At 38.4% G+C, this 144,179-nt stretch overlaps 1 protein-coding gene across 1 annotated transcript; it reads left to right on the top strand.

Annotated features, from left to right (window-relative positions):
* Positions 1-14,546: 14,546 nt before the first annotated feature.
* ccdc22 (coiled-coil domain containing 22) lies at positions 14,547-117,344 on the top strand. The gene is made up of 16 exons (XM_028813264.2): positions 14,547-14,858; positions 41,468-41,645; positions 53,826-53,958; positions 54,947-55,053; positions 60,075-60,159; positions 63,642-63,811; positions 64,451-64,663; positions 69,945-70,136; positions 74,332-74,451; positions 77,931-78,047; positions 80,144-80,245; positions 85,203-85,310; positions 94,544-94,639; positions 98,511-98,570; positions 108,364-108,438; positions 115,156-117,344. The coding sequence occupies exons 1-16, from the start codon at positions 14,809-14,811 to the stop codon at positions 115,267-115,269; spliced, it is 1,920 nt and encodes a 639-aa protein (XP_028669097.2). The 5' UTR covers positions 14,547-14,808; the 3' UTR covers positions 115,270-117,344.
* Positions 117,345-144,179: the final 26,835 nt, after the last annotated feature.

Below are 144,179 nucleotides of genomic sequence, written 5' to 3' on the forward strand. Positions count from 1 at the left end.
TTTGTCTAAAGTCACTTAATGCTTTGGGTTGTGTGGTTTCTGCCAATGGACTAACGGTTTCCTGTTTCTTTAGGCTGGGCACTTGCTGTATATGGCTGTGGACTTCAAACCCTGAGGTCGTGGGTTCAAATCCCGCTACGTGCTTTAACTGATGCGGACATGCTCGCACACCCGCTGTCCGATGCTCCACTCGCTGTTATAACTCATGCTTCAGACCATGCAGTGGGGACGGTGTTTGAACAGTGGACTGATGGTGCATGAAAGCCATTACCTTTTTTCAGCAAACATTTGCAGTATTCAGCAAGTATAGCACTTTTGACCGGGAACTACTGAGTTTGTACCTGGCCATTCGGCATTTCTGCTTTTTGCCTGAAGGCCAACTACTCACTGCATTTGTCGACCACAAACCACTTGTCTTCGCAATGTCCAAAATCATTGAGCCATGGTCTGCCTGGCAGGAACAGCACCTGGTATACATATCAGAGTTCACAACAGACGTCCAGCATGTTGATGGAAAGAACAATGTGGTGGCTAATTGTCTCTTTCGGTCTGCACTAGCAACCATACACATTGGAACTGACTATGCTCAGCTAGTGGCTGACCAAGCTAAGAACCCAGAGGTCCAGGATCTGCACTCGGCAGAAACTGGCCTACAGTTGTCAGAAGTGCAGTTGGACAGCAGTACTGTTAAGCTCTGGTGTGACACCAGCACAGGTTACCCATGCCCAATTGTCCCCAGCAACTGGAGATGGCACATTTTTGACAACATACACAGCCTCTTACATCCAGAGTGGAGGGCATCCCAACGTTTGATGGTCGGGGCCTCAAAAAAAATGTTCAGACCTGGGCAGCAACTTGTGTTGCATGCCAGAATGCCAAAATATATTGCCATATTAAAGCCCCACTGACAGCTTTCCCGGTGCCTGTTTGCCATTTCAACCATGTTCATGTGGACCTGGTAGACCCTCTTCCTCCATCTCATGGTTTTATACACCTGCTCACTGTTGTTGATAGGACTACCAGGTGGCCCGAAGCTATTCCTCTGATGTCCATGAATACAGCAGAAGTAGCGAGGGCTTTTATCAGCACTTGGGTTGCACGGTTTGGCACACCTTCCCACATCACTTCTGACCAAGGCACACAGTTCACATTACAGCTCTGGGCTTCAATGGCACAGGACCTTGGAACGACACTGCACCATACCACTGCCTACCACTTCCAAGCTAACGGCCTTTGTGAGCGATTTCACCAGTTGCTAAAGTCAGTCCTCAAGGCCTCTCTTACCAACAACAGTTGGGTCGACCTCCTGCCGTGGGTGCTGTTGGGGCTGCATACCACTCCGAAAGAGGATCTGCAGGTCTCATCCACTGAACAGGTGTTTGGTCAGCCTCTCCATATGCCCAGGGATTTTATCCCTTACAGTTCTGTCTGCTGGACTGCATCCTGATACTAATCTCTGCTCCCGGACACAGCAGTCAACTTCCAGCCAGTACCTCCTGCTCAGCATGGCTCACCTCACTTCTGGTTCTGGCCACCCACAATCAGCAAAATTTGTGTTTGTGTGGTACGAGGCACACCATGGCCCACTGAAACCACTTTAGGATGGCCCTTTCAGAGTTCTGTAACGTGGAGACAAAGCATTCATGCTTGACATCTGTGGCAAACAGCGGATGGTCTCGGTGGATCGCCTCAAGCATTCGCATACAGATTCCTCTCAGGCTTTTGACTCTTTTCCAGCCCCTATTGGTGATCTGGCCCCTGCTTCCCCTAACACACCTGTACCTACTGGGCATGGAGATGTTAGTTCTCTGGGTCCGGTAACAACCCTGGCTACTCGCACTCGGACTAGGCGCATAGTGCATGTGAATTCTGATAGGGGCTGTGTAGTGGCTGGAGGCTCTGCACCTCTGTAAGGACACAATTCATACGCACGCAGTGTGGCAGGAGGCAGGGTGATGAGTGGAGAGGCAACATTTATGTATACAGTTTAAGCACGTTCAATAATAAAGTTTTTACCTGCATTGAGAAAACATTGTCTGGTATGTTTTCTTCCCTTGAAAGATGCTACATTTGCTTTCTAGAAGGGTGTTATTTACCTTATTATAACCTTGGAAAAATCAAGCTGGTGGTTTCTCTAAGATAAGGCAGACCTCACATGCTTAAGCTTTAAGCTACATTTAGTTAAACCTTGAGTTACCTTCAGTCTTTTTCCTTATGTTTAATAATTCATTGTGTTATAGCTTCATATATATCTATATACTTGTAATAAATTGTAAAAGATTATATACTAACTAAAAATTCCATAACAGAAAAGGCACACTGGCCTGAACATAAACTCCTCTCCCAAGTAGTGTGATTCCATGATACTGCTTCTTCATGCTAGCCATGCCATGTTGGATTGTGTGATGGATTCCCTACTTGGCATTGAGCTGACAGAGAAGAAAGGGTGCCATAGGATGTGGACAGGGTTAAGAAAGGCCCTTAGGTATGAAAGAAATCCCACACAGGTAGTTGGAAGGCAAATCAACATACTAATACAGAAGAAAGACAGCATCCCAAAAAGGGAAGTCATGGTTTGAAATACAAAGGAACTGGAAATGGATCAGCTCTCCTAAAACAGATGCCCTAAAAGAGTCAATTGTGAAAATTTGAGTCTCTATTATAATTTAAATCGCCAGTTTCTAATATTTTACTATTTTACACACTCAAACTTAAAAGTATAAAATATGTGTTATAGGCAACATTTCCTCCTAAGTTACAGTATGTTAAAGATACCTTGGTTATCAAACTGATGAGGCAATAGTACTATTATAAACTGCAATGCGCTATTTTTAGATTTTCAGATGAAAGCCCACAAACTTTCAAGTTAATTTTAGGTGTTTTGGTCCACAAAAAAGAACAAAGTCACTTATAACATTAACTCTTTTGATTGTGTCTTTCAGCAACAATGTCTAAAACAAAACACAGATCCTAACTTTCTAATTCTCAAAACAATCTAAAATGAGTAACCTGCCCTGCTCTTTTTGCATTACACAACCAAATTCTGCTAGCAGTAGCTCTTCCGGCCATGTTTTTGGAATTGATGACAGGTCTGCTGAGCCTGCCAAAGGAAATATGCCTACTGACCATGTTAGGTCTGCAGAAGAAAAGGCTAAAGCTACAGTGACTACAATCTGTGTTGAAATGCCTGACCATGCTGGCAGCCAGTACTGGAAAAATGAGTATAAAAAGCATTCTGCTCTCTGAAAAGAATGTGCATTTAACTGGCAGTGTGGTGTAGTGGTTAGGTTAGGCTAGGTAGACTTTATTATCCCATAGGGAAATTTGTTTGCAGCAGAAAAGTACAAAACCTGAAGACATTGTTACAGAGATCCAATAGATAAAGACGCAACATTTGACAACCAATGTTATTGGATACACACACAAACTCAAGATTAGTAAAAAAAAAAAAAAGAATAAATACTTTCAACAGTACACAAAACAATAATACAGGATTTAACATTTTGCAGCATCCCTACAAGTAACAGAATATAAAATGCACATAGCTCTAGGAATAAAAGATTTTTAAACCTTTTACTCTTTACCTTTAGAAACCTAAGTCTGCAGTCTGATGGCAACAGCTGGAATTTAGAGAAAAGGGGATGGCTACTGTCTGACAGAACTCAGTTGGCTTTCTTTCTAACTTGTTTGCAATCCATTTCAGTGGTAGAGGTCTGCTATGAACCAATAATTTTACTGCTAATATTTACAGTGTTGTTAAGATGGTTTCTATTCTTATTGCCGAGATTGCCAAACCAACGGATAAAAGCAAATGTAACAATGGATTCAATAAAGAACTTATAAAAAAGTGTCATTATTGTTTTGTCCACTTTAAAACAGTTGAGTTTCCTAAAAAAGAAAAGTTGTGACTGCCCCTTTTTGCAGATTTGCTCTGTGTTAAGATCAAAGTTTAGTTTGTTATCATTGATTATTCCCAGATATTTGTATTGCTTTACCATCTCCACTGTCTCTCCTTTAATTATAGGTGAGACAGGAGATGGTGGGGAGCACCTGAAATCTACAACCATATCTTCTGTCTTTGAAATATTTAGTCATAAATTGGAGTGATCATGCCATTGTACAAACACATTGACAAACAGGACCATGGCTGCCTTCCTTGTCATGTAAAAAGACTTCATAATAACAAAGTCATCTGCAGATTTCAGGGTATAGACATACTTGTCCTTGTGTAAACTCCTGCAGTCATTTGTATGTAAGATACAAAAAGAGGAGATAGGCAGCAACCTTGCGGAGTACCAACAGATGTACTTAGGCTATTAGAGAAACAGCCATTAACACTCACCTTTTGTGCTTGGTTTTTTGATCCTTCTAAGTGCTCATACAGTAAATTCAGAAGTGCTGCTGTGTAATCCTCCAGACCCTCTTTGCTCTGTATGCAGATTGGTAAGGGTCCAGATTGGCATGGGCTTTGTTAAACAGTTGTCTCTTAATTAACTTCTCAAAGGATTTGTCTAAAGTTACTTAATTCTTTGGGTTGTGTGGTTTCTGCCAATGGACTAACAGTTTCCTGTTTCTTTAGGCTGGGCACTTGCTGTATATGGCTGTGGACTTCAAACCCTGAGGTTGTGGGTTCAAATCCCGCTACTGACTTAGTGTGACCATGAGCAAGTCACTTGACATGCCTCTGCTCCAATCAGAAAAAACAAATAATTGCATCACAAATGTCACCTTAGATAAAGGCGTCAGCCAAATAAGTAAATGTAACTGGAACTGATGAACGCAGAAGTAAATAGCACAGAAGATACTGCAGAAAAAAAATCCTGTAAGGAATATCCATCCATCCATTTTCCAACCCGCTGAATCCGAACACAGGGTCACGGGGGTCTGCTGGAGCCAATCCCAGCCAACACAGGGCACAAGGCAGGAACCAATCCCGGGCAGGGTGCCAACCCACGGCAGGACACACACAAACACACCCACTAGGGACAATTTTAGAATCGCCAATCCACCTAACCTGCATGTCTTTGGACTGTGGGAGGAAACCGGAGTGCACCCACGCAGACACGGGGAGAACATGCAAACTCCACGCAGGGAGGACCCGGGAAGCAAACCCGGGTCTCCTAACTGCGAGGCAGCAGTGCTACCACTGAGCCACCGTGCCGCCCCGTAAGGAATATAATCATTATTAAAAGGCAACTGGGATCACAGAGATGAAGGAGAAAGAATTTCTCTAAACAAACTTGAAATTAACACAAACATCTTTTATATGTGCTCTATGCTTATCATTTTTATTTTTTGTAACCCCAGCCCCACACCCTTGGCCTATACCCAACTGCCTTAGCTTCAGAATGATGGGGGTTAAGGGCAGTAATTCCCAGTACATGTACTGGTTGTACTAAAAGGGTAGCAGGCAGTAGCACCAGTGAGGGAGAGTTATAGTTACATGTGTGCTTATACCAGATTGAAATTTAGTGCCATACCTTTGATGTTTAACAAAAAAGGGTATCAAAATGGAATGGACACAGAATCCCTTGCACTAGTACCTTCTGTGAGGCATTTTCAAGATTTTCCTTGTTTGTAAACAAGGGATAAGTAAAAGGCATCACTTATTTGGTAATTACTATCTCCAGACAAATAGCTATAAAATACTTTGCAAATAGATCAGGATAGTTTTGAAGTTCAAACAGAAAGTTGAATTCATGGCACATCTCATAAGTAATTAGTCTCAAAGAATGTAGAAGCAAATACTTACATTATCAAGAAATATCAGCCATGAAAGTTAAATTACAATTCAGCAGCAAACATCAAATCAAATTCATAACATCCCAGGACCCAAGTGATCAAGAAAGATGCCAACCCTGGCCAGATTAAGACAAAACATAATATGTATTGAAGCTGGTGGCCAGTTAGTCTTCTCCGGGTATTTATGCAAGATTTCCTGTCTTTCTTCTTTCAAGTATGTAAGATTCATTTAATTATACAAAATTAATGCACAATAAGAGATTAGTGTTGCTGCTTCACAGCACTAGAATCCAGAATTTGAATCCCAGCACACTGCCTGCCTATGTGGAGTTTCTGTATTTTCTCCAAGTCTGTTTAGTTTTTTAAGAGAATACTAGTTTTTTCCCTCTTAACATCATAAAAACATATGTTAGGCCAACTGGACAATGCACATGTATAGGCAGGTGCTTAAAAGTACCAGGGATGGGCTGGCACTTGACCAGGCTTGTTTTATGTCTTGCTACTAATTTTACAACCTTGATCTCGATAAGCAGTTAAGAAAATGATTGAAAAGTTTTTTAATATTTAAATATTACTTCATTACTGACAAATGAATAGAACTTAGGTGTGACAATCTAAACAAAACACTTTTACTAAAGTAAAAACAAATGCAGGTGTGAGAATTTTTACTGTTAAAGGATTAACGTCACTCGTATTATTCCTGAAGAATTAAAAAAGATCACCTATATGGAATCACAAAAAGACAGCACAGCAAATATTTTCAGTTTAAACGAAGTCATGTTATTATTTAGGAAGTTGCGTACATTAAAAAGAGCTAATGTACAGTACATCTTTCATTTGGACTACACAACACTTGTAATCATCACAATACAAACACAATACTTTTAAATCATCACATATCCATCTCATCAATAAAACTCAGCTCTGCTATTGTCTACCTCCTAATTCAATTGAACTCCTCATATTTTGTTCCTTTATGTTAAATTACTGCAACACTCTGTTTGCTAGTCTGTCAGATTAAACTAAGCGTCGGTTTTAGCATGTTCATGGTACCTCTCCCAAACCTCTACACATATCAGACCACAAGACCTTATGCCCATCATTTTAATTAACTTTAAATAATTTAAAATCAGCTTTGAATTAATTTTAAATAATTTCAAATCAGCCTTAAGACTGAATTTGAACTATGACCCTTACCTTATTAATGCATTTTCAAAATTCTACTGATTTTCTTATTTTGTGTCCCTCTTACACCTCAATCATCAACCAAGTGCTTTAATAATTTTACAGATACTTCTCAAAACAACCTAATTTAGCCTCTAACATGTGAAAGTCTTTTTGCCTTTAAATTAAGATTGCTGGTTTTCTAACTGCTTTCTGGGTCTCACTGTAAACATGTGTTTTTTTTTTTTTCAAAAATTGGTTTCAAACTTTACAATCTGGTGTGGGTAACCCACATGAGGAGTACCACAATTTTTAAAGATGACCATCTCAACCACTCTGTTATGAAGAGTTATTAATATTGCTTATTCTTTTTTCAGTCAGTCTGTAGGGACAAATGGATCTTTATTACAGAATACATTAAGACTTTTAGTACAAAGCAATGCATTCTCTCCCTAATGTATCTTACCTGCTATAACGTTTGTAAATAGCTCTGATGGAAATATGTAGCATCAGGCAGAGGTGTTTGTTAGCATGAACAAGCTTCTTCTCTTCTTGACATTATGTCTGCTTTTCACAGTTCTTCAGCTTCTATCCAGCAACTAAACCAATGAGAATGCTCAGCAAGCAGGTCAAGGAAATGTAACTTACTTTTGTGAGTTGAAATTTACTTCCATGTTTTTATTTTTGAAAGTAAACATATTGCAAGGAACCAGAGCATAATCCAAGGTTTGAGGTTGCTTTATTTAGTCATGTTTACAGAAGAAAACATGAAATTTGCCTCCTCAGTTGCATCTAATAACAAGACAGAAAGAAATGAAACAAAACAAATAGAGTGTGAAGGAAACCATGGCATCAATGGCCCAAACCCCCAACACGACCACACCAAGAGTCCCAAGTGCAAATAAAGGATTGTTTATGTAACCCAATTCCTTCCACAGTACCACAAAGTAGCACAAAAGCACAGGTTTCTCTGTCCAATACACAAAATTCTCTCTCCTTCCAATTCTTACCACCGCACTGCCCTCCTCCATTTGAGCGTTGCCTTTCTTCCTCCCAGCTCCAACTCACCTGGGTAAGGGAGTGCGGTCACTTTTATTAAGGACCGGGAGTACTTCCGGTGCCAGGGCCACTGGCCGATGGAAGCACTTCCGGGTCATATGAAAGTCCATTAAAGCAGGGAGCTTGTCTTCCTGCAGCGCCCTCTTGCAGTTATCAGTGACCCCAGCAGGGCTGCTTTGCCAGACTACATTTCCCGGCATGCCCTGTAAGCTTCCCACTGGGCACCGATATCCAGGGCCGCTGCCATCTAGCGTGCTGGGGGGATTAAAAACCCCCAGTGACATGTTCTCTTTCTGTTGGGCTGTCCATCCATCCTTTCTGGCTGTCTCTTCCAGGTCTGATCCCCTTCTCCTTCCTGGCCGGGATGCCTGTCTGCTTGCTAGGAGACTCCTGACTGGGTAAGGAACCATCCCCTCTTCTGGTCGGGATGCCCTTCCAGCCCGTGTGGCATTTACAAGAGACAAGACAGGTTAAGGTAAGGCAGTTTGATAATGCATATTTACACAAAAATTGTTACAGGATACATATTAAACCTTAATATTTTCTCCGATATTCCTTATTAGAAAGTTGTATGGCACTAGGAAGAAAGGAATTTCTGGAGCGATTTGTGTGGATTTTCAAAGTGACTATCCTTCCTGATTTACTGAAGTTAAGTTCTACATGTAATGGATGTCTGTCGTCAGTTGAGATTATTTCCAGTTTCTTTAGCATTGTCCTCTGACACACACTTGCCAGATCATCTACATCAGTCCCAATAACTTTAGCTGCATGCTTAGTAATCTGCTGGAGCATAATCCAGTAGTACATATCTATCTACCAGACACCACACATACTCATAAAGGATCAATTTACCAATTAATTTAGCATGTGTGTTGGGGGAACAGAAAACCAGAGTATCTTGAGAAATTCACTTAGGGAAACATCTGAAACAGTGTGGCACAAGCACTAACTGCTGTTCCATCCAGCTGCCTGTGATATTTGATTTTACAGTATTTTTTTTGTTTTTGGATTGGATTTTAAGATTTGTCAGAAAGCTAAAATGTACTGTACTTCCAATCTACTTAATACAGTTCAACATTGTGAGACAAGAGGAGCTTATTCCAGAAGCACTGAGTTTAAATCAGAAAGCAACCCTATACAGGACACAGTACATTGCAGGACACACACACTTTCTCTCTCTCTCTCTCTTTCAAACATATGGGGCCAATGTAAAGATTTCATTTGATCTATGCTGTGAATCTTAGGAATGTGAGAGAAAAACAAAGACCTGGAGAAAATCCAAGCAGACGAAGGGAGAACATACAACCTACATACAAAGAGTTTCCTGAGTAAGATATAAACCTTGGAAAGATCCAACAATTTAATAAAAGACAATATTTATGTCTGATTTAATAAATTGACTGTATTGAGATCATTTAATCACTAAAAGAGCAGATTTGCTTGCCTCGGAATTTTTGCAATGCTTGTTCTCTACATGAAGGCAACTTTTATTGTGCTATTTTCAGCATGAATTACACTTGAAACAGGGGACAGTATTCTCGTGAAATCCATCTACACTCTGAATATTTTGCCATGATACAACTTCTTTCAAAAATGGGGGCATTTAATTTAAATACTTAAACCACAAATGATGGAAAAAATAGGGAGAACACAAAGTGTATGTAAAAGTAATCAAAGAAACAAAATATCAGCTCTTTAGGTGTTCTTATATTGGAAGTCTATCTATAAAATGGGTTGGCTCAGCATAACACCTAATTCTTAAGTACTAGGGGGCTCCGTCCCCTGCTCGCTTCGCTCGCCAACCCCTGGTGTTGGGTAACCCGAAATACATTGATGTATGTATGAGATATATTGGAGTGTAAAGGTGTAGATGACGAACAAAGGAAGTAAAGAACCCATAGAATGGCACATTAGAAAGATATCGTGTGAGGATGCCGAACGTTTAATACGGAGAGTTTGTTTATTCTTATTACCCGGACCATGCTGTGTAGTGTGGACGTTTAGTTCAGAAGCGCGTTGTAGGCGTCTGCGCCTTTCGTACTTTCTCGCGCCTTCCGTACTATCTTTGTGGACCTTTGCGGACTCCGTAGCGTCTTCCGTTTGACTCTGGGGTGCAGTGCAGAATCCTCTTTTCTGTGTGGCGTTAGTTGAGCTCTTTCATTTTTGAGCCGTGACTCCTTCGTTAGTTGAGCTCTTTTGTTTTTGAGCCATGACTCCTTCGTTCCCGGTGGATCAGACTTCGCTTGGGGTTTATGAGACACGCGCTGTAGGCACCTGCGCACTATGTCTCCTGCGTCCATCGCCATGTACCTGGGTCCGTGCCTTCCGGTTTACCATTCTTGTTTAGTAATATGGATTACCAACCTGGCCTCTTCTTTTGGCCAACAAATCTTCACTCCTTCCAGAACTAAAGTCAGCAAGGCCTCTAGTATAAGGCAGCTTTAAACCCTAACTAATGTTATTTTCTGCCATATTGCATGGGTCAGGGTGAACCTTCTTTGTCTATAGGCGCACCAAGTTAGTGCTCTCTTTCTGTTAGTGCTCACTCTCTGTAGTAAGGGACTGTGCGTTGCCCTTTAACATTTGGGAAATTCCTAACACACATTCCCCTTAATTAGGGAATCTGGTTTAAGCTGGGAACCATCTGAAGTCACCTGTGAGACAGAGTGTCTTGTGGCTGACCTCTTCCTGTCCTGCCATGGCCTCTCTCACTTACGTTCTCTCTTCAGGTAGAGGACTGGTCTATGCAACATCTGTTGAGTTACTTTCCCTCTATTGATTCTATCTTGGCTGAATTTTTCCATCTTACACAAGTGCCATTATTATTTTAATTTCTTTGGCAAAATGTATAATATGGTCTTCAGTTCCCTGGAGGTCCCTGACTTTCCACACTGACATGCTGAATTCCTTCCCCCTGCCAATATACTGTGGCTCTTTTTGTCTCTTTATTTCAGAAGTTTTTTGTGGGACTATTTCACCTTAGGGGTGTCCCTGCTCCTGGGAAATTCTTGTGAATTCACAAAGCCTTCAGATTCTATATACTTGTCTGTGCTAGACCCTATATCTTTAGGAAAAATGAGAATGGCTTTACATTATGATTACTTTTGCCTTTTTGTAAGTAAGTTTTACTATCTTTCCTGCATTCCTGTGGTAATCCCACACATTCCTTGGAACCCAGTTTAATCCTCTGTGGTGCAGGATGTAATTTTATTGCTTGCCAATGGCAATGGTTGAGTTAGGAATAAGATGAGAAACTAAAACAACTAAAAACTTTAAAATGTTTGCTTTTTTCAGTTCCTGCATAAATCTGAATGATTGTTTTATGGATACACAACAGTCAATGAGAATGCACACAGTGAGACACACCCCATCAGGTCAGAAGCTCGGCATACAATATTCAGAAACTGCGCTTTAGCTAAAAAGAATGTCACTCACTCCAAAAGTGTCTTAAAATGCTGACTTTATACACACATCAGATTTGTTTTGTTTTCCATTGAAGTTAATAAGAAAATAAACTAGGTGCTGTCTGCTAGTATTTGTGCAAAATTTAGCATATACTCACCAGAACTCATGCATCTCAGGTCTGAGTCTTCACTCATGCACTATTATAAACGGCAAATATCCACAATAAATATCAAGGTGACATATGACTTAAAAATAAAACAACCAAAAATGGTGTGAAATTACTTTTCAGGATATTCAATCATATAACATGGTCTCTGGAAAAGACTTTCTCATATTTATGCAGCATTTCACTGGCACTTTGAAGCTTGCATTCTGATGGGAGTCCTGTAGGACATGTGGGACACTACTGGGTAATGTGTGATGCGGGATGTAGTTTTAATTCTTCAGGCAGGAGCAGGTTGGGCTGAAGTTGGCTCTGTATTTGAGGGAGCTGAAGCATAATGGAAGAATGAATCCTTTAGATTTGGGGTAGCACTGGAATTAAAAAATGCTGGACAGCCTTGTATTTGGGTTATAATCACATAAATTTCAGAATCAAAATCAGATTTATTGTCCAAGTATGCAAGCATACAAGGAATTTGGTGACTCTCCAAGTATAAGTTAGCATAATTGAAACACATGCAACTTTAAGTTATCCTATTGTAACCGTTGTTCAAGGAATGCACTGTACTGCTGTGCTCTGGCTTTGAATCTGGTCAACCTCTAAAGCTTCTGTGTGACTGTGTAACTCACAATATGCCTCTTTGTGTGAACCACCACAAAAGGTTAATGAAACCACACTGAACTCCTTTATCTGTTGATGTTTATTATTAACAGGCTGAAATGTTAAAACAGAAAACATATGAGTGCTCAAACTCTGCCGGTACAATTCCTCCTCTCACAGGTAACACAATGAACACTGGGAGAGGCTTACACTGATGACGTAACATAACACAGACAAAGAAAGGATTCGTGAAGCTGTTCAAGGTTCGGTACCCATGTGAGCAATGGTAATAACAAAACAAAATAATAAAAAAATAATTTACAAAAAAAACTGATAGAAAATCTACACATTGTGCTAAGAATGATGAAATAAAAGAATATAAAACAAACAATATGTCTTAAGGGACTTATCATACAGTACTATACATACGGTCAGGTTTGAATACCTATACCAGTCCGTCTTATGCTCAGATCAACTTACGAATGTTCCGTCTAAACCATAACATGGTCGTAAGTTGACGACTACCTGTAAACAAAAACAGACTGGATATTAGTGAGCGCTGAACCGAGGCTGCCATTACATTAAAATGATGATGATAAGTAAGATGTAGGTGACACTGCTGCTGTAAATTTCTTATAAAGCAGAATTTTATACAAGAAACTGTGCGTGCAGGGCTGCACATTTCATAATGAATATGGCTCTTGGATCTAGAGTCCTAGGTTCAAATTCTGCACTTGGCTGTCGTCTGTGTAAATATTTTTCTCATACTTATGTTGATTTTCCTCTAGGTACTTTGATTTTTCTCTTACATCTGCAAATGTGTGCTTATTAGGTTAATTGCTGATTCCAAATTGGCATCGTGTGAATTTGAGTGTGGGTGTGTGCAGTAGTGTGCCCTGTTCATAGACTCCAGATACCAACCACAACACCAGATTTGATTAAGCCGGCCTGAGAACTTATGATATCTTTTAGTCTGGTTTATATTGGTTAATAAACAGTTAATGATTAGTCATGATTTTATAACTTGGCATCACTGACATCACATTGAGCTCTTCTAAACTCAGAATTTGAGTTTACAAAGCTCTGTAATTTTCAGTGCTGAGCTGGTCAGTAGGATATCAGTTAGTCTGTTTTCACAGCTGTTATAAAAATGTACATGCTTTGAAAGCACCCTTCATTTGGCAGGGAAATCACTTAAATATAAAATGAAAGTTGCATATTTCTCAATCAATTCAATGGGTTATTTACCAAACATGTACAGTGTATACTGTTTACATACATTTGCCTATAGAACATTACAAATAACTGAAAAGATACTTGTGAGCTAAGTAGACAATTTACATAACAGATGATTGCCCACCCCAAATCCCTCCATTTTCCAATTTTGAATTTAAAAGACTAAAATAAATGAATGTGGTGCCCTATCCTAATGGCTAGGTGCAAGGATTGATAGTGATTTCAGGTGGCTGATTTACCAGACTGGAGACTGCAAATGATAAAATAGTAGGCTGTGTGCCATATAAGAGGCTTGGTCTAGCCTCCAAATAAGTACTAGAGGGCTGCCATTTGGATGTAGAGAGGCAAAGCCAGACAAAGGGGAAGCTTGAGAATGGGCTGGCACAGAGGCTCCATTTGATCTCCTTAAACTGAGTAATTCCAAAATGTGCAGGGATATCCAAAATGTTCTGTATAAAGAAAAAGAACAGTTTGGTACACACAGCATACTGTATATTCTGCATATAGCATATATTAAATTTGTACTAGGCTTAGAAAGTAATGACATATTTAAATTAAATGTAAATGTATTCATTATCAAAATGAACTGAAGGGCTGAAGCCTATCCAGGCAGAATTGGGCACTGCTGGAACCAACCCTGTTTATTCCATCAAAAGACAGTCAATTTAGAGAAGCCAGTTACCTTAATTTTACGTCATTTGGACGTGGGAGTACCAAATGAAAAACGTTAAGAAAACATTCCAGCTCCACAGATGCGGTGGTGCTGCATTACTATCCACCGTGGCTACGCTTGCAACAACAACAAAAGTTATTTTAAAATACACATTGGTGAACAATGTTAGCTATATAAATAAAATGCGACAATACCGAATGCATATGTTACCTGGAAATACTGTATCTTCAGCAGTTTTGAAAAAACAAACTATGAACTGGGTGTATAATTTTTAATTGTCAACTAAACAAGTCACTTCGAAACCTTTGGAAAAAAACAGAAAAAAAATACATTTTCCACCATCCCTTGCTTTTCACACGTTTCCTATCAGGCGCTTCTTATTTTTTTGTGCCCTCTGGGAGTTGTAGTTTATACTGCCATTTTTTTCACTTTATATACGAAGCGGCTCGTTAGAAAGCTTACTTCATATCCCAGAATTCACGACGCGGGGTATTTCGCGCATATGATTTCCGTTCCCCCCCATTGCTGGATATCAAAGTAGCTAGGTATCTCAGGGTTGGTTATATGCGGCATGTTTCTCTTTATTGTGTAATAACTTTCATTAACACAAAAGACTTGGCTGGAAAGTGGACAAGCTACGAAAGGGGTTAATTTATTCTCGGCAATAGAAGGCCACAGCAGGTCAAGCAACTTGACAGTAAATAGATGTGTGTGTTTTTTTATTGGTTCTGTTAAAACGCACACCTGAAATAAGACTCACTGTGCTATGGAAGAAGTTGATAAAATTTTGATCCATTCTTTGAGACAAACCGGAACGTAAGTACACACGTGCCATTTTTATTTCTCTTTTTAACTGTCCTGTGTGCTTTATTGTTTCTTTCAGCAGTGTTTTTATTATGTGTGTAACGGGTGCAGAACTCTCGTTTTTACTAAAACCTTAATTGAAAACAGACAGATGATGGGCGTATATGGGTAAGGGTACATGGTCTAACAACTGCACGAGTTTTGCATCAAGATTTGAGTTTCGCTTCCATCGCACAATCTGCAGAGTTTATAGAAAGTGTCTTTCTTCCTGGTCTGCTGACCTCGAACATATCCTCTGACAGTTTGTCCAGATAGGGCGGGATTAAAGAACGTGATTATGAGTAGCTGGAAATTAATAGAATAGAAAAAAATGCATTATGCACCACTGTGCCAGCATATGCATATGTATTGCTTTATCTATCAGTGTGTGGGTAGGGATGTATGTATTCGGTTTTTACATAATTTAAGACCACCAGCATTAGGACCACCATGCCAAAATCAAGAAGTGTCACAATAACTGGGATCTAATTCCATTCATTCTTAGTTACTAGATCTCATTGTATGAAAAGTGTAGGTTTTTTTTTCTACATATTATTTAATTTATATATTATTTTGTAATATTATTCTACTTCTTTTTTTCTTCATTCTTTTGCCCTAGCCCTGATAATTCCACTTTTTAAGAGTGATAAAACGTTAACGGCAATGTAATGAACCTTACAGTATTAACTAACACCAGCACACATAACAAAAATCAATCTTCATAGTTGAATAGAAAAAGGTTTTGATACTGTAAATTCTTATTACCATATTTGTTGAAACATTGCAGGCAAGCAGTGAAGAAGTGGGAAATAAATTCCCGTAAACACTACATAATAAACCACTGGAGTCTTGATGGTCATTTATAAAGGACAAAGTCACTTCCATCTTTGGCGATATTATTACTTAAAATTGTCTGGCATGTTACCAGCAAATGTTGAATCCTGAGGTTCTTGGTCACAGTTATGTTTCATTCCAAGGGCAAAGGGAGTTGGAAAAGTAGCTGTGATAGCACATACCACAGCAGGATACCAAGAAGAAAAGTGGACCAGAAAATGATCAGTAACATTTTACAATGATTGCTACCTTTTTATTCTTGAGCAAACAACTAATAAATACTAAGGCAATATGAACAACCTAATTAGCAGTTTTGGCAAGGCTATGCCAGATTAAAGTAGAAATTATTTTTCCTGAATTTAAATGCTGAGAATGATGGGACATCCGTTAACAGGCAAGATCGTGCCACAGTTTTGGGAGCCTGTAGTTAAAGTTTTGATCTCCTGTAATTTTCCTTTGAATTATTAGAAAGCAGCATCTTGTGATTATTTTACATTTTAGGACGTGTACATTAATAATTTTTCATAAATAGGATCAAAACTATTTAAAGTTTAATATGCTAGAAGTAGGATTTTAAAGGTAGCACAAAATGTAACACATACTTGCCAGTCTTGGTAGTGGTACCAATGGCAGTGTAAGCTAACAAGTTGGGATGCACCAATAATGCTTGTTGGTACTTATATTGATCCATTACCACATTTTTTGGTACTCATACTCGGTATTAACTTCAGTCTTTTGGCATTTTATGAGTACCAAACAAATATTGGACTCAATGGTCAGGTGGCAGAAAATGTAAACAGATACTGGGTGTAAAATACAGAAAGTTGTAAAACTGTAGGGAGGCTGGTAGGGCTGTGTAATGTCTAAAGAGTTTACCTTGTCACATTGTCCTTTCAAAACATTGATGATATACAACACCAAAGGTCTGGGCCGGGGTTGGGGGCAGTGGGCACCTTGGGTGGAGAGATTACCAATAATTTGCAGCTCTGCCCACCTACAGTGGAAAGCATCTGTATGGGGCAGTGGGGGTGTGGTACAAGAACATTTTAGCTTGGGACGTAGTAGTTTTGTTGTCTCACAGATTACTGTAACTCAGCACACAGTAGTGGTGTTCTTTAATGTTATTTCATTGATTCAAAAGCGATTTGTTCCAAGTTCATTTAAAATTGTTACAATTCACAATGCCCAATTGGCAAATAAAAAAATAAATGCATTTAAAGTTATGTTTGTTGCTTGGAAGTTTTTCACATAAAAAACAAAGCAAAAATGTAAATTTTATTGAAAAATTTTGTGGGCTTGTGATGATTGTATGTAGCTAGCAATGTAAATATCAGAAAACTCGTCACTTCTAGAGTAAGCCTGTTTGAATTTTTGAGTGATTACATTGTATCATCATTATTAATAAACCAGTAATGGCGCACTGCATGATAATGTGCAGTGAATACACTTGACTTGAGCATTCATAGTTTTCATAATGTGTACGTTTAGCATTCGTTTGCTCAGAGGTTGATGCACTTGCTGCTTCCTGAGTAGCTCTTCTTTTCTCCACCCTAGCGGCCCGCTTCTTCTCTTCTTTCTTCAGCATCTTTATGAGTTAAAAGTGATTAAGTCAGTGTTTGGGTTGCAAGTACTTAGTACATTTTCTTTCATTTTTCACTTAAGCTGCCATTTAAGTCTTTAATCTGCCTCAAGAATGATTTAAGATATGAAGAGGTAGGGGAAGTGATGGCGAAGGTGGTAGGGATGAGAACGCATGGCCGCCCTGCTGGCCGCTGCTGAGAGTTGATTCTACAATAAAATAAAATAAAAAGAGGAATAACCTTGGAGCTCAATCATCACCCCGAAAACGGATAGTAGATGTCACATAGTATATGTGTACCAAATTTCAGGTCAGTATGTTAAATGGTTTGCAATTTACAGGTGATTTAAAATCCTGGATAGACAAATGGACAGCCACGGTAGCGTATCTCTCTCTCTGTTATAAAAAAAAAATCCTGGGAGAGAAAGACGGGAGACGAGACGTGATCTTCATGTTAAGATCACGGAAGACACTTAAAAGACCCGCGAGACAAATTAGAATGGCCAAGGAGCGTCTCGCGGGGACCTTAAACATGAGACTTTGTGCCAAGAGATTGACCCAGGACCGTCTCGCGATGACGTAGAACATGAGATTCTTGCAAGACACGCCCTACTTACAACCAATATCAAATAAGACAATGGGCAGCAAAACATTCATTCGTCTAAAGGATTTGAGCACAAACAGATCCAGGGTCTCGGCGCATATAAAGCTTATAAGGACAATACGTTATAAATGAAACATCGACAACTAAGTGAAGAAGCAAGCAGTGCGGAGAAAAGAGACTCAAAAGCGTTGGAGAGAAAAAAATGCAAAAAAAAAAAAAAGAATAATCTAGGTGCAAATTCAGAAAATAAGGAAAGTAATTATCAGCCCGGAACAAGTGGAATTGAAAAAAAGCACGTCAATTCGGGCTCAGAATTAAAAGACAAAGAGTAAAAGACAAAGTAGAACTTAATAAAGACGTTCACAAACGTTGGTGCTATACACATGCAGAGCAGGTTAGAGATAATGAAAGCTGGAATTCAAAAGACTCAAAAAAAAAAAAAAAAAAAAAGCATAGGCGCGATACACATGCTGAGCAAGATACAGAACATGAAAGCAGAAAAAAAGTCAGTGTCAAAACAAAGACAGTAAACATCGCATTAGCGCAAACAAAGAGAAATTATTACTCGAAGAAATAACAAAAAAGCGAATAGAGGTCGAATATATGGACATAGGTGATATGTCAGAAGTATGTAAATATTGTAAGGCTTTGAAGTTTAAGTCGGAGAATTTCAAAAACGGGGTTTACCTCACATGCATTTATTGGTTACTTTGCAAAAAAAATTATTAACTGCTGATGATGTGGATCGTTTTGTCTGTGCTAAAATTCCAAACAGAGAAACCTATCCTGAATTATGGTACAATGTCATAAAACACATGTCTCACTGACCTCATTTAAAAGATTCAGCATATTGGGACTCCAAATATTGTTGTTTACAAAAGTTCAGAAATAAAAGTGAAACTAATGAAATAGCAACAATTCAAAGAAAAAAAAAATCTTAAAAGGGCTGTACAGTAATCCCTCCTCCATCGCGGGGGTTGCGTTCCAGAGCCATCCGCGAAGTAGAAACCATATGTTTATATGGTTATTTTTATATTGTCATGCTTGGGTCACAGATTTGCGCAGAAACACAGGAGGTTGTAGATAGACAGGAACGTTATTCAAACACTGCAAACAAACATTTGTCTCTTTTTCAAAAGTTTAAACTGTGCTCCATGACAAGACAGAGATGACAGTTCTGTCTCACAATTAAAAGAATGCAAACATATCTTCCTCTTCAAAGGAATGCGCGTCAGGAGCAGAGACTGTCAGAAAGAGAGAGTAGTACTAGGGTGTTGTACCGTGTTAGCCATTATGAATGTAGAGAAAAGCCAAGCAAAATGACACCTTTTATTGGCTAACTAAAAAGATTACAATATGCAAGCTTTCGAGGCAACTCAGGCCCCTTCTTCAGGCAAGAGGAAGAGAGGAAAGCAAACAAATCAATAGGGCTGTTTGGCTTTTAAGTATGCGAAGCACCACCGGACAAAGCTGTTGAAGGCGGCAGCTCACACCCCCTCCGTCAGGAGCAGACAAAGAGAGACAGAGAAAAACAAACAAGCAAAAATCAATACGGGCCCTTCGAGCTTTTAAGTATGCGAAGCACCATGCAGCATGTCGCTTCAGGAAGCAGCTGCACAGAAGGTAGCAACGTGAAGATAATCTTTCAGCATTTTTAGACGAGCGTCCGTATCGTCTAGGTGTGCGAACAGCCCCCCTGCTCAATCCCCCTACGTCAGGATCAGAGAAAGTCAGCGCAAGAGAGAGAGAGAGAAAAGTAAGTTGGGTAGCTTCTCGGCCATCTGCCAATAGCATCCCTTGTATGAAATCAACTGGGCAAACCAACTGAGGAAGCATGTACCAGAAATTAAAAGACCCATTGTCCGCAGAAATCTGCGAACCAGCAAAAAATCCGCGATATATATTTAAATATGCTTACATATAAAATCCGCGATAGAGTGAAGCCGCGAAAGGCGAAGCGCGATATAGCGAGGGATTACTGTATCTGTGAAACCAAAACACGGGGGTTGTCATGTGAAACGAGCAGGGGGCGAGGCCCTCTAGTTATATATAAAGATAAGGACAAATACTTTAACACCATCAGAGCACAGTTTTTTGTACAATCAGTTCTGTTATTTGTAAAGCACATAAAGACTTGAGGTGCCACGATTTGTATATAAGAACCTACCTAGCAACGTGATCTTAATCAGTTTATGTATGATACTACTAGTGCATGCTTCACAATGGGGAAAAAAGTATTTTGTCAGGGTAAATCTAACAGTTACTGAGAGTAGGGTGAACTGATATAGTAGGATAAAATGTTGATAATTTTCTCTTTGATTAAATCACTTTGTGCACGCAAAGATTGCAGTTTTAGTTATGTTCTCAATATGTATTCTCATCATGCAGCAGTGTGAGAGTCATGAAAACATTATGCTTTACAGATGTCCTGCACCACAAGCAGAAAAAGTGAAAATATTGATACTGTAGTACAAAAAAAAAAAACCTCATACAGTACATAAGTTCATATATATGTTTTTTGTTGGTATTGTATTGTAGTCACTAGTCTGAGGAGAAATGTAAGTAAGTATTTTCTTCTACTATGTGCACATGACAATAAACTTTTGCTTAAAGTGCAGACATACCTATCTGAACCTATTAAACACAAAATGAGACAGTGTTGAAGTGTAGTCTGGTTCACTACTTTCAGCATGGTGTACCTAGATTTTTATTGCAAACGTTATAGATAACATAAACAGGCTAACCTGTAATTATCCGAAATGTTATTTTTATTAAAAAGAACCTCCCTCCAATATTTGTGAGCTTACTAGCTCTTTGTTTTAGTTATCAAGAATTACAGTTAAGATATACATTAGCTTATCTCTCTATATATAAAAGAAAATCCTGGAATGGAAAGCAAATGCAAGGCTATGATACGTGATCCTCTTGGAAGACGATTTTAAAGACCCACGAGACCAAAGACACTTGCCACAGTGCAACACACGCCCTACTTACAAGATAAGACCACGGGCAGAAAAAAAAAATCAGTAGTGTAAAGGTAGTCACGCAGCACACACATCTCCATGGCTCTCAGTGCATATAAAGTGTATAAGGTCAATAGGGTAGAAATGAAACATCGACGACTAAATGAAGATGAAAGAAAAGCGCGGAGAAAAGAGACCCAAATGCGGTGGAGAGAAAAAAATGCTAAAAAGAAAAACAATAATCTAGGTGCAAATTTAGAAAATAAGGAAAGTGATAATCAGCTCAGAACAAGTGGAATTGAAAACAAAGCACATCCATTATGGCTCAGAATTAAAAGATTAGAACTTCATAAACGGGAGCAGCGTTATACGTCCTACAAGAAAGAGATTTAACCATGCCCGGGCCGGAAATAAAGGACAATTATTGTTTTTACAGCATCACGCGAGATAAGTCAGTGAGCCATCATTTAAAACAAGTCCACAGACCTCTAACTAAGCAGTTGTTGGATTGCTTTTGGCTGACATGCACAATGTGCTCCCGACTCTTAAAACAACGACACGCGACAAGCAGAACAGGCAGCTCGCCAGCAGGTTGAAGCCTTTTTTTGTTTTAAGTGACTGATAAGTCCGATTGAGGGGGACGGAGTACAGCACGGAAGACTGATAGCGGGGTACTGATTGATGCGGTAAGGGGAGGCAAGACCTGGGTCGGAGAGGGTGCTAGACAGTTGTGTTTGGGGTTACGAAGTCGGCGATTGTTCAAGTAAAACTTTTGTGACACTTTATTACGTCAGTCGCTACAGTATCAAAAAAAAAAAAAGAAATTAAAAATCTCATTAGCACAAACAAAAGGTGATTAATCATCAGAGCCAGATGTAATTGAAAAAATAGCAGGACAAAGCAAGGTCTTCCCACAACAGTTAAAGCAACGACAAGTTTAATTTCAAAGAATACACAATTCGGTCAGGTGTATATTTATGATGATGGAGAAGCGATGCAAATTTTAACAGGCGACAAATAAGGTGATGTATATATTCCGCGAATAACATTAGACACCAAAGGAGATCGTGATATGCCATTCATATTAAAATGTTTACAGTTTACCGTGAGAATAGATTTTGCTATGACAATTAACAAATCAAAGGGACAACCATTAGAAAACGTCGGATTATTTATTAGAGAAACAGAAACAATATTCACTCACGGGCGATTATACGTTGCGTTGTCACAATGTATTGCCAAAAACGGATTCAAAATTCAATGCGATCTTGAAGAAAAGGTAATTCCATATATTGTTTTTAATAAACCTTTAAAGTAAAATGTGCAACTAATGAAACTGAAACAATTCCAAAGAAAAAAAAGCTTTTAAAATTGTATATCCGATTAACCAAACAGCGGCACAGTGGTGCAGTGGGTAGCGCTGCTTCCTCGCAGTTAGGAGACCTGGGTTCGCGTCCCTGGTCCTCCCTGCGTGGAGTGTGCATGTTCTCCCTGTGTCTGCGTGGCTTTCCTTCGGGTGCTTCTTCCCAGAGTCCAAAAACATGCAGGTTGGGTGGATTGACGATTCTAAATTGTCCCTAGTGTGTGCTTGGTGTGTGTGTGCGAGCCCTGCGATTGGTTAGTGCCCTGCCCGGGGTTTGTTTCCTGCCTTGCGCCCTGTGTTGGCTTCAGTAGACCCCAGTGACCCTGTAGTTGGGATATAGCAGGTTGGATGATGGATGGATGGATTAACCAAACACAGGGGTTGGCGAGTGTAGCGAGCAGGGGGCAGAGCCCCCTAGTTTCTAATAAAATTCCAGTTTATTAAAAGAGTTTGTTGGCTAAATATTAAAACATTTACAAGAGTTATTATTAATTTTAATAAATCTCCTTAAAATAACGTTTATTCCATCTTAAACAAAAACTGAATGTTTTATTCTCTGTAGTTTATTAAATAGAAGTATAATTGTCCTTGTTTATTTATTGGAGAAAAAGTAGCAACATTCTTTTCTTTCTACTAGGTACTTGGGAATGGTATTGTTGTCAAAAAATGCATCCATACTAAAAATAGAATGATTTGAACTGTCCGTGAATGATGGATAACAGTACTTAATTCAGTTTGGAAGGAATGCATAAATGAGTATCTGGGATCTGCACAGTAAGGAAACCTTATTACTTAGCAAGAAAAAGAAGGTTTATGGATAGTATGGTAGGTGATTTCATTGCTACAGCAGGCAATGTTAGAAACAATGCCAACGTTTCATGATGATTTCAGCAAAAATATTGGTATTAGGTTAAAAAGTGACCCACCAAGCTACTGTCTATATTTTCTACTAATATTTGAAATTCTCTTTTTTTTTTTTTTTTGAACCACCAGGGTACTGTCTATATTTTCTACCAATATTTAAAATTCTTGCTTTTCTGTATTTAAAGGAATACTCTACCCAAAAAATATACAGTAGTTTTATATGTTACTTACCCATTATAGTTTGTTGGCTGAGAATAAATTTTAACCTGTTTTTGTGGAGAAAGGACATAACACAATTTCAAGTAGGAGGGAGTATTCCTGTAAATTAAAGTACCTACATATATTGCTTGTGCAGTGCAGTTTTTAACTGAATCAACTAATTAAAGGCATATTAGGCAAAAGGTTATTAGGTCTAAACGAAAGATACAGCTAAATGCCATCTGTACAGTCATGGCCGAAATTATCGGCACCCCTGGAATTTTCCCAGAAAATGCACCATTTCACCCAGAAAATTATTGCAATTACAAATGTTTTTGTATATACATGTTTATTTCCTTTATGTGAATTGGAACAACACAAAAAAACAGGAAAAAAAACAAATCTGACATCATGTCACACAGAACGCCTAAAATGGACTGGACAAAATTATTGGCACCCTTTCAAAATTGTGGGTAAATCATTTTATTTCAAGCATTTGAACTCACCTGTGGCAAGAAACAGGTGCTGGCAATATAGCAATCACACCTGAAGCCAGTTAAAATGGAGAAAGGTTGACTCAACCTTTCTCTTGTGTGTCTTGAGTGTGCCACACTAAGCATGGAGAACAGAAAGAAGAGCAGAGAATTGTCTGAGGACTTGAGAACAAAAATTGTGGAAAAATATCAACAATCTCAAGGCTACAAGTCCATCTCCAGAGATCTTCATGTTCCTTTGTCCACTGTGCGCAACATAATCAAGAAGTTCACAACACATGGCACTGTAGCTTATCTCCCTGGACGTGGACGGAAGAGAAAGATTAATAAAAGACTGCAAAAAAGGATAGTCCGAATGGTGGATAAACAACCCCAATCAACTTCAAAACATATTCAAGCTGTTCTGCAGACTCAGGGTGCAACAGTGTCAGCTCAAACTATCCGTCGATATCTGAACGAAATGAAACGCTATGGCAGGAGAGCCAGGAGGACCCCACTGCTGACACAGAAACATAAAAAAGCCACACTGGAGTTTGCCAAAATGTACTTGAGGAAGTCAAAATCCTTCTGGGCGAATGTCTTGTGGACAGATGAGACCAAGGTAGAGCTTTTTGGTAAAGCTCATCATTCTACTGTTTACAGAAAATGGAATGAGGCCTATGAAGAAAAGAACACAGTACCTACAGTCAAACATGGTGGAGGTTCTAAGATGTTTTGGGGATGCTTTACTGCCTCTGGCACTGGATGCCTTGACTGTGTGCAAGGCATCATGAAATCTGAAGACTACCAAAAGATATTGGGGCATAATGTAGGGCCCAGTGTCAGAAAGGTGGGTCTGCATCAGAGGTCATGGGTGTTCCAGCAGGACAATGACCCCAAACATACCTCTAAAAGCACTCAGAAATGGTTGAAGACAAAGCGCTGGAGAGTTCTGAAGTGGCCAGCAATGAGTCCGGATCTAAATCCGATTGAACACTTATGGAGAGATCTCAAAATTGCTGTTGGGAGAAGGCGCCCTTCAAATCTGAGAAACCTTAAGCAGTTTGCAAAAGAAGAGTGGTCAGAAATTCCAGTTGAGAGGTGTAACAAGCTTGTTGATGGTTATAGGAAGTGCTTGATTTCAGTTATTTTTTCCAAAGGGCGTGCAACCAAATATTAAGTAGAGAGTGCCAATAATTTTGTCCAGACCGGTTTTTGAGTTTTGTGTGAAATGATGTCAGATTTGGCTTTTTTTCTGTTTTTTTGTGTTGTTCCAATGCGCATAAAGGAAATAAATGTGTATACCAAAACATACCATACCATAATAATTATTACCATAATTGCAACAATTTTCTGTGAGAAATGGTGCATTTTCAAGGAAAATTCCAGGGGTGCCGATAATTTTGGCCATGACTGTATATAGTAAAACTGAATATATTTTATATAGCCCCTAAGTAAAGTGAAAAGAATAATGAATCTGGTAATGAGTCATAAGGAACACCATGTCTAATATCAGAACCATCATAACATTCTTGTTGATCCTGAAATCAATTGAATAGTTTTGAGCCATGCAATAACTGTGCCTGATATCTCAACAATTTCTAGCCTGTAGAATACTATAGAGTGGTCAAAATATGTAATTAACTCTAACAGCATAATAATTATGGCATTTTCTGTCTTGACAGCATATGTCAGTGATGTATCAGTCTTGTGACCTATGTGGAAGCCAAACTGATACTTTTCAGATACTGTAAGTTCAGTGATGTGAGATAAAAGTTGTCAGGCTTCTGTCTTTTCAAGTTTTTCCAAAAAGAAAATGTACATTTCAGATTGTTCAGTTATTAACACATATTTTGGCCTAGATCTCTTTTTTTACTTCATTCCATAGATTTTACAATAATATTCTCTTTTAGTACATGAGAAACTGTGCCTGTCAGTACAGATGTATTGATGATGTTAATACGTTTTGCATGTATGGTAAGTGAACTATTTGCTGACTGTACTGCTACAGGATCTGAGGACCAGAAGATTATTACCGTCTATAGAAAACATAAGTACACCCTTGGGTCTAATAATTGTTATTGCTCCCTTTGGCAGGAATGGCTTCAAACAGGTGTTTTCTATAACTATTGAGCAGTCTCTGACATTCCTCCATTCAGAATTCTTTCAGCTGTGTAATGTTTGAGAGGTGTCTTGCATGTACAGTACACCCCCAAATTTCGCGAGGGTTATGTTCCTAGAGCACCCACGAATTGTGAAAAACCATGAATTTTGGATGTGGTTAAAAAAAATGCCTATTTTTATAGTTTAAACCCTAAATTTTCCCCCCAAACACTTTAATTTAATTTCAAACTCAGCTTAGTACATTACCTAAAAAAAAAAAGAATGTAAAGGTAAACCTGTATACTGCACAGTACTGTACTGCTATGTCTCCCACAGTGCTAGAATGTAAAATACCAATTTTACTGCTATATATACTGTAATTCATGCAAGCATATTTTCATTGCCAGAAGCTTTAGAAGGTGCAGGGCGTTTCAACGGCATCTTGGGGCTTTAAGCCTTAAACTGCCACTTACTTGGGGGTTAATGCATCCCTGGACGCCAAATTCTTTTTTGCTACACTTTAAGTAAATGTCACATTTTACAAAGAAAAAGTACAATTTTAATGGAACACATTTTTTTCATGCAAAGAGCATCACAGTTACTGCAACACTGATAATTTTACACACTGCTAATGAACTGTAAAAACTATTTAAAAAAATTACTGGAACAATGTATACAAGGTGTAATTGACGCCATGGATGAAATCACCGAGCCAACTGCGCTTGAACTGGCTGCACGCAAGCACACAGAGGTAAGCGCTGATGCCGCCAGGCTATAGTGCAGCGGCTCAATCACAGGGACAGTGAGGCTGCAGGATGTCACAGTTGGGTCACAGAATCACACAAAAACACAGAAGATTGTAGAGACAGGAACTTTATTCAATCACTTCAAACAAACGTCTCTTTCAGAAGTAAAACGAGCTCAGTATGCGGTTAGTTCTCGTTTAAAAGAATAGGCAAACATCATAGGGAGCACAACCAGAGCAGGACCCGCAACAGGAGCAGAGGATGCCTGGGGGAGGAGAGAGAAACAAAGCAATCAGCCAAAAAGGACAGGTGCTGTTCAGGCTTTTAAGTAAGCGTAGCGTGAGAAGCATATCACGCGACAAAGCAGCCGCAAGTAAGCCCAGCAATTAAGGGAGCAATGTGAAGGTAGGTAGTTTATCAGCGTTTTTTAAGAGGGTTTTTTTGAGGAGTGTCGGTGTCTTCTAGGGGTGTGTTCAGCCCCCCTGCTCACAAAGGGCTGGCTGTTGTCATGAGCTGGCTGCTCAATGAATGTATGGCACTGACAGATCAGCTCCTGCTTGCTCGCAAATGGAAATATAGCTGGTTGTGGCGGTTTAAGGGTTCAGAGGAACAAAACGGAAAATACATGAACACTGAAGCTGTAGATGCATCACAGTTAATCAGCAGCAAGGAGAAATGAATAACGCTATAGTGGTCCAGTGCTGCTAAGATTCACACCGTTGAGAAGATGGTGATTTATTTTTATGGTGGAGATTCCAGAGGCGCACTCAGCCTTGGCCTGACCTGCACGCACTCACAGAGACAAAAACAAAGCAAACCGGTAATCAAACAGCAAATAAAGAATGTAATGAAAACAAATGAAAACAGCGATACCACCCCTGTTCCCCTTACAGCAATTACACATTAAATACAACAAAGCACAAAGAAAACACACACTGTAAATCATGAAAAACGTTAATGAAAACGCCAACGGATGAAATGTAATGATGAAAATAGATAGTCCAGAGATCCACACGTTGAATGGGAATGTAAAACTAGTCCTACCGCTAGTTCCTGAAATGGTGAAGACGGGTGGACGGGTTCAGGAGCGCTCCTTTCTTTGCAGGATGGCCATGAATCTACTTATAGTCCTCACGTACACAGGCAAATGGCAGACAATTCAGACGCCAATCACGAAACGATCCAGGACAAAACAAATAAGTACAGGTAAAACAACAGAAGTCAGACAGACAGGAACTTGAAACACAAATTACAAAAACTTTTTTTTTTTGCTTTTGGTCACCGGCCCCCTTTTTAAAAGCCACGCTGACATCCTTTGACTCCGCCTCCGCAGAAGACCAATCAGAGCCACTGCAGGGACTGCTGGGAGTTGCAGTTTCAAATTCTGTTGGCTACTTTCACCATCCCAAGCTGTGTTCTCCACTACAGTTGTTTCCTGTTCTCTCTACAGTACAGTATTTCCATGAAAAAAAGGCATAAAAATTGCAGTGGATATTTGCGGTTTCCGCTAACAATTATTAGATAGGTTCTAAGGAAAAATCCGCAAATGACTGAGGCCGCGAACTCTGAACCGTGACTTCTCAGGGGTCTGCTGTATAGAACCCATTTAAAATTCCCACACAGCATCTCGATCTGATTCAGATCTGGGCTTTGACTTGGACATTCCAGAACCCTCCATTTTTTTTCTTTTATAGCCATTCTTTGGTGAATTTACTAGTGTATTTTGGACCATTATCATAATGCCAGGTCCACTTTTTAAACAATTAGTTTCTGACAGTGATCTCATGTTATCCTCAGGCATCCTCTGATACAATGAAGAATTCACAGTGGGTTCTACGGTGGTGAGCTACCAAAGGTTATGTTTCAGCAAAGCAGCCCTGAACTAGTATTTTACAGTTGGGATCAGGTTCTTCTTGTTAAATGTTGTCCTTGGTTTTCACCAAACATGTCTTCTGGTACTGTGGCCAGATAACGCTATCCTTCCCTCATCTGTCCATACCACATTGTTCCAGAAGTCTGGATCTTTGCCTAGATATTTAGAGGCAATCTTTAATCAAATCATCTTTAACTTTCCTGAAGGCCTTAGATGACTCTTTTGATCTACTGTAGGTATGGTAATAGCACAAACATCATCAACAACAACATTTATTTATATAGCACATTTTCATACAAAGAATGTAGCTCAAAGTGCTTTACAAGATGTCATAGAAAAGGTTATAAGAGAAAAAAACAAGATAAGGCAATTGTATTAAAGAAAAAACCAATTAATCTAAACAATCTTAAAAATTCTTAAGATTAAGATCAAGCAGAAGCAGAACCAGTTTCCTTATATGCTCATATATATGGGTTCGGTGATAAGGTCAGGTAGCCAGGAGTACAGAGAAAAAAAAAATTCCAGTTAGGTGGGAGAAAAAAACAAAATCTGCAGGGTTTCCAAGGCCAAAAGAACATCTATCCTCCACTGGGCATTCAACCTAACATAAATGTTCTGAAGTCATTCCTCTTTGTTTCCAGGCATCATGAAATAGAAAGTTGGTCTCATAGACAGCTGGGGTGCTCTCCTGTCATCACAGGTGACTGCATGGTGCCTTGATCAGGTGGTGGTGGCGGCACAGGTCACTACCACAGAAGAACTGGAAAAGACAGCAGAGAGAAGCAGAGATTAGTAACAATTGTACAGTAGATTCCTGAAGATCATCATTCTATGCTCATATGGTCTATTAGGAATACAACTAAAATGTACGAAAAACTCATATTAAATTAATGAGTTTTTAGCAGTTTTTAAAAGTGTTCCACAATAAATACATTATTTACATGCATTGGTGAATTTCTCTTGGTAAAGTATTCCAGATTTTAGGTGCATAACAACCAAGGCTGTCTCACCACTTCTTTTAAGCTTGCCTCTTGAAATTATAAGCAGACCACCATTAGAAGATTGAAGGTTACCACTTGTAGGGCGACAAGGATTCTAAAATATAGGAACAAGCAAGATTATTTAAGGCTTTATAAGCCATTAGTATTATTTAAAGCCAATTCTGAATGATTTAAGATTCTGTCTGCTATATTCTGGACTAATTGCAAGCGATTGATGTCTTTCTTAGGTTGTCCTGTTAGGAGTGCATTAAAGTAATCTAGTCGACTAACAACAAAAGCATGAACTAATTTTTCAGTGTCTTGTAATGTTGTAAGAGGTCTGACTTTTGCTGTGTTTCTTAAGTGAAAAAATGCAGCCCTAGTAATCTGGTTAATATGCGATTTAAACTTTTGGTCAGAGTCGGTGGTTACCCCTAAATTTTTTACTTGTGCCTTGTCTTTCAAACCTAAAGGGTCCAGTTTATTTCTAATACCCTCACTATTTCCATATATGCCAGTCACTAAGACTTCTGTTTTTTCCTTAATTTAGTTTGAGAAAGTTTCTACTAATCCAGTTGGAAATACTGCTAAGACATTGGATCAGAGAGCCAAGAGTGTCAGGTTATCGGGAACTATTGATATATATAGCTGTTTTGTCAGCATAGCTGTGTTAGCTTACCTTATGCTTTGAGATAATCTGACCTAATTGAAGCATGCAGATTGAAAAAAGCAGCTGAACTGGAATAGACCTTGTGGAACACCATATAAAATATCATGGGTCTCCAAAGTACAATCACAACAACTAACAAAGAAATATCTACCTGTTAAGTAAGACTGAAACCAATTTAAGATGCTGCTGGAGAGGCCCACCCATTGTCCAAGGTGATTTATAGGAATACTGTGGTCAATGGTGTCAAATGCTACACTTGGGGTCTAAGAGAACAAAAACAAATATACGGCCTCTGTCCACATTAACCTGTAAATCATTTGCCGCTTTAACGAGTGCAGTTTCTATGATTTGTTCTAAAACCTGACTGAAATTTATCAAGAGTAGAATGTTTATTCAAGTAATCATTTAGGTGCTTAAAAACCACTTCATTGTTGAGGACCCGAGTGGCTGGACTAGGCCAAGGGGACGCCCACATAACAACTTGCAGTGCCAGATAGAGGGTCATTTCTCTGAGGGTGGGACTGGACTGCATGTCTGCTTGGGGGGTTGCCAACCAGGATCCCAAGCTATTTTGTTGTGTGATGGGTGTGGCAACTCGCTGTACCAGTGCATGTTCCCCAACCTGACCTGACCTGATTCAATGAAAATATTGCATGGTGTTTGTTATATCACGTTTATTTATAGGTACTGTTTAAATGAAGGTCAAATCTTGATATGTTCACACATGTTTAAAAGAAGAAAAAAAAACTCATTTCATGGGGTATACTTACATTTTCTCATGACTGTATATACTCACCATTTTCTTCATTCCTGTAGGTTATGAATATCTAATCATGTTATTTCCTATAATTGTTTGTTATTTACATCCTGTGTTGCATTTCCAAAAAAACTACTAATCTGTTAACTTTTTCTTTAAATAAAACATATGATATACCTGACTATTTCTGCTGCATAGTTCCAGGCATAAGGAGGGTATGAGTTCTAGCCTGATCACTATCTGTGTGAAGGATGCATTTTCTCCATGTGTCTGGATATGTTTTACCTACCAACTCTCAGTTACTGGTTATGGCTTATTCCTCACAAATTCAGTGTCCTCTGTTCAAATCCTGTGCCCAGTTGAAGACTGTGAGGAATTTGCACGTTCTATATGTGTTTATATAGGTTTTCCACAGGTTACTCCAGTTTTATTTCCCCACAGGTGCTACATATATGTATTATCTTGTCTGCCGATTCTTAATTGTGAGTGTGAATGTGGCTGTGTGTGCGTGTTTGTTAGGGTTGTTAAATTAATTAAACATTAAGTTTTGAATATTCATAATAAAAAGTGTGTAATCAAACTGACTTGTATCCGATGTCCATGTATCAGTAGTAAAGCTTATAGCTGTGACATTGTCAGCAAGGAGTTTATGCACATAATTTTCGACAATATAATGTTGCTCTGGAAGCGCATCTGGAACATAATGAATGTGTCATCAAATAATTGGTCAAATTTAGTCATCGGTCCAATGCTGAAAAGGTCATTTTAACCTGTTATTTGCTTATACAAATACTGTATTCATCTGATATTATTGTGCTTCCTTAATTAGTACTATTGTTGTGAATATTTTTACATTTTTCTTGTGGTGCATCTGTAAAGCACAAAGTGCTTATGACTCGTGCACTGTTGCTTCAAGTACACATGTGAATCCTCAAACAAATGTGACACTTGAAAATATAGCCCTTCACAAAAACAGGATTCCCTTCTCAAAGTGATGTGATGAAAGACAAAGTATAAGTGTAGCTGGCAACAGTTTACAATGCATGTATTGCACATAAGACACATGAAATGCAGGCATTAATATTTTTTCCCAGCTTTGCTTCATTTAGTTCCTGGAGGCCAGAAGATGAAACATGACTGCTCAATACACATCTCCCTTTCATGCAAACTCAAATATTTTGAATTTATCCATGTTACACAAATTGAATAACTGAATATATTAAATGTTGTATTAAAGTGATCTTTAAATATTTCCATCCATCCATTTTCCAACCCGCTGAAGCCGAACACAGGGTCACGGGGATCTGCTGGAGCCAATCCCAGCCAACACAGGGCACAAGGCAGGAAACAATCCTGGGCAGGGTGCCAACCCACCGCAGGACACACACAAACACACCAAGCACACACTAGGGCCAATTCAGAATCGCCAATCCACCTAACCTGCATGTCTTTGGAATGTGGGAGGAAACCGGAGCGCCCGGAGGAAACCCACGCAGACACGGGGAGAACATGCAAACTCCATGCAGGGAGGACCCAGGAATCGAACCCAGGTCCCCAGAACTCCCAACTGCGAGGCAGCAGCGCTACCCACTGCGCCACCGTGCCTTTAAATATTTCCTCCATGTTATAATTATTTATTTCATTTTGTTTTTCACAGCAATTTACTAAAATTCTGTAAAAACAAAAGGCAAAGCTTTTGATTTAACAGTTGATATACGTTCTGACTCTCACCTATGGATCACAGATACAAGTGTTGTAAATGCGCTTCTGGGTTCAGGCTTAGAGATAGGAAAGGAGCTAAAAGTAGAGCCCTGCCCCTCAATATTGAAAGGAGCCAGTTAAGAGTGGTTCAGGTGTCTAATTAGGTTGCCTCCTGGACTCCTCCCTGCGGAAGGTGTTTAGGGCATGTCCAACTAGGAGGAGACTTCAGGGCAGACCCAGAACATGCTGGAGAGATTATAGTTCCCAGCTAGTGCAGAAAAGCCTTGGTATCACCCCAGAGGTGTTGGAGAAGTTGGTGGGGAAAAGAGACGTCTGGGCCGTGACCCAGACCTGGAGAGATGGGTTTTTTGAGGATGGATTTTTTAAAGTCTGGTACAGTGAACCATCCATGGTCAACAGTCACTTACATTTACGGCGACCCCTAAGGGAGCAGCCCCAAGAAGAAGACATATCGTATATGAAAAATGTTAAATCAATCCGTCGTTGCTGTTCTTGCATTTCAAAGGCCCAGATTTCATTCTTGATCCATAATAGACCCTAGGCCATGAATACAGTATAATAACAGGCAGTGATGCAGCAGAAGTAGTACACATCACCAACTGATTATAGTGGCCACAGGTGGGCTCTCCAGGCTGATGTTAATGTGACTTTAAAAGAGACACTTGCAGCGTGACTAATAAATATTATACTGGAGAGAGCCTGAGTTTAAAGATGTGTCATATGAGAGAGAGAAAGTACAATAAGTGAACAGAAGCAGGGCAGGAAAGAGCAGTACTGAAGTAAAATTGTTACTGTAATACAGGATTTGTAAAGTTTGTTTCGAGAAAGCTGCAGTGGCTGCAACCCGGCTGTTTCATTTGAAACCAATAAGAGTATGCTTAACACTTTTTTTTTTTTTCTTTTTCCTGTTAATTTACTATTTTCCCCTGTGAATTTTACTCTCCTATCTCCTGCTATCCACTCTGCTTGTTGTTGTTGTCATTGTTAGATTATGGTTAAGGGAGCATATGATGTTGAAAGGCTGCAATTGCTTAATGATAATCTATACATTAGTAAAAAAAAATGAGTTAAATAACCAGGTGTGTGTTCCATAAAGCAGGATTAGTGTGAAATCTGGCCAAACTAAGTTGAGATTCATGGAAATTGTACTACTTTCATTCCAGAAAACCTGGATGTAGTCAAGCCTGTGTTTCTGAAACAGATTAAGCACTAATTACATGATCCGTGAAGTCAAAGATATAATTTGCTAATCCTGCTTTCTGGAGTGGGCTCAGGATTTGCCTGTTCTAGAAAGAAAGATTTGATGAAATCCAGCTCAGGTACTTGGGTAACCAATGCCCTGAAACTAAGATGTAAAAGAGCTAGTTTAATGTGAAGAATGAATGCTTTGCTCGCTTAATAATTAAAGAGCAGTGTGTCTAGTCATAAGATCAAAGGTCGTAAATGTCTTGTCAGAAATGCTGATCCCTAACAAAATTTTAAAATGTTGTGCCCTTTTCTGAATGAACAGTTAACACAGAAGCACAACTCCTTTGCCAGATTCTGCCAAGAAAAATGTAATCAGACACCAGTCAGATAGAAAAGGTATTGCATGAATGTAATCATCAAGTCTTTCCTTCCCTAGAAAGCAATAAGTAACCACGATCAAAGAGGAATTCCACCAAATCACAGGTAGGGCAATCAGTTAAACAACTGTGGAGGTCTTTGAGCTTCAGTATATGAAAAGAGACTTGCCAGTGGAAGAAGCATCTCATCTTCATCACTTATGTGGAGTTTCTTGCCTTTTAAAGAAACACCTATAAAAACTGGTCTTTTACTCAAATACCTATACCTGCTATGTTTATTAAAGCAGTTTCAATTTGTGTCTCTATAATGGAATAAGGCAATGACATTACTTCCGTATTCTGTTGTTGTTCATTTAGCTGATGAGCTTTACTATTGTCTATAGCATTTCTGCCTACTGGTGGCTTAGTTCCCCTTTCCTTCCTGCTTTTGCTTATTTAGGTTTCTTGTGTGTCACTTGCAACCCAACAGATGATGACTGATCTAGATTTCGTACCTTGTAAGTTGCTTTGGATAAAACTATCTGGTAAATGAATAAACATTATTGTGTTATTTTCCATTGTAATTGGTTGAGTGGATTCTTAATCAAAACACCAAGCATGAATGAAGAGAACAAGTGCATTGAAGAGAACAAATGCAGTAACAGAATCAGGATGAAATTGTCAATGTGGACTTTATTTATTATGTGTTTCTTTTATTAATAATATTACAAAAATGGAATGCAGTGCTTACTTCAGGGCATATAATATTTCAAGTAAAGCAATATCATCAGTGATACATTCTGTACAATTAAATAATTTACCATACAAAGTTTATGTGAATTTCACAGATTAATTGGTTTACACATTCATTCTTTCAATGTTATTCCTCCATACCATGTCCCTTTCCTTGGTAGCTACTGTTGCACTGCTCCTCTTGGTAGTGCATGAGCAGTTTTGCTCAACTGGAATGAAGGTTGTTGCCCTCATTTGCTCTTGTTGGTAGTGTATTGCTGTTCAGTACTTGACTCATAAGGGCTTTGTAAATAATGCCAAGTACGTGCGTTAATCGAGATGCACCTGTCTAGGATTGCTTAAGCCAATTGAAATCCAGTGTTCTAGCACTGACTAATTCATTGGTACGAAATTGTGCTCAAACAAATTAGGATTTGTTTAACTTTCAGGATTATCTGATCTCTCTTTCTGGAGCAGATGCCAGAGCACCACAAAAAACAAAATGAAAATCATGAAGATGGTGATAAAAATCTTAAAAACGAAGATAAAAAATAACTAAGTTATTCCCAGGTAACATATAAATGAATATAATATAAATGTCCACTGACAGACTGAGGAGATCGTTCCTCCCCAAACTATGTGACTCTTCAATTCCACCCGGGGGGGTGGGGTGGGGTGGTAAACGTTAACATTATACAAAGATATTGTCTGTCTGTACCTGCATTGTTCTATCTATCTATCTATCTATCTATCTATCTATCTATCTATCTATCTATCTATCTATCTATCTATCTATCTATCTATCTATCTATCTATCTATCTATCTATCTATCTATCTATCTATCTATCTATCTATCTATCTATCTATCTGCTTGCTTCATTCCAATAACGCATTTAGTACACTTAGTTTTATAATTTATGAATTGGTGCCACAGCACAGTTAATTAAGACTGAAATCAAATTAAAAACAAAACTTGGTTAGGATGAAAACCTGTAGCCACATGAGGCGCCAAGGACTGAATATGATAACCACTGAGTCGGGCAGTGAATTGCTATCTCCTTTATCTCCTTATTATTTGCGTATCATTGTTAATTGGCAGATGGTTAAGAAAACAATAAGCAGTTAAAAACAGTGAACGCAGTGCTTTAAATTTAAAGAAAGCAGTTAGGGGTTTGGGAATCTTAATAAGTGGGTTAACTAAAAGGAAACACAAAAATGATGCTTAAGCAATAATTTTTTGGGAGCAGTAAATGGCTTTGAATTAAGAAATTGGGATTGGAACAAAAACCTTCAGTCACTATGGCTTATCATTATGGTATCCTTCATGGTGATAGCTCTTGATTCATTCATTATAAAGTAAGTTAATTGTGTAGGACTGATAACAAGATACTTGTTTATAACATACTGACATATCTGAGCAATTTAAAAGTTACTTTGCTCTGATTCGATGGCCATCACCTTGTGAATTACTGGTGATCTGTGGACTACACTTTTAAGAAGTAGTGATACAAGTTTTCAACCTAGTTTGCTAATGTAAATTTACTCATCCATTAACCATCATTTACCTTATGCAGTCACGTAAAATTTAACCAGAAACCCATATATTTTATGCTTTGCACTGCCCTGGATGAAATCACCAGCTGCACTAGTGCTACTGTGAGGGAAAGCTTGTTAGGCTTGCAGTACAGTCAATATATTTTATTAGCATTCATTTCTATTTCTTATACTGTAAATGTAAGTTACATGTTACTGTTAGATTAACCCATTTAATAGTTCTGAGTATTGTAGTGTTATTGTGGGTTTGTGTTTGCTGTTGTGATGGCAACAGTAATACATGTTAAATTATTACTAATATTAGTCATGTAGTTGGAGGTCTTTTTTGACACTGCCTTTCAAGAGAAAAACAGCTCATTGTGTAGGCATTTTTAAGTTTTGTCCTGTTTAATTGTGATAGCAATGCAGGCTGGATGTGATGAGATGGCAAAAAGCACAGCAGATGGATTAGAAAAGATCTGTCCAAAAATGAGTTGTGAAGGGTCTGTTTGTAACAGAAAGTTTTTACTAATGAAGATCGGAGGTAGCCATTCAAATTGTTGAAAAGGTTGAATGTGGGAGTGTGACGATGCGGGTTTGCTGCATGCTCCCATCATCTGTCCGGGAGTCCTTCAACCCGTCATCGTCGGTAATGCTACCGATGAGCTAAGCAGTGAGGCAACAACATAGCATGGGGATGGTACAAAAGTGTCAAGTGCTTTTATTTAAAACAGAACAAAATCAAGGTGTTCAAAATAAAGTGCAGTGCTTTCAAAACGTCAATAAATAAATAATCCATAAAAAGAAAGTGACACGTGGAGGTTTAAAACAAATAGAAAAATTTTCTAAAAACAACGAGGTAAAATAGCACAGGAAGCAATCCTTTAAAAACGCTAAGCCCAGTGTCTTCCTTTACCATGGCGGCTCCCCTGCTACTCCCATCTGGGCTACTCAACAGGAGAGTCACCTACCTGCAGGAACAGCTGCCTTTCACTCTGGTCCGGTAGCCCTCCGATCCTTGGCTACGTCGGGCTCCATACCGGACCAAGACTTTGGTTATTACCCCAGTGGCCAAGGCGCTCACGCTGGAGCTAAACCAACCCAAAGCCTCCTCGACTCCGCTCCTGTCAACGGTTAGTCATCGCCTCTACTGGTCAGTCCAGCTCCTAAATCTCTCAGCTGGAGCGACCGCTTCCTTCAGCCCCACTGAGTGTCGGCCAAACACTCCCCTCGTGGGCTCACCTCCCAGCTGCCTGCTTTCTCTCATGCGAGCCTGCTTTTGCTCGCTCGAACACTCGCTCTCCATCTTCCTCACACCGGGTCTCTCCACCTGCTTCCTGTCTTCTCTCGCTACCTCCCGTTCTCTCTTTCCTTTTCTTTTTTTTTTTAGCCGACTCGCGCTTCTATATATCGAGAGGGCATAGCAGCTGTGGCAAATTAGCAGCCCCAGGGACAATCACGGATGTGGGCAGTCTCTCATCTGTGCATTTAGGTGAGAATCGCCCACACCGCAAATCGCCCTGAGAACTGCTCCAGCCACACAACCACCACGCCCCCTCGCTAAGCCGCGAGTGCGATTATTTATTTTAAACAGGCCTTTTGAATGGGAGCTGTAGACCCACAACATCACAGGGAGTGACGCACCAAAACAGATCTGTAAAATATAGCAATATTACTACTCTTCTTTTACATTCAAATTTCAGCTTTTGCTGTTGAATAAGACTCTTTAAACAATAAATTGAAAGTATATGTGAATAGTGACATTTGTGTGTGTTTTTGTGTGGGTCATGTGTCAGACTGGACTCCTGTTTATGGCTCGTTCCTTCTTTTAACCTGGTGCTTTTCAAGATGGGCTCAGCCCTAACCGCTCAACCCTGAATTGGATTAAGTAGGTTAGAGTATTTTGTGTTATGTTATCTTTTTAAAGTCTCCTGGCATCTTTGCAATTGTATAGGTTCCTGCTAAAGTTAAATTTAAAGTAGCTGTTGTATGTGAGTAAACTAAATTGTTAAGAGAGGTTAAAAAGTTCTAGTATTAACCCTGTTTGCTCACTGAAGCAGCAGATGAATTAATTAAAAATGTTCACATCAATATTGTTTTCCTCATTCCTTTGGAGATACATGGTCGTCTTTCTTTCTCCTTCATTTTTCCCGAGCTGGTGACAAGGCAGGGTTTCCTTTGTAAACCGTACACTGCTGTGGGTTCTGCATGGGTTCAAATTTCACTAATGATGTTTCTACATGCTGGGTGGTTCTGGGTGATCGCTTTGGCATCCCACATGCCTAATCAACGGTTCTTTAAATCCTCCCCAATTTGTTTTGTCCAAGTCTTTTTTGGTGCCTCTCTTTGCACCTTCCAATTATGTGGTCATTTTCGCCATAGCAATTTGTAATTGTAATTTGTATGATCTCATTTTGAAGTTGATCTTTAAGAGTGATGCCAAGGATCTGATGTAGGCAACTCATTTGGGAGACTTCAAGTTTATTCTGGTCAGACTTGAGCATAGTTTACGTTTCAGATCCATATAGAAAGATTAGCAGGATCAATGACCTGTAAAGGCAGATTTTGGTCTTGATAGAGATGTTTGTCTTTTTCCATAGGCACCACTTTAAGAAAGCAAATGCTATTGTTGCTTGGCCTATTCTACTGTGCACGTTGATTGTAGAGGTGACCTTTTTTTCTTGGACGATTGAACCCAGATACTTAAATTCCTGCACTTGTTTGATTTGGAGCCCATCCAGGTTAAGCGCCATTTGCAAGCCATCTGTAGTTAAGATTTTGTTCTTGTCTGGGTTGATCTTCAGACTGTATTGTTTAGTGACAAGAGTAATGGCATATACTGTATACCATGTCGGTGGCATCTACATCTGAATCTGCAAATATGGAGCTGTCATTGGCAAACATCAGTCTGTCAAATAGCAGTGCTCGTCATACTGGACTCCCATTTTTCCGGCAAACAATTTTCTCATAATGGCATTGATTGTCGTGTTGAATAGTACAGGAGGTATAACGTCTCCTTCTCAGACCCCAGATTGCACAAGGAATTTTTGAGATAGTTCATTCTGAATTTGTACACTGCTTGTCAGGCTGTTGTAGGAATATTTTAGGAGTCTGGTGATTTTCTCAGGTATGTGCTCAGCCTCTAAAGTTCTCCATATTACTGACTAGAGGACGCAGTTGAAAGCTAATTTGAAATCGATGATGATGACAGTTTACTTGCCACATCTGATGCTTTCTTCCATGAGTTGATGGATGGAAAATATTTGATCACAGCATTCCTGATTCGGTCTAAAGCCAGCTTGCTCCTCCCGCCAGTCTGCTCTTGATATTTTTGGATCCTGGAACATACAGTAGTAGCTGGGATTAAATTAATCCTGCTGTTTTAAAGGTTTTCATTTTATCATTTTTGCTCATCTGCCCATTATCTTGAATCTCTTCATTTTAAAGTATTATTTTATCCTACTTTTTAAAAATGAGTTATTTGAATTTGGAAAATAGGTTTACAGTCATGAAAATGCATTTAAAAAGACATTTCTATCTATTTTGTGAATGTCATAAACCTTGCATTAAGATGTGTAGCACACTAAAGTTTTTATCATTAGGGCGTGAATGTTGCTTAGTATAGACAATTCATTGAAAAATGGGCCCTGAAAAAGTATATTTTACCATGGAATTTAAAAGGCTTTCTTTAGGACTACCCATAAATTCTTAATCCTCTGCTGAGGGTTTTTTTTTTTTTGTAATTTGCAGACCTGAAGCCATTTTTGTCAATGTCTGGTCATGCCTAAACCTGTATTTGCAATCAGGCAGTGACTAATTAAAGGTCTTCAATATTATGAAGTATAAATATTGTGAAAATACACGGCATAAATGTGTATTGTTTAGTATGTTAGAAAATCTTCCAGAATATTTCTCTTAATGAATTAATATATGTAATAATGTTTTTTTATTAGATTACAGTAATCCTTCCTCCATCGCGGGGGTTGCGTTCCAGAGCCACCCGCGAAATAAGAAAATCCGCGAGTAGAAACCATATGTTTATATGGTTATTTTTATATTGTCATGCTTGGGTCACAGATTTGCGCAGAAACACAGGAGGTTGTAGAGAGACAGGAACGTTATTCAAACACTGCAAGCAAACATTTGTCTCTTTTTCAAAAGTTTAAACTGTGCTCCATGACAAGACAGAGATGACAGTTCTGTCTCACAATTAAAAGAATGCAAACATACCTTCCTTTTCAAAGGAGTGCCCATCAGGAGCACTGAATGTCAGAAAGTGAGAGAGAACCAAACAAATCAATAGGGCTGTTTGCCTTTTAAGTATGCGCCGGTACAAAGCTGTTGAAGGCGGTAGCTCACACCCCCTCCGTCAGGAGGGGAGAGAGAGAGAGAGAGAGGAAAACAAACAGTGAAAAATCAATACGTGCCCTTTGAGCTTTTAAGTATGCGAAGCACCATGCAGCATGTCGCTTCACGAAGCAGCTGCACACAGAAGGTAGCAACTCTTTCAGCATTTTTAGACGAGCGTCCGTATCGTCTAGGTGTGCGAACAGCCCCCCTGCTCACACCCCCTACGTCAGGATCAGAGAAAGTCAGCGCAAGAGACACAGAGAAAAGTAAGTTGAGTAGCTTCTCAGCCATCTGCCAATAGCGTCCCTTGTATGAAATCAACTGGGCAAACCAACTGAGGAAGCATGTACCAGAAATTAAAAGACCCATTGTCCGCAGAAATCCGCGAACCAGCAAAAAATCCGCGATATATATTTAAATACGCTTACATATAAAATCCGCGATAGAGTGAAGCCGCGAAAGGCGAAGCGCGATATAGCGAGGGATCACTGTACTAATATAGTCACCTCATAGAGAACAAATATTATACATATTGTGCTTGTTGGCATTCATAATGTAAGTGAGGCAAAGATCAGATCAAAAAAGAGACATAAGAGTTCTGCATTACTTAATTTATTAATTTTCAGTGACATAAAGTCCGTTAAAATACACTTGCATATCTACATTTAATTTAAAATGTTATATTAATTTCAGAGAAGTCGGGGAGGAAGTACAGAGCGTGAAGCAATTCTCCAGTGAACTCATTGTTGAAGCTGTGGTCCGATGTCTTCGAGTGATCGAGCCCTCCCTTGCCAATGGGCTGAGCCACATTTTACCACCTGGAATGTCAGCTCGATTTCGACTAGGAATGAGTCTTGCACAGGCCTGCCAGGTGAGACATTAATTTGGAAAAATCCATTTGAACAGGGAGTATTACTAATTTATTATGCTGATTAATATAAAGTGGACTGCGGTGGGTTGGCACCCTGCCTGGGATTGGTTCCTGCTTTGTGCCCTGTGTTGGCTGGGATTGGCTCCAGCAGACCCCCGTGACCCTGTGTTCGGATTCAGCGGGTTGGAAAATGGATGGATGGAATATAAAGTGGATCATAAAAACAGTATTCATTCTAATGCTATGATATCCCTGTTTATTAATATGTAATAGAACAATTTTAATAGTATTTAATTTTATTTTTCTGTTCATAGTTTTTATTTAAACTCTGACCACGAAGATTTACTTATATAAATTATAACGTAAGTCTGTTGATGGTAATGTATTTAACAGAAAAACCCTTTTTAAAGTTATAGCTCCAAGTCTTTTAGGTAAGCCTCTTCCTGCTTTGTGCAATGGTGCAACATGTTTCTTTTGGCCTGTTCTTGGCAAAACTGACCAAAGCTCTTTCTAGTGATTAGAGATTGTTTATGCACAACTATATTTTCTTGGATTTTGTATTGAGTAATGGAAAGTTTTTCTCCTGTGAAATGTAATATGCAGTGTATGCAATATGTATTGTATAATGTGTAACTTAAGTTTTAATACAAATTCTTCGGGTTGTACTGCGACTTTCTTTTTCATTCTAAAGGTTAGAGCACAGTCACTCCTCCAGATTTGTGAATTAGGCATTCACGATTTCAGTTTTTCTCTAGTTGGCCGTAAGCAATTAAGTGGTAGTATTTTTGGAGCTTTCTGAAAGAGTGCAGAAGCTTGCAGACTGATGCATAAGCCAAAAAAATACATAAACAATACTGAAAATAATTTGTATCACATAGGGGTGTGCAATATTGGCAAAAAATTACAGTGCATCCTGAAAATATTCACAGCGCATCACTTTTTCCACATTTTGTTATGTTACAGCCTTATTCCAAAATGGATTAAATTCATTTTTTTCCTCAGAATTCTACACACAACAAACACCCCATAATGACAACGTGAAAAACGTTTACTTGAGATTTTTGCAAATTTATTAAAAATAAAAAAATTGAGAAAGCACATGTACATAAGTTTTCACAGCCTTTGCCATGAAGCTCAAAATTGAGCTCAGGTGCATCCTGTTTCCCCTGATCATCCTTGATGTTTCTGCAGCTTAATTGGAGTCCACCTGTGTTACATTCAGTTGATTGGACATGATTTGGAAAGGCACACACCTGCCTATATAAGGTCCCACAGTTGACAGTTCATGTCAGAGCACAAACCAAGCATGAAGTCAAAGGAATTGTCTGTAGACCTCCGAGACAGGATTGTCTCGAGGCACAAATCTGGGGAAGGTTACAGAAAAATTTCTGCTGCTTTGAAGGTCCCAATGAGCACAGTGGCCTCTATCATCCGTAAGTAGAAGAAGGACTCTTCCTAGAGCTGGCCGGCCATCTAAACTGAGCGATCGGGGGAGAAGGGCCTTAGTCAGGGAGGTGACCAAGAACCCGATGGTCACTCTGTCAGAGCTTCAGAGGTCCTGTGTGGAGAGAGGAGAACCTTCCAGAAGGACAACCATCTCTGCAGCAATCCACCAATCAGGCCGGTATGGTAGAGTGGCCAGACAGCAGCCACTCCTTAGTAAAAGGCACATGGCAGCCTGCCTGGAGTTTGCCAAAAGGCACCTGAATGACTCTCAGATCATGAGAAAGAAAATTCTCTGGTCCGATAAGACACAGATTGAACTCTTTGGTGCGAATGCCAGGCGTTTGGAGGAAACCTGGCACCGCTCATCACCAGGCCAATACCATCCCTACAGTGAAGCATGGTGGTGGCAGCATCATGCTGTGGGGATGTTTTTCAGCGGCAGGGACTGGGAGACTAGTCAGGATAAAGAGAAAGATGACTGCAGCAATGTACAGAGACATCCTGGATGAAAATCTGCTCCAGAGCGTTCTTGACCTCAAACTGGGGCGACGGTTCGTCTTTCAGCAGGACAATGACCCTAAGCACACAGCCAAGATATCAAAGGAGTGGCTTCAGGACAACTCTGTGAATGTCCTTTAGTGGCCCAGCCAGAGCCCAGACTTGAATCCGATTGAACATCTCTGGAGAGATCTTAAAATGGCTGTGCACCAACGCTTTCCATCCAAGCTGATGGAGCTTGAGAGGTGCTGCAAAGAGGAATGGGTGAAACTGGCCAAGGATAGGTGTGCCAAGCTTGTGGCATCATATTCATAAAGACTTGAGGCTGTAATTGCTGCCAAAGGTGCATCGACAAAGTATTGAGCAAAGGCTGTGAATACTTATGTACATGTGATTTCTCAGTTTTTTTATTTTTAATAAATTTGCAAAAACCTCAAGTAAACTTTTTTCACGTTGCCATTATATGGGGTGTTGTATGTAGAATTCTGAGGAAAAAAATGAATTTAATCCATTTTGGAATAAGGTTGTAACATAACAAAATGTGGAAAAAGTGATGCGCTGTGAATACTTTCCGGATGCACTGTATGTCTTGATATTTTCTGGGATTTTGAAGATAACGATAATTAGACAATATCTTTTAAAACACATCTTTTAAAAATGTGTTTGTAAAAGTTGTATTGATCTAGCTTGGTCTTGTTAATAGGATATTAATTGTAGCTTACTAATGAGATTAATGGTAACAACAGATAAAGGAAAAATTGTTTTATTTACTTAAAAATGAAGCAAAATAACACAAAAACATTAGAATCACCAGAGAAAATATTACCGAGATCAAACAGTACAAGTATGAGTAAACCATTTCAAAGTGACCTACAGGATTTACACAAAAAAATACACTAAGACCAACAATGCTGTTATAATTAGAGCATTTTTTTTATTAATTTTATTGTAATCACACAACATTCCATACAAATAGATCAATTTTTACAGAAATACGATCGAAAACAAATCAGCCTCCACTCCTGAGAAATGGAGAAATGGAAAAAAGAACATGGCCAGCAGAGTAAATCTTAAAGCTAGTAAAAATAAGTAAATAGATGAATTAATAAGTGAATAAAGATAAATGGAGAAAAAAAAAATAAATGGGGAGAGAATCTGCTTCCTCAGTGCTTTAAAAGCTTATTCTAAAATGTTATTGATTAGAACCTGCCAGGTTTTGAAAAAGTTCTGCACAGATCCTCTAAGTGGATCTCTTAGAGCAGTGGTTCCCAAACTCGGTCCTGGGGACCCACTGTGGGTGCAGTTTTTTGTTCCAGCCATATTCATAATCAGTGATAATAATCGATAACAACTGATCTCATTTAATTAGCTGGTCTTTTTTACTCTTCTCTTATTCTGCATTCAGACAAACACAACATTGTTTTTTTTACATTTATAAGACATTTAGAAATATTTCTGTTTTTTTCTAAAGCTATAAATGTTTAACACTCTTTTGTTGTTTTCCTATTATTTTTCCCTTTTCCTGTGTAATTTGCTCCCTTCATTTAACCCTAATTGTGACACCAGCATAGTAGACACCCAGGATGATGAACGCTGCAACGACTTCAGTGTTAGTCCCGCTAATTAATAAATCATCAATTAAATAACCAAAACACCTGGAAAAGCAGAATGAAAATTTGGTTGAAAATACTGGTAACAACTAAAAAAAACCTACAAATTCCCCATATAACTGCTTATTACATTTTAATAAAAATCTTCCAAACTTAGTTTGTAATTTCTACATTGACTCCAAAACACAGCAACTGGGAAATAATGACTCACTTAATTAGACTAAGAGTCCAATGAAAAACGGAAGTTGTTTGGAACAAAAACCTGCAGCCACAGTGGGTCCCCTGGACCGAGTTTGGGAACCACTGTCTTAGAGGATAATTACAGCATTTTAAACAGACACTTACCCTTAATGTAGACAAGATATGAATCCAAAGGGAATAAAATACTAATCATAACTGAAGTAAATTACATAGTGGATAAACATAAACTGCTCAGCTGTAAGGTGAATTGTGCATCATAGAGCCAAGAACAGAACATATTGTACTATAGTGTAAAAATCCACAGATCTGTCAAACACTGCATGGGAAAAAACTATAGAATATGTAAACACTTTCTGTCATATACAGTACAAAGATACAAAAAAAAAACTGATACATTTTTAAACAAATTACTTCAAGATCTGTCCAGTGTTGCACAAAGATGCTTCCAGAAATATTTGTGGGAGGAATATAATAAGAAAAGAAACCTGGTTTACAAACCTTCCTGACGCACTGCATTAGATAGCAGTACTAGGGTGTACCTACCATTTCTTTGTGATTTAGTAGAAAATGCTAACAGGAATATTGAGAAATTTTATTGCACTTTCCTGCTGATCAGTTTTTTTTTTTGACTTCAGACTTGAACAAAGTAACTGATAAGCATGTTCTTAAAGCCAAAAGGGTTGAGATTGCTGTAGGTTTAGACTACTGTACTAAATGTGTGATTCATCAGTTTAGCTTTGTTTATTGGTATTAATTTACATTTGTGCTGCATAGTATTTAAATATAAACCCATGAAATTATTATGTTACTTTACATATTTTTATTTTTTATTTTGAATGATTTTGGTAAGTTGGGTAAAACATACATACTGAATTATAAAATTGTATAGCCATACATGTGTCTTAAATCGTTAAACGATTTATGTATATAAAAAAAGATATGGTGTGCACAACTCTTTTTACCAAAATGATAAATAAATGCATGTAGTGGTATGGATTGTTGTTTATTGGCTCTAATGTGTTTAGTGCAGTTAACTGTGTACATCCAGAGATATTTTTATACACCTACTCACATAACAAATGTGGAAATGCAATTGTGTAATGATTATTTACTTTCAGATTCTTTAGCAAGTACATTAATATTGATTCTTCCAATGTATTTAAATGAGATATTTGTTCTCATATTTGTACTGAAGTAATAATTGTTTAAAATGAAATGTCTACTTCAGGGGTGTCGAACTCTGGGCCTGGAGGGCCACAGTGGCTACAGGTTTTCATTCTAACCCTTTTCCTAATTAGTGACCAGTTTTCACTGCTAATTAAATCATTTGCCCTTTGTTTTAGTTGCCCTGTTTTTAAGGATTCAGTGCTCTGACTTGATTAATTTCTTCATTAAGTGACAGCCAAACAGAAAAGAGATGTGAAACGAGCCAACAGATGACAGCTAAATTGGGTCTTCAAACTCCAACCAATTTCACTCCACAACCAGTTTCTTAATGAGAAGCTGATTCTTGCTGTTAATTAAACTCGTTCTTTAATTCCATGGCTTGTTGCTGCTCTCATTCTGCCACAGCAGACATTTCCAAAATTGTTGATTTTCTGTTTTTTCCAAGAACACCTTGAAAATGTTTTGGTGATCTGAGAGATCTGTCTTACTGAGACCTTCACCTTTACTTTATTTTCAGATATTGTGGATAGCTGGTTGTGTGGGCAGCTCGTTTTGCTGCTAATTAAGGAAAAAGAAACAACAAAGGGGCTGAGTCAAGTTAATTAAAATTAAGGCAAAAGAAGTTAATTAAAAAAAAAAAAACTGGTTACTAATGAAGAAGATGGTTAGAATGAAAACCTGCAGCCACTGCGGCCCTCCAGGACCGGAGTTCGACACCTGTGGTCAAAGTTATCAATCTGATTTGAAATACCTTAATTTATTTTCTGAATTCAATTTCTTAAAGTTTATGGTTTGCCAGAGTATATCAAAGCAGAATTGTGGCTAGGGCAGGATCAGTTTATATTCTTTCACAGGACACGCTCAATCATACATCCTCAGTAATATACATATTGGACCTGGTCAGATTTTACAGTTAATCCTAATTTGTATATTTTTGTGATGTGTGTGGAACACCTACAGCAAATCTATACCAAGATGGGAAATATGTGCAGTCTTCATGCAGACTGTGCCTGTGTCATGATTTGAACCACAAAGCCACTGTGACAATCCTGATATGAATTATATTGCCTGATCAAATTTCTAGTACACTGCTTTCAACCAGCCAGATTGCTTTAAAAAAAAAAGATAACTCCCCTTTTAATATAAATGAATATTTGAGAAAAGTGTAATTTCGGTTTACACTGTTCTGCATCTCTTGCCTTGGTTTCTTATTTGGTTGCTTGTTAGTCCCTTACAAGTCATTATGCAGATCATTTGTGTGTTCTTGCATTGCTGGAGTAAGTAGGAGAACTACAGATGTTACTTTCATATTTTTATAACAAACTGAAAAACTGCTGAACATGTATTTTAGCAGAATTTTTGAATAAACATTGGTGCAGAGTAAAGCCTATGTTACATTACACAGGAAATGTCACACATAATGACTGCAATTGCTGATCTCATTGCTGGACCATATTAGATTACACAACTAGAAATCTCTGGGCATGTCAAATTAGAAAACTCCATGAAGACTTTCCAGCACAGTTTCACACTTTCAAATTATTATCTACTGTCCCCCTTTTTTATAATCAGTAATGTCCTGCAGGACAGAGCCTGTTCCCGTGCAGAGGGTTTACAAGTATGACGAGTTCAGCAGAGGTCTTTGCCCTTTTCTCCATCCTGTCCCCTTTTTTGATAGTCAGTAATGTCCTGCAGGACAGAGCCAGTCCCCGTGCAAAGGATTTACAAGTATGACGAGTTCAGCAGAGGTCTTTGCCCTTTTCTCTTTTTTCCATCCTGTTGTGTTACATACAACATGAGCCCACATATGAGCATGTCTTTTGTTTTCGAGGTCCAAAACACCTGTGTTCCTTATTCCTCATCTCTGCATTACATGCTTCCTATGCCCAGGTGAGCACTCATTGGTTGTAGGTTCTCATATATATGAACGTTTTCCTGTGAGTTAAGGCAAAATAACATTTCATTTTGTTGGGGTTGGTCACAGTATATTTAGACTGTCACTCAGATTATGGATGTCTTTGTTTTTGAGACATGTATCTCCAAAGAAGTTTGTTTTGGCGACATCTAGAGATTTGTGACTCCTTTCATCTGTACTTTAAGCAATAGAATGAAAACTGGCAAAATTAGGCTGACTTAGAGATTTGTGACTCCTTTCATCTGTACTTTAAGCAATAGAATGAAAACTGGCAAAATTAGGCTGACTTTTGTAAATATTAAAATGAAAACAACTTCAAAGCAAAATTAGTTAATGAGCAGTAAAACTTCCTATGCTGTCCTTGAGCATTAGTATATATCTTTGAAAGACTTTCATAGGGATATGTTTACACTAGATGTGATGCAAATATTAAATTATTCTATTGTTTTCAAATCTGGGATAGTGTTGAGGATATTATTTGGAGTGTTAGGGTTATGGTTGTAGCAACAGCTACAACAAAACAAACAATAATGACATGGCACTTTACATTCCTTTTAATGAAACCGCACACTAGCACAACTGAACCTTATTTTGTAGTTCCATTCATCAGGTTGGAGCCCAGATCCTGCATGATGCTGTATGCTGAGAGTGCAGTAGGATAGTGAATGCCCTCCAGATTGTTACTAGTTTGATGCATCCTTCTGAGATGAAGGTTAACTTCACTTTTAGAAAAAAGAAACAGAGATCCGCATTTAAGGGCTCGTTGCATCTGAAGGAAAGCCTGCTCTTCTGCCCAGGTTTGTAGGTGACGAGTTTATAACAGAAGAGTCAACCGTTGTTAATTTTTAAAAGGGAACCCGTTAACAACCAGTGCCGTTCACTAATAACATTTTTCTATGGGAAAGACTTAATACTGGTTAAACACCTGTATAATTTAATCTGTTATACACAGTAAATACATCACGTACAATTAGAACTTCTCACATGAAAGAATTACCATACAGGCAAATTTTTACTCACCCATCACTATGATAAGAACTATGTGCTCTCAGCTAACAGTGGTTTCATGAACTACAATATATATTTTCTTGCCGCGAATCTTTCGAAGAACTGCATTCATATGTTGTTCAAAGACACAGGACAAATGAGTTTGACAAAGACTGCTGTCATTTTCTGGCAGCGCGCCTCCTTGTTTACAATGCTAAAGGCATCTTCGTCATTTTCGGTATGTCTGACTCGCATGGCCACAAACTGGCGTCTTGCATCTGCCGATTTTGTTGTTTTCTCTGTTGTTACCTAAAGGGTAACAAGTTTTGATCTTAATTTCGTTCTTTAGATGGGTTTTTGATTTGACGTGGTCATTGCAAGTATCTTTTCATATCCAGTTTATGGTATGCTGGCAAAACTTGCAGAAAAGTTGTCCAGATTCGTAAAAGTCTCCGGGATATTGTTGTGCCCTCAATTTTGCAGTTAAGCTCGTGTTTCTTAGTTTTTTCAACGTACTTAGGGTATCTGATCCTGCTCGCTTCGACATTTCTGTCTCATGGAGCTAGCTAATTTGCGTGCCTTTAACGAGACAACATACAGGAAACATGCGCACAAACAGAGGGCACGACTGGATTTCTACGAAATATTGCCTTTGCTTCAAAATCAACAAACTAGAAAGTAGTATCTGAATGATAAAACTACAGATTATTCAATCATTTCATTTATTGGGAAGTTTTGTAACAGTCATCCCTTCAGTCTCTATATTCTGTACATTTCCGTTTTTAAATCTAACTAGGGGGCTTTGCTCGCCAACCCCCGTTTTTGGTTTTCCAGATACAGTAATCCCTCCTCCATCGCGGGGGTTGCGTTCCAGAGCCACCCGCGAAATAAGAAAATCCGCGAAGTAGAAACCATATATGTTTATATGGTTATTTTTATATTGTCATGCTTGGGTCACAGATTTGCGCAGAAACACAGGAGGTTGTAGAGAGACAGGAACGTTATTCAAACACTGCAAACAAACATTTGTCTCTTTTTCAAAAGTTTAAACTGTGCTCCATAACAAGACAGAGATGACAGTTCAGTCTCACAATTAAAAGAATGCAAACATATCTTCCTCTTCAAAGGAGCAAATAAATCAATATGGCTGTTTGGCTTGTAAGTATGCGAAGCACCGCGGCACAAAGCTGTTGAAGGCGGCAGCTCACACCCCCTCCGTCAGGAGCAGAGAGAGAGAGAGAGAGAGAGATAGAGAGAGACAGATTAAAAAATCTATACGTGCCCTTTGAGCTTTTAAGTATGCGAAGCACCGTGCAGCATACTTAAAAGCTGCACACAGAAGGTAGCAAAGTGAAGATAATCTTTCAGCATTTTTAGATGAGCGTCCGTATCGTCTAGGTGTGCAAACAGCCCCCCTGCTCACACCCCCTACGTCAGGATCACAGATAGTCAGCGCAAGAGACAGAGAAAAGTAAGTTGGGTAGCTTCTCAGCCATCTGCCAATAGCATCCCTTGTATGAAATCAACTGGGCAAACCAACTGAGGAAGCATGTACCAGAAATTAAAAGACCCATTGTCCTCAAAAACCCGCGAAGCAGCGAAAAATCCGCGATATATATTTAAATATGCTTACATATAAAATCCGCGATGGAGTGAAGCCGCGAAGGGCGAAGCGCGATATAGCGAGGGATTACTGTACACACTTTTAAGATTTTTTTTTTCTTTGAATTGTTGCTATTTCATTAGTTTCACTTTTATTTCTGAACTTCTGTTAAAACAATACAGTGGAACCTCGGTTTGCGAATAACTTGGTTTATGAGTATTTTGCAAGATGAGTTAAAATTTTTAATAAATTTTGACTTGATAAACGAGCGAGGTCTTGCAATACGAGTAGTATGTATACGCTTTGTCTGCTGAGTGTCATGTCATCACAACTGAGCTGATGGTGGTTCTCTCTCTCGCTGCGGGATTGTGGGCAATCATCTCCTATTCTCCGTTTTAGTCAGCCTGCCTCACTCATATAGTCTACATCCGTACGCGTGTATAGTGTTTACTACAGCATTGTGACTGTGTGTGTGTGTGTGCGCTGTGACATGCGAGTCCCCTTCTTGCACCCCAAAACATGAAGCTGAGTCTCAGTACTTTAGCAACACCACCTTTATTCAGCTTGAAACAGCAACAGCGCAGTTATTTATTGTAGCGGAATCTGCCACTCTCCTATACACAGACACAGCAGTCAGGCAGGGCCATAGCCAAGTAATACTGTGCCCTGCACATTTATAATGTTCTTTGTTTCACCCATCGACGGCAGGCGCTTATAGCATGTCCGCAATCTTTTCGGATTCGCTTTTATGGCGAACTGCTACACCGCTGGGAGACTGCAATTGCTTTGGGACACTCTTCCGCGTGTCGTCCCGTTGGGTGGCATCCCACAAGAGTTTAGAAACTCACTCACACCAGCCATGATTCTTTTTAAAGGTAAAAGTGCAGGTTAATTTGTTTTATGTATTTTACTTTTATTTTGTATTAATCAATTTTATATAAATAGTTTTGGGTTGTGGAATGAATCATCTGAGTTTCCATTATTTCTTATGGGGAAATTCGCTTTGATACATGAGTGCTTTGGACTGCGAGCACGTTTCCGGAACGAATTATGCTCGCAAACCGAGGATCGACTGTATTTGGAATCTTTCGAGTCCCAATGTGCTGAATCTTTTTAATGAGGTCCGTGAGATGTGTTTAATGACTTTGTACCATAATTCAGGATAGGTTTCTCTGTTTGGAATTTCAGCACAGACAAAACGATCCACATCATCAGCAGTTAATAGTTTTTTTTGCAAAGTAACCAATAAATGCATGTGAGGTAAACTCCGTTTTTGAAATTCTCTTGACTTAAACTTCAAAGCCTTACAATATTTACATACTTATTTACATATCAGCTATGTCCATACATTCGATCTCTATTCGCCTTTTCGTTATTTCTCTGAGTAATAATTTCTCTTTCTTTGCGCTAATGCGATGTTTACTTTTTGTTTTGACACTGTTGTCTTTTTCTGCTTTCATAATCTTTAACCTGCTCTGCATGTGTTTCACGCCTACGTTTTTTTTTAGGCTTTTGAATTCCAGTTTTCATTATCTCTAACTTGCTCTGCATGTGTTTGGCCCCCCTTTTTTAACCTCTTTATGACGTTTTACTTTGTTTTCTACTCTGTCTTTTATTTCTGACCTCGCTTTATCCTGCTTTTGTTTCAATGACACCTGGTCCGTGGTGATTATTTTCCCATTTTTGAGTACTAATTTCCGTTTGTTTGCGCTACTGCGATCTTTACTTTCTTTTTTTATACTTTCTAATTTTCCTACTTTCATATTCTTTAACTTTCTCCATATGTGTATCGCGCCTTTTTTTTTAGCTTTTCGAATTCCATTGCTTTAATAATCTCTAACCTGCTCTGCATGTGTATAGCGCCAACATCCGGATTGGACATGCTTTTTTTTTTTTTTTTTCATTTCCACTTGTTCTGGGCTGATAATTACTTTCCTTATTTCTGAATTTGCACCTAGATTATTCTTTCTTTTTATCTCTCCAGTGCTTTTGAGTCTCTTTTCTCTGCAATGCTTTCTTCTTCGCTTAGTCATCGACGTTTCATCTATAACGTGTTGTCCTTATACGCTTTATATGCACTCAGAGCCCTGGATCTATGTGTGCTGAAAGCCAAAACACGACTGAGAGTTTTAATGACCGTGGTCTTATTTGGTTGTAAGTAGGGCATGTCTTGCAAGAATCTCATGTTCTTCATCATTGCAAGGCGGTCCTGGGTCAATCTCTTGGCACAAAGTCTCATGTTTAAGGTCCCTGTGAGATGCTTCGTGGCCAATCTCTTTAGTCTCACGGATCTTTTAAGTGTCTTCCGTGATCTTAACGTGAAGATCACGTCTCGACGCCCTACTGTTTCTCTGCAGGATTTTTTTTTATAATAGAGAGAAATCTGTTTTTAAGCATTAATTCTGTGATTCCGTCTGTGTTATCCGCATTGTGGAAATCATAGGGCCCTAGACTTAAACTAATTTTAAGTTTATTTAAAAAATAAAAATATTTGTGCAAAAATATTTAAACTTAAAGTGCAAAGTATTGTTTCATAATATAGATAGCATTTTTGCTTAATGTTTACAATCCCTTTATAATTTTCGGAATTGGTCTTGATTATATTACTATATTTTGCTTTTTTTATTTTATTTTTTTTTAAATGCCACAGCATATGAATGGAATTTTTGTTTTAGTTAAAACCTCTGCTTGTCTACTCAGAACACAGGAACTGTCTAAGAGTTCACATACCTTATTTTGTGAGTTTTGTTTAGGATGTTGGTTACAAGGGAGAGATTGGCTACCAGACTTTCTTGTACAGCAATGAGCCAGAGATCAGAGCACTCCTTATGTTCTTGGTGGAGAAGCTTCCTCGTGAAAGCTCGGAATCCTCTGATCAGCCAGCAGGTACGTACTGTAGATACAACTAAATATATCTATATATCTACGCTGTTGTTCCTTTCTCACTTTAAGCGAAAGGCTGAAGAGAGTTCAAGTAATAAATTGAAGATAGAGAGATAGGCAGGACAGTGTGTGTTGAAGAGGTGGGGTTTTATGTGTTTGTTTTAAATAATGTAAGAAAAGAACAGTACTTTTCTAATCAAAGACCCTTAACCAAGGCTTATGAAATAAAACATGCCTGACATGTATATGTTTCTTGTATAAACAATGTGCAATAATGACAACAATGTTGAAGAAATGCTAAAGTGAAACTAAGACACTAAGCTTAAGTGGCTGCTCTGTGCCTCCCCTAAAATCCAAGCCATTCTATTAAAACTGATGTACTGTATATATCTGAACCGACTTATATATCCGTATGGATGTATTCAAACCAACATATCTCAACCAATGTAAATATATAGGAGCAGACCTATACAAAGCAACATATATACATCTCAACCAGTGTGTCTCAACCATTGTATATATCTGAATGAATGTATATTCTTAACCAATTAATATATTTTTGAACCAATGTTTTTCTTAATTTACAAATCATAATATAGTAATATATAATAGTGGATATAATTAACAACTCGAACTTTGATGACATCTGATAATTTTATGTAGTGAAATTATGAGTCAGCTGTTTGTGTTATTCTGAACCTTTACTCCATGGCTTCATAGCAAAAACATGAAGAGCAATATGTTTTTACCAGTCTGCTTTGTTTGTGTTTTTTCTGTGAAGTTCAAAAGATATTAATGGTTTAAATATGATAATGTGCTATGTAAGAAATAATGAGAAAAAATAAACCCTTGTTTAGGCTTTTACTTGTGATTGGTATGGTTCTCCATGCACCAACATTTCTTTTTTGTTCCCAAAGTATTGCATTTGTAATATGATATTTTGATTTCAAGTTTGACTAATCTAACCTTGTTTCTGTCTTTCTTTTTGTAGGTAAATCTGTATTGCTTCAGAGATCTATTGCATTTAAAATAAAATCGCAACTGGCAGTGCCTTGGATACCTCCATCCTGTCGTGTGCCTTTCCTCTGCAAGCATCAGGTAATGAATTGCTAAATCATAGCCTGTCACTTGAATAGATGTATAACAAAAAAAAAGTTTTACATTATCTACCTTTACAAGGCAGTTAAGGAGAAATTTACAATAATCGATAATTAATTTCAGCAAATATTGGTATTAAAAAGTCCCAGTCAGACAATGGTAAAAGAGAACAGTGAATAGTAATTTTGTAAGTTCTTTTATTAAACAAATGTATGTACTTTATGCCTTTAGATACTTAATTACTTGAGGCATAGCCACTGTTGTTTAAACCTTTTCATCTTTTTTTCCTTTCAAAATCATATGACATTGATATAAAGACCACTGCAATGGGGTCTTCAGTAAATAGTCAACATAAATAAGAAAATGTATGTTGTTAATATGCTGTTAATCTAATGAACTTGATTTATTTGCCAATGAAATTTAAACTTATTAGAATCATTTTAAATGATTTCATTCTTACTTTTTATTGCATCTCACTATTCTGGCACAAGGTCATTGGCACCTGAGCCTGTTCTAGGAGCATGAGGCACAAGGCAGTAAACTATGGATGGGGCTTCAGTCTATCACAATTTTCTTAGTTAAAACATTTTATCTGGTTTTGAAAACAATATAGTTTTGAGAAAGAAATATTTTACCAGCAGCAGTTTGCTGACTGGTATGTGAGAGTTACTGTTCACAATATTTTAGCGTACTTTAGTGACATGTACAGGCTCATGTCAAGTTTGCCAGTTAACACCCGGGCCTGTACATGTGCCTTCTTAAGCAGGGGGACCTTGCAGTGCTGCAAGATTTCAATCCATTATGGCATAATGTGTCACCATTGGTGTTCTTGGTGACTGTAGTCCCAACCGCCTAAAGATCATTAACAAGCTTCTCCTATGTAGTTCTGGCCTGATCCCTCACTTTTCTCACGATCATCTTCACCCCATAAGGCAAGATCTTGCATGGAGCTCCAGACTGAGGGCGATTGATTAGTCATTTTATGCTTCTTCCATTTTTGAATAATCACACCAACAGTTGTCACCCTCTCACCCAGCTTCTTGCTGATGGTCTTGTAGCCCATTCCAGCCTTGTGCAGTTTTACAGTCTTGTCCCTGACGTCCTTTGATAGCTCTTTCGTCTTGCCCATGGTGGTCGAGAGGTTGGAATGGAAGAAATTGATTCTATATATATGTATATGTATATATATGTGTATATGTATGTATATGTATGTATATGTGTATATATATATATATATGTATGTATATGTGTGTATATATAGTACTGTGCAAAAGTTTTAGGCAGGTGTGAAAAAATGTCAACAAAGAATGCTTTCAAAAATGGAAGTGTTAATCATTTATTTTCATCAATCAACAAAATTCAGTGAATGAACAAAAGAGAAATCTAAATCAAATCAATATTTGGTGTGACCATCCTTTGCCTTCAAAACAGCATCAAGTCTTCTAGGTACACTTGTACACAGTTTTTGAAGGAACTCGGCTGGTAGGTTGTTCCAAACATCTTGGAGAACTAACCATAGATCTTCTGTGGATGTAGGCTTCCTCGCATCCTTCTGTCTCTTCATGTAATCCCAGACACACTCGATGATGTTGAGATCAGGGCTCTGTGGGGGCCATACCATCACTTCCAGGACTTCTTGTTCTTCTTTACGCTGAAGATAGTTCTTAATGACTTTGGTGTCGTTGTCCTGCTGCAGAATAAATTTGGGGCCAATCATACGCCTCCCTGATGGTATTGCATGATGGATAAGTATCTGCCTGTATTTCTCAGCATTGAGAACACCATTAATTCTGACCAAATCTCCAACTCCATTTGCAGAAATGCAGCCCCAAACGTTCAAGGAACCTCCACCATGCTTCACTGTTGCCTGCAGACACTCATTATTGTACCGCTTTCCAGCCCTTCGACAAACAAACTGCCTTCTGCTACAGCCAAATATTTCAAATTTTGACTCATCAGTCCAGAGCACCTGCTGCCATTTTTCTGCACCCCAGTTCCTATGTTTTCGTGCATACTTGAGTCGCTTGGCCTTGTTTCCACGTCGGAGGTATGGCTTTTTGGCTGCAACTCTTCCATGAAGACCACTTCTGGCCAGACTTCTCCGAACAGTAGATGGGTGTACCTGGGTCCCACTGGTTTCTGCCAGTTCTGAGCTGATGGCATTGCTGGACATATTCCTATTTCGAAGGGTAATAAGCTTGATGTGTCTTTCATCTAATGCACTAAGTTTCCTTGGCCGACCACTGCTTCTACGATCCTCAACGTTGCCTGTTTCTTTGTGCTTCTTCAAAAGAGCTTGAACAGCACATCTTGAAACCCCAGTCTGCTTTGAAATCTTTGTCTGGGAGAGACCTTGCTGATGCATTATAACTACCTTGTGTCTTGTTGCTGTGCTCAATCATGCCATGACATGAAACTGTCTTCCACAACCTCACCTTGGTAGCAGAGTTTGGCTGTTCCTCACCCAGTTTTAAGCCTCCTACACAGCTGTTTCTATTTCAGTTAACGACTGTATTTCAACCTACGTGTGGCATTGATGATCATTAGCACCTGTTTAATTGGTTGATCATACACCTGACTATAATCCTACAAAATCCCTGACTTTGTGCAAGTGTACCTATGAGAATCGATGCTGGTTTGAAGGCAAAAGGTAGTAACACCAAATATTGATTTGATTTAGATTTTTCTTTTGTTCGCTCACTTTGCATTTTGTAAATTGATAACAATAAACAATCATTATTTATATTTCTGAAAGCATTCTTTGTTTACAGCATTTTTTCACACCTGCCTAAAACTTTTGCACAGTACTGTGTGTGTGTGTGTATATATATATATATATATATATATATATATATATATAATAATTTGCAGCTGGAGATCCACAAAGGGAGAAAAAAATGAATCACGTATCATAAAGTAGTTTTTATTCCTGAGCTTTCAACCCCTACCAGGGGTCTTCATCAGAGGATAATGCTTAGACTTACAAGAATCAAAGGCAATATATAGCAACACATTAAGGGGGTGGGGGAGGTGACTAAGTCAGTATGATCGGGGGGGGGGGGGTTTGTATAGTTTATTTATTATGTACATGTTCTTCTTAAGTTATCATATGCTGGATTTATGTCCGTGTCTGTTGATGGCATTTTCATTTGATAGCCAAGACTCGGCCAACTCTCTGGCACTTTTAGTACTGGCCTTAAATTTTACTTATATATATATATATATATGTATATGTATATGTATATGTATATGTATATGTATATATACAGTGGAACCTCTAGATACGAGTTTAATTCGTTCCAGCACTGAGCTTGTATAGCGAATTTCTCGTATCTAGAACAAACGTCCCCATTGAAAATAATGGAAATCCAGTTAATCCGTTCCGCATCCCAAATATATTAACATAAAAATCAATTTTCCTAACAAATAACACTGATAAATTATATATACTGTAGTCTACCTTTAATAAATAACACTGGTAAATAATATAACTGATTATTAAAAGAATCAAAACATGTGTCCAAAGTGCAGTAGAGCATTCAATAAATCTTTAAATAAATAATCCTTAAAACAGTTGTGAAGTGGAGGTTTAAAGTACACAAGAATAACAATCCTTTAACACGAGGTTAAAACGTCAACAGGAAGCAGTCTTCAAAAAACAGATGACAATCCCCGGTGCTTCTTCTCTGTTAGCGTCTCACCTGCTTCTCCCATGCGGGCTCTGCAACAGGCGAGACACTTAATGCAGCTGACCTTCTCTACACTGTCCTGCTTCAGCTGTTTGGCTCGCCTGTTCAGCTACATGCGAGCCTGCACTCGCTCGCTCTCCCGCACCGACTTCCTACTGCTGCAGATTCCTGCCTCCTCCTGCAACCTCCGTTCTCTCTCCTCTCCTCTCTTTTCTTTTACTTCTTCTCCCCCTTAACCGGCTCGCGCTTCTCTATATATGCGGGGAGGACATGGCAGCTGCAGCCCATCAGCCACAGGAACAATCATGGATGTGGGCAGTTTCCCACCTGTGCACTTAGGTGAGAAATGCAGACACCGCAGATCGCCCTGCAGCTCGCTACTGCTACCACGCCCCCTTGCTAAGCCGCGAGCTATACCCACAGCCTGGCTCGTTATGCGAGCCAATGCTCGTATTTAGATCTGAATTTTTCGCTCATACTTTCCTCGTATTTTGAATTTCTCGTATACAGAGGTGATCGTATCTCGAGGTTCCACTGTATATGTATATATATGTATATGTATATATATATTCATGGCATTCGTAGTCTGTGTCACAATCTGATTGTATGGGTGGTTACCTACCAGGTAACGCTTGTGGTTGGCCAGCAATCTGCTAACATCCGCCACGGTGCCCTCAGTTTGTGAGGAGCAGATCATAGAATGGTTGAAATAGTTTACAGTCAAATAAATGCAAATAGTACGCGACACGTGTTTCGCCCTCATTCTGGGCTCATCAGGCGTACACACTCCACTGCACTCCCTCTCGGGAATTGAACCTCGGACGTCAGCGCCAGAGGCGATGCCCCTAACGTTGCGCCATGCCGTGTGGTTCGTTTATTTGACAGCATGTAGATCGGGGTAATTACATTCACGGCATTCGTAGTCTGTGTCACAATCTGATTGTATGGGTGGTTACCTACCAGGTAACGCTTGTGGTTGGCCAGTAATCTGCTAACGTAGGTAACCACCCATGCAATCAGATTGTGACACAGACTACGAATGCCGTGAATGTAATTACCCCGATCTACATGCTGTCAAATAAACGAACCACACGCCGTGGATGTTAGCAGATTGCTGGCCAACCACAAGCGTTACCTGGTAGGTAACCACCCATACAATCAGATTGTGACACAGACTACGAATGCCGTGAATATATGTATATGTATATGTGTGTATATGTGACCCTGTCCTAGACACTATAAAAAGTATTGAAATAATATTGATTGGTACCAAAATGTATAATGCTTCTTTGAGCTGATCAGTTTTCATCAAAAAAAGTCTTATCATTACAGAACTCAGATTTGGCCCATGGTTTTCATGCTCAGCACCTCAGCATACCTCAAACCACAGTGCTCTCTGGCAAGAAAATACCCAAAGGTACGTTTGTTTTATGTTTGGTTTCAGACACTGTTTTATTTGGTTTTTTGGGATTCGTTGGGGATTTGCATTGTAGAGTATCTACAGTGTGTTGGTGAATCTAATGTTAACATCTCTGCCTCATCAAACTGTGGTGTCTGGCTCATGTGGGATGACTATGCAGCTGAATATGATGTGGCTGCAATGAGAATGAGCACTTCCAAATCACAGGTCTTGGTACTTCCCTGGAGAAAATGGTCTTGGTCTGCAACAATAACAGGGTGAACATATAGCCCAAGTCCAATAGAGTTCACCTGGAGTAGAGGCATTCACAAGACAAGATAGGTGGTGTTAAAGTGGGAGCTAGTCCTCTGACAGAGTCTTGAAGTTATATCTTTATATCTCTGTCCACACCCTAATGAGCTGTAGGTAATGAATAATGAAAAGAGGTTTCAAATACAAGTAACAGAAATTAGGTTCTGTGTTATGTTGCTAGGCTCACTCTCTATGATAGGGGGTACATTGAAGTAGAACTTCTGCTTCTCCGGATTGAGAGTCGCCTGCTGAGGTAATCTAGGAATGTAGTTAGAATGCCTTATATTTGCCTTTCAGTTGGTGTGTGCCAAACACTTACTGGAAGAAGACTTAGGCCCTCCTGGAATGTGGATGGGAACTCCTCAGAACAAGCTGGGAAAAGTTTCTGAAATATGCCAGCCTAATCTGTCAAGTTTAGTATGTTGTCATTGTGGCCCTCACAACAGAAATGTATATTGAAAGTGAAGTGAAAGTGCAGTTGCCTTTTGAAATGGTGTTAAAGCTGAGGAGTAAGGACAAATCTTCATTTCACTTCACATTCATTTTTATCCTCAATATTTGGAGAAACTGGGTATCAGATTCATAAAACTTGTGTACAGACAAAAAGGGGCTCAAAATGTGCATACTTTACTTTCCATGCAAATGTTGAAGTTTATAAAAGAAAACTTCAGTTTTTGTTTGGTGTGGGTGTACAGGCATAAAACATAACAAGTTTTTGTTGTCATAAAAAGGCTATTTTGCAGCAGTGTCTGGTTTTCCAAACTTAATCGGAGTAGTCTACTGCACTCATATTGCAATAAGTGCACCGAGCGAGAATAAAGCTGCTTTTGTTAATCATATGCAGTTACATTACATTGACACACAAGTTATTTATCATACCAAGATGAGACTGACAAACATCTTGGCATGGTGTCCTGGGTCAACCCATGATTCATTTATTTTGAGGCAAAGTAGCTTGACAGACAACTTCCTGATGGTGCTTTATGAGGTGGCTGGCTTGCTGGTAAGGTAATTAAGTGAACCCTCAGTTTTTTTATATGGACTGCACTATTCACTTAGCAGAATCATGTCATAAACTTGTTCCAGGTGGTAATGGGTATAGCTCAAACGCTGGTGGTATCAGGTTAATCTCCTTCAGACTCTGCTGCAAGTAGCTTGATTTAATGATTAATAAGGATTGATTCAATTGACTGGTTAATAAAAAAGCCTTTAACGCTGTGATCAGACCATACCAACTTTGGATTATTACCTCCATCCATCCATCCATCCATTGTCTCCCGCTTATCCGAGGTCGGGTCGTGGGGGCAGCAGCTTGAGCAGAGATGCCCAGACTTCCCTCTCCCCGGCCACTTCTTCTAGCTCTTCCAGGAGAATCCCAAGGCGTTCCCAGGCCAGTCGAGAGACATAGTCCCTCCAACGTGTCCTGGGTCTTCCCCGGGGCCTCCTCCCGGTTAGACGTGCCCGGAACACCTCACCAGTGAGGCGTCCAGGAGGCATCCTGATCAGATGCCCGAGCCACCTCATCTGACTCCTCTCGATGCAGAGGAGCAGCGGCTCTACTCTGAGCCCCTCCCGGATGACTGAGCTTCTCACCCTATCTTTAAGGGAAAGCCCAGACACCCTGCGGAGGAAACTCATTTCAGCCACTTGTATTCGCGATCTCGTTCTTTCGGTCACTACCCATAGCTCATGACCATAGGTGAGGGTAGGAACATAGATCGACTGGTAAATTGAGAGCTTCGCCTTGCGGCTCAGCTCCTTTTTCACCACGACAGACCGATGCAGCGCCCACATTACTGCGGATGCCGCACTGATCCGCCTGTCGATCTCACGCTCCATTCTTCCCTCACTCGTGAACAAGACCCCGAGATACTTGAACTCCTCCACTTGGGGCAGGATCTCGCTACCAACCCTGAGAGGGCACTCCACCCTTTTCTGGCTGAGGACCATGGTCTCGGATTTGGAGGTGCTGATTCTCATCCCAGCCGCTTCACACTCGGCTGCGAACCGATCCAGAGAGAGCTGAAGATCACGGCCTGATGAAGCAAACAGGACAACATCATCTGCAAAAAGCAGTGACCCAATCCTGAGCCCACCAAACCGGACCCCCTCAACGCCAAGCTGCGCCTAGAAATTCTGTCCATAAAAGTTATGAACAGAATCGGTGACAAAGGGCAGCCCTGGCGGAGTCCAACTCACTGGAAACGGGTTCGACTTACTGCCGGCAATGCGGACCAAGCTCTGGCACCGATCGTACAGGGACCGAACAGCCCTTATCAGGGGGGCCGGTACCCCATACTCTCGGAGTACCCCCCACAGGATTCCCTGAGGGACACGGTCGAATGCCTTTTCCAAGTCCACAAAACACATGTAGACTGGTTGGGCGAACTCCCATGCACCCTCCAGGACCCTGCTAAGGGTATAGAGCTGGTCCACTGTTCCGCGACCAGGACGAAAACCACACTGTTCCTCCTGAATCCGAGGCTCGACTATCCGACGGACCCTCCTCTCCAGGACCCCTGAATAGACTTTTCCAGGGAGGCTGAGGAGTGTGATCCCTCTGTAGTTGGAACACACCCTCCGATCCCCCTTCTTAAAGAGGGGGACTACCACTCTGGTCTGCCAATCCAGAGGCACTGTCCCTGATGTCCATGCGATGTTGCAGAGGCGTGTCAACCAAGACAGTCCTACAACATCCAGAGCCTTGAGGAACTCCGGGCGTATCTCATCCACCCCCGGGGCCCTGCCACCAAGGAGTTTTTTGACCACCTCGGTGACCTCAGTCCCAGAGATGGGGGAGCCCACCTCTGAGTTCCCAGGCTCTGCTTCCTCATTGGAAGGCATGTTAATGGGATTGAGGAGGTCTTCGAAGTACTCCCCCCACCGACCCACAACGTCCTGAGTCGAGGTCAGCAGCGCACCATCCCCACCATATACAGTGTTGACACTGCACTGCTTCCCCTTCCTGAGACGCCGGATGGTGGACCAGAATCTCCTCGAAGCCGTCCGAAAGTTGTTCTCCATGGCCTCCCCAAACTCCTCCCATGCCCGAGTTTTTGCCTCAGCAACCACCAAAGCCGCATTCCACTTGGCCTGCCGGTACCTATCAGCTGCTGGATTATTACCTGTTTAATAATATTTGAAACGTTTTTGTTAATTCTTTGTATTCTTTTTCTGTCATTTTTCAGAGGTGAAAGAATATTGTGAAAAACATCTTCTGCCTGTTACTGCCCAACCTTCGCAGCATGCCTTTCTCTGTGCCTCTCTTTTAGAGAGGAATTTAGCAGATATTAGTGCTGTGCAGGAATGGGAATCTGAATGGAATAGTCAAGGACTTGCATCCCGGCTTTCAATAGACGTACGTAAATACAGTTTTTATGAATGTTAAAAAATACAGACAAAATTTTAAGTGACAATGTCTTTAAATAGATAAATTTGCCCTACTTGGTCATCTTAATTTAGTGAGCTAGAAAACATTGGTGTTATAATCTGCTAGTCACTCATTCATAATTAAATTTTTTTTTTTTTTGTTCTGTTTTGCAAAAATTTCCAGTTGAATTGACCACGACTACAAACAAAGTGTAGAATCATCTCAGTGGTGATCAATAGAATGGGATACACCTGAGCCAAATTTCAAGTGTCATAGCAAAGGGTCTAAATACTTGTATTAATGTGATAATTACATTTTTTTATTTTAGTAAATTTTCAAGGATTGCTAAATTTGTTTTTGCTTTGTTATTCAAAGGTATCAAGTATTGAATGATGTGGGAAAAGTGCATTTATATGATTTTAGCATAAGGGTTGAAATATAGCAAAATGTGTTTTAAAAAAAAAAATGGAGGAGTTTGAATATTTTCCGAAGCACTGTATGAATAAGGATTTATACAAAACTAATTTTGAAGTAAACAAGTACAAATGTTGATGCAGCCAGTTTTTAAAAAGGATGTGACTTCAGTTTTGTATTAAATGTCTGTACATGCCTTACTCCTTCACCTAGGAGTACAAATCTCGTAAGAGACAACGTCTTCAGAAACGGCTTCATGATCAGCTTCGCCATGCTGTTCAGCAAAATCAAGAAAACCAGCACACGGCACGTTCCAGTTCTGACCTGGCTGATCTTCTGAAATCCTTTGGTGCAGGACCTTGTGGTCATGAAATATTGGTTAAGGGAACACGTTTCACTCATACAGAGAAATTCACCTTTACTCAAGTAAGAAGATGGCCACAAATACTTTGCTTTTCTTAACAGTTTGTATATATTTTTTTGCTGATGTTAATTATTATATTAGTCAACTCCAGGTTTAAGAATTGGCTCATTGTTTGCAAGGTCATTTACCCTTACAAATATTCCCCAGATGCATTGAGTGGTATGTAGACAAAGAAAACATGAGTGCTGCCAATCTTGAGAGAACTCAAATATTATCCATTGAATTAACATGAGCATGTTGATAATAGTACAATATGTTATTTAAAGTATGACAGCACAATAATGTGGTACACTACTGGTCCAAAGTTTTAGAACATTTTTTTTTTTAATTTTAATCAATTGAAATGCAATCAATTACCTTAAAATGGTGAAAAGGTAAGCAGCAAACTGCCAGAGGTTTAAAGTTTTAAAATTTAGGTTAGCAAAACTGAAAAACAAAGGAAATTTCAGAGTATTACAAATGGGCCTTCTTCAGGGAACAACTAACAGGTTACAACCTACAGATGTTCTGCAATTAAAGTAAATTAAGCCTTGCAAGTTGAAGCAAACAATTTGCACAGGTGTCCCAAATTCTTTTGGATTACTTAAAAGCCCTATGTCTGTCTTAAAGCAGAGTTGGAATAGAGTGTGTAACTACACCCTCTGAAGTACTACTTGGATAATATTCCAGTGAAAATGGCAACAAAATGGCAATTAACACATGAAATGAGACAGAGTATTATTACCTTTAGAAGTGTAGGCCTTTCATTAAGAGAAATTACACAAAAAAAATCAAAATGTCAGTGTCCTACACAATCCAAAGGCAATTGGAAAGTGGAAGAAACTTTTATAGGAAGAGATCTGGCAGACCCAATCAGAAGACAAGTTTTAGAGGATCACCAGCCTGAGTGATAGGCACCTTACAGCACAACAACTTCAAGCATAACTTAATAGTGGACAAAAAAACAAGTCTTAGTTTCTATTGTGAGGTGGAGACCTTGTGCTGCAGTTTTAACAGGGCGAGTGGCAGTAAGAAAGCCATTCCTTAAAGGACAAAATAGGGCATTGATATACCGCCTGTGGACTACTGCTTCAACTTGCAAGGCTCAATTTACTTTAATTGCTGCAGAACATCTGTAGGGTGTAACATATTAACTGGTCTGTGATGAACACTCATTTTTAATATTATATTCTAGTCCTTTTTTCAGTTTGTGCTAACCTAAACTTTAAATTTAAACCTTTGCAGTTTACTGCTTACCTTTTCAACATTTTAGGTCATTCGTTGCATTTCAATTGATTAAATTTGAAGAAAAACTAGAAAAACTAAGGTGTTCTAAAACGTTTGACCAGTGTTGTATACCACTTGTTGAAGCATCTACATGTCTAATTTTCTATCTGTTTAATACTTCTTTTATTGTCATTTCAGTCCTGGAACAAAACCATTTTTTAGCTTAGATTTGTTCTTTTGCTAATGTTAAGCCAAACTGGTTTGATCCACACTAATTGTGCCTCTGTGAGCATTACACTTTTATGTTGAAACATCAAGGAGCCTAGTTTCCATACTACTGCAAATTTTTAGTATTCTTTGATGAGGAGTAAATTAACATGTGGCACTACAGAAAATAGTTAAACATTTGTCACTATTCTGACGATATAAAGAACTCTGCATCTGCAAAACCAAGGAAACCAGTTACTGACTTTTGCCGAACCATAGACCATCTATGCCTGCTCACTAATTAGGGAGTGGAGATAACAGTGGTATATTGCTACAATTACTTTAGGGTCCACATCAGTGACATGGTGTAATAACACAGAGGAACTATTTAAGAAAGGGCAGAGCAAACTTTGTTGTTAGGCAAGATGTGTTTCTGAGTGGCCAATCCATGTTGAGCTGCTTTGTGACAAGTGGGTCTGCTGATAGGCAACATAGTGAAGTACATGTTCTCTGACAAAACTGAATAATTTATGTTGGTTTCCCTACATTAATGCTTCTTTGTGCCTGGTATATCTTGTTTTGTATTCCTCTTTTGCAGTCCCTTATACTGTTGTCATCTTCTAAACTACAGCAGTACAGATTTAAATGTTGCTTAAATTGTGAGCCTTGCAGTCGGCATTAGTTAAGAGCTGCCTTAACTAATTCAACAGCATTCAGTTTTTAATTGCATGGCTTTCAGCTACAAAAGAGCAACTGATAATAAAAGGGAATAAACCACCAAACAACACACATTTCATGATTCAAACAAAGCACTCTGAGGTAGCTTTTTCAAATTAACCATCTTTAGCCAGAAATGGCAGACCTCATGTTTCAGTGGTTGTCAAACAGCAAAAGGTGTGCTGCCTCCACAACCTGATCAGAATAAAAGCTTGTGCCAGCATTATTTCTGGTTCAGTATTTTTTTCTTTTAAAAAAAATTAAATATTGTGCCTTGAAAAATAATTTCTTGATTTCCTCTATTTTTGCTTATGCATAACACATTGTTTCTGATCTTAAATACATTTAACAACAATAATACAAAAGACATCCTGAGTAAACAGAAAACACAGTTTTTAAATGATCATTCGATTTGTTGAAAGAAAAAAGTCCACCAAGGTCCATATATCACCCATGTGAAAAAGTAATTACCTACTTAGTCACTTAGTCAACCAATGAACCAAATTTAAATAACAGGTTAAATTAGACTAGACACATCCAAGCTTGATTGCTTCCTGCCTTATTGAATCTAACCATCATTTAAATGTTCAGTGATTAGCAACAGCAAGAGCTGTTTTTTGCTGTTAACTACCAGCACTCTTAGAAGCGGGATGACCCTCATCTTGGTTACCTGTTCTTCTCCATCAAACTCCTGGTGTGATGTGGCAGGTGCCATGAAGCACTCTTGGGTGGGTGCTGGACCCACATTTGATGGTCAAGAGGCATGAAGCACCCTAATATAAATAATGATTTGGGTAGAAAGGGCATGGGTGGATACAGGACTCCCATGAAACATCAAGTTGTGCCAAGTACAAACACATAAATGACAACCTGTTGACCTTTGGAGTTTTAGGAGCCATAAGTACTGTATATTGCCAACAGGTGAAAGGCATGGGAGAGTACCACAGCTGCATGACAGATCAAAAGGGAGAATTGCTGATTACCTGTTTCAATTCAAAAGAAAACACATTTTCCTGTAGAATTGTCCTTTGCAAAGACCATCAACAAAAGCCTAGTCACCAGGAAAAAGCAGTAATTGAACTATGTCAAGAATATTTTCCTCATGGACAATTATGTATAGCTTGTTCAAGAATAAGCAGCTCCAGTGACCTAATACTTTTATTATTAATTATTCTTTGACTGATGCCTTTATCCAAGTTGAATTACAACATTAGAGATGCAATTGGTTACATTTCTTTTGTTTTACCAATTGGAGCACAACTCTGAATCATGTCAAAATGTGGTTTCTGGTCCCTGCAAATCTGACATGATTAAAAAATCAATTCCAATTTTAAAGATTTCTTTAAATTGCCTAGTTTTTAAATAAAACAAACAGGTAACTGAAAATGTGCTTCTGCTGTTGCAAAGAAGTAATCATGTATAAATGTGTTCGTAAATGAGAGTAGTGATCAGGGTGTTCCTGCTGTGACACTCCACTTCTGGCTTTCCAAATTGAAGTCTTTCAATGCTCTCAGCATACACACCAAAACCAATGGACTTATGTGAAAGTGTCTTTCTCACTCCCACCTACCCGAGGAGGCTGTAGAGCTTCTCTCTCTCTTTCACTGACGTTACTAGATTTTGAGTTCTGGAGAGCTAGTTTTTTGTACCTTCATTTTTAGAACAGTTTTAGAAATTGGCAGAATAAGGAAAAATGATAGATAATGAAGACAAATTGCTAATAATAAAATATATGAATGTTAACATTTTAGTAGCTAAACGATACTGTTTCAAAGAGTTGCCCATATTTGGAAACCTTCATTCTACCTTTAAAAATACAGGAATATGCTGATGTTAGAAGCAAAACTGTGCTGATGGTTGTCAAAACTGGAGTTGTCATTGACAGTAATGATCCTATAGAGGGGGCCTCGACTTAACATTTGGGAACCCCTGATCTAATCTATTCTATAAAAAATAGCTGAGAAATATTATGTTTATAATGCTTGCTTTGGGTTTAAAAGTTCCCCTGACAGGTCAAAGGACAAAATTGTCAATACTTGCAAAGTGAGTGCAGGCAAATTTAGATATCAAAGAGGTACAATCTCCTTGGCTTATTACTTAAGAGAAGAACATGCATGATGTTGCTGTAAAAACTTTTAAGGTTAGATAGCAAACTCTGTGGAGGACTACAATCCCTGAATGTACAACTCGAATTATATTCATGAATGAAACAAAATCTAAAGCATTAAATACCGCTGTTTATTGCAAAATGGATCACAACACACTGCAGACCTCTAAATATAGCTGAAGCCACAAGACTGCGAGCATTGTTTGGTGAGGTCTGACAATTCATACACATTACCATCACATGAAATCACGGTGTCATGTATCAAGAATTACCTGAAAGGCACAGGTCTTCTCAGTTTGAGCAGCTAAGAAGTTGTACAGATATCACATCCACAGAGGACTAATGGATATTGGTTAATCATGCAGTTAATTGAGTGACAGTTTGCAGTTTATTCACGATTAAATATTTTAATCATTTGATACTTTTTGCATACTGTTCATGAGGTCTTGCTCTCAATAAGTGACTAATTATTTGAATTTACCATCAATAATTTGTGTATGCTTTTAATAGTTTTCTTACATGTTTTGTAACACTTTGCCATACAGTCTGAAATGAGGAAGTTAAGTATCAGTTCCACTTACTCTACTTTCTAATTATAGTGATTTTGGAATTATCCAAGATGACCACTTTGTTGTTGATCTGATACTTTAGTTGTTTTTTTTTTTAAAGAAGTTATAGGGATGGTGAAATAAAATTCTCATCAAAAAATAAAGTAACACTTCTATGAGTAAGGAGAGAAAGGAAATAGTGCCGTAGGGGTACATGTAAATTGTATGCCTTATATTATTTGTTGTGATTAAAATAAAAATGTTTTTCACCTTTAACCAAAAATTCTTAAGTATACAATTGAATTATGTGATCATTATATTTTGCTTCTGTTTTGGAGATTGTGGGTTTGCTTCCCGGGTCTGTGGGTTTGCTTCCCGGGTCCTCCCTGTGTGGAGAGCGCTGTGAGTAGTGAGAAAAGCGCTATATAAATGTAAAGAATTATTAAAGAATTATTACGTATACATCACTACATTTTGATTCTGTATTTTTACCTCCAGGAGTCAGAGAAAATGGTCCAACAAATGCAAGCTGCAGCTGACTCTCTTCCAAGCTCAAAGCAATCAGAAAAAGAAGTACAGGCACGACAAGAGGAAGAAGTTACCGGATTACAGCAACAAATAGAAGATATAGCTGTAAAAATTGAAGAAGTGAGCTTGGATATAAAGAAGCTCACAGTTTCTGTTATGCAGGTACATATAGCCACTGCTTTTTTGCTTTTTGATATGCTTTGTTAATCCCTGTGGGGAAATTGTCTTTTTACATGACCTTTGGGGTTCAGAGCACAGGGTCAGCCATTGTACAGCACCTTTGTAGCAATTTTCAGGTTAAGGGCCTTGCTCAAGGGCCTAACAGAGTAAGATTCCTTCTAGCTGTAATGGGATCTGAACCAGCAAGAAGAGCATAAATGCCTTAGGGAGTAAAAGAAAAACAAAAAAAAAGTTGTGTGAGAGATAATTGCTAGTGACATATATTGTACTTTAATAAAACGGCATTATATGGTTTGCACCAGGTGGTGTTTTTATACAGGAAATATTGTGGTTGAGAAAATTTTGATATCTATTGGTACAGTAGCAATGGTTGAGGTTCTGTGAAGGAAAAGAGTAGAAAACAACAGCATTATTTGAATCTGCTTGTTTTAGAAGTGATAAATGAATAGTTATTGAAGAGAAATGTCAAAATGTCAATCTACTTGGCCACAAAACTTACATGTATTAAAACATCATTTGGTAGAAGATAATATTTGAGCCAGAGGCATGGTCAAAGTAAAAAGGCTTAAAGACTGTAAATTGGCTAAGTTCAGTCTAAGGTGCAGATTCATTTAGGCATTTTCATTAGGGCTGAGTGAGTGAGATTTCAGAACCTTCAGATGTGAACATTAACACTAGAATTACCAAAGCCTACGAAAAAACTCATAATTCCGGCCCACCTTAAATCCCTTCGTACCTCTCCGTCACCATCTTTTGTCTTGTTAATGTGTCGATAAGCACAAGCAGCCTGCTATACCATCCCCCCTACCACCGCATTTCCGAGCTTAAGCCTTGATTATCTTGGAGTGAAGTGCTGGAGTTTTAGAGGGGAAATAATAGATCGTTATTCCATTTCATGTGTGTTCCGTGTCTACAACAATCTATGTAAATACATCGTTAAAACAAACGTTTTTCATGTTTTAGTAATAAATGACAAAATGTTGACATGAACTGTATAATGTGTGAAGCCTGAAGTCAAATATCAAACAATTTCACAAAAGGTACAAGTGCAATACAACAGCTTCCGTGATGTAGTGGTAAGAACTGCTGACTTGTAATCAAAAGGCCGTGGGTTCGATCCTGGGTGCCTCGCATATTTACCGTTTTGAGTAGTGAGCTGCTCTTATTGTTAATATTATAAAATAAAAACATACATTTGATTTGCATCTGTAACAGCTGGTGTGAATTTATGGTACTTGTAAAAGTTAGCTTTTTTTTTCTTTTTCACTTTTATTCTCTCGGTCACGATCACGATACAACCTCCCCCATACAGATCTGACGTGGTTAGTTTTTATTTGAAACTGGGAATAACTATAGATGTGAGTGGTGTTTTGAGACAATAGAACTGGAAATTCTCTGATCTGGGGGGATAAAAGATGACACGTAGACTCTGGTGAATCTGCCTTCTTCGTATCTAACTATCACTTGAATTTTTTTTATTCAGTTTTATTGTGTGTTCCTGCTCACGTTGAATTAGTATACACCTTATGGACCATCATGTCCAAGCCGCACTGACAAAAACCAGAGACATAGGTATATATGATATTTGAAATAATTCATTTTATGACCTGTATAGTACATTTTGGAAAACATTGTGGCACTGATGCAACATTATTTATATTATTCATATTCATTTGCATACCTTCTTGTGCTTGTAATCAGTGACCACGTTTTGTTTTTCCCGATCTTGCCCAATCTCCACATTTTGGTGCATGTTGGTGTTTTTTTTGTACTCGGACATGCAGAGGAAAGAATAGTACAGAGAGGTCAGTTCTGCGCTATATGCAATCATTAAATTCAAATGTGAACAGTTTCCACACACACCCACGTGTTTCTGCTCGCACTGAATAAGCTTACACCTTCAGGTCCATGATGTCAACGCGGCACCGGGCAAAAAAAGAAAGAGACGAATATATGTGACATTTTGAAGAAATCATTTTATGACCTGAATAGTACCAATCAGAAAACATCATCGCACTAATGCAATATTATTTGAAAACAAACAGCATCAGATCGGGTGTACATTTATGCTGACACTGTTAGTTAGGGTCAGATCAGGAGGGGGGCACGGAGATTGTGAACGTGACTGAGAGAATAAAACTGAAAAAAAGCTAACATTTACAAGTAATATAAATTTATACCCGTGAGGTGGATGGTATACCAGGCTGCTTGTGTTGATTGACACATTTACAAGACAAAAAATGCTGATGGAGAGGTGCAAAGGGATTTAAGGTGGGCTGGATTTACGAGATTTTTTGTAGGCTTTGGGAATTCTATAGTGTTAAATTGGGTTTGGTGTGATTCAAAACCAGAGAACAATGTTTGTCATTAAACAAAAGTTATATTGGTGTAGAGGTATGCTATTCTAGAGAAGGTGAAAGGCTATAATCTGTGCAAAAACAAAGGTTGGTTGCGCCGGAGGAAATCTTAGTTCTAGAAATATTTTAACACACAAGAGGCCAAAGGCAAAAATAGGATGAAGAGTGGCAAAGAATATTCAATTTTCTTTGTTCTTGGAACAAATAGAAAAAGAAGAGATGTGGTGCACTTGAAAAGTGTGTTTGAAATTATTTTAAACATCTTGAAGAGAACTATATGATAGATAATAGTAGCAAGCACACCTGGAAAAAGGGATGTTCTTAATAAGTCACAAAACGTTTCTAAACTGTCTTAATCCTTTTAAATGTTCGAGGGGGACTGAAGCCTCTCCTAACAGTACTGGGTTCCAGCAAGGAAACATTCACGGTTTGAGCACCAGGGCTTACTCATACATTAATTCAAATATGAACCAAGTAACTTAACATGCACATCTTTCATGACGTGGAAGGAAAACCAGAATAGCCAGAGGAAACCCACACAGACTTGGGAAGAATATGCAAACTCAATGCTTAGACATGGATCTTCAGTCCAGATTGCTGCATCAGTATGCTGACATACTGCAATACTTCATCACCATACTGCCACTCAAAAAGTATTGATTTGTAAAATTGCATCAAATATCTACTTGAAAATTATATGAAAATTGTGTAAAGAGGTTGTAAAGGAGTAAGTTATAATCAGCTACATATAGATAAAATGATTAAAATAAGGATGATTAGCTGGATCTATGGAGTGTTACTGAGAGAGTAGAAAACCAGTACTTAGTTGAGAGAGATGATTGGTGTGAAGGCAGCAGGCAAATAGAGTAAAACATGGAGTGTGACAGGGTTGAAGTAGAAACATACCATGAATGAGATGGAATGAACCAGGCCAAGAGAAATAAATGAGAAGAATTTGTGGCTCTTCTAAGGATTCCCAAGAACCCATAGAAACATTTTTTTGGTGAAGAAACATTAGAGGAGAGAGGTTAGGAGCACACGCTTATACAGCGCATTGCCACACGCACCACATGACAAATTAACTCAGGATCCCCAGATTAGGACCCAAGTACAGCCATGCAATGGATGACACCTCAGCACCACACTAGTTCAGATGGAGCAGTTCAGTGTGAGGTATTTTATGGTGGCTGGAGTGCCAATTCTGCCACCAACCCTCAGGTTTTACCCTGCAGGTTGGAGGGCCTACCTGTAGGGCTAAATTAACGTTATACCCAGGAAGAAGCAATTGTAGGTTAAGGGCCTTGCTCAGGGGCCCAACGGAGTAGAGTCACTTCGGGTGTTTATGGGATTTGAACCGGCAACCTTCCGATTACCAGTGTAGATCCCTACCTCAGAGCCACCACTCCGCCCCAGAAGAAACATTAGCTGACCATAAGCTCCCATATTGACACTTAGACCTTTTTTTGCTCAGGACAGTAATTATTTTTGAATATGTCTTAAGCATTATGCTTTGATGTAATATCAGGCTATCCATTTTTATAATTCTTTTAATTAAACATAAGAGTGCTATTGAGCCAGAGGCTACCTATCATGGAACACCCACCCACAATCAGTCATACTGGACCATTGTAAACTTGATGATTAACCAGACACAAATGTCTTTGTACTGTGATAGTAACACCAGAGTAAAAATTGAGTTTACCTTAATTTTGATATGAGGATACATGTCAAAGTAAATTCATTTTCCTGGTTATTTTATATTGAAACTGACTTAAATCTAATATTGCCTGTAAATTTTTAAATTAATTATTCCATTTAAGGTATCTGATGAGATTCACCAAAAGGAACTAGAAAATGAAGAGAAAAGTGGATCAGTGCAGGTGAAGAGCAAAACAGTTGAATTGCTTCCTGATGCAGAGAACAACCTTGGCAAGCTGCAGGTAAAAGCTTAAATTTTACATGTCTTTACGGGACAGCCACTGAAGGGATCTTTTCAGATGTCATACTGTGTTAAATGGGTTCACATGTAGTAGTTTTCTCATGTTTCACTACTTTCCTGATAGGGCTTAGCTTGAGGAAAAAATTCCTGACCCTACAACTTACATATGGTATGTTTAAGTCATTTGCAAGAAAGGTGAGGATAAACCTTTATTTCTAGGTTATTAAAATTAAGTAATACTTATTTTTAACATAAAGAGTGTTCTTTCATCTTTATTTAGCTTTGTTTGGATGTATTTCTTTGTATACATAAAAATATCAGACAATAAAATTTCAGTGTAGAATGTTTTTATTCCCACTATGCATTATACAGTTTGTGTGTGTGCATATACTATATATATATATATGCACATTTATAAAATATCTAAAATTCACAATATATATCAAGCTATAACTGACAATTATCAAATTCTTGTCCAATTGCTAAAATCTGATAAATCTAACCACAGGTTACAAAACAACACAGTTTACTTGTCATTATTTGTTTAACAACAATTTGTCAACATGAAGATGGTCTGTGTAAAAGAGTATTTTTAGGTCCTATTGCAGATTAGTGTTTCAGCCTTGGTCTCTTGCCATTCTTGTTATTCTTGAAAATAAACGTTAAGTCTGGTCTCGGAGCCATCTGGAGTGAATGTATCATCCTTTCTCCCCCTTCAGCTTTCATAGTTGTTTATTTTTCACATAGCACTATTAAAGTATCTTGTAAATAAATCCTAATTGTCAGCATATCCAAAGTATGCATTGGCTATAAATCAGTGCCCACAACTGTTTAGCTGTTGGCCTCTGTCAGACCCTTCCTATCCAGTACAAGAGTCCCTGGTACTTTTCTCTACGTTTTCTGGAGCCTTCCTTTTACTTCTGTATTCTGGCTTAATGTGTCTACTTTTCTTTCTTCAGTTTTAGCCATAGACATTCATTTTTTCCCTTATATGTATATCTTCCTGGACCCTTCTTCACACTCCTGTCTCTCTCTCTTTCTTTCCCCAGCAGAAAATGTTTTATTTAAAGACTGCAGCTACCAAATTGACCCAAACTGTTTTCTGGATACAGGCTGATTCCTTATCATTGATCAGGAAATCCTTTTACAGTTATTACTAAATGAACTCTAAGCAATGTTAATCAATAAATCATCCAATATAAATATTAAGAACTAGTCCTCTGTTGTAACCCACATCCAGAACTGGATGTTATAATACTGTCGATTGGATAACAATTTTACATTAGTGAAGACTGAGATTTGGTGGGTTTGTTTTTATTTCTTGCTCCCTTTTGTTATACTCTTGTCACCTAAATAAGGCCATCATAGCTCTTGTGTGTCTTAATAGGCAAATATAAGACTTTAGTGTATGGAAGGGCATTCGGCCATGAGTACTTATGTTTCAATACCCTCAAGATTTGTTGGTGATTAGTCACCTTGAGTGAACCAAGAAAATTTATATTAAACCCTCAGAGAAGGAGAGAGTATGAAGTAATCCACAGCGCTTTTTTTTTATATATATAACTTATGTGCTTATTTGCAAACAGGTTTTCACCTACTTCTTTTCCCTTGTTTGTGCTTCAAGGGTATTAATGAAGATAGCAAATCACAGAAATCTCGTCATACAAAGTTGTGTCCAGACTATCATTTACCAATCATTCTTTGTATACTGTCTTTATATTTAATTTACAGATAGATTTTCAAAAGTTGAAGTCAATAATTTCCCAGTTGCAGTTGTATTGGTATTAGCTGGCCATGCTTACTCTCTTTCGATACTTGTGCAGTTAATACATACCACTCTCATGAATACCAGCTGCCATTGAATATACTCTGATAACTTTTTTCAATAATATTTTCCTGAGTCATTATAGGAATTAATAAGCTGTTTCCTAAGCATCTTTCCATTTTTAATTTTGTCAAACATTACACGTGTTGTTGCTCAACTCATAGTAATTGACAGTGACAGTAGAATACTAGTGCATTTAAAAACCATGAGTAGTTATACCCATTTGGATAATAATTAAGACTTGACGCAGTAGTAGCAAAAGAAGTTAAAGATTATAGGAAACGAAGGAGAACAGGATCTCTCAGTTATCATTTTAGACTTTACAAAGTAACACTCTAGTTCAATATGCGCCAAGTATGCCCTTATTCAACTAATAATTGTTCATCAATCGCACATATATTGTGCTAAATGGTTCAAAAAGTGTCCAGGGCAAATTCCAAGATGAGGGCAATATCATTAGGTGCTTGCATTGATAGTTTATATGTTTTGGTAATGTTCTGTACACAAACCATTTTGGGCATAACATTTTTTTATACATAATGAATTAAGTTGGATTAAAAATCGCACCTAATGCCTTAATGGCAGTATCTGGAGCAATGCCTGGTAGGATAACAGCATGCTGCAGAAAATCACACTACTTGCATGAGGACTTTGTTCCTCTGGAAGAATCCTAATCTAGCCCATCTAACTTGGTGGGTGAGTGATGTTCTATGTACAGTGGAACCTTGGGTCACAACCGTAATTTGTTCCAAAACTCTGGTCGCAACCCGATTTGGTCGTGACCTGAAGTAATTTCCCCCATAGGATTGTATGTAAATACAATTAATCCGTTCTGGATCGTACAAGCTGTATATAAATATATATATTTTTTTAAAGATTTTTAAGCACAAAAATAGTTAATTATACCATAGAATGCACAGTGTAATAGTAAACTAAATGTTTACTTACTTCTTCTGGTCACTCCATCTCCTTGATCGCTCAGCTGGAGCGACTGCTTCCTTCTGCCCCACCGAGTGTTGGCCAAAACACCCCTGCTTGGGCTCTCTCGCTCGCTTTCTCTCTTGCTCGCACTCTGTCTCTCGCGCGCTCGCTCGCTTGCTATACAGGGAATGCACAGGGAGAGACTGAACACGTGCGGAAATCATCGGCGCGTACGAACCAGAAGGGAAACTGGCTTGTTCGTCACCCGAGTGTGTGGTCGTGAACAGATGCAAAAGTTTGGCGAAGTTTGTCGTAACCCGATTTGTACGTGGTCTGAGGCGTTCGTGACCTGAGGTTTCACTGTATCTCAAATTGGAAAAAATAAAATCTCAGAACTTGGCAGTAACTCATTAATATAATTCTAAAGTAAACATATCACAACTATGATCAGCTTTCTTTAGTACAAAGAGGCTCTATTGTTCAGGTGGGAACTGAATGCAGTGTTTCATGGATTGTTTTTAGAGCATACTGCTGTACTTACTGATATCTTCGTTTGTTTGACTGAGTTGTATTCAGTTATAAAATTTTGTTTTCAAATATCCAAGCTAAAAAAAGAAAAATGTATATAAAGTAAAGACTGATTGAGACTGCTCCTTTACAACAATGTTTCACATGATTAATATATGCCATTATTGCTTTAACCTTGCCACTCATGTATTTTATTTGTAATGCAGGTTCTTGTTGACAATAGTGCCAAGCGTATTGTAAATCTGGCTTCACAGTGGGAGAAACATCGAGCTCCACTAATTAAGGAGCATAGACAACTAAAAGAACTTTGTGGGAACAAAGAGGTAACCTTCACTTGTTTATCTTCTGAAAGTGTTCAATATGGTACCATCCAAAATTTTCATGCTGGAAATACGTCTGCAGGCATCAACTGACAATATCAAGTGCACTAGGTGCCGGCAGATCCTTACTTGTCACCCTGTGTTTCCTTATTACGTTCTTGAGGCTTGTATGGTGCACATTCAGAGTAATCTTTGCAGGTAGTAGAGATTAGATTGTGAATTTCGTCTTTTCTACCTCATTTTAGATTTATGGTGGCCCGTCTCTTGAGAAATGCTTTCCCAGATATTTCAGCTTCAACGACTTTTATTTTGAGGTCTTTGAATCTCTTGAACAGGCCACATTTTGCTTCAATAGGTCTTAGTTATGAAGAGCAGAAAGCCCTCTGGCTCTATACATGCCCTTTCCAATTACCATTGTTTGTAGATGGTCACAAGTTTCCTATCGTTAACCATGAATATTGAAACTATGTGTTTAAAAAAAGAGATGGCAATTTTCTACTGTTTGTTCTTTCAGATGGTCTTTATTATTATGTCATTCATATATAAAATGTAGAAATTTTCACATGGTTCACAAATGTTTTGTTACAATGGTGTATTCATTGTTATGCTGTAAAGTAGAATAACTATATATATATATATATATATATATATATATATATATATATATATATATATATATAGTGACAATTTAAGGGTCCCAGTGACCCCTTGAACCCTCAGACCAGACATCAGACACCTGATAAAAGTCCAAAATGAATATTTATTATAATAATAAAGTGCACAAAGCACACTCCACTATACTCCAGTAAATCAATAATCACAAATAATCAATACAATCCTCCACTCCCAGACGCGTTGCCACCCTTCCACCCAGCTCAGCTCCCCGTCTGGGATTTCCCACAATACTTTTATAGTCCTTGACCCAGAAGTGGTTCTGTCCATCAGTATATGTGACTTTCTATCACTTCCGGGTCAGGCAAAAACTTCTCCTTTTCTTCAGCCCAGAAGTATATCATTTCTTCCGTTCCTGTGACTTGGAAATACTTCCGGGCTATACGGAAAGCATAAATGCCTGGGCCTCCCTGCAGCGACTCCTGGCGGCCCCCATGGTATCCAGCAGGGCTGTGCATGAAAACTTCAAGGTCCATGAGGCCCTGCTGGAATTCGGGGCACCTCCATGTTGCAGGGAGGGCTCCATCTGGTGACCTGGTGGTATTGGCCGGACTGTATGGCCGGGAATCCCTCACAATATATATATATATATATAATATTATATATATATATATATATATATATATATATATATATATATATATATATATATATAATATTATATATATATATATATATAATATTATATTATATATATATATATATATATATATATATATATATATATATATATATATATATATATATATATATATATAGTATATATAATTCATGGATGGCCGGGATGCCTTGGAAGGACTGGGGGAGTGAGTAAAGTATTGTGTTTGTTGGTTTGGACTGTGTTGTACTTGTGGGAACAAGGAAGGAGTTGCCTACAAGTGAAGAAACAAAATAAAAAGCTTGTGGTTTTATAAGTGTGCCTTCTGTGTCTGTCTGTGTTGGGTTGAGTGGCTGCTACGCCCTCTACACTTGTCACAATATCTATACAGTACATACACACTTTTGTATACAAAACACTTTATATACTGCAAAAATGAACCTATTATTCATTTTCTCCTATGTAAGAAGATCTTAACAAAATGTTATTTTAGTTTTAATTATGCTAATAAGTGCAGCGTGGCATATTGAGATCCTTCAGTACCTTTGAATCCTCCATATGAATATGGAGGATTCAAAGGTTTTATACTGAAGTAAGCAGTAACAAGAAAAATATGTTTGACTTGAGACACTTCTGATTGTCCCAAAGTGAAGCTGTTTCTGTAGGTCATATTACACAGATAACTAATTCAGTGATATTTTATAAGTGTTATTAACACCCCAAGAAGCCATTGTTAATGTCCTGTTGCATTTTTGCAACACCTAAACTAAAGTGTTACCCTACCCCAAAATCAGTCTTATAGAGATGGTATGTTTATTCTCCTCTTTAGTTGGAGTCCTCTCGAAAGGTCTCTGAGATCAAGGGGCTTCATGAGAAGATCCGTCAATCAGCAGATGAAGCCAAGAAAAAGGAGGAACTCTACAAACAGCTGGTAAGTACTTCAAAGTTTACATTTGTTGTCATTAAATTATTTACATAAAGTGCTACAAGGCAGTCTGACTAGAATATTTCTTATCACTCCTTGTAGTGCCCATACTCCTCTTCTGTTTTCTTGCTTACAAAAAATGTTTTTAACTAACAAAGAATGAAAGTAAATAAATAGGTCAGAATAATAGAGACTAGTGTTTAAAGCATGTAATTTGTCTGCTTCAAAGGCACTGGCATAATTCTTAAGGATGTTAATTGGCTTCCATGGCTAGGAACTGTATGAAACAACAAAGAACTGATTATGCTTAATTTTAATATTATTTTTATTTAGATATTTTGGCACAGTGGATAGCACAGATGCCTTATAGATCCTGCATTGTCATTTTAAATCCCTTGTTTGGTTGTTTTCATGGCATTGGTACACTCTCCCTATACATATGTTGGTTTTCCTTCAGATGCTCCAGATTTCCTCCTACATCCAGAACAATAAGAATTTTATATTACTGATTATTCTGTATTAACTATATGTGATGATTAGTGTGAATGTTGTGATAGTGCACTGTGCACTATCCCTATCCAGGGGTGATTCCTGCCCTACCTGTGCTATGATGGACTTTGTCCTCATGCAACACACAACTGGACTAAGTGGATTTCTGTTGCTGTTTGTATTGCTGTTTATTACTTCTTGTTATGGGAGTGCAATTTTTAAATAAAGTAGATTACAACCACATTTATATGAAAAATACCAAGGCATTCAAACATTGAGTGAGTAGATTGTTTTCTTTGCTGATTCAGTTAACCTTTTATGTTGTGCAAGGCAGCAGGGAGATAGACACTGTATACCAAATTTAACCTATACCTGTTTTACTGTGAGTGCAGCTGAGATTTGGCAAAATGGACAGAAAAGCCACTATAAGCCTTATCTGGCTTATGTAGTGAATTGGTGGTTTAAGAAAATGTATATGCAGGCTGCACTTGATGTTTTGCTTCAAGAAGTGAACCATTTTAATTAGTATAGTGATGGCAGCAAGAAAATTATATTACTATAACAAATACCCCAAACAGTGCTCTTCCTACCCTTGCCACCCATGTCCCAAGTCTTATACCATATTTAGTGGAGCAGTGTTAATGTCATCAAACTATACTTTCAGACCTAAGTGCCCTGTGAACTATTTTCACTAAAAGATTTTACCAGAGAAGCAGCAAAATATGTCTTGGATAGATTCACTAGATGCCATGTTAATTTGTGATTATAGATAACTCAAAGTGAATCACATTATAGAATGAGAATAGCTAATTCCTCCAGGTGAATAATTCACGGCACTGTGAATTATTTGCAGTAAAAGATTTCAGCAGAGAAGCAGCAAAATTTGTCTTGGATAAATTCACTAGATGCCATGTTAATTTGTGATATAGATAATTCAAGGTGAGTCACATTATAGAATGAGAATAGCTAATTCCTCAAGGTGATTAATTCAAGGGATTTTTTTGAGGAGCAAGGAACAATTTAGCAGTCACACTGCCCTAGGTGATGAACTTGTTTTGGTGCACAGTGAGAGCAAAGCTGGAGATGTCTTGGAGAATAAGAATTTGGGGTAACATACAATATCAAAGAAAAGCAAGAATTTATAGACTAAAACTACAGAACAGGAGGGTAAGACTTGCACATGTGCATAAATATGCCACGAACACCACATGGGGCAAGGATGGAAGAGAAGATCAGGACAAAAATCCCATTCAGTAAAGCTTGTGACAGGTGAGATGAAGCTTCTGCATGTATTTAAAATGAGTAAAATAATAATTCGTCAAGAAATCTCTTGTATTTTAGAAAACCGTATCCCCTAGCTGGGAGGTGAGAATAATTTGAGATCCAAGGCCTAATAATAACAATAATAATAATTCTTTGCATTTATATAGCGCAGACCTGAGAGTAATGGGTTATGAGGGTTTGTGTAACACAGGGTAGAAAACAGAAACTTTCTTTGATGAGAAAAGGAAATGGCTATAGAGAGGTGATATAATAGAGATCCTGTAGCTCCTTAGAGCACTATGGCAAATAGAAGGAAAAAAAGGAAGGAATGCCAAAGCAAAAAATGAATGTTTTGAAGTGACTTGAGGACAAAGTTACCAAACAGATCAGCCATTATCCTAATGCTGTGCTGCATCTGGACAGATAGAATATAAGATATAATTATTAAATATTGATGAGTGCATGTGTAATTTGAGTGTACAATCAAACTGACTTATTGTTTTGTACCAAAATTGTATTGAAAATGCTAAACTGGGCCCCAGGCAAAATTTACAGGTTTGGAGAAGTACTTACCCAATTCCAGACTGGATGCAACACATATCCAGTGATATAATTGCAGATCTGGAAGAGATATACTGTACCTACATCACACCTGTAAGAGATTAGTGTTAAAAGATTTTCATCTTACTGTATATCTTGCACAACTTCAAATAAATCTACAGTGGAAAGACTGAGGCTACATCCACACTGCCATATTTTTATTTAAAGACAAATTCAATATTCTCCATTTTTACCTTTTTTTCACGCTACCGAGGCATTTCTAACTCCCAAAGACTTTTGAAGATAACCTCTAGAGCTTTATTTTTCTGAAAACACCAGCTTAGTGCTGCATTGTGGATGGGTGAAAACAAAATGTTTTGGAAATGCAGACTGTAATTGCTGATTGGTTTGTGTTTATTATGTGGCCATTCTCACTGGTCTTTATGATTCATCACCACTGCATTTACACCTGGTTATTCAATGTGGCCAAATGCCATTTAATTGTGACACGTTAACGTGGTTGTAAATTGACATACAGTGTTCTTTGCTTTAGCTAAAAGTGTTGCATGTGTTCGGACTTCTGCTTTCACTTGGCTTTATGTGCTGACATACTTTTTTCACTCTGAGCTGATTTCAGTCCCATGGCTGCTGGTAGCTTTCTTACCCTGCCGTGATGGCCAATAAAAGAAAAGCTAATAAAGAGGGAATATAGTTTCAAGTGACTGAAAGCAGAATATGCACTTGTGATATGCAGAGAGGTACCTGTTTGTCTTGTTTGTAAAGAAAATGTGGCAAATGTATGCTGATACAGTTGAAATCAGTTTACATATACTTAGGTCGAAATTCTATAAAACTCACTTTATAAGCCCTCCACAGATTTTATACTAACAAACTATAAATCTAGAAAGACATTGACTTTGTGCAGGGCAGCAGTATTTTTTTCCAGCCCAGCAATGTTCTGTGACATATTTTACTTTTTTTGCCTATATCACAATTTTAGTGGGTCACAAATATACATATACTTTGCTAATATTTGGTAGCATTGCTTTTACATTGTCTAATTGAGCCAGATATTTTGGGTAGCCTTTCACAAGCTTCTTACAATAAGTTCCTGGAATTTTGGCTTATTTCTCCAGACAGAACTGGTGTAATTTGCAGGCCTCCTTGCTCGCAAACGCTTTTTCAGTTCAGCCCACAAATTTTCAGTCGGATTGAGGTCAGGGGTTTGTGATGGCCACTCCAATACCTCAACTTTGTTGTCCTTAAGCCATTTTTCCACAACTTTGGAGGTATGCTTGGGATCATTGTCCATTTGGAAGACCCATTTGTGACTGAGCTCCAACTTTATTGCTGAGCTCTTGAGATGTTGCTGCATAAATTTCATTCCTAATGATGCCATCTATTTTGTGAAGTGCACCAGTCCCTCCTGCAGCAAAGCACCCCCAAATTAAACAATTTAAAGCAGTTTTACCAAATATTAACAAAGTGTATGTAATCATGCAACCCACTGGAATTGTGATATGGGCAATAAAAAATGAAATAATCTGAAATATTATGTCTTTGGGCATTGCTGGAAAAAAATACTTTTGCCCTGCACAAAGTCAATGTCTTAAACAATATTCCAAATTTATAGTTTGTTAGTGTAAAATCTTTGGATGGGTTATAAAGTGAGTTTTAAAGAATTCACCCTAAGTGTATATAAACTTCTGACTTCAGCTCTATACTGTGGTCCATGCTGGGTATGTAGTTTTATTTTTGGCCCTAAATAAAATTAATTTTGTTGTCCCAGTCTAGTTGAATAGGGCTGGCAAACTTTTTTGGGTGAATGGCCTGTTCTTGTCAAAATAGTTTTATTGTTCTTATTAGCTGCACATTTTTCTTGTTTGTCAATTCTTTGTCCATTTAAGGCACTCATTCTGGACAAAGCTTTGGACAAACTAGCCCTTTAGGACTTTTCTGAGTACATGAGTGTAGGTGCCATGTACCCCTGGAAATGGGCTTGAAAGAGAGTGACCATGATCTAGGAAGAGGAGAGCGTATATGGTAAGCTGGCCCAGAGTTTGGGGCTTTGTAGTAGAGCTAGTTACATAATATTTTGAGGGGCTTTTTGTTTTCCTTTGATTAATTTTGCTGACTACTCATTGATCTCTTTCCTATGTCTTTCTATGACAGTAAATGCAAATATATTTTGAGAATTCTTTAATTATGCTGAAAGATATGAAGTGTTTTTATCATATAACAAAAAGGTCTAATTATAATATCAGTGTGCTATATACCTACTTTATGTAAAAACATGAACATTACTACTTAAAATGTAAATTTTATTTGTTTCTCTTCTGTGTTTTGTTCTGTTTAATTTGATGTTTCATTTCATGTACAGATTGTTTATCTTGTTTAATTTATTCACCATCACATTCTCAATAACATTAAAATCAGTAATCATTAAAGCATAGTAAACATTTATAATATGCTGCAGTTTAGTTTTATTATTGCTGTATTTTAGCCTGACTTAGCGAGGCAGTGTAACAGCCACCATTGCTTGGACCCTTATTTAATTCCAACCTAAGGTGCCAAATTTGTAAAGTATTTAGATATTCTGTTAGGGATTAGACTGATAAATCTTCACCCACACTTTACTTTTTAGCATTTAATTTTTATTTTTGCTGCTTAGGTAACAGAGTATGAGAATCTTCCAAAAGATGTGTCTCGTTCAGCATACACTCAGCGAATTCTGGAGATTGTGGGCAACATTAAGAAACAAAAGGAAGAAATTACCAAGGTAAATAAGTGTTTCTCATGTCCCTCTCCTATATAATTTTATATTTATTTCATGTTCTAAACACTTCATCATTTAACATTTTTCATATTTATTCACTTAACATGAATTGGGTTTTTTGATATATTTATTTTTCATAGAAGGGATTCAACTTTTGATATTTTTGATGAATCAGTATATCAGTATGTATTAAGATCACCTTGTTTTTGATAAATAACATTTTTGTAACAAATTGTGGCTTTCTCACATGCCCTGGTTTACCCTTGATATGAGTACGCAATGCCCCATTGCTGAACCGTTGCAGGGTACATGGGGTGTATGGGGCATCACACAGGTAGATACACAATGCTAGATTTTTAATTGCTTTAATAGTTATAATCAATAGTTGAGGCAGATGTTGCCTCTTAGTGGCCATTCATTGGTAACTAGTTGTTTTACAATGTTAATTCAAAATTATATCTTAAAAATAATAAAGTACTTAGTTGAAACTATAGTGTGAATAAAACCTAATATAGCTGAACTATTAAATTGTTTCATAGTCCTACTCTGTGTAGAACAGCTCTGTAGCAGAAACGCGTCTTGCTTGCTTGCACTGGTTTGTACTGCATGTAGATTACCTGTTAAATCTTTCTAGTTACATAATCTGCATTGAACAGACCATTAGAAATTTGGTTTTACCAATATTTTATTGATTTTGAACATAAGCACCATTATTTTATGTTCTATATTTTTTATCGTAAAACTCCAACATTTTTTTAACCTTTTCATGTATTTAACTTGATTGTCTGGAACATGAAGACACTGTGGCAGTATAAAAAACAAAAAAAAGCATGATTTCTTTTGAAAAATTAGTTTGCTATTTGGTTTTACTTTTATTTATATAGCACCTTTCCCATGCTCAAGGTGCAGTATTCTTTTCACCTGCTTTTTGCAGTTTAGGGTGGTGTCACACTGCACAAAGTTTCTAGTAGTTTTTGCATATTCTTAGCAAGTTGTGCACAGTTGTGACACATGTCTGTGATTACCAGTTGCGCAGTAAGACATCCCCAGTGACTCAGTTTTAGCACTCGCTGACTAGGCATGACAGAATCAAACAGGTCTGATTTTGTTTTAAGTCATTAGTTAGGGCTTCTTAGTGTGCAAACTTTGACAGTTGTTGAGAGCTCACCCTGAAGTACAATTCCTATAATGCGACTACAAGGAAAGGAGGAGTATTTTGGACCACACAAATGAAGGAGAACCTTGTCAATCTGATGTCTCATGATTGTTATATCCATATTACTAACCGAGAATGGTAAACCGGAAGGCACGGACGCAGGTACACGGCGATGGGACTAGGAGACATAGTGCTCAGGCGCCTACAGCGCACGTCTCATAAACCGCAAGTGAAGTCTGATCCACCGCGAACGAAGGAGTCACGGCCCAAAAACGAAAGAGCTCAACTAACGTGAATAAGAAATGAAGCAACAACACGCCCATAGCTAACGACTAACGACACAGCCACACAAAAAAGAGGATTCTGCACTGCACCCCAGAGTCAAACGGAAGAGGCTACGGAGGCCCCACAGGTCCACAAAGATAGTACGGAAGGCGCGTGAAAGTACGAAAGGCGCAGGCGCCTATAACTCGCTTCTGAACTAAACGTCCACACTACACAACATGGTCCACGCACTTCTAACACACCGCAAGCATAAACACGAGATAATACAGAAACCCCACAGATCCGGACTCCACAACATATGTGAATCACATTACAGTAATACAATATTAAGCAGTTTACACATGGCTAACCGAGAATGGTAAACCACAAGCCCGCCTGGATAGAATCAATGAACGCACGCGCCTACAATGAACTCTCCGTATTAAACGTACGGCATCCTCACACGTCCAAACCATATAGCATATGTGAATCACATTACAGTGATGCATCATTAACAGTACAACCACAGAAAACGCTCCGTATTAACAGTAAGTGCAATTATCCATATTACTAACGCTACGCAACGGATAACTAATGGAGTCACAATCATGGCTCCAAAACGATCCAGCTCGACTAACGGAGCTACAAAAACGAACCCGCATGGATAAAAAAAATAAACGTAGGCGCCTACAACGCGCGTCTGAAACCGCGGAAGCAAAACTGTCTCGGCTCCAAAACCAAACAGCTCAACTAACGGAGCTACAAAAACGCGCCCGCATGGACAAATACAATGAACATAGGCGCCTACAACGCGCATCTGAAACTGCGGAAGCAAAGCAGGCACGGGTTCAAAACGAAAGATCACAACTGACAGAGATACAAAAACGAGCCCGCCTGGATAAAATCAATGAACGCAGGCGCCTACAACGTGCGTCTGAAATGCCGCAAGCAAAGCAGGCACGGCTCCAAAAAGAAAGAGCTCGACTGACGGAACTACAAAAACGAGGACGCCTGAATAAAAACAATGAACGCAGGCGCCGAAAACGCACTTCTCAAACAACGCAACCAAAGGAGTCACGGCTCCAAAACGAGACATCTCAACTAACGGACATACAGAAACGAGCCCGCCTGAATACAATTAATGAACGCAGGTGCCTACAACGCGCCTCTCAAACAGCAGAGGCAATAGATAAACGGCAAAGAAAGGAACGACAAACAGCCGCTAAACAATTCCGCCAATTAGCTGACAACGCATTCTGTAATGAGTCCACTATTAATAAACATTCATTAGGATTAATGAATATCATTTGCTGTCATTGTCATTCACTTAACTTCCCTGAAGAAACAACTGGCAATACAACTAATGACTTTACACGTTGTTGTCAAAAGGGTCAGGTTAGACTGCCTCCTTTAGATGAATATCCTGAATATCTACGGAAGCTTCTAACTAACAATGTACCCGAAAGTAAAAACTTTATGGACTGCATTAGATCCTACAATAGTTCATTTGCTTTTGCATCTACCAGGGTAAATATCAGGCCACCAGCTGGCAATGGCCCATACTGCTTTCGCGTATGTGGACAAATATTACATCGGATTGGAACAGTGCACCCTGAGCCAAATCACGAACGCAAATATGCACAGATCTATGTGTTAGATCCAGACTAGGGGGCTTTGCCCCCTGCTCGCTTCGCTCGCCAACTCCGGTGTTTGGTTAATTGGATATACAATTTTACATATTTTTTTTTGGAATTGTTTCAATTTCATTATTTTCACTTTTACTTTAAAGGTTCATTAAAAACAATATTGTTTGGAGACACATTGTGACAACGCAACATATAACTGCCCGTGAGTGAATATTGTTTCTGTTTCTGTAATAAACATTCCGAGTTTTTCTGTTTGTCCCTCTGATTTATTGATTGTCATAGCAAAAGCTATTCTCACGGTAAACTGTAAACTTTTTACTACGAATGGCATATCACGATCTCCTTTGGTGTGTAATGTTATTCGCGGAATATATACATCACCTTTCTCTTTTCCTGTTAATATTTGTATCGCTTCTCTGAGATCATCAATATACATCCGACCGAATTGTGTACTCTTTGAAATTTAACTTGTCGTTCCTTTAACTGTTGTGGGACCACAGAGTCTCATAGCATATGGTCCATCAATGTGTAAATCCACGTTTTGTCCATTGAATGATGCGAATGCGAAAAGACTTTGTTGTCTACTATTTTTTTCAGACCTCAATTTGTCCTGGTATTTTTTCAATTACACCTGGTTCTGATGATTAATCACCTTTTGTTTGCGGTAATGCAATCTTTTCTATCTTTTCTTTGATACTGTAGTGACTGACATGATAAAGTGTCACAAAAGTTTTACTTGAACAATCGCTGACTTCCTAACCCCAAACACAACTTTCTAGCACCCTCTCCAACGACCCCCCTTACCGCATCAAATCAATACCCAGCTATCAGTCCTCCGTGCTATACTCCGCCTTCCCTCAATCGGACCTAACAGTCACTTAAAACCAAAAAGCCCTCAACCTGGCTGGAACGCTACAATACTTTCGAATTTTACTGCTTTCATATTCTGTACCTTTGTCTGCATGTGTATCACGCCATCGTTCATTTGAGCCTTTCGAATTCCACTACTTTCATAATCTCTTATCTGCCTTTTTTTCTCTCCAATGCTTTGGGTCTCTATTCTCCGTATTGTCCTTATACACTTTATATGCGCTGAGAGCACATGATTTGTGTGTACTATGTGCTTTTACACGATTGATTTTTTTTTGATGGGTGTGCTCTTATATATTCCGTACTATCTTTGTTGACCATTGCGGACCCCCTAGTGTCTTACGTTTGACTCTGGGGTGCAGTGCAGAATCCTCTTTTCTGTGTGGCTGTGTCGTTAGTCGTTAGCTATGGGCGCGTTGTTTATCCAGGCGGGCTCGTGTTTGTATATCCATCAGTCAAGCTTGTTTGTTTTGAACCCGTGCCTGCTTTGCTTCCGCAGTTTCTGACGCGCGTTGTAGGCGCCTGCGTTCATTGATCTTATCCAGGTGGGCTCATGTTTGCATCGTTGAGCTGTATTGTGTTTGAATTTGGTGTAAAGCGTTCAGCGGTTTGTACAATCCCAAGCAGCACATTATTCCTAACTTGACTCCGCAGTAGTGCCACTCACAATATGGCGGTGACGCCTGCGGCTTTCGTACTATGTTGGGTTTCACTATGCTGTGTAGGCGCCTTTGCCTTTCGTACCTTCCCGCGCCTTCCATAATATCTTTGTGGACCTGTGGGGCCTCCGTAGCCTCTTCCGTTTGAATGTGGGCTGCAGCGCAAAATCCTCTTTTTTGTGTGGATGTGTCGTTAGTCGTTAGCTATGGGCGTGTTGTTGCTTCATTTCTCATTCACGTCAGTTGAGCTCTTTCGTTTTTGGGCCGTGACTCCTTCGTGCGTGGTGGATACAACTTCGCTTGCGGTTTATGAGATGTGCGCTGTACGCGCCTGCACAGTACGTCTCATGGTCCCATCGCCATGTACCTGCGTCCATGCCATCCGGTATTCTGCGTCCATGCCATCCTGTTTACCATTCTCGGTTAGTAATATGGATAACGCAATCTATCAACGAATGAACCTTCCTGAAAACAAGCAATGCACAGAGCTGATAATGAGAAACGTCGCTGAAGTCATAAACAATCACCCATTAGCTAAGTCTATAAAAATACTACATGAGGTTGAAAGAGAGGCCAATACAAAAGCAGAAGCAGAAGGTGTAGCGCCAACTACAATTGCTTTAGTGTTAATAAAGGACAAAGAACAAGATCCAAGACGATACAATCTTCCCATCAATGAAGTTGCAATTGTCTTTCAAAGTAAAGATGGTGAGCCTCCATTTGACTGTGATATTGTCCTGTATTTACGTCCTGATGGAACCAACAAACCTAACTTCCAACGCATAGACATTTGTTTTCCAAAACTTGATACTTTGACATACCCCATTTTGTTTCCAACTGGCCAAGAAGGATGGAGTGCTCTCATTTCCAGATATAAATAACATCAAGCACAGAAATGATCACGTGTATCCATGAAAGAATATTTCTCCTACAGACTTTCTGTAAGAGACGAGTTTAATCCATTCCTCAATGCAGGAAAGCTAACTCAACAATACATAGTTGACGTTTATATTCGAGCAGAATCAAATGATCTCCAGTGGATTAGAAACAACCAACCTACACTGCGAGCCGATAACTACAAATCACTGATAGACTACATAAATCGTGATGCTGACGTGATGGATCACCCTGCTGGAAAACCAGTTATTCTACCATCTACTTTTCAAGGCAGCCCACGTAATATGCAACAGCATTACCAGGATGCAATGGCTATCATAAGAAAGTTTGGCAAACCTGATTTATTTATCACTATGACCAGCAATCCTAAATGGAAAGAAATTACAAATAAATCTTATGCCATGGTAAAGAGTGGAACATCGTCCTGATTTAGTTGCAAGAGTCTTTAGACTTAAACTAAATAGCCTGCTGGAAGATATCAAAAATAGATCTCTATTTGGGACTGTTAAAGCCATTATCCACGTTATCGAGTTTCAGAAGAGTGGTTTGCCGCACGCCCATATATTAATAATACTTGATGATGATTCCAAAATTCGCACAGAAGATGACATCAATAAAATAGTAAAAGCTGAAATTCCACATCGTGACACTTCTCCACGTCTCTTTCAAATTGTTATCAGAAATATGATTAGTACACCATGTGGCAATAGAAATCCAAACAGTCCATGTATGGTTAATGGCAAATGTTCTAAAGGATTCCCCAAAGATTTCCAAGACGTTACACTTGGAAATATTAACGGGTATCCTAAGTATATGAGAAGACAGAAAAATGCATTGCAAATTATTCCGGGTCGTCCAATTACCAATGGCTGGGTCGTACCATACAATCCGTATTTATGTTTACGATACAACTGCCATATAAATGTTGAAATCTGCGCTACAGTAAAAAGCGTTAAGTATCTATTCAAATACGTTTACAAGGGCCATGATTGTGCTAATGTTTCAGTATCTGAAAGAAATGATCACGATGAAACTCGAATGTATGTAGATTCACGGTACGTCAGTACTCCAGAGGCCATGTGGAGAATATATTGCTTTCCAATGCACAATCAGAGCCACACAATATGTCGTTTGCCAGTTCATTTGGAGCACGAACAAAATGTCTGTTTTCATGCAGGTAATGAGGTCCAAGCAGCAAAGAGAGCAGCCACAAAAGATAAAAAACTTACCGCGTGGTTTAAACTCAATCAAAACGATCAGGATGCTAACCAGTAGAAGTATTGGGAGATTCCGGTTCACTATGTTTGGGTTGACAATGGTACGTTCTGGAGAAAACGACATCACCACGGTAATAATGTCATAGGCTTTTTAAAGGTTTTATCTACGGTTACTTCTTCAACATGAAACCGGAGCTACGTCATTTGACGACATTAAAACTGTTCGGATTGGCAACACCATCAAACTCTGTAAGACATTCCAAGAAGCAGTAAATGACAAAGGATATTTATTGGATGATACACTTTGGCAGAAAACTCTAAATGATGCAATATCGTATTCAATGCCAGGTCAAGTTCGCCAACTGTTTGCTTATATCTGTGCATTCTCCTCCCCATCAGATCCATTGCACCTCTGGAATACAAACAAATGAGGAATGATAGAGGACATATGCCACAAGCTACATGGAAACGATGATTCATGCATCAACTGTGAAGCCTATGCACTTAAAGACATTCAGTTGGCTCTAATGCTCCTTGGATATACGTTAGATAACTTCAATTTACCAAGTGTTCCAGATTCATTACCAATTCTACATTCAACACCAATAAATCTGCAAGAAGAACAACATATTGCGGAAACTATGATTTCCAGTTTAAATACCTTATAATCTGTTGCTTTTAATAAGATTGTTCTTGCCACAGAAGACGACAGCCTGATACCCAAATGCTACTTTCTTGACGGCCCTGGGGGAAGTGGAAAGACATACCTTTATGAAACACTTATACATTTCTTTACTGTAAAACAACAGTTAATTATCGCATCAGCTACAACTGGAGTAGCAGCTAATTTGTTGATAAATGGTCGCACATGTCACTCCTTATTCAAACTTCCAGTCCCAATCACGGAAACATCGGTATCAACTATGAAAATGAACAGTAACAATGTACAAGAAATCTGTCTTGCAAAACTGTTGATTTTAGACGAATGTACAATGGCATCCAGTCATTTACTCAACACCATTGATAAACTTCTCCAAATGTTAATGAATAATAATAATATTCCATTTGGAGGAAAAGTACTACTGTTAGGAGGAGATTTTCGACAATGCTTAGCTATTGTTCCACATGCCATGCGTTCAGCTATTGTTCAGTCCAGTTTGAAATACGCAGACAATTGGCATTACTTTGAGACAATACATTTGGTACAAAACATGCAATGTCCAGATCCAGAATATACCAATTGGTTATTGCAACTAGGAGATGGAAACCTTACCAATAGATATGGACTTCAGTCAGATGTTATTCAGATCCCTCAAGCCAAGACGGAGGTGTTTGGAATGGCGATCACATTAGACCAGATACCACTATTAACACAACGGGCTATATTATGTCCAAAGAATATTGACGTTGATCGCATAAATAACCAGGTCATTGCGTTACTTCCTGGAGAAAGCCGCGTCTTTCTAAGTACTGACAATGTTGATTCTGAAGACGAGAATGAGCATCTTAATTTCCCCTTAGAATATTTAAAAACTATTAACCCAGCCGGATTACCATAACACAATCTTAACCTTAAAATCGGGACAATAGTCATGCTATTAAGAAACCTTAATACTAAACAAGGTTTATGCAACGGTACACGTTTAGTCATCAACACCATGACAATGTTATTGAAGCAAAAGTACTTACAGGATCACATTCTAACAATACTGTTTTGATTCCTAGAGTTGACCTTACAAGTTCTGACCTGGAATTACCTTTTACACTTAAACGACGCCAATTTCCCATTAAACCTGCATTTGCCATGACAATCAACAAATCCCAAGGACAAACCATGGACAGAGTTGGCATATACCTCTCTGAGCCTGTATTTGGACATGGACAACTTTATGTAGCCTTCTCAAGAGTTCGGCGTTCATCTGACATTAAAGTTAAATTTATAGATACTCCATTCCAAGGAAAACTCATTCAAGGACAACACAACATCTTTACTACAAATGTTGTGTATAAAGAAATATTCCAATAAATCTTTCTAATGTGCCATGCTGTGGGTTCTTTACTTCCTTTGTTCGTCATCTACACCTTTACACTCCAATATATCTCATACATACATCAATGTATTTCGGGTTACCCAACACCAGGGGTTGGCGAGCGAAGCGAGCAGGGGGCGGAGCCCCCTAGTAAACTATAGAAGAGCAATAGCTGTAAAGTACAATAGATGGTCAGAAGTATGTGGATATCCCAACATCACACCCATATGTGTTTGTTGGCAATATAAACAGTAGATAGTAGAAATGAAAATAGCTTGCTAGTTCGTTGTCTTACAGTCTTCTTACTGTATGAAATGGGCAAGAATGTTGGTATCAGGTCCTTGCCATTCACTTTTTAAAAAAAAAAAAAAAACGCTATTTTTTCAGATGTAAGCATGTGTTGATTGATTGGCACTTACAGAATATGGAGATAATATTTAATATTAAACAGATTAGTATGGACCTTTCTTTAGCATGTGCTTTATTATTGTTCTCAGATTCTTTCCGACACTAAGGATTTGCAAAAAGAAATCAATAATCTCACTGGCAAGCTGGATCGCACCTTTGCTGTGACAGATGAGCTGGTTTTTAAGGTAATGTTTTATTTTGAGGTTGAAATGTTGTAACTTATTGAGCACATTTAGGCTGGGCTGCCCAGCTGTAGGTAGTATTTTGTATTTGCTTTTATATTTTTTTTCGTACTGATCTTAGAGCAAAACAATAATGGCAATATGTAGACTATATATTAATATAATATATGACTGTATAAATTAAAGGTACACTTTTTTATCAGAGTATAGCATCAAGTCAGTGAAACTTCTGGGATATTGATCTTGTCAGTTAAGTAGCAGAGGGGGTTATTAATCAGTTTCAGCTGCTTTGGTGTTAATGAAATTAACAACAGGTGCACTAGAGGGGCAAAAATGAGATGACCCCCAAAACAGGAATGGTTTAACAGGTGGAGGCCTCTGACATTTTTCCCTCCTCATCTTTTCTGACTGTTTTTTCACTAGTTTTGCATTTGGCTATGGTCAGTGTCACTACTGGTAGCATGAGGCGATACCTGGACCCTACAGTGGTTGCACAGGTAGTCCAACTTCTCCAGGGTGGCAAATCAATACGTGCCATTGCCAGAAGGTTTGTGGTGTCTCCCAGCACAATCTTAAGGGCATGGAGGAGATTCCAGGAGACAGGCAGTTACTCTAGGAGAGCTGGACAGGGCCGTAGAAGTAGAAGGTCCTTAACCCATCAGCAGGACTGGTATCTGCTCCTTTGGGCAAGGGGGAACAGGATGAGCACTGCCAGAGCCCTACAAAATGACGGCCAGCAGGCCACTGGTGTGAATGTCTCTGACCAAACAATCAGAAACAGACTTCATGAGGGTGGCTTGATGGCCCGATGTCCTCTAGTGGGCCCTGTGCTCACTGCCTGGCACCATGGAACTCGACTGGCATTTGACATAGAATACCAGAATTGGCAGGTCCACCACTGGCACCCTGTGCTTTTCACAGATGAGAGCAGATGTGACAGGCGTGAAAGGGTCTGGAGAAGCCGTGGAGAACGTTATTCTGCCTGTAACATCGTTCAGCAAGACCGGTTTGGTGGTGGGTCAGTGATGGTCTGGGGAGGCATATCCATGGAGGGACACACAGACCTCTACAGGCTAGACAACGGCATCTTGACTGCCATTAGCTATCGGGATAAAATCCTTGGACCCATTGTCAGACCCTGTGCTGGTGCAGTGAGTCCTGGGTTCATCCTGGTGCACGGCAATGCCCGGCCTTATATGGCGAGAGTATGTAGGCGGTTCCTGGAGGATGATTGAATTGATACCATTGACAGGCCCCCATGCTCGCCTGACCTAAATCCAATAGAACACATCTGGGACATTATGTTTTGGTCAATCCGACACCGCCAGGTTGCACCTCAAACTGTCCAGGAGCTCAGGGTTGCCCTGGTCCAGATCTGGGAGGAGATCCCCCAGGACACCATCCGTCGTCTCATTAGGAGCATGCGTACAAGCAAGTGGGGGCCATACAAACTACTGAGTACAATTTGGAGTTGCTGCAATGAAATTTTGGCAAAATGGACTACCCTGCTGCATCATTTTTTCACTTTGATTTTCGGAGTGTCTTTGAATTCAGCCCTCTGTAGATTGATAATTTTAATTTCCATCAAACGGTGTGGCATCCTTTTGTTCCTAACACATTACCCAGTCCATATCAGTAGAGATATCCAGCATGATTTTTTCGCCATTGAGATCTGATGTGTTTTCAATGTGTTCCTTTAATTTTTTTGAGCAGTTTACATTATTTTAAATGAATCCATTATCAGGTTATAAGCAGCATATTGGACAGGTTAATGTGTGCAGATATGCTATTGCCCAAAAGAAAATGATATTTTTGCAGGTTTATCATGCACCTCTATGATATTGTCATTATTTTTAGATTAGATGTTAACAATTATTTCTTTTTGAAAAACATATGGGTGTGTGGCACTGTGAGGTGTCAAAATAGCTGTAAGCTACAGACATTTGCCGTAACTGCTAATAACATACAGTTAAAGGAAACTAGACTCAAATAGAAGAGTTTACTTAGGGGTTAATACCAAAATAGAAAGCAGTTTGTTTATTTCTTTCTTTGCGCTGTTCACATTTTCTGCTACAAAAGGTGCAATGTCAGGCTTAAAAGTTAAATAATACGTAGATGCTTACATACAAGTGCTTGATGCACAGATGTGTTCTAAGAGAAGAAGAAAAAACTTAATGCTGAAGTAGCAAGAAAGTGTTGCATTGTATGTAACAAAGCTTCCCAGACAGAGTACTGTATTTGAAACTGGACAGTGAAAATCTGGTCATGAAAGGCAGTGTAACAGACCCACAACAGCCACAGATATGGGAATTGGATAACCTGTTTTCTTTACTCTTCACTTTGCTTAGAATGTATGTAGTATGCATGTAACTCTAGTGAACTGTTCAACCATGTTATTAATAAAAAACAACTGCTTATCCCATAATTATTTAAAAGTTTAAAGTTCCTGAAAGTCTAATAGTTGCATTCAGAGCTGCCAAAGGTAAGTTTTTTCACATTGAAAATATTTAGAGCATTGTGGAGTCAAAATGGCTACACTTTAAGATAAGTTGGTGGCTCCTCAACATTTAAACTTTGAAGTAAGGATGGTTATAATAAGCAAACACCCTTATTAATACAATTATTTTAAAGCAAATATGAATTTCAGCTGTCATCCTCATGCAATAGGGATGTAGTAAGGAGGACAGTGAAAGTAACATAAAATTGCCTTCAGAATTAACGAAGAACACAGATTTTGTTCCACAGGTTTAGTGAAAGTTTCTGGATTTTTTATTATGTATGTTAGGTAAATTCACTACTGCTCAACACAAAACTATTCTTCAGTTCATTTTCTGGAAATTGGTGTGCTAAATTTGGCGGGAGAAATCAACTATTAAAGTACTTGTGTAGCGGTCCGGTGCCACTAAGATTCACACGTGAAGATGACGGTGATTTATTTATTTTTATAGTGGATCACAGGGATGTTCCCAGCCTTGGCTCGACCCGCACACACTCACAAACAGAGACAAAACAAAGCACACTGGGGAATAACAACAATTAAAGAATATAATGAAATTAAATAATATAAATGAAATCAGTAATACCACCCCTGTACCCCAACGGTGATATTACATTCAATATATAAACATAAACACCTCCACACAGCAAAGTCCATGGAAACAACACCGGATGAAATGAAAGGTGATGATAGTGAGTCCAGAGATCTGCACGCTGAAAGGGAATGAAAAACAGTCCTACCGGTAGCCACTGTAAGGGTGAAAACGGATGGGTGGTTCAGGAGCGCTCCTTTTCTTGCGGGGAAGCCAATGAATCCACAATCAATCCTCAGGACACAGGTAGACAGAAGACAATCCAGACCCCAACAACGAATACAGTCCAGGACACAAAACTAATTACGGCTTAAACAACAGAAGGCAGTCTCACAGGTAAACGGAACACAAAATACAACAACAAAACACACTTTTTCTCCTTTGGCCACCTGCCCTCCTTTTAAACTCCTTTGTCCACCTTTGACTCCAACAGCCCCAGCAGGGACTGCTGCGAGATGCAGTTCTCACTAATAGTAGCACTGCTACACAGATAACCTACATTTACTTATTCTTGCTTTAATTACAATAAATATAAATCTACTTGATTTAATTTCCCATTGGGATTAATAAAGTATCTATCTATCTATCTCTATCTATCTGTCTATCTATTTAATTTTATGGTTACCATGTTCTTCATAATTGTAGAATTTTTTTCAAATAATTATTTTTACAACTGGTGAATTGCATCATTGTTTTTTTTTGTGTGAAGTGTAATAGTGTGCTTTTTATAATTATTTTCTTCAAGCTGTTTTGCAGTTGTTTGTTAATTTACATATTTGTTACAGGATGCAAAACGGGATGAATCAGTCCGGAAAGCTTACAAATATCTGGCAGCTCTACATGAGGTGAGTATGTACACTATATTCCTTGTAATACATTCTGAATACACTGTGTGCCAGCAATGAAAACACTGAAAAGATGCACTGGATTCAGAAAACATTCAGACCCCTTTACTGTCTGCAAATTTTAATGATTTGTAGATATGTTAATTAGAGAAATATGCCATTTCTGCGCATCATGGTACAGTCAGTAACCTGTAATAACAAAGTGTAAACACGTTTTCAGAAAGGTTTGAAAATTTATGCAAAATCAAAACTAAAATCTCTCATTCATGTTAGTAATAGACCTTATTTGAGTATGTTGTAGAAGCCCCATTGGCAAAAATTACAGCTTTAGGCCTTCTTGGGCAAGTTTTACAAGCTTTGAACTGGCAGATTTTCACTAGCTCTATTAGACTGGATGGGAGGTGTCTGTAAACTGCCATCTTCAGGTTTCTCCACAGATGTTCTTTGGGGTTTAAGCCTTGGCTTTGCCTGGACTACTCAAGGACAGCCAGAGACATATCACAAAGTCGCGCCAATGTTGTCATGCTGAAAGGCGAACTATTACCTGAATCTGAGGTTAAATGCTCTCTGGAGCAGGTTTTCTTCAAGGACCACCCAGTATTTGGCTGTATTCATCCTTCCCTCATTTCTGAGAAAGTCACTCTGTCTCAGGTGTTGAGATAAACCTCCGTAGCATGATGCTGTCGCCACCATGAGTCACCATGGCGATGCTATTAGGCAGGTGATGAGCAGTGCCTGATCCTCGCCAGACATAGTGCTTGGAGTTCTGCCCATAGAGTCTAGAAGAGAATCTTTTTTCTCATGCTGTGAGAGTCCTTTAAATGCTGTCATACAAGAATAACTTAGGAGGGGCTTCAGCCTAGCCACTCTACCATAAACACCTGCTTGACGGAGTGCTGCTAAGATGGTCATCCTTCTGAAAGGTTCTCCCATCTCAGCAGAGGATTCCTGAAGCTATTATAGAATGACCATTGAATTCTTGGTCATCTCCCTGATGGTGGTGGTTTACAGAAACATTCCTTGGGCCTTATGGCTTGATTCTTCTCCTGACATCCAGTGTGAATTATGGAAACTTATATACAGAGGTGTGTGCCTTTCGAAACAATGTCCAATCAATTCACTTTGCACCAGGTGGACTTCAGTCAAGCTCTAGATAAACTGGATGCACCTGACCACAATTTGGAGTCCCATAGCAAAGGGCCTGGATACTTTTATGAGAGATTTCAGGTTTTGATTTTTAATAAATTTGCAAACCTTTTCGAAAACATGTTTTCAATTTGTCATTTTGTTTTATTGAGTGGAGATTGACAGGCAAAAATTATATAAAAATTAAATCTACAACACAATTAAGTCTACAGAAAATGGACTCTGAATACAGTACAGTACAATACAATACAGTAAATCCACTTTATATTTGGATGCAGTCCGGACAACAGAGAGCTAATAAAATGGTGTTAAACTATGTATTACTATTTCTTGGTGGGTAAGGAGCTACATTAACCAGTCATTGAGTTTGTAGATGGACCACTACATGTTGTTGTGCCTAAATGTTTTCACTTCTTGCCTAAACCACAAACCCCCTCCAACCCAGCTCTCCCTCTATCTCTAATATGCGAGTAATATTCAAAATTGAATGCAGGAGGTAGCGTTTCTGATAATCCTCATTTTTAATTTGTTTATTTCCAGTTTTGGAAAGCACATAAGAGCTGAGGTTGTCTTTCTCGTGATTATGTGGTTAGGTGACAGACAACCATTGAAGTGCAATGAATTTGATTAAATAGTGTTTAAAAATAGACTTTTGATAAACTGTCAACAGAAACAGAATAATTTGTGACTTCAGTCAATCAGCTAACAACTGATTACAGCATATCATAAAGCACCACTTGTGTCTGGTCATGGATGTAATTTGGCATGTGACAACCCAAATGAGTTTCTCATCAATACAAATGTAGGTTATAAAAAGACCTCACGAGGGCAAATGGTGGAGCGGCTTTGAAATTTTATGCACAGATGAAGAAATTGTAAATTCACTTAATTTGTAATTAAGGAAGATACAGTATTTATCCTTGAAAAGCTCAGTAAAATGGTACAGTGGGGCAAAAAAAGTATTTAGTCAGCCACCAATTGTGCAAGTTCTCCCACTTAAAAAGATGAGAGAGGACTGTAATTTTCATCATAGGTATACCTCAATTATGAGAGACAAAATGAGAAAAAAAATCCAGAAAATCACATTGTCTGATTTTTAAAGAACTTATTTGCAAATTATGGTGGAAAATAAGTATCTGGTCACCTACAAACAAGTAAGATTTCTGGCTCTCACAGACCTGTAACTACTTCTGTAAGAGGCTCCTCTGTCCTCCACTCGTTACCTGTATTAATGGCACCTGTTTGAACTCGTTATCAATATAAAAGACACCTGTCCACAACCTCAAACAGTCACACTCCAAACTCCACTATGGCCAAGACCAAAGAGCTGTCAAAGGACACCAGAAACAAAATTGTAGACCTGCACCAGGCTGGGAAGACTGAATCTGCAGTAGGTAAGCAGCTTGGTGTGAAGAAATCAACTGTAGGAGCAATTATTAGAAAATGGAAGACATACAAGACCACTGATAATCTCCCTCGATCTGGGGCTCCACGCAAGATCTCACCCTGTGGGGTCAAAATGAACACAAGAACGGTGAGCAAAAATCCCAGAAACACACGGGGGGACCTAGTGAATGACCTGCAGAGAGCTGGGACCAAAGTAACAAAGGCTACCATCAGTAACACACTATGCCGCTAGGGACTCAAATACTGCAGTGCCAGACGTGTCCCCCTGCTTAAGCCAGTACATGTGCAGGCCTGTCTGAAGTTTGCTAGAGAGCATTTGGATGATCCAGAAGAGGGATGAAACCAAAATAGATCATTTTGGTAAAAACTCTACTCGTCATGTTTGGAGGAGAAAGAATGCTGAGTTGCATCCAAAGAACCCCATACCTACTGTAAAGCATGGGGGAGGAAACATCATGCTTTGGGGCTGTTTTTCTGCAAAGGGACCAGGACGACTGATCCGTGTAAAGGAAAGAATTAATGGGGCCATGTATCGTCAGATTTTGAGTGAAAACCTCCTTCCATCAGCAAGGGCATTGAAGATGAAATGTGGCTGGGTCTTTCAGCATGACAATGATCCCAAACACACCGCCTGGGTAACGAAGGAGTGGCTTCGTAAGAAGCATTTCAAGGTCCTGGAGTGGCCTAGCCAGTCTCCAGATCTCAACCCCATAGAAAATCTTTGGAGGGAGTTGAAAGTCTGTATTGCCCAGATCTGCATGGGGGAATGGGCCAAAATACCAGTAACAGTGTGTGAAAACCTTGTGAAGACTTACAGAAAACATTTGACCTCTGTCATTGCCAACAAAGGGTATATAACAAAGTATTGAGATGAACTTTTGTTATTGACCAAATACTTTTTTTCCACCGTAATTTGCAAATAAATTCTTCAAAAATCAGACAATGTGATTTTCTGGATTTTTTTTTCTCATTTTGTCTCTCATAGTTGAGGTATACCTGTGATGAAAATTACAGGCCTCTCTCATCTTTTTAAGTGGGAGAACTTGCACAATTGGTGGCTGACTAAATACTTTTTTACCCCACTGTATGTGGCTATTATAATATGATGGAAATTACAACAAATTTGGGTATATTAGGAAATGAAGTGCTTTTATGATTAAGAGGTCCAAAACTCCAGGAATAGACATTTACTTACGAGTACTGAGAGAGCAAATTATTATATACTAGACAAAGAGCCCGTTTCGACAACGAAAGATGAAACGGGCACGAGTGGAATAGTAATAAGTATAAGCACCACAAACCTGATATAGGTGTATTGAATGAATGCGTAATTGAATCAGAATGAGTAATTAGGCCTCGAGCTGTAGTTGAAATTGCCTTTCAGGCCTCTAGAGCTTTAATCGAAGTCGCCTTTCTCTTTGAATTTTTGCAGCTGTAAATCCGCTGCCTGCCGCGATGTTGGAGTTGGATGTCGGTTGAAGTCGCCTTTCTCTTTAAATTTTCGTGGCCGTAAATCTGCCGCCTGCTGCGATGTTGGTCTTGTAAGGTTTTTCGGGCAGCTGCGCAGAAGGCGACTGTGCATTCGGCTTCGGATGTGCGCAGAAGGCGATTGCGCATTCGGCTTTGGACGGACGTGAGTGAGTGAGGAGGCTGGCGAATTATGTATTAAGATGCCAACCTTTAACATGCTATTTTCAGAAATCACTGCATAGTACAGAAGTTTCTAAACATTATAAGGCTGCAAACATTGATTAATTGTATAAATGAGGTGATTAGGTTGGCCTTTATACAGTGACAAGAAAAAGTAGCCTGATGAGATCAAAAAAGCTAACTGGACTCTGAAGTTAGCAAACCTGGATTCCAATCAGTGCAATAAGATTGGATATGTGTTTTAGGAATACCTTTACCAATTTGAAAAAAAAGCTCAGACATTTTAAGTTTGCTGTTCACTTTAAACTTTCACTCATGTGAAGCATGGCTCACAAAAAAGAGTTCTCAAATTATCTACCATCAACAATTGTTGATATGCATAAAGCTGGAAAGGGTTACAAAGTAATTTTAAATGTTAGACATTCATAAGTCCTAAGTTAGACAAACTGTATATAAATGGAGATGATGTAGTATTGTTACTGCTCTCCCTAGAAGTAGACACTAGCCCATATAACTGAAACGGTGCAATGTGTAATGCTCAGTGAAGAGAAAAAACATCCCTAGAGTATCCACTAAAAGCTAAAAGGAATCTTGGAAACAGGTTAATATCTCTGTTCATGACTCTATCATACACAAAACATTGAACAGGCATGATATCCACATGGCAGGACATTAAGGAAGAATTCACTGCTCTCCAAAATACATGGCTGCATGCCTAAAGTTTTTCAAAGAACACTTCAATAATCCACAATACCATTGGAAAAAATGTGTGAACTGATGAAACTAATGTTAAATTGTTGAGGAAGAATATGCAGCAGTACATGTGACATAAAAAGGGTACCGTATACTAACATGAAAACATCATCCCAATGGTGAAATACATTGGAGGGGACATCATGGTTTAGGACTGAGCTGCTTTGCAGAACTGGGACCTAGAAAGCTTGCCATTGTAGAGTTTATTCTCAAATTTACTAAGATGTGCTACAAGATAATGACTGGGTGGCTTTCCACCATTTGAAACACTGTATTAACTGGGTAATACAGCAGGACAATGACCCTAGACATCAAAATAAAACTACTATAGAATAACTTTGAAATAAAGGAAAATCTTCCTTGAGTAGTTTTCCAGTCAGAGCCTATACCTTATCTAAAATAGAGATGCTGTGGAATGACCTCAAATGAGCCATTCACATGAGACATCTTACAAATATGGCTGAGCTGATACAGTTTTGTAATGAAGAACGGTTCAAAATTTCTCCCAAATATTGTGCAAGTCTGATTTGTAACTACCAGAAGCTCTTGTATAGCTGCTAAAGAAGATTCAAACAGTTATTGAATCACAAGTTTCACTTACTTTTTCCAAGCACACTGTGGATGTTTGATGGGTGTTTTCAATAAAAACATGAACGTTTATAATTGTGTGTGTGTGGTTTTAGCATACACATACTGTGCTTGTCTGCACTTGTGACTTAGATGAAGATCAGATCACATTTTATGGCTAATTAATGGAGAAGACCACATAATTCCAAATGGTTCAAATACTTATTCTTGCCACTGTAAATACAGCCCAGTTAGCTTAACGTTAAAAATAAGCTATTGAAAACATTGTAAAACTGTGTATCTAGTTAAGCTGTATCAATGGATCATCAGCACAGTTTTAGAAAGAAGAGACTTTGTTGCAGAGGTAAAATTTAGCTTTATTTGTAAGAATCATTTTATTAGAGTAGAAAGTAAAACATTATTTTATCATTTTTGTAGATGTTTTTTGAAGTTCCTCTATGAGCCAATGAGTCAGTGTGTAGTGCACAGATGTGTACAGATTTGGCATAAATTCAGAAAACAACAGGTTTTAGTGAAAAACACTTATATTAGGTAAGGTCAAATGTGTGGTTCTCCAGGAATAATTGGTAGTGCCACTGATCTTTTAAAATATGTATATTAAGTTTAAAATGTAACTAGTACGATGTCCATATATCACTTATCTATGTAAATTAGCAAATATGAAAGCATCTCCAAAATCATTAAATGTGGACTTGAACTTTATTTTATACATACCTTCACATATTTGAATTTTACATATTTGTAATTAAATGTAAGGACATGATAATTTACTGTGTTATTCATACTTTCACTTGGAAGTGAGAAACTAAAATAAATAGAATACCATGAGAAATAGTTGGATGTTCTAGTGAACTTGTTATTGTCCACAGTGTTAAAAAGGGTAATAAGATGTTTGATTTTTATAACGTGTTGTGTAGAGTACAAGTCGAAAGTTAGGTTTACAGTTAAGGTGAAGAATGCTTCTGGGAGGCCACACCTAAAATTCAATATTATGGTAGTAGTTTTTGTTTTAATTTTATAATAAACTAGGGGGCTCTGCCCCCTGCTCGCTTCGCTCACCAACCCCTGTGTTTGGTTTACCGGATATACAATACAATTTATTTTTTGTATAGCCCAAAATCACACAAGAAGTGCCGCAATGGGCTTTAACAGCCCCTGCCTCTTGACAACCCCCCAGCCTTGATCCTCTAAAAAGACCAGAAAAAACTCCCAAAAAAAAAACCCTTGTAGGGGAAAAAATGGAAGAAACCTAGGGAAAGGCAATTCAAAGAGAGACCACTTTCCAGGTAGGTTGGGCGTGCAGTGGGTGTCAAAAAGAAGGGGGTCAATACAATACAGTATAATACATAGAACAGAATAAAGCCTCAATACAGCATAAAAATAAAAATTCTACGGAGTAGAATTTCACATTAGATAATATCACATAATATGATTTGGATTTGTTTTAAGTCCTGGAGACCTCATTCATCAAGCTGCCTCCCCCATTTTGCTATTCCACATCTGAAATAGAGCTAATCCGATGAAAGGACCCCTCATTCCCACGTCCCCATTCATCACGGATGACTTTACCTTAGGCAGGCAATCTACAATTTAAAGAGATTATTTTCTTGTGAATTGTTACATATGCATTATTTTCACTTTTACTTTAAAAACTTTGGTAAAAACAATACTTGTTTCTTTATTTCCTGCCCCGCGCAAAATTACATTTCTTTCTTCCCAAACGTATAATACTGCTTATGTTGTGAAGGGTGTTGCGGCTGAACGTACGCTAAGGATATGCCTTTGGATCATTTGCTGTCTTTTTGCTGCTTGCTAGATGCCTCTTCTGCCTGTTGCATGTTGTTGTTTTAAGAGTTCTGAGCACATGATGCTTGCCTGCCAAAAGCAATCCAACAACTGCTAGCTTAGAGGTCTGTTGACTTGTTTTAAATTATGGCTCACTGCCTGGTTTTGCGTGACGTTGTAAAAGCAATACCTGTCTTTTATTCCTGGCCCCGGGCGTGGTTGAATTCTTTCTTGCAGGATGTATAACGCTGCTCACGTTCGGTTGGGGTAGCTGCTTTCGTGCTGCCCTTCGATCTTTTTAAAGCCTGTACAGCCGCTGTCCTTTTTGCTACGGCCCTGGGACTATCTCTTGGCACCAAGTCTCATGTTTACGGTCCCCGCAAGACGCACCGTGGCAAGTCTCCTTGGTCTCGCGGGTCTTTAAAATGTCTTTCGAGATTATCACGTATCGTAGCCTTGCATTTGCTTTCTATTCCAGGATTTTCTTTTATATATAGAGAGATATGTAACAGCCCTTGAGAATATAAACAGAGCTGTTCCAGGACATTGAGCTATGGGGTAGAACTTAAAGGATCTGAAACCTTTACTTTTAAGCAAACACCTATTGAGAAAGGATATAGTTTTGATAATTTAAAGACATCCATCCATTTTCCAACCCGCTGAATCCGAACACAGCCACACACCAAGCATTTTTAAATTTAATTTTTGCAGTTTGATTGTAGACACAAAGCATGAAATTAATATATGATAACCTCTTAAGTTCTCTTGTGAGCAGAATTAACATAGTTAAGTTAAATATCCTCCCCAAATTTTTATTCTCATATAGGTTCTCTCATAGAGTGAGGCGGGGGATGCTACATTCAAGACTGAGCAGAAAGCCAAGCCATTAGTGAGAGAGACACTTTTAGAGCATTTTACTACTGTGAAGTATGAGAGTTAATAATAATAATAATGATAATTATTTTTGTTCTTCATTACATTTATATAACGCTTTTGTCACAACTCAAAGCGCTACCACACAGGGAGGTCACAGGAAACAAACCTATAATCTCCATACTGAAAGGCAGTAGAGCTACCACGGCAAATGGTATGTTAAGGCAGTTGATCTCACACCTGTCTGACAACTATATGCAGTAATGTGCGACAATGAAAAAAGAATGTGCTGAAAATGTAACTATCTGGTTGGATGTAGAAAAGAAAAATCTTATAAAAAGTCCTCCTGGTGTGCTCAATGCTCTAGTCATCAATAATTATCACCAGTTTACAAATAATTAGATTGTGTCCTGTAATAGTGCAGAAGACAATAGTGTGAACTTTACAATTGATCCCTCCCTTAAGTACACAGTATTTACTTAATGGACGTTTTTGGCATATCAACATTTAGAGATCTATATGTTGATAAGTTGTTTACAGTATAGTTGGTCAGAAGGGGCAAGAATGGAATTACCTCAGCATACATTTTTTTCTTTTCAAAATTAGAAACGTGTTATAGAATTTGGCTATCATCCCTAACCCTCAATATCAAAACTATCTTGATTATCAATAATAATAATCCTAGTGTTTCCAGGGTATATCAATTAATGTCACATCACTCACTGCATGGTCTTACAGAGTGCTGATTAAGTAGGGAGTGAATTTTATTAATTCACAATATTCATTCTTCTTTAATTTATGTGTAACACTGTAAAAAATTGTATGCTGGACACACCTCTCCAGACTAAAATATATCAGGGCATTTGACCACCATAATTCAGAATGATGCCGTGTAGCTGTTGCCTCTCTAGGGCATGTGTTCTAGGAATGTCCTAAATTAAAATTTTTTAGACATTTATTTTTTTTATTTATCCGATAGCATTGTATTTATGATCTTCCCAGATCTTCTTACAATAGCATTTGGAGTTGTATCTAAAGAGATCAGGCTGTCTAGCAATAAACTCATCATAATTTCCTACACTAGATTGTTACTGTATCAACTAATCTTGCTCAACTGGAATAATTACCATATAAACTCAATGGGAAAATAATAACTTATGTTACCTAAAACTAGGTAAAAAAAAATCTTATCATTTTTGCAAGGAACTTTGCAGCATTTCTCTGGAAATTTCCAAAACTTAATTATAAGACCACTAGGCCCCTGCCACTTTTTCTGCAGAACTCCTGTTGGTTTGATCAGCACAACGATGCACAGCACAATGCATATTATTACATAATATATAACAGACAATCGATAACAAAATTAGTCTGCACCTATTTTCATCATTAATTAGTAGCTGCAGTTTTTTTGTCTGTCTATCAATCTCTTTCGCTATCTCTCTTATCATATACAGTAGTTCCTTTCTTATTTACCTCTCTCTCTCTGTCATATTAAAATATATGATTTCTAATACTTTAAAATGAGGGTTAAACGGATGTTTGTGTGTTTAAATTATTGGTAAACAATTAATTACTGTTTATTTTTTAATAGAACTGCACACAGCTGATCCAAACTATTGAAGATACAGGAACTATTATGAGGGAAATCCGTGATCTAGAGGAACAGGTAAGGGCCCTGTAATTTTGTCTAAAAATATCTTCAGAGATTGGCAATTGGCACAATAAATTGTTATACTGTGCCACTTGCCAACCTCTGAGCATATTTTTATGAAGAGTGCAGGAATATTTAATTGAATTTAACAAAAAAAATGTTTGGTTGGCACTAATTTATATTTGGGTTTGAGTTAATCTGGATTGCCCTATGACTTTTATTCTTTTTTAATACAGAGTAGGCCTTATTCAGAAAAATGTTTAACACCACAAATTGTTCAATGGGAGAATCAGACTATTAGAACAGATTCAGTCCTGGGACTGCAGGTTTTTGTTCCAAACAGTTTCATAATCAGTGAGTTTATCTTTTGTTGATCTCACTGTTTTTTAACTGTTTTTATTTCTTCCTTTTTTTACATTCAGAAAAGTGCATTGGTGCTAGATTTAAATGTATAAAAAATACAGAAAAAATACCTTTTTTATCTTTTGATAGTTAGCTCTGTCATTTTCTTTTTAATTCACTTCATCTTTCAAGCTTGATTTCTTAATTACTGAATACTGACAATTAATAAAAAAGGGCAAGTGACACTGGGTAAAAGGCAGCTATTTTAAGTGTTGCCCACTTGTGTTCTTATTAGTAAACAGTGTTGAGCAAACCCCACTAAATTTACTTCACCTCAACTTCAGAGAAAATGCAGAAATATCGATATCTTCACTGAACTTCTCGAAATGTGTTGAAGTCTTTGGAGAAGAAGAAACTAAACTAGTCTCAAGTGGATTATAATGGTGCATTGGTTAATCAAGTGTCACTGACAACTAGGGAAAGATCTGACAACTTTGATGGACTGATCATTGTGGTAGAAAATGTGAGACAGCAGTGTTTAAAACTGCACCACCATGCTTCCCTCAGATAAAATTAATAGAACTGAGTATCAGAGACCAATAAAATTTCTTGCAAATGGGAAGCATGCATTCACTTACACATGCTCCCCACAGATCTGATAGAAAGTACTCAACTCTCTCAAACCGATTTGTAGAGTTTTTTTTTCCCCTGGCATTTTTGCTTGTTCACTTCAACAGCTACCAGATGATCATAACACATGGTTTTTTCACTCCTTACTTTTTTGCATCAACTACACATCACTCTTAGTAATACTATTAAATAAATAGGCTTACTATTACATACTAGTGATATAAAAGTCCTTACAAAAAAAGACATTTCCTTTAAGACACAAATACACCAACACTTTTCACTTTCCTTCCCCATGTGCATTTCTACTTTCCTTCTGTCATTAGCTTTCTAAACTATGCACAGCGTTGCCTGCTATACATCTGTGATGTAATGCTTGTCTTGCAAAGCTTTATGGTGGGCTGGGGGGAAAAAATGTCTAAAATTGCTGCACATCAATTTTCCTGGAAAATATTCAGTGAACAAGGTCACCGTCACAGCTTATTCACTGTGAAAAATGCTTTGGTGAATCACTGATAGTACTAACACTGTTAGTAAAGAATGGCATAAACAACCAGAAAATTAAAAAGATCAAAATACTGTACAGTAATCCCTTGCTATATCGCGCTTCGCCTTTCGCGGCTTCACTCCATCGCGGATTTTATATGTAAGCATATTTAAATATATATCGCGGATTTTTCGCTGCTTCGCGGATTTCTGAGGACAATGGGTCTTTTAATTTCTGGTACATGCTTCCTCAGTTGGTTTGCCCAGTTGATTTCATACAAGGGACGCTATTGGCAGATGGCTGAGAAGCTACCCAGCTTACTTTTCTTTCTCTCTCTTGCGCTGACTATCTGTGATCCTGACGTAGGGGGTGTGAGCAGGGGGGCTGTTCGCAAACCTAGACGACACGGTCGCTCGTCTAAAAATGCTGAAAGATTATCTTCACGTTGCTACCTTCTGTGTGCAGCTTTTAAGTATGCTGCACGGTGCTTCGCATACTTAAAAGCTCAAAGGGCACATATTGATTTTTTTATCTGTCTCTCTCTCTCTCTCTCTCTCTCTCTCCCTGCTCCTGACGGAGGGGGTGTGAGCTGCCGCCTTCAACAGCTTTGTGCCGCGGTGCTTCGCATACTTACAAGCCAAACAGCCCTATTGGTTTGTTTGCTCCTTTGAAGAGGAAGATATGTTTGCATTCTTTTAATTGTGAGACTGAACTGTCATCTCTGTCTTGTCATGGAGCACAGTTTAAACTTTTGAAAAAGAGACAAATGTTTGTTTGCAGTGTTTGAATAACGTTCTTGTCTCTCTACAACCTCCTGTGTTTCTGCGCAAATCTGTGACCCAAGCATGACAATATAAAAATAACCATTTAAACATATGGTTTCTACTTCGCGGATTTTCTTATTTCGCGGGTGGCTCTGGAACGCAACCCCCGCGATGGAGGAGGGATTACTGTATTGCAAAAAAGAATTCTTATGTATCTAAGTTCCTGCAGACATGGGGTCCTACAGAACTGAACTTAAAAACCAATGATTTAGAATATTTTAGGAACTGGCTTTAAATTGTAGAGAATGGGAAAGTCTAAAATTCACCATTTCATTTTTAAATGTTCTTGTCTGTCCTGTAATATCTAAATACTGACCATACTTGAGTTCCATTATACTTAATGAGTTTTGTTTTCTATACAGCTGCACAGAAGAAAAATTCTTCCTACTTTTTCAGTTTGTTCCAGTTTTTCAATATTCATACGAATGTAGTGATAAGTCAAGAAAAATTACACCTTTTATTGGCTAACTAAAAAGATTACAGTACACAAGCTTTCAAGGCAACTCAGGCCCCTTCAGGCAATATGTAATGATTACTGTAAATTATATAGGCAAATATCTACTTAAATAAATAAACTGAGACACAGTTTCAGCAGTAAAACTGTTATGTATATGTTGAAAGAATTCATTTTTGTCAGTTTAGAAGGTTTCTGAATTAAAAATTGTGATTAGAATGAAGCATTACTCAATTAAACAGATAAACCATTCCACTGGCAAGGGGATATATCTGGAGATGTTTTCTTCAGCTCATCTTAACAGAAGGATCTTCGATGATCACTGTAAGGCTGTTTATGTACGTACAAAAGCATACATGTCAGAGTGTCATCAACAGATGTGTCTTATGCTTTTAAGAAACTGGCATTCAGAAATTAAACAAAGGTGCATGTTCGTGCATAAAGGCAAAAAGCTGGCTTTGTATTATGGAGAGTTGACTTAAGTTCATTTTGGAATCAACTGTCTTATTTTTAAAGTTATCTCAAAATGTTAAAACATTAAAAAAAATGATAATATATAGTAGATTTTTTGATATTATAGTGAGGGAATGTGAAATTGTTTCAATAATTGCTATTTGTTAGTAAAGGTAATGTATTTATTTGTACACTCAGTATAGGTAAAAAATAAAATGAAGGCAATTGTCTGAGAGAAGCCTAAACAGTACAAAGTTGATTTTTTTTTGTGAAGCCAAAAATGTTATCAAGTATTGAGCTGTGTCTTGAGATTACACACATATTGCAAAACAGCATATCCATGTCATTTTAAGAAGGAAATAAAGCCAAAAAGCAAACAATTGTTCTGAGAATTAGCCATTTTAAAAGAAGACGGTCTGTGAGCCAGTCTTACACTCATGTCTTTGTTAACTTCCCTGTTCTTACTCTGCTGTACTCTTTCTCTCTCTGCTTAGAAGACAGCTAGACAATAAAAACAGAAAAAAATCTCACTTATGATCGCATATATTCTTTCACTATATGGAAGACACTACCTGCTCCACCTGGATTGATTAAGTACTTACATTATGTGCTTCAGCTGGAGATAATACTGAAATTGTGTAGCAGGCAGTAAAGTAGACATACATCCAAGTGCTTGAATGGGAAAAATGGTGCATCAATGCATACTGCCCCACTTCAAGTCCTGCATGCATCCATCATCCTGAAATTGAAGTTTAGTAAGTTCAGTGCAGATGTTTTAACATAGGCAGAGTTGGCTATTATTCCTGTCTCACAGTGCCAGGTTTTAACTAGAGTCCGCATGTTATTTACTGATTTACTAGTGTCACAAATTGACTCACTGAAAAAAGTTGTACTTAGTTCTTTTATTACTATATTATCAACAAGAGCAAGTCATCGTCACAGTGAGAGAACCCTATAGGGAGCTGAAGAGGATTTCTGCTGGTATCATTTTCATTATCTGCCTCAAGCTAAGCCTGGACAATTTGATGTATTTTGCTAGATCACTAACATTACTGGGGAAGCATGTTGTGATCTGTCTAACTGTTGATACTATTTTAAAAGTTATGGATCAAATAAGCTATGCTTCATGAATTGTAAAAGAAAAAATTGATAATGGATGTGGGAGGCTAATGTGTACGTTTAACTTAAAATGATATTTGTATGGTTTCTTTTATGTACTACAGGTATGTGAAATGTCCTGATACCATTTTTGTCTTTGATTATGTCACTCTCCATGCACAGAAAATTCTGTTTATGTAAAGGGCTCTGTTTTTGAGTGAAGGCTGTATAAGTAAACAAGTCATGAGCTCTGCATGCCTTAGAGATGTACTGCAAGCAAAAAAGCAAAAACATAAATAATAATGAAACATACAAAGGCACATTAAGAACAAACATGCATGAAATAGCACTTAGAACATTTGACCTACATTCGAATATACGTATTCATATTCTGAGTGTTCAAACCCTACTTTTTGTATAATTGACAGCCATTTCATACACTCTGCCTTATTCTGAGGGTTTTTATATAAGACTTGACATGAAAAAAGTGTCATGGCTCTTCATAAAAATAGAAGGATTTATTAAAAATGCTATGCTCTTTTCACTATGCTCTCACTTTGTGGGATGGTTAAAATAACTACACAGGTTGTAATGAGGGTGAAGAGGTTGGGATAGTTTGGTGTTGCATTGTCCTAACTCCATAGCTGCTGCAAGCACACAAATGAGCAAGAGGCATATTATTTTCAGTTGCCTTCCATTATTACAAAGATGCCTTACAAACGTGGAAGGCATGTTTTTTTCAATTGAAAACTTTGCTGCTCCAAAATTTTAAAGATTTAAGGCTTTATCAATCACATAATGTCACTGGTTTCCATATTATCCCTTTTAAAGATGCAAAAACAGATCAAGCATTTTTTTAATTTATTTTAAAAAAAAACAAAAAACTTCTGAACACAGTTTTATGGAGAAAATTTGTATAATGATTGTGAAGAGATCACTTCAACTTGAAAAATACAGAATTTACCCTTTAATCATTTCCAATATATGGTGGTGGCGACTAAATTAATGCTGGCAGGATTTAGGTTAGAAATGAAAATTTGTATTTTTGGCATGCTGAAAGAAAGGATAGAGATTTAGACATTTCTGCATTTGAAGATAAAAGTAAAACCTCGATTATCCGTCACTTGATTAATCGTCGGTCTCCGTTTACTGACAGGCACCCGTAGTGCCTGCCTATTACTGTACTGCTACTGCCATGTAGTATGCTACAAGCTTTGCACATTGGAACAACTTTCCCTTGTGCTAGCGCTTAGTGTTCTTCCCCAGCACCACAGTGTCAGTTACATAACTTCAGTTTTAATAGCGTTCCATAACTTTTCTCTTTTGTTATAATTAATCTGCTATACTTTGTTATGGACAATAAGCGTATGTGTGTGGTTTTGGAATTGTCATAAAAATTGAAATGGTAAAAGTGTTTTAAGTATTGCTCCAATTTACGGAATAGGTAGAATAGTGAATAATATAAAGTATGATGCTGACAAAATTGAAAAATGTGTCGAAAATTGAAACCCCTGAAGGTAATGTTATTCTGTATTAATGTTAATATGCTTCTGTATTGTAATTTTCTTTTTAAATTCTGTTATATTATGTTTTGTTAATATATTGTGACATGCAGGCAACTTGTGATGTGGTGTACGGGAGCAGAAAGGGTGGAATGAATGTTGTAAGTGATGGGACTGGGTAAAGGGCTTCTTTTCTGTAAGGGGGTGGACATGCCTCTTAGGAGATGAGTGACAGGAGAAGTTAGGAGAAAAAGGAAGGTCTGGCAGAACGAAGTTTTGAGTCGGGAGTTGGGGGATAATAAGCAGGAGTGTTTGTTGTATAATGAAAAAAAGAATGTAAAACTGATTGGTAGTGAATTGTTGTTTTGGAGGTATGCTCTGTAACCGAGATAACAGCGTATAAGACAGGGTACCGTTTGTTACGGAACAAGGACTCCAAGCAAAACATAGAAAACTTCAGTACCTCTGAGTTGTATTTTCTTATTGACATGGTCATTACAGTATTATATGAATTAATAAAATTTGTTAAAACGATTATTATATATTGTTAATATAGTTTTGTTTTGTAAATAAATGCGACTATTCGCAAAGCTAATCTACTGTGTATCATTTTTAAAGTAGCTGTTCTGTTATCCGTCTTTTCTCTTAGCCGTCATGGCCTCTGTCCCGACCCCTGACAGATAATTGAGGTTTTACTGTATATACTTCCAATATTTTCAAACTTAAATTTAAGTTTTAGGTTAAACTGAAGTGATCAGTTCCTTAAATACTCTATATTGCTGATTTCTGTCATTTCTTATAGTTGTCTTTTAACAACTTATAATTTATCAATTTCAATTTGAAAGTGATAGAAATTATGGACTAAACTGTTTGGAACTTAAAAGGAATATACAAATAAAGTAAATAAAGTGTTTTTAGATGTAATTACTTTTTTTTTTTTTGCAGATTGACACTGAAAATGGAAAAAAAACTGTGAGCAATTTGGAAAAGATTTTAAATGACTACAAAGCAATTCGTCAGGAGAATTCTGTGTTGGCAGCTAAGATTCGAGATGCCTGAACTTCCCAAACCCTAAGTTATCAAAATATTCTAGGCAAGCTGCTAGGCTTGATGTCAGTTTTTGTCGAGGTCACAGTGAGAAAATCCTATAAGGAGCTGAAGATGATTTCTGCTGGTATAATTTCCATCATCTGCCTCAAGCTAAGTCTGGACAAACTCGTGTATTTTGCTAGATCACTAACATGTTACCCAGTGAGGCTTGTGGTGATTTCATTACTGGGGAGGCATTTTGTGATCTGTCTACAACTTTTGATACCATTTTAAAAATTATGGATCAGATGAGCTATGTTTCATGAATTGTAAAAGCAAAAAATAAGAGGAATAAAACTGAAAGAAGTCCACAGATATCATGAACTGTGTCTCTAATCCTTGTGACTTTTTTGCTTCCCATGTTAAGGTATATGGCTGGAAGACTGAATGTTGCTGTTTTGCTTCACCAGTCTGAAGAAACTGGAATATTTTTGTACAGAACTTTTTTCCATCAATTCAGAAAACTAGGAACAAAAGATACTAAGGTGATATTTTGAGATGTTGAAGTTAACCTCTCTTGTTCCCCTGTGTGTGTTCATTTTCCCCAATGTCTTCAGGAAGTAAGCAAGAGAATTTTGTTTCTTTCTCTGTGTCTTTCTTTGACAGGTCCTCCACACACAAGAATATGGATGTCTTATTTTACTGTAGGTAGAAACTTGATGAAAAAAGATTTTTTTAAGAGTTTCTAGGCTACTTTTACTGAACATACACAGTAGCCAATGTGCTATCATGTTATTAAACACATTTCACTTTGTTTTTATTTAATTAAAAGAAAAAGCAAAAATGAGCAAAATGTATCCATATCTCCTTTATGCTATTTTATGTGGAGTATTTTGAGCCCTTTTAACTCCTTTTTGTTTTTACTGAGTCTTTATTGGTAAAAGCACCAAAAATAAAAATTTGAATAATGAAAATTTACACATTAAGCTACGGGGAATATTTAAAATAAATAAGATTCTGCATGAAGTATATTCTCAAAACTTAATTTTTATTCTGTTACCTTTTTTTAAGGGATTGTTTATTGCAGCAGATTTAAACTTTATTAATACATCTAATTGCCATTATTTAGAGGATCACAGAAATACCATCCTCTGAATTGAAGGAATGTGTTGTTTATGTAAAATACTCATCTGTTAAGTAAGTCAAAAATGCAGCCTTCTATCTTTGTTTATTTAGGAGTTTATGCATCAAGTTTCTCTAATAAAACACCATCATAAACTTATTTTTAATTAACTACTGTTTTGTGCTACGTGAAATTACCAGAATTTCACTCAGTTAACCAAACATAGGCAGGTACACTATGTATTTCTACTGTAGCAAGAGCATACAGTGTGTGCACCAGGTTTATAGTTTTCATTATCTGACTGTCACTTTTTCTTATTTTTGCATTCTTTCTCATCATAAGAATTTTATTGTCATTTGTCACATTTTCTGTGGGAAAGTAGTGCCTCTCTGTTGTAATGACAAGCCATGATGTAGTCACTAGTCATACTGGTTTCTTTGGAGCAACAAAAATATTAAAATTGCATTTCTTATAAGGGTGTTCAATTTATTACTGTTAAGTGTGTTTAATTCAATGTCCTGGCATCTGATAAACAAGGAATTGTAGCATGTGTTTTGGAACCAATATTATCAGTATATGGGCACAAACGGTTGCCTGGTTTAACTTAGCTGAAGGAAATCAAATAATAATTTACAGTATGTGAATTACAAAATGGCCATTACATTGAATTTTTAAACACAAAATGTAGGTATGATTTTTAGATCGCATGGGTCGGGATTTCATATTTCCAAAACATTATTTTTGATGAAAAGTGTTTATTCACAAGGTAGTTAAACATGTCTGCACACCAAGAGCAAATCCTTAAGGTCATATAAAATCAATTCATATACATTAAATGCAGTTTTGTTATTTAAGGCGCAGGTGGTTATTGTTTTTCTTTTTTGTGCACTAGGAATTATTTTGTAGTGTCATATTAGGTACTAGTACTGAACTTGTAACAATTCAGTGACTTTAGAATAAACATAAGTCTTTGATCCTGCTAGGGGGAATTTAAAGGAGAATTAATCAGATTGTCGATTCATTTTAATAAGATATTTATACAACTAGTTTCTGCTGTGCCAGCTGATTGAGTGGAATAGCAAAAATATGATTTAGAAGGAAAAAATCACCACAATATTAAGATACATTTGTATTTACAGTAATACCTTTAAATGCTCTTTTTATCCTTAAAAACAGTTAAAGCCTTTGATGGAAATTACACTCATTGTTTATTGTACAGTCATCTCTGATCTCTTGGAACTGTTGAGACCAGGATCCATTTATTGGTATGTTTACATTTGGACCAGTGTTATCTGTAGAGTCTTTAATTTTTTTTCAATTATTCATTTTTGCCTCAGCCAGAAGTGTGAATAATCAAATAGGTTGTCATATCGCTGTCAAAAAGAAAATGTTAAACTAGCACTGTGAAAACCAGTAGAATCATTTTTATTTTCACTTTTTTTAAAAATACACATTAAACAGTTCTCTAAATGTTTGTTGTGATAAAGTTTCATTTTTTTTTTTTGCTTTTTCAAAATGCATGACAAATTAAAGGACTTTAATCATTATTTAAAAAAACAATTACAGTGTTCTTTATGTATCAGAATAAATAAGAATGTCATCTAATTATTCTCCCTGAGTTAAATGTAGAGTGGAATATGTTTATTATTAAGAACAACAACAAACCATGCAACCTATAAAATGCAATGAATTAACTAATGAGAAAGTTAATATTGTTTGAAACCATGTAATGTACTAAGTAACATAATATTTTAATTATAAGGATTCTACAGTTTACATTTCCAGTATAACAAATGTACAGGAACACAGACATAACTGAATGACTACTAGGCATTATAAGAGGGAATGTAATTTAGTGGGGTAAGTGCACAGTTTTCATTCTCTCAAATAACTAAATGCGATAAGTGTATTTTTTAATAATGCCCTTAGTATATTTTAAATAATTCTGTATTTTTAACTATACAGTATAGGAATGCAAACTCCTTTAACTCTTGCATCCTGAAGTGACATAGCAGAACTGTAGTATTTTTTTTTAAACTGCAGGATAAGAAGATGCAAAGCTTCTAGTGCATACATCATTAATCGTTTGCGAGTAAAATTCACACGTGCTCAGTGAGAAGAAATGACCCTTGGAAGATAAGACATCAGATGCAGTGAAAAAAGATGCCCAGTGAATACAGGAAAACAAATAACTCCAGCTTACAAGATCCCAGAGAAAACAAACTTGCAAGGCCAAAAGACCATCTAACCGCATCTGGGCATTCAACCTAACACAAATGTGCTGAAGTAGTGTGTGCAGTGGGTCTATTCAAGAATTAGAGTGCTCAAATTTATTTCATCATCACCCCCAGCTACAGAGTACTTAGATCAGATGACCATGGCACTGGACACAACCGGAAAAAGCCAAAAAAGAAAATGGTGAATAGTGCAGGTTAGTAATGATTGCAAATCTATAAAGTATATGCCATTGCAATGCATATTTTAATCTGTTAGATCTGGCCAAAAAATGCAACCATGAAAAAAAAACAAAAGTACAGTACTGTAGTAGGTTTTTAGGTCTCTTCAACAGTATAAGCCTGCTTATGTCTCTACCACTAAAGCATTTTAGATTTTTATTGTGTAACATATTATTAATATTGTATAACATGTTATTGTATAACACCACTTATTTTATGCATAGCTCTTAGAATAATGAACAAACCATTGTTTGAGAGGCTGTGATTATGACTGGGGATATAAGGGGACATGCACACCAAAATAGGAGTAGGATTATTCAGAGCTTTGTATATGATTAAAAGAATTTTAATACTTTATGTAAATTTTTTCTTATTATATAAATTATATATGTAGGTACTTTATATTCTTTATAGCACCTTGAGCATGGGAAAGGTGATATATATATATATATATATATATATATATATATATATACATATATATATATATATATATATATATATATATATATATATATATATATATATATATATATATATATATACACACAGTAAGTAAAATTTAATATTACTATTATTATTAAAATACATTTTCAAGAACAAAGGTAACCAATTTAAAGATTCTAAGATCGATGAAATGTGCACAGATTTTCTTTTGTTGGTTTTGATTGTTGCTGATGATTTCTGAACTAGCTGCAGTTAATTTTCTAGGTATGAATGTTCGGAGTGCATAACAATAGATAGATAGATAGATAGATAGTTAGAGTGCATCCAGAAAGTATTCACAGCGCATCACTTTTTCCATCTTTTATTATGTTACAGCCTTATTCCAAAATGGATTAAATTCATTGTTTTCCTCAGAATTCTACACACAACACCCCATAATGACAACATGAAAAAACTTTACTTGAGGTTTTTGCAAATTTATTAAAAATAAAAAAAACTGAGAAATCAGATGTACATAAGTATTCACAGCCTTTGCTCAATACTTTGTCGATGCACCTTTGGCAGCAATTACAGCCTCAAGTCTTTTTGAATATGATGCCACAAGCTTGGCACACCTATCCTTGGCCAGTGTCGCCCATTCCTCTTTGCAGCACCTCTCGAGCTCCATCAGGTTGGATGGGAAGCGTCGGTGCACAGCCATTTTAAGATCTCTCCAGAGATGTTCAATCGGATTCAAGTCTGGGCTCTGGCTGGGCCACTCAAGGACATTCACAGAGTTGTCCTGAAGCCACTCCTTTGATATCTTGGCTGTGTGCTTAGGGTCGTTGTCCTGCTGAAAGATGAACCGTCGCCCCAGTCTGAGATCAAGAGCACTCTGGAGCAGGTTTTCATCCAGGATGTCTCTGTACATTGCTGCCATCATCTTTCCCTTTATCCTGACTAGTCTCCCAGTCCCTGCTGCTGAAAAACATCCCGACAGCATGATGCTGCCACCACCATGCTTCACTGTAGGGATGGTGCCAGGTTTCCTCGAAACGTGACGCCTGGCATTCACACCAAAGAGTTCAATCTTTGTCTCATCAGACCAGAGAATTTTCTTTCTCATGGTCTGAGAGTCCTTCAGGTGCCTTTTGGCAAACTCCAGTTGGGCTGCCATGTGCCTTTTACTAAGGAGTGGCTTCTGTCTGGCCACTCTACCATACAGGCCTGATTGGTGGATTGCTGCAGAGATGGTTGTCCTTCTGGAAGGTTGTCCTCTCTCCACAGAGGACCTCTGGAGCTCTGACAGAGTGACCATCGGGTTCTTGGTCACCTCCCTGACTAAGGCCCTTCTCCCCCGATCGCTCAGTTTAGATGGCCGGCCAGCTCTAGGAAGAGTCCTGGTGGTTTCGAACTTCTTCCACTTACTGATGACGGAGGCCACTGTGCTCATTGGGACCTTCAAAGCAGCAGAAAATATTCTGTAACCTTCCCCAGATATGTGCCTCGAGACAATCCTGTCTTGGAGGTCTACAGACAATTCCTTTGACTTCATGCTTGGTTTGTGCTCTGACATGAACTATCAACTGTGGGACCTTATATAGACAGGTGTGTGCCTTTCCAAATCATGTCCAGTCAACTGAATTTACCACAGGTGGACTCCAATTAAGCTGCAGAAACATCTCAAGGATGATCAGGGGAAACAGGATGCACTTGAGCTGAATTTCGAGCTCCACGGCAAAGGCTGTGAATACTTATGTACATGTGCTTTCTCAATTTTTTTATTTTTAATAAATTTGCAAAAACCGCAAGTAAACTTTTTTCACGTTGTCATTATGTGGTGTTGTGTGTAGAATTCTGAGGAAAAAAATGAGTTTAATCCATTTTGGAATAAGGCTGTAACATAACAAAATGTGGAAAAAGTGAAATGCGCTGTGAATACTTTGGAGCGAGTCACACGTGCGGGTGCAATCGTTCTCAATTGCTTGATTGGCTTTCTGCAGCGTGTGATTAAGGCCCATGGAGACGGGAGTGTATATATACGGGTCGGCACAAAAAAAGAAGGGGGGAATCAAAGAAAAGGAGAAAAGAAAAGAGTCTGTAGGGGACTGGTATCGCCACACACTTGCCCTCCAAATAGCACAGCTGATAGAAAATAACATTAGAACAAGGCAGCTTGTGCACATACAAGAAGTCTCACTTTAAATGTCTCTCACAGGCTGCAGATGCAAGAAGTATGTGTGTGATCATGTGACTGCATGGCTACATCTGATTGGTGAAACATAATCATTGTATTATTGTTGCTACATTTGATTGGTGAAACAGTCATGCAGTAGATCCACTGGCGACTTCTCTCTGGCAAAAATATAAGCGTATCTAATGTGTAAATGGAAAAAAGTAACAAGTCGAGTGTTGCCCAATGTAGCAGAGTAAGGCCGCGTTTATACTTCACGCGACGCATGCAGCAGCAGACGCTCCTGCTACGCAAACGTTGTAGTGTTTATACTTGTGCGCGTACTTTGCGTACATCTGGAGGAATCCGCCAGGTGGCAGTACGAGATATTATTTACGGTGAGAACATGTTCGGCTTCGCTGTGTTGTGAATTGCCTAGAACACCCATTAAATTCCGATGACACCTTACCGCAATATCTCTGAAAAGGATGTTTATTGATTAAATCCAGGGATGTATCCATTCCAGCAAGCATTGGGAACGAGTGAGAAACAATCCCTGGATGAGGCCTCAGCTCATTGCAAGGTGAATACAAGCACACACATACACTAGCGTCATTTTAGCGGCACCAAATCCCCAAGTCTGCATATCTTTGGAAGGAAACTGGAGCACACTGAGGAAACCCAGCAGGAAAACATGTAAACTCCAGGCAGGGAATATCAGCGACGTGACTCCCTGCAAGACAGCAGCGCTAACGCTCCGCCACCGTGTCACCTCCATGTGTGTAATTATTAACAGTATTCATTACTTAAACGAAATTACCGATTTATCTATAAAATGTGATATACGTACTTCAATGCTTTTCATCATGAAAGTGATATCAAGTATAAATCTAAGGATTCTAGATTTGCAGAGAGTTGGAATATCATACATTTAATGTGCTCAGTGTGGCGATCTATAGCTGGCGATCCACTTCTGTCAGGAGCAGAGAAAGCCCTAGAAAAAAAGACGGCACAGAAGACGGTATGTGAGAGTTTTAAAACGTATCGTGTCATTACGATTGGGAATATGCGACGACTGAGTATAAAAGCACCACAAATACATTTCTAAGTCGGCATTTTGCTTCACCACATCAAACCATTTATCAAATACTAGCAAAATACCCGCGCTTCGCAGCGGAGAAGTAGTGTGTTAAAGAGGTTATGTAAACATATATATACATAAACATATATACTTATATATACATATCTACATATACATATATACATATATATATATATATATATATATATATATATATATATACAGATACAGTGGAACCTCTAGATACGAGTTTAATTCGTTCCAGAACTGAGCTTGTATAGCGAATTTCTCGTATCTAGAACAAACTTCCCCATTGAAAATAATGGAAATCCAGTTAATCCGTTCTGCACCCCAAATATATTAACATAAAAATCAATTTTCCTAATAAATAACACTGATAAATTATATATACTGTAGTCTACCTTTAATAAATAACACTGGTAAATAATATAACTGATTATTAAAAGAATCAAAACAGGTGTCCAAAGTGCAGTAGAGCATTCAATAAATCTTTAAATAAATAATCCTTAAAACAGTTGTGAAGTGGAGGTTTAAAATACACAAGAATAACAATCCTTTAACACGAGGTTAAAACGTCAACAAGAAGCAGTCTTTAAAAACAGATGACAATCCCCGGTGCTTCTTCTCTGTTAGCGTCTCACCTATTTCTCCCATGCGGGCTCTAAAACAGGCGAGACACTCTTAATGCAGCTGACCTTCTCTACACCGTCCTGTTTCAGCTGTTTGGCTCGCCTGTTCAGCTACACGCGAGCCTGCACTTGCCTGCCTGCCTGCCTGCCTGCCTTCTCTCTCTCTCTCTCTCTCTCTCTCTCTCTCTCTCTCTTTTTCTCCCCCTTAACCTGCTCGCGCTTCTCTATATATGCGGGGAGGACATGGCAGCTGCAGCCCATCAGCCACAGGAACAATCATGGATGTGGGCAGTTTCCCACCTGTGCACTTAAGTGAGAAACGCAGACACCGCAGATCGCGGCTCGCAACTGCTACCACGCCCCCTTGCTAAGCCGCGAGCTATACCCACAGCCTGGCTCGTGGCTCGTTACGCGAACCAATGCTCGTATTTACAGCTGAATTTTTCGCTCATACTTTCCTCGTATTTTGAATTTCTCGTATACAGAGGTGCTCGTATCTCGAGGTTCCACTGTATATATATACATATACACATTCCACATATATATACATATATCAACATATATATACACATACATATACACACATACATACATACACACACATATATATATATATATATATATACATATTTACATATCTACATATATATACACATATGTACATATCTATCTATCTATCGTCAGTTCAGCACTCCGGTTGGAATATGACCAAGCCGTGCAAGCTTACTGTTAAGAATGCAACGTATAGTTGTACAGGAGAAAAGCAATCTTGCCTCAAATCAATGGCAACCTTTTGTAGGTCTATGAACTTAATTTAAACTTTAGGTTTACACAGTGCTCTGTTTCCATAGTACCTGCACTCATGAATATATCTGTATGTGTCACGCTGAAATCCCCGCGCTTGGCACCGGCGAAGTACTGCTTTTAAATTTTTATTAAGAAGAAAAGAAAACCTTTTTAAATTGAGGTAAAATATACCACTAACAATTTGTTAAGGATCTGTTTTTTTGTGTAGCTGACTTCACACAGCCTCTCCGCTGTTTTATAAACGAACGTCATATAAGGTCTTCCTTTTTCGTTGCTTCGCCAACGGAAGCAGCCTTTTTATTTAATCCTGTTTTTACGATTGTTCTGTTTGTATACCAGTTTGTCAGTTCAGCACTCCGGTTGTAATATGACCAAGCCGTACAAGCACACTCTTGAGAATGCAACGTATAGTTGTACAGGAGAAAAGCAATCTTGCCTGAAATCAATGGCAACCTTTTGTAGGTCTATGAACTTAATTTAAACTTTAGGTTTACACGGTGCTTTCTTTCCGAAGTACCTGCACTCATGAATATGTCTGTATGAGTCAGTCGCTCAAATTCCCGCGGTTCGCACCGGCGAAGTTCTGCTTTTAAATTTTTTTTTTTTTTTTTATATATTTTTATTTTATTAATTTTCATTGTAATCATTCCATACAAACAGATCAATTTATAACCCAACAAATTTGAAAACAAATCAAACCCCACCCCTGAGAAGGAGAGCTTAGCTAAAGGAAAATTTCTTTAAGCTTTTTAATAAGGCAACATTAGACAAAAGAAGGGGAGAAGTAAATATCTATATAAATAAGAGATGGAGAAGGGAGTTAAATGCAATAATAGTTAATTCTCTTATTCTAAAATAATATTGATTAAATCCTGCCAAGTTTTGAAAAAATTTTGTACAGATCCTCTAACTGAAAATTTGATTTTTTCCAATTTCAAATAATATAAAACATCAGTTTCCCACTGACTTATAAGAGGAGAATTAGGATTCTTCCAATTTAACAAAATAAGTCTGCGTGCCAAGAGTGTAGTGAATGCAATCACCGTTTGTTTGTCCTTCTCCAATTCAAGTCCATCTGGAAGGACACCAAACACAGCTGTTAGTGGGTTAGGAGGGATTGTGATATTAAGGCTGTCTGAGAGGCACTTAAAAATTTTTGTCCAAAATGATGTTAGTTTGGTGCAGGCCCAGAACATGTGACCCAGTGAGGCAGGAGCTTGGTTGCAGCGCTCGCAGGTTGGATCCTGGCCTGGAAACATTTTGGACAGTTTTAAGCGAGACAGATGAGCTCGATATATAATTTTTAGTTGAATAATTCTATGCTTTGCGCATATAGAACTCGAGTGAATTCTCTGCTTTGCTACCTTCCACTCCTTTTCTGATATATTGATTAAGAGATCTTCTTCCCAATGTCCTCTTGGATCTTTGAAAGGTAGGGACTCTAATAAGATTTTATATATTGCGGAAATAGTGTTTGTTTCCTCGGAATTGAGCAGTATTTTTTCCAGCATTGTGGAGGGTGCAAGGTGGGGGAAATTGGGCAATTTCTGTTTAACAAAATTTCTAATTTGAAGATAGTAAAAGAAATGTGTAGCTGGGAGGTTAAATTTTGAACGTAATTGTTCAAAAGATGTAAATATGTTGTCTATATAAAGATCTCTGAGCATTTTAATCCCAAAACTTTTCCAGGTATTAAAAACTGGATATACTTGCGAAGGTTGAAAGAGGTGGTTCCCTTGCAGAGGTGCCACTGATAAAAGATTTTCCATCTTAAATGCTTCCTAATTTGGTTCCATATTCTGAGTGAGTAAAGCACAATTGGGTTATTAGTATATTTGCGATAACTTTCATTTATTGGAGAGCAGAGCAGGGAATATAAAGAAGTACTACAGGATTTTACTTTTATTGCAGACCAAGCCTGTGTATGTGCATTTATTTGTGTCCAGGTTTTTATGGCTTGTATGTTTGCTGCCCAGTAATAAAACTGAAAATTAGGTAAAGCCATGCCACCTTCTGCCTGAGGTCTTTGTAGGGTCGCTCTTCGGATACGTGGGTGTTTTGAGTTCCAAATGAATGAGGTTATTATTGAATCTAACTGTTTAAAAAACGATTTATTGATATATATTGAAATGTTTTGAAATAAAAAGAGAAGTTTAGGAAGGATATTCATCTTAACAATGTTAATTCTTCTGGCTAGAGTGAGATGAAGGGTTGACCATCTATGCAAGTCTTGCTTAATTTTTTCCATACAGACGCCAAAATTTTGTTGATAAAGAGCTTTATGTTTACTTGTGATATTTACCCCTAGGTATTTAAACTGATCTGCTATGGTAAAAGGTAGGGTGTCTAATTTAATATTATATGCTTGTGAGTTCACTGGAAAGAGTATACAGTGATCCCTCGCTATATCGCGCTTCGCCTTTCGCGGCTTCACTCCATCGCGGATTTTATATGTAAGCATATTTAAATATATATCGCGGATTTTTCGCTGCTTCGCGGGTTTCTGCAGACAATGGGTCTTTTAATTTCTGGTACATGCTTCCTCAGTTGGTTTGCCCAGTTGATTTCATACAAGGGACGCTATTGGCAGATGGCTGAGAAGCTACCCAACTTACTTTCTCTCTCTCTTGCGCTGACGTAGGGGGGTGTGAGCAGGGGGGCTGTGTGCAGCTGCTTCCTGAAGGACATGCTGCACGGAGCTTCGCATACTTAAAAGCTCAAAGGGCACGTATTGATTTTTTATCTCTCTCTCTATCTCTCTCTAACTCTCTCTCTGCTCCTGACAGAGGGGGTGTGAGCTGCCGCCTTCAACAGCTTTGTACCGGCGGTGCTTCGCATACTTAAAAGCCAAAAAGCCCTATTGATTTTTTTTTTTGACTGCTTGCTTTGCACTCCTTTGAAAAGGAAGATATGTTTGCATTCTTTTAATTGTGAGACAGAACTGTCATCTCTGTCTTGTCATGGAGCACAGTTTAAACTTTTGAAAAAGAGACAAATGTTTGTTTGCAGTGTTTGAATAACGTTCCTGTCTCTCTACAACCTCCTGTGTTTCTGCGCAAATCTGTGACCCAAGCATGACATTCTAAAAATAACCATATAAACATATGGTTTCTACTTCGCGGATTTTCCTATTTCGCGGGTGGCTCTGGAACGCAACCCCCGCGATGGAGGAGGGATTACTGTACTTTTATTCAGATTAATTCTAAGACCAGATATCTTTTGAAATTCTGTTAGTGCTGTTAAAACAGCAGGGACAGTGTTTTCTGGGTCCGATATATATAAGACCATATCATCTGCATATAGAGAAATTTTCTGTTCCAGTCCTTCTCTGACAATCCCCTTTATCTGATGAGAATTTCGGCAGTGAACCGCCAGTGGTTCAATAGCGATTGCAAACAACAGTGGCGACAAGGGACATCCTTGTCTGGTACCACGTTCTAGTTTAAAGTAGTCTGAGCAAATTTTATTAATACAAACTGAAGCTTCTGGACTGGTATACAGTAGTTTAATCCAAGCACAAATATTCGGGCCAAACCCAAATTTCTCCAATGCAGTGAAAAGGTAATTCCATTCGATCATGTCAAATGCCTTTTCTGCGTCTAATGATAGTAATATCTCTGGGGTGTTTGATTTTGCTGGTGAATATATAACATTAAACAAGCGTCGGAGATTTGAAGATAGATGTCGGCCTTTAATAAATCCAGTTTGATCTTGTGATATTACCGAGGGCAGCACTTTCTCCATCCTTCTAGCTAGGATTTTTGAGAGTATCTTAACATCATTATTCAGGAGTGAAATTGGTCTATATGATGCACATTGTAACAAGTCCTTATTTTGTTTAGGAAAGACGGTGATTAATGCTTGTCGAAATGTTTGAGGTAGTATTTGGTGGTCTTTAGCTTCTGTAAATGTTACCAATAAGAGTGGAGCTAGCTGAGTGGAGAATTTCTTATAAAACTCTACGGGGTAACCATCAGGGCCTGATGATTTCCCGCTTTGTAGTGACTTTATAGCGTCTAGTAATTCTGTTAGCGTTAGAGGTTTATCTAGTTCCTCAGCACTTAAAGCATCTATTTGTGGTATTTGTGAATTATCCAGAAATGCATTAGATTGCGTGTTGTCTTCTTTGGGCTCAGTGGAATATAAAGACTTATAGTAATCTCTAAATGTGTGCATTATTTTATTATGGTCGATGATTTCTTCTCCATTCTTGTTGGTGATTACTGGTATTGCATTGTGAACTTCTTGTTTATGAATTTGTTGAGCTAAAAGCTTATTAGCTTTTTCTCTGTGTTCATAGTAATGCTGTCTAGACTTATAAATAAGTTGTTCAGTTTCTTTAGTTGTTAAGATGTTAAGTTCTGTATGCAGGGCCTGCCTTTTCCTGTGAAGAGCTTCACTTGGACGCCTGGCTTGTTCTTCATCTATTCTAGTAATTTCATTTCTTAGCTCTGACACTTTCTTGGTTTCTAATTTATTTCTATGGGAAAGATATGAAATAATCTGGCCTCTTAGGAAGGCCTTTAGAGTTTCCCAGAGTGTTCCTGCAGAAACCTCTGTAGACGTGTTTGTCTCTAGGAAGAAGCTGATTTGTTTGGATATAAATTCTGTGCAGTTCTCGTCTGCCAATAAAAGAGGGTTAAGACGCCATCTGCGAGGTGAGTACGAGGGGCTTATTGATTTTAGCTCCAAGACTAGAGGGGCATGGTCAGAGATAACAATTGTGTCATATTTGCATGATTTAATTGTAGGCAGGAAATTATTATCTATAAAAAAATAATCAATTCTTGAGTAGCTATAATGCACTGGTGAGTAGAACGAATATGTTCTTGAGTTTGGGTTAAGAAACCTCCAGGGGTCTGATAAGTTGTGATCATTTAAAAACTGTGTAATTATCTTTGCAGTATTAGATGTCGTCCCCCCTGTCACAGGAGTCCTATCTAAGAGTGGATTTAAAACACAATTAAAGTCCCCAGCCATTATAATTTTATGAGTGTTCACATTGGGAATGGATGCAAATAGATTTTGCATGAATTCCTTATCATCAACATTGGGTGCATAAACATTTATCAAAATCATTTTACTGTTATATAAGTTGCCCATGACCATCACATATCTCCCTTCAGGGTCCGACACTACCTCTGATGCTACAAATGGAACTGTTCTATGTATGAGAATTCCCACCCCTCTAGTTTTCTTTATAAAGCTAGAATGGAACATTTGGCCAGTCCAGTCTTTTTGTAATCTGAACTGATCCTTGGTTAGTAAGTGGGTCTCCTGTAAAAATACTATTTTAGCATTTAAGCCTGTTAGGTGAGAGCATACTTTCTTTCTCTTTAATTCGTGATTCAGGCCTTTAACATTCCAGCTCACAAAGTTAACTGTCCCATCATGGAGACATTGATTCTGAGTTTTTAATGTCATTTTATAGTTTTAATTGGTAATATGGCAGTTTTAATCTTAGTTTCAAGATTCCCCAGGAGTTGTTGCATGTTAGCCTGTTGCTGCATTGATATTTATAATTATAAGGATTATAAGAATAGATTAGATATAACCTGCTCTCCTTCTCTCCCCCCTTTATCCCCCCATCCCCCCATTTTGCCTCCCCACATGAGGCTAGACCCCACTTCGCGATGCTTTTAAATTTTTATTAAGAAGAAAAGAAAACCTTTTAAAATTGAGGTAAAATATACCAATAACAGTTTGTTAAGGATCTGTTTTTTTGTGAAGCTGCCTTCACTCGAGTGATCACTTCGAGCTTTAAGCCTGAGAAATCACCCCGTAAATGCACACGTTTAATTGCACATCTGTTAATATGTATGCTTACACAGTATTAAAAGACACTCAACAATTAACGTCATTTACCTTCGTTCCCGCGTTTGACTCGTGCTGTAAATCTCTTCTTTGTTTTCACTTCACGTGATTACGTAGGAGGCGTAATACGTGATGACGCGATACGTGACTCCGCCTCCTCCATTAGAGTATATGGACAAAAAAACAGGTTCCAGTTATGACCATTACGCGTAGAATTTCGAAATGAAACCTGCCTAACTTTTGTAAGTAAGCTGTAAGAAATGAGCCTGCCAAATTTCAGCCTTCACGGGAAGTTGGACAATTAGTGATGAGTGAGTCAGTCAGTGAGGGCTTTGCCTTTTATTAGTATAGATCAGGGGTAGGCAACGTCGGTCCTGGTGAGCCGCAGTATGTGCAGGTTTTTGTTCCAACCCAGTTCCTTAACGAGAACTCAATTATTGCTGATAAAGCACATATTGCTTAAGTGACATTTTGATGCTTCATTTTAGTGGTCTCGCTTGTTAAGGTTCTCCAACCTTAATTGCTTATTTCAATCTTAAACTGCTGCATTCAGTGTTTTAATTGCTCCTTATTAGCAATAAGATGTAAAAAACAAAGCAGCCAGCAGTTCTCCAGCTAGCTTTTTTCCAATTACATCTGTGTGTGTTCATCATGCACTGTTTTGATTTAATAAAACACTTAATAGAAAAATGTGACAGACTGAAAATGATCTGTTTTAAGCTTCATATCATTTGGATGATATCTTTGGAAAGGAAAAAAATCTACGATATAAGAGCCTTACATTGCACAGACTAACAAGCCATAAAATTAAATAAGGTCTGAGATTGGCAATGATTGGTTTCTAATTAAGCAATTGGGTTGGAATGAAAACCTGTAGCCACTGCGGCTCACCAGGACCGACGTTGCCTACCCCTGGTATAGATCAAAGCGCGCACACCAATCTCATAGGATCCGCAAAGCGGCTTTCTGTCACATGTAGATAGTAAACAGAGACTCTGACGTCACATTCCAACTTTTAGCACACTGCGCCCCCCGACTTTTTGCTGGTACTGCAACTCACGCATGCGTCGCATTAATTTCTGAGGACCTGCTCAGAGGATGCATCAAATGAACGCTCAGAACGCGCGGCAGCCATGATGCGGGCACGTACGTGTTCTGAGCGTGAAGTATAAACGAGCCCTAAGAATAGCGTTTCTTCTTCACAAATGTACTCAAGTAAAAGTAAAAAGTATGGTGCAGTAAAACTACTCTTAGAAGTGCAATTTTTTTAAAAGGTTACTCAAGTAAATGTAACGGAGTAAATGTAACTCGTTACTATCCACCTCTGAACATATGTTAATTCATTTGTCAGCATCTTGAGATGTTATTTAACCTTTGCAATATTTCTTAAACAAAAAATGCATTTGCTAATTTGTGATTTGAGGTTTAGACCAAAGCCCATAGTAGCACCTCCTTAAAACATTAAGAATTTTTTTTTTATGAGAACAGACTATTCAGGCCAACAAAACTCTATCTTATTCACCTGATTTCAAAAAATTTGTATCGTCAAGTTTTAAAGTCCTACTCTCTACCACACTACTTGGTTATTTATTCCATCTACCTGTGTTAATCTGTGTGATGAAAAATATTCTAAGGTTTATGTGAACTTTATCCTTACCAAGTTTTCTACTATGTCCCTGTAGCTGTTCTTGTTGAATTAATTTTAAAGTTACAGTATGGATCCACTGTACTAATTCCTTTCATAATTTAAAAAAATTCAACAAGAACTTCTGGCTTGATTTTAAAAGGCAGGTGATCAAGTTAATTTCTTCCCAATTCCTAACATTTCTAGTTTAAGCAACCTAAGTTAAAGCTTAGTAAAGCTTTGTGCAATGTATATAACTGTCTTAGTTCACCTTATGTTTCAAATAATATGATGTAATGGGAGCATGCAGATTGAAAATAACGGTGTCCGCAGAATAGATCTTTATGCTATCATGGTCCTCCAACATAACAATCACTGCAGCTTATGAATAATTTAATTCTTATAATGCAGGGTTGAAACAAGTTTAAGACACAATCAGAGAGAACTACCCAGTGTTTGAGGCAATAAATGAGAATACTGTGAATTATGTTGTGAAATGCTGCACTCAAATTCCAGGGAATAAAAACAACAACAACAAAAATGTATTTATATAGCACATTTAAAAAAACAGCCAGCGCTGTTTTGTGCTGTACAAACAAAAATAAAATAAAATGAATCACATAAAACTTAGAATTAAAAATAAACAAAATAAGGAAAATAGAGTAAATTAAAATAGCAGCAGTAGGATAACAACTGGAGGAAAGGAAAAAAATAAGACTTACTTCTTCATGCTGGCTTTTAAATCAATGGTGTAAGTCTTCAGTAATGACTTAAATGTGACTAAAGAGGGGGCCATTCTTATATACTCTGGTAAATTGTTCCACAGAGAGAGTTACTTCTGAAAAAGCCATGTCACCTCTCTGTTTAGACCTTAATCTAGGAACCACAAGGAGCAACTGTCTGGATGACCTAAGTGCCCTCTTTGGGGTATACATTTTTTAAAAGATCCGAGAGGTAAGAAGGCACCAGTCCATTTAGGCTTTTAAAAACCAATAACAAAATTTTAAAATCAATTTGAAAACGAACTGGAAGCCAGTGAAGAGAGGCGAGCACCGGAGAAATATGGTCACATTTGTGAGTTAAAAAAAAATGGGCCGCAGCATTCTGCACCATCTGGAGGTGATGTAAAGATGCCTGATCAATCTCTAGGGTACAGACTATTACAGTAATCTAAACAAGAGGTTATAAACATGTGAACTGCTTTTTTGAGATCATTTTAAGATAAAAAGGCCCTGACCATTGATAAGACTCAACTGATAAAAACAGGATCTAACTACATCATTGCTCTGTTTATAGAATTTAAAAGTTCTTGGTATAAGGCCTCTCGTATTATACCAGAGAACCAAGAGCATTATTTAGAGAAGCTGAAATTTCAGCATTTCCATAAAACAATATTCCTGTTTTCTTTTCATTGAGCTGAAGAAAATGTATTGCCAGTCGGGATTTTATATCATTTAAACACACATGTAACAGATGTGCTGAGCCTCCCAGTAGTGTTTTAAATGGCAAGTAAAGCTCTGTATCATCGGCATATGACTTGTAAAAATGAAAGTCATATTTCCTAATATTGGAACCTAAAGGCAGCATGTAAAAAGTACAGGACCAAGAATGGAGCCTTGTAGAACACCAGAGCTAAGAGGGGCTTTAGGAGGATGAAGAATCAGCAAGGCATAACAGAAAAACTGTGATTTATTAAATACGTGCTGTTTCTATGTTATGACAAGCTCTAAAACCAGACTGAAAATCATCCAAAATAACGTTTTCATTAAAAAAAAATCTTCAAGCTGGATACGAACAACTTTTTCAAGAATCTTGGCAGGAAAATGCAATTTAGAAATAGGTCCATAATTGGACAGAGTAAAGCAATCTAAATTCTGCTGTTTTATCAGAGGCTGCACACAGCATGTTTAAAGGCAGCTTGGACATTTCCTGAAGACAAGCTAGCATTTATCAAGGTCAATAGTATCAGATACCTCCTTAAGTAAAAGTGGAGTGAATAATATCAGCAGGACAATTAGAGGGCTGCAGGCATTTAACCAGTTCCTTTAACTGTACCAGTGAGATGGGCTGAAAGTGATCAAAAACAGCCAAATACACTGGAGAGCCAGAAGGATCATATACAGGTAAAATAATAGATGATTGAGTGGCAGTGATCTTGTTTACAAAAAGTTTAAAAAGTCTTCACAAACATTAGAAGATACTGTGTAACTGTCTGAATCACCTGGGTTAGCTACAGAGTTTATGGTGTTCAATAAAGCCTGGGGCCTATGAGAATTATTTGAGACGAACATGGAGAGATAATGTGACTTTGCATCCTTAACTGCTTTCTGATATTCTCTTAATCAAATGAAATTCTTTGAGAAACATGCAAATTGCCTTTCTTCCACCATCATTCAGTACATCTATACATGCACATCTAAGAGAACAAATGATTTCATTAAGCCAAGGCTCTGACTTAGGCTTACAGCTCTTACTCTTAAGCACAGCAATAGAGTCCAAAATAGACGTGCATGTACATTCAAACTGGCTGAAGATTTCATCTACACTCAAATGAGAGGATTGTATATTGTTAAATAAATAAGGTTTTTTAAAAGCAGAAGAAAAACAAATTGCAGTTGTTGAGGTAATACATCGTGCACGATGTGCAGCAATATGTGGTTTTACATTAAAAGAAGGCACAGTGATAATAAATAAAACAGGATATAAATAATGTTTGACATGTTAGAGATGGGTCTAAAACAGAGGAATCAAGATTATTTTCCTGAAGTAAAGTTTTAACTGCTGAAGTCTTTAAAGAATCTGAGAAAACAGCAGTATTTAATGAACAGTGAACAATTTTTAGAACACCATTATTTAGTACATCAGAAAATTCTTGGGGAAAAAACAACTGTCTGAAGATGGATGATTTTACTTGAGTAATTAGTTCAGACAAATCTTTTTGTAAAGGTATGTAATTCACAGTAATGAGCACACTGACTTTCAGCAGGGTTTGATTTAGAAGGATATATTATACTAGTCATTTAGCCCGTTACAATAATGGGCGCTAGAGTAGTAGTGCATAAACATTAGTAGGAACAGTCTATATTAAATGGCAAGGGACTTTGACCTCATTCTTTTTGTTGGTCGTATTTTTCTTTCTTTCAGCCTGTCTTTTGTTGATGTTTACTTGCTGAGCTGACCGCAGTCAAACGGAAGAGGCTCGTAGGCCCCACAGGTCCACAAAGATAGTACAGAAGGCGCAGGAAAGTACGAAAGGCGCAGGCGCCTACAACGCGCTTCTGAACTAAACGTCCACACTACACAGCATGGTCCATGCGCTTCTAACACACCGCAAGCATAAACACGAGAGAGTACAGAAACCCCACAGATCCGGACTCCACAACATACCACGCGCTTCTAACACACCGCAAGCATAAACACGAGATAGTACAGAAACCCCACAGATCTGGACTCCACAACATATGTGAATCACATTACAGTAATACTAATATTAAGCACTTTACACATGGACAACTGTATGTAGCCCTCTCAAGAGAGTACAGAACCCTACACGTCCACACTATGGTACAAAAGCCCCAAATATCCGGACTCCACAACATATGTGAATCACATTACAGTAATACAATATTAACAGTACAACCACAGAAAACACAGGCTCGACACCAGATGGGTAATAAGAATAAACGAACGCTCCGTATTAAACATACGGCATCTTCACACGTCCAAACTACACAGCATATGTGAATCACATTACAGTGATGCATTACTAACAGTACAACCACAGAAAACGCTCCGTATTAACAGTAAGTGCAAATATCCATATTACTAACGGTAAACAACGTATAACTAATGGAGACACGGTCATGGCTCCAAAACGATACAGCTCGACTGACGGAGATACAAAAAGAGAGTACAGAACCCTACATGTCCACACTACACAGCATAGTCAAACCCAACATAGTACGGAAGGTGCAGGCGCCTACAACACACTTTTAAAGCACTGCTAGCAATAACCTGAGATAGTACAGAAGCCCCAAAGATCCGGACTCCACAGCATATGTGAATCACATTACAGTAATTCAATACTATATGTACTCGCGGAAAACACAAACAGAAGAGGCTTCGGCGTCCCGCCCCACAGTCAAACCAGAGAAAGTACGGAGTCCCCAAACGTCCACAAAACAAAGCATAGTCACACCCGAGATAGTACGGAGGGGGCATGTGCCTATAAACCGCAAGCGAAGGAGCCACGGCTCAGAAACGAAAGAGCTCAACTAACGTAAATAGGTGATTTTAAGATTATAATAACTCCATGCCAAGGAATGCTCATTCAAGGACAACACGCCATCTTTACTACAAATGTTGTGTATAAAGATATCCTATGTACGTCATCTACACCTTTACACTCCAATATATCTCATACATGGATCTGCGCAAACTCAAAGACATTCTATACTTGCATAACATAACACTTACACTGCTATTCTCATTTACATATATTACATAGACCTACAGATAATATGACAGTGGACATGATACATATGTAACAATTACCGAGACAGACAGTAATCTCTTTCAAATGTATTTCGGGTTACCCAAGACCAGGGGTTGGCGGGCGAAGCAAGCAGGGGGCGGAGCCCCCTAGTACTCATATATACCGATGTCAATGACCCACCATGTGTCAATTTTGAATCCTTTCAAAATTACTAGGTTCACCATGTGTCCTCCTTTGTGAGTTGGCTGGGGGACATGGTAACTGAGATCAAAAGAATGAGGTAAGTTGTTAAACTCTCTTGGTTTGAGGCCACACTGGTTGTTTACACAAAAATTGAAACCACTTACTATCAGGAACCTATTATAATCAGTTAATATTAGCAACACTCAGACCTCCAGTCCTCAAGAAAAAATGTTTTGTGCAGTTCTCACAAAAACGGCACCCCATGCTCAATAATGTGGCAGAGGATGCCCACACCTTCATATCTTTGGTCGTGTGTGACTTTTTATTGCACCCGGTGTGTGTGACTGGCATTTGCAATGAAAATAATTAGTTGGCCTTTGCAATGTCACTGTCAGCAGAGTTCACTGTAGTTCTTTTCCTGTCAGCAATGCCACATGCCTGCAAAGCTGTTATTTTCTTTTTGCTAGCAGAGCTTGCTGCGGTTCTTTTCTTGTCAGCAGTGCCTTGTGTTTGGGCAGCTTTTGTTTGTGCCAAGGAAACAATTATTTTTTTCTGTTAGTCATGGCATGTGGCCACATCTCTGTTTGCCACAAGAAGGAAATTGCTCAATTTCATGGCCAAAGTAACCCGCACAACCAATTCATGAGTCATCCATCCATCCATTTTCCAACCCGCTGAATCCGAACACAGGGTCATGGGGGTCTGCTGGAGCCAATCCCAGCCAACACAGGGCACAAGGCAGGAACCAATCTCAGGCAGGGTGCCAACCCACCGCAGGTGCATGAGTCATGTTATGCATATCATAGCATAAGCTCTCGATTGAGATCAAGATTCAAGGACAGTGGTTCACAAGTTTTTACAGACAAATATCCCTTAGTACATTATCTATCCATCTATCTGTCTAGATAGTTTATCAGCAAATTCTCAGACTTACTAAGAGAGAGGTTGGGAGCATGTGCTGATAGGGCGTTGCCACACCCACCACATGACAAACCACCTGGATTGGTGAGTGACACTTCAGCACCACACTAGAAGAAGTTTTTTTTACAGTGGCTAGAGTGTCAATCCTGCCACCAACCCCCACGATTTCCCTGTAAATTGAGGACTTGCTTGCAGGGCTGAATGCAGATTATCATACCCAGGGTGAATGAATTGCAGGTTAAGGGCATTGCTCAAGGGCCCAATGGAGTAGAGTCACTTATGGCATTTTACAGGATTCGAACCAGCAACCTTCCGATTGCTGGCGCAGACCCGTAGCCTTGAGCCACCACTCCACCTGGACTTATTACGGATGTATTTTATTTTGTTGAACAGTAAGTGGTTAGTATTAAGAGCTATTTCTTGAATAACTCTGGAGAGATTCACAAAAGGTGTGAAAGTGCCAAAACTTGTATTTTTACAGTTTAAATGGCTCATGGAAATACTTGCTAAACCACTACTTCTTTTTTTTTTCTTTAACGAACAGAGCAAGCAAAATTATAATTTTGGAGGTGTTGCATTACATCACTGTCGCTGCTAATCCATGTTTCACACAAAATTAGAAAGCCTGTTTTTATGTCGATGATAAGATCATTTATATAAAATGACCTACTAGTTAAAGCTCTGGTATTAAGTAACAACTGCATCAAAGATTTAGGGAATTTTTCTACTATTTTGTCCAGGTCTTAAAAGGTAATCTGTGATTTGTTATAATAGAGTTAATATAGTGCACATCTTTATGTAAACAGACTGCAGAGTTCTCGTTTTTAATGTGTATTCATGGCTAACATTAGGCATGAAGCTACAGTGCATCCGGAAAGTATTCACAGCGCATCACTTTTTCCACATTTTGTTATGTTACAGCCTTTTTCCAAAATGGATTAAATAAATTTTTTTCCTCAGAATTCTACACACAACACCCCATAATGACAGCGTGAAAAAAGTTTACTTGAGGTTTTTGCAAATTTATTAAAAATAAAAAAAACTGAGAAATCCCATGTACATAAGTATTCACAGCCTTTGCTCAATACTTTGTCGATGCACGTTTGGCAGCAATTACAGCCTCAAGTCTTTTTGAATATGATGCCACAAGCTTGGCACACCTATCCTTGGCCAGTTTCGCCCATTGCTCTTTGCAGCACCTCTCAAGCTCCATCAGGTTGGATGGGAAGCGTCGGTGCACAGCCATTTTAATAATAATAATAATACATTTTATTTGGAGCGCCTTTCAAAAAACTCAAGGTCACTGTACAATCAGGTTAAAAAATAAACATTCAATGACTAGAAAATTTAAAATCCAAATAAAACATCAGGTAAAACACCAATAACAATTACAGTGAATAAGCAATTTTGAACAGATAAGTTTTAAGATTAGCCTGAAATTGGTGAAGGGTAGTCATATTCCTAAGATAAGCAGGTAATGAGTTCCATAAGGAAGGTGCCGATCTGCTAAATGCTCGATATCCCATCGTAACAAGATGTGCTGGTGGATTATTTAAGTTGATGGAAGAAGAGGATCTGAGCATACGAGAGGGTTTAATGACTTGTAGGAGCTGTGAGAGATATGTGGGGGCAAGATTATGAATGGCCTTATATGTAAGGACTAAAATTTTGTAGTTGACCCTAAACTTTATTGGCAGCCAATGAAGCTGCTGAATAACGGGTGTAATGTGATCAGAATAGGGTGTTTTAGTATTTATACAAGCAGACGAATTTTGAACAAGTTGAAGTTTATGTAGTAACTTTTGGGGCAGACCAAAGAAAAGTGAGTTGCAATAGTCCAGGCAGGAGGTGACCAAACTGTTGACTAAAATGGCAGTAGAGTGATTTGACAAAAATGGACGCAAGCGATTAATGTTTCGCAGGTGAAAGTAAGCTGCTCGAGTAACAGAACTGATGTGAGACTGGAAAGACAACGTGCTGTCCAGAATTACACCAAGGCTTTTTATCTGATCTGTACAGGTAACAGATGTGTTGTCTATTAATACTGAGATCTTTGATGCCTTCGCTATTGCAGATTTCGTGTCCATAAGAAGCACCTCAGTTTCATTAGAGTTCAACTGCAAGAAGTTAGAAGATAACCAAGACTTGATCTCAGCAAGGCAATCAGTAAGTGAGGATGGTGGAAGCGATGCAGATGGTGAAGTTGAAATATATAACTGGGTGTCATCTGCGTAACAATGAAAGTTTATCTTCCATTTACGAAAAATGACACCCAAAGGAAGCAGATAAATGATAAACAGCAGGGGGCCAAGGACAGAACCCTGAGGAACCCCAGATACTACAGGAGTGGGAGTGGAGGTACATGTATCCAGCTGAATGAATTGAGTTCTGTCTGTAAGATATGACTTAAACCAAGTTAACGGAATGTGAGAAATACCTAGTGCAGATAGCCTTTTTAGTAGGGTGAAATGACAGACAGTGTCAAATGCAGCACTGAAGTCAAGAAGAACAAGGATTGTGATTAGGCCTGAGTCTACAGCCACTAAAAGATCATTAGTGATCTTAATTAGTGCCGTCTCAGTGCTGTGAAACCGTCGGAAGCCTGACTGGAATGGTTCGTATAAACTGTTAGCAGATAAATACTGATGAAGTTGGGAAGCCACAGTTTTTTCAAGAACCTTTGAAATAAAAGGAAGATTAGAAATTGGTCGAAAATTATTAAAATCAGTAGGGTCAACCCCAGGTTTTTTCAGTAGTGGGTGAATCACTGCAGTTTTCATAGACTGGTGAACAATTCCAGTGGAAAGTGACGAGTGAATAATTGAAACAACAAGAGGAGCTAGCGAGGGAAGGCAGGCTTTAACCAGAACAGTGGGAATTGGATCCAAGTGACAGGTTGAAGGCTTAGAGCTATTGATGGGATCCATGATTTCTGATGTGGTGGGAAGCTCAAACATGGAAAATGAATGAGTAGGAGGAGGAAAATCATCAATGGTGGAGTCAATAGCAACAGAGCCTAAATTATAATGTATTGCCTGGATTTTATCGTTAAAAAATGTCATTAAGGTGTTACAAAATTTGTTAGAAAGGCAGTGCAAGGAAAGAGAGTCTGGGGGACTTGTTAGCGATCTGAACAGGGAAAAAAGTGTTCCAGAGTTCCCCTTGTTGGAAGAAATTAGGGCAGTAAAATAGGCAGCTTTAGCATGCCGTATGCTGCCCCTATAGTGATGCATATGGCTAAAATACATTTCTTTATGAACATTAAGACCTGTCTTCTTGTACAGCCGTTCCAACTGCCGACCTTTAGATTTTAAAATGCGCAGAGTTGGTGTAAACCATGGGGCAGTGTGTGTAAATGAAACTGATTGGGTTTTGAGTGGGGCTACCGAATTCAAAATGTCAAGAAGTCCTTCATTATAAAAGTTAGCTAAATCTGGCGGAGAAATAGTTTGTAATGATTCCACAAGTATATCAATACCTAATTGAAAATTGTCCATGTTGATATTTATACGATTCCTAAAAGTTATTACATGAAGAGGTTTAATGGTGTAGACAGTAAGAGTCATATTAAATGTAAGGAGAAAATGATCTGAAGAGGGAAATTCTTCCGCAGTACAGTCATTCGGAGTAAGTCCAGTACAGCAAATCAAATCCAAGATATGTCCTTTGAAATGTGTCGGGGTTTCCATAAACTGCTGAGTCAAAGTCAAAGTTATCAAGGCAAGAAATAAAATCTCTGGTCGCCAAGGACTTACAGCTATCCAAATGAATGTTAAAATCACCCATTATTATGTTCGAAGATAACAAGGACAAATAAGCTAAAAAAGCAGAAAAGTCATTCAGAAACTCTTTGTTGAATTTAGGAGGACGGTAAATAGTTGTAACAATGGTGGGAATAGAGCCAGGTAGTTGACAGACAAGAGACTCAAATGAACCATAGGAAGAAACTGTCAGCAGCGTAACTCGCATTGTCTCGCGGTAAAATATCGCGACACCTCCTCCACGACCAGAGTTGCGAGGTTGCGCCATGTAAACAAACCCGGGAGGTGTTGCTTCGTTGAGCAAAGTAAAATCCTGGAGTTGCTGCCACGTCTCATTTAGAGAAAGGATGTCGATGTTACGATCCGTAAGAAGATCCAGAATGAGATGGGTCTTTCCTGTAAGGGAACGGATGTTAAGATGAGCAAAGTTGATAGTATCCTCGCTGAGATGAGCAGGAGCGCTAGCCACTGTAGTTAGGCTGGCTAACACACTCGGATCCGAAGCTCTGCCAGATGGCCTCAGCGATGGACGAGAAGTGGACCAGTAAGAGGTTATTGGAGCTCGAGTATCCTGTTGAAAATTCCGACGGGAGCCTCTATGGATATATCTCCGTCGTGGCCGAAAAAAGATATCCGGGAAGGTTAACAGGACGTCCATAGGAGATCCAGTCATCCTTGGACGAAGTCGAAGAAGATCCGCCACCGAATATTGATACAGGCTTAAAACCGGCTGAATCATCGTTGACAGGAGGCAAAGGGCTAGTACAAGACAGGTAAGAGCCCTGCATATCCAGTTTCCTTGCACTGATCCTGCCATCATTAGGAGTTGTTAACCGCACCCAACAATCCCGATAAGGTTTCAAATCGAGTTCAATTTGGCTAAAAGTTTACTTGAAGAGTTCACAGAAAGTCCGCAAAAGTTGTTAAAAGTTATTATGGGTTCAAAAAATGCTTAAGAAAAGTTAAGTAAAAAGTATTTAAGAATTAATCACTAAAAAGGGGGGGAGGCAGCGTTCACCACACCACCCAACAGAAAAAGTTTTTTAAGATCTCTCCAGAGATGTGCAATCAAATTCAAGTCTGGGCTCTGGCTGGACCACTCAAGGACATCCACAGAGTTGTCCTGAAGCCACTCCTTTGATATCTTGGCTGTGTGCTTAGGGTCGTTGTCCTGCTGAAAGTTGAACCATCGCCCCAGTCTTAGGTCAAGAGCGCTCTGGTGCAGGTTTTCATCCAGGATGTCTCTGTACATTGCTGTAGTCATCTTTCCCTTTATCCTGACTAGTCTCCCAGTTCCTGCCCCTGAAAAACATCCCCACAGCATGATGCTGCCACCACCATGCTTCACTGTAGGGATGGTATTGACCTGGTGATGAGCGGTGCCTGGTTTCCTCCAAACGTTAGGCCTGGCATTCACACCAAAGAGTTCAATCTTTGTCTCATCAGACCGGAGAATTTTCTTTCTCGTGGTCTGAGAGTCCTTCAGGTGCCTTTTGGCAAACTCCAGGCGGGCTGCCATGTGCCTTTTACTAAGGAGTGGCTTCCGTCTGGCCACTCTACTATACAGGCCTGATTGGTGGATTGCTGCAGGGATGGTTGTCCTTCTGGAAGGTGGTTCTCTCTCCACAGAGGACCTCTGCAGCTCTGACAGAGTGACTATCGGGTTCTTGGTCACCTCCCTGACTAAGGCCCTTCTCCCCCGATTGCTCAGTTTAGATGGCCGGCCAGCTCTAGGAAGAGTCGTGGTGGTTTCGAACTTCTTCCACTTACGGATGACGGAGGCCACTGTGCTCATTGGGACCTTCAAAGCAGCAGAAATTTTTCTGTAACCTTCCCCAGATTTGTACCTCGACACAATCCTGTCTCGGAGGTCTACAGACAATTCCTTTGACTTCATACTTGGTTTCTGCTCTGACATGAACTATCAACGATGTGACCTTATATAGACAGGTGTGTGACTTTCCAAATCATGTCCAATCAACTGAATTTACCACAGGTGGACTCCAATTAAGCTGCAGAAACATCTCAAGGATGATCAGGGGAAACAGGATGCACCTGAGCCTCAATATTGAGCTTCATGGCAAAGGCTGTGAATACTTACGTACATGTGCTTTTTCAGTTTTTTTTATTTTTAATAAATTTGCAAAAACCTCAAGTAAACTTTTTTCACGTTGTCATTATGGGGTGTTGTGTGTAGAATTCTGAGGAAAAAAATGAATTTAATCCATTTTGGAATAAGGCTGTAACATAACAAAATGTGGAAAAAGTTATGCGCTGTGAATACTTTCCAGATGCACTGTAGGCAGTCATGAATGCTGTGTTGAAAGAATCCTAGTGCTAAATCTATTTGGATGCAAATCATTATGTATGAAAAATCATGGTCTCTCCCAAAAGAGATCCCAGTTCTCCATGAAGCTAATGTTTTGCCATCCACAAAAAAAACACTCATTTAGTAGACTTTGTCTGATCTTCTCAGCCTTAGCAGCAGTCTGTAAAGAACAATTCTTGCAGCAGGAGTTGTGTCTTTCATGGCTTGAACAAGTGACGAGAAGTCAGACTTCAGAGCCTCCAACTGGCAACATTGAATGTTCTTGTTTCAAGAGGGTCAGGCATGCAAGAGAGTGAATGGTGGGAAAAAAATGCATTTGGTGGCCCCATGCCTGCACAAATGACTGGTTACATATCAGATAGATAGATAGATACTTTATTAATCCCAAGGGGAAATTCACATACTCCAGCAGCACCTTACTGATACAAAAAACAATATTAAATTAAAGATTGATAATAATGCAGGTAAAAACAGACAATAACTTTGTATAATGTTAATGTTTACACCCCTGTGTGGAATTGAAGAGTCACAAAGTTTGGGGGAGGAACGATCTCCTCAGTCATGTCAGTGGAGCAGGACAGTGACAGCAGTCTGTCGCTGAAGCTGCTCTTCTGTCTGGAGATGACACTGTTTAGTGGATGCAGTGGATTTTCCATAATTGATAGGAGCCTGCTGTGCGCCTGTCGCTCTGCCACAGATGTCAAACTGTCCAGCTCCATGCCAACAATAGAGCCTGCCCTCCTCACCAGTTTGTCCAGGCGTGAGGCGTCTTTCTTCTTAATGCTGCCTCCCCAGCACACCACCACGTAGAAGAGGGCGCTCGCCACAACCGTCTGATAGAACATCTGCACCATCTTATTGCAGATGTTGAAGGACGCCAGCCTTCTAAGGAAGTATAACCGGCTCTGTCCTTTCTTACACAGAGCATCAGTATTGGCAGTCCAGTCTAACTTATCATCCAGCTGCACTCCCAGGTATTTATAGGTCTGCACCATCTGCACACAGTCACCTCTGATGATCACGGGGTCCATGAGGGGTCTGGGCCTCCTAAAATCCACCACCAGCTCCTTGGTTTTGCTGGTGTTCAGGTGTAGGTA

Source organism: Erpetoichthys calabaricus, chromosome 11 (assembly GCF_900747795.2).
Source record: "Erpetoichthys calabaricus chromosome 11, fErpCal1.3, whole genome shotgun sequence".
NCBI lineage: Eukaryota > Metazoa > Chordata > Cladistia > Polypteriformes > Polypteridae > Erpetoichthys > Erpetoichthys calabaricus.

Excerpts from the sequence above, each read along its gene's own strand:
- ccdc22 (XM_028813264.2), top strand. The coding sequence starts at position 14,809 with ATGGAAGAAGTTGATAAAATTTTGATCCATTCTTTGAGACAAACCGGA. Across the intron at positions 41,646-53,825 it reads GTCTTGCACAGGCCTGCCAG|GATGTTGGTTACAAGGGAGA; the intron begins GTGAGACATTAA and ends AGTTTTGTTTAG. Across the intron at positions 94,640-98,510 it reads CAGATGAGCTGGTTTTTAAG|GATGCAAAACGGGATGAATC; the intron begins GTAATGTTTTAT and ends TATTTGTTACAG.